Source organism: Ixodes scapularis, unplaced genomic scaffold, assembly GCF_016920785.2.
Source record: "Ixodes scapularis isolate PalLabHiFi unplaced genomic scaffold, ASM1692078v2 PGA_scaffold0__279_contigs__length_252992795, whole genome shotgun sequence".
NCBI lineage: Eukaryota > Metazoa > Arthropoda > Arachnida > Ixodida > Ixodidae > Ixodes > Ixodes scapularis.
In genome coordinates, this window is record NW_024609835.1 from 178,029,974 (window position 1) to 178,174,152 (window position 144,179).

At 44.5% G+C, this 144,179-nt stretch overlaps 1 protein-coding gene across 1 annotated transcript; it reads right to left on the reverse strand.

Moving 5' to 3' along the window:
- Window positions 1-7,767: 7,767 nt before the first annotated feature.
- On the reverse strand, window positions 7,768-108,066 carry LOC8035724 (microtubule-associated protein tau). The gene is made up of 8 exons (XM_029980623.4): window positions 107,896-108,066; window positions 54,388-57,674; window positions 52,164-52,195; window positions 47,800-47,935; window positions 38,405-38,523; window positions 21,334-21,513; window positions 17,366-17,560; window positions 7,768-11,028 (listed from the first exon to the last, which is right to left on the reverse strand). Exons 2-8 carry the CDS (start codon window positions 57,659-57,661, stop codon window positions 10,864-10,866), a joined length of 4,101 nt encoding a protein of 1,366 aa, XP_029836483.2. The 5' UTR covers window positions 57,662-57,674; window positions 107,896-108,066; the 3' UTR covers window positions 7,768-10,863.
- Window positions 108,067-144,179: the final 36,113 nt, after the last annotated feature.

The following is a 144,179-nucleotide window of genomic DNA, read 5'->3' on the forward strand; positions in this document are numbered from 1 at the left end:
TTACAGGCCCATATCGTTGCTAAGCACGTCTTCTAAACTTATGGAACATGTGATCTACACAAGTATTGCTCAACATTTACAGTCAAAATAATTTTTTTACTCCATCCCAGCATGGGTTCCGCCCAGGCCTGTCATGCACAACTCAGCTAGTGGAATTCTATCATGACCTGGCATACGCATACGATAAAGGCCTTCAAACAGATTGTATTTTTCTTGATTTCCGGAAAGCTTTTGATCTCGTGCCACATAAATCTATTCTGCATAAAATGAAGTCCTTAAAAATAGGTGATAAAGTTCTTGGACGGTTAGCAGATTACCTTAGTGGCAGGACTCAAGAAGTGTTAATTAATGGCAAGTCATCTGATTTTATTTCCGTCATTTCTGGTGTACCCCAGGGCTCGGTGTTGGGGCCGCTTTTATTTTTAATATTTATCAATGACATTGTTGTAGACGTTTTTTCTAGTATGCGCCTATATGCTGACGATTGTATAATTTATCGAGCAGTAAGTTCTTTCAACCATTGTATCACTCTGCAGGCCGACCTTGACCGCATAGCAAACTGGTGCAGCACTTGGGGAATGGATTTGAACGTTAACAAATGACACTTTGTCCGTGTAACTAAAAAGCGTAATCCTATCACCAGCATGTACCAGATTAATGGCATTCCCCTCAACATGTCACTACAAGTCAAATTTTTAGGCGTTTACCTTTCCCATGATTTGTCATGGCGCTTTCACATTGAGTATATGACTGCTAAAGCTAATCGGATGCTAGGCTTCATCAAACGTAACTTCAAAAATTCTTCTCGAGAGGTCAAAAACACTCTGTATTTCACAAATATTCGGCCCATTCTTGAGTACGCTTCAGAAGTTTGGGATCCCCACCAGCAGTACCTGATAAATAATATAGAACTGGTACAAAACAGAGCCGCCAGATTTGTCCTTAATACATACTCGCGTGGTCAAAGTGTAACTGCCATGAAACGTGAACTTAACTGGCAGCCTCTACTAAATCGGCGTAAATGCTTCCGCCTGAAGCTCCTTCATAGCATGTATTACGATCAGCGTGGAATCGACAAAACCCAATATTTGCTTCCACCTCACTTTATCTCTCGGCGCCTGGATCATAGCAGAAAAATTAGGCCTTTTCCCAGCAAAACAGACATTTACAAATACTCATTTTTTCCTTGCACAATACTCAACTGGAACCAGTTACCTAAAGAGATTGTCTCAACAAACGTAAGCTCTCAATTTTATCACGCATTGTAAGATTCTTAAAACTTGTTATTCCTACAAACTTCAGCTTTGACTGTATATATTCACGAGTGCAGTGTCTAGCTTTAGGCTGGTTTGTGTTTTCGTTTGTTTTTATTTTCATGTTGATTGCTCCGGGTAAGTCACCTTTTGAGTTTTGACTGTTTAAGCAATTGAGTGGTCTTTGGCGTCATGTTCATTTTGTATTTGCCCCTCCCCCACTATAATGCCCTTACGGGTGCTGTGGGGTTATTTCAATAAATAAATAAATGAATGCACAGAATACACACGCACAGAAATACGTAGCGACTTGTATCATTGCTAGTAGTGCAGTCAGCTTAAAATGCTAGCTTAGCGTCAACCACATCAACGCCTCCCCGATTGAAAAGAAAATAGTATCTTTGTTTCTAGGCCGCCGAATTGTTTTTAGCGCCCGTAGGCCAAACCCTCCCGAAAGCTCGCCAAGGACACATATTAAAAATTAGTGAATCATTTGAAATCGTGGACAATATAATCGCAATTTGGCGGTTCGATATGATTATTAAAAGCGACTTTCAATTCCTGTGAAGCCGAACACTCGCGCGACACGGACCTAATGCAACACGGTAGGGACGATTAGGACGATTATCCACAGCACTTTGGGATCCACGGTTGGACAACAGATCTGGAGCGGCTTCAGGGCGGTTGGATGCGAATGTGGGCTCTAAAGGAGGTGATTGCCACACTTTTATGACGAGAAAAGTTGACACGATCGGCAACTCGCCCGCTCCAGCTGACTGGGACGTCGAGACGCTTGGGAAATTCGAGAGGGCACCTCCGTCGCAAACCGGAAGTTAGAAGTGGGGTAAGCAGGGTATTTTGGAAGAGGAGGGAAGAGAATGCGCCACTTTTCCCAGATATAGGGACTTTAGGCGGCGCGCGGTAGCAGCGCCAGGAGTGTGCGGTGGCGTCCCTTGGAACTATGCGGCGGGCGGGCCGCGTCGCAGCCATTTTAAGAGGCGTTACGGAGCGGAGGAAATTTCTCTGCCGTTTTTCGCGGTTACGGACGACGCCGGCTCCGCTCCATGGGGCGGAGCCGGAGCTTGGGCGAAAGTCTGTGAACAGAACGTAATCTAGTTGGAGAAATAAATCATAAGAAAACTCATTTATAATCTTACATTCACCAAGGTCTAGTTTCTCTCAAATCAGGAAACGGTATTGTGGGCGCCTCTGCCATTTATTTAGGGAAAAAGACCTATAATAAAAAAAAAATAAGGGTTTCTTTCATGCTGACAAGTTTTCACTTAAATAGAATGATTGTTTACGCTTAGGTTTCAAAGCAATAGGCCATCATACTGTTCACAACTGCCGGCAGCAGTGACGTCCGCCGCACTCCTTAAGAAATAGGAAAAGGGGGGGGGGGGGGGGGGGGCTTAGGTAGTAGCACAAGGACACAGAAATATAAAACAAAACTTGGGACAGTATTTATTTATTAATTAATTTATTAGTGCCTTGAAGGCCCTAATATACAGGGCTTTATACAAGGGATGGGCAGCTCATATTTGTAGGTCAATAATAAAAGCACATACACTCGTGAACATTAAAGCAAAAATAGTCAACAAAACATTAAACAAAGATGACAAAAAGTTCAAACACACTTATATTAAAAAATACTAGTTAATTGCGGATTTTAAAAGTTCGCCTAACATCTTTTTAATACATCTATATTGTTAGATGTGGCAATGTTGTTGCGCAACGCGTTCCGTTCAGTTACTGTGAAAGGTATGGGAAGAGTTAGAGTAAGAAGTTGTGCATGCATATATGGGTTGTGTTTTACAGCTGTTATCTTATCTCAGAAAAAAAAAAAATGAAAGCCGTTTACAATTCCCTGTAACGCCGGTTAGAGCGCAGCTCTTGAGGAGGAAGATGGAAGCGTACTGAGGGATAGGTGACTCCTTGAGGTCACGTGACCTCAAGGGGGTCACGTGACTTCAGGGGGTCACGTGACCTCAGGGGCTCACGTGACCTTTGGGGGCCACGTGACCTCGGGGGTCACGTGACCTCAAGGGTCACATGACCTTAGGGGGTCACGTGATCGCCAGAAGTCACGTGACTTCAGGGGGTCACGTGACCTTAGGGGGTCACGTGACCTCAAGGCGGTCACGTGACTTCTGGGGGTCACGTGACCTCAAGGGGTCAGGTGACCTCAGGGGGTCACGTGACTTCAGGGGGTCACGTGACCTCAGGGGCTCACGTGACCTTTGGGGGTCATGTGACCTTTGGGGGTCACGTGACCTCGGGGGTCACGTGACCTGAAGGGTCACATGACCTCAGGGGGTCACGTGATCCCCAGAAGTCACGTGACTTCAGGGGGTCACGTTACCTTAGGGGGTCACGTGACCTCAAGGCGGTCACGTGACTTCTGGGGGTCACGTGACCTCAGGGGGTCACGTGACCTCAGAGGGTCACGTGACTTCAGGGGGTCACGTGACTTCAGGGGGTCACGTGACCAGGGGCTCACGTGACTTCAGGGGTCACGTGACCTAAGGGGGTCACGTGACCTCGGGGGTCACGTGACCTAGGGGTGTCACGTGACCTGGGTGGGTCACGTGACCTCGGGGGGGGGGTCACGTGACCTCGGGGGTCACGTGAAATCGCGGTTACGCCGACGCCGACGGCGACGCCAACGGCGACGCCGACGGCGACGCCGACGCCGCTCAAGCCGGAAACGGGCCCCTAAGAGCTGCGCTCTAAAAATGAAGTGGGAAGAGGAAATAGTTCATTTCTAATTGTTGGGTTTTTATGGTGGTAAATCTCGTAAAACAGTGTCAAACGAAATATTCTCCATCTTAAAGTGAGCTCAGGTAGGTTCGCTCGTTTACGCAGTTCAGACACGCATGTGGAATAAGAGTAATTGGAATAAATAAATCGCAATGCTCTTTTTTTTATACCTTCTAGTCCATCTTTCAGATAAGTTTGCCACGGAGACCATATGGATCCAACATATTGCAGCTTTGGCCGTACTAATGTTAGATATGCCATTTGTTTTACTTTAGGGGGGGGGGGGGGGCGAATCTTAACTTCCGTTGCAGAAAACCGAGTGTGCTGCTCGCCTTAGCAATAATGAGATTGATGTGGGTGATCCATGTTCGATCGGTGGTTATATGGAGACAAAGGTATTTATCAGACGATGAACCGAGTGTAAGATCGTTATTGCTGTGTTTATAACAGGACGGTGACAAAAGGCGAGAAAAAGTGAGTACTTTGCATTTATCTAGGTTCAGTGACATCTGCCAATTATCACATCATTGTGCAAATGAATATCAAGTCAGTTTGAAGGGATGAGTGGTCGCTAGTGCACGGGATAGCACGGTTGATTACGCCGTCGTCTGCGAAAAGGCGGATTGTGTAAGATACACAAAGAGGAAGGTAATTGATGTAGATTAAAAAAAGAAAAAAGAATTGGTCCTAGCATGCTTCCTTAAGGAAGCATGCTAGGACCAATTATGCTCGTTTTGGATAAAGATGTTATGCTCGTTTTGGATGGTACTGAGTTGTTAACAACGGTATATTGACAGCGATCAGAAAGAAATAAGAAAAATCTAAGTAATGATGAAGTGGACCATTTTGAACTGGTGAAGTTTTATTATAAGGCGGTTATGAAGTACTTTGTCAAAGGCCTTAAAAAAAACAAGGAAGATAGCGTCAGTGTGTTGTTTATGGTACAAATTAGACAATGTTATAAACGAATTCGAGGAGTTAGGTTTCGCATGATAGTTATTTCCTGAATCCGTGTTGGTTTATGGAAAGAATGTCATTTAATCCGATATGTCTGATAACATTAGAAAATATATGTTCCAATATTTCTAAGGTGATTCTGGTAAGTGATATAGTCACATAGGACGATAATTTAAAGGCTAATTTCGTTTCCCGGAATTATGGGGACGACACGGCTCATTCTTCAGTAATGAGGGATGTTACCTGACGAAAGGGATTCACAAAAAAATGTCGGTTAAAAACAGAGATGATGTATGCTTGGTAGTTTTTAGTATTTTTGAGTTGATCAGGTCACCGCCGGTACTCGAGGAAAGTTTCTGATTTTCAATAGCGTTGACAGCCCCAGAATAGTCGATGGTAATTGTTTCCATAGACGGATGAGGAAGGGCAGGTAGTTCCGGAATGTTAAGATTTTCGCTGGTTAACACTGTTTAGGCAATCAGCACACTGGTCGTCGAAGAGAACTAGACGTTCGTCATCGGTTGGTGCAAGAGGGGTGAAAGGCTTCGGCTTGATTACGTTCCGGAACTGTTAGTGTTTGTCGACCAATACTTGTACTAAATTGGTACCGTAAAATTTCGACTTTGATTTTGTAATTTGATATCGATATAATTTTTCGCATTCTTTATATTTATTTTTCGCCTCTATGTTTAAGGGTTTCTGTTTAGCACGCTTGAGTAATCCTTTTTCTTTTCTTATTGCCTAGCTAGTCCCTTGATTGCTTTAGTATACCACGGGTTGTGACTATCTGTTTTGATGTTCACCAGTGGCACGTATTTATTCGCGAGGAATGATAATTTATTTCTAAACAGAGTCAGTTTTTCTCAATTGTGTAACTATGGAACGCCTCCCTGAAAAATACATAAAATGCTTCTAGTTCCGTGTTAATAAAATTCTAGTCCGCTTTGCTGTCATCCCTTATTTGCTTATGAAGAATACATTTGTGCAGAATAGGAAACGAAAAGTTGAAATGTGCAATCAGGTGGTCACTCAGCCCAGGTAGTAGTGAAGGGTTGTTAATCACATAGAAATCCGTAGATAAGCAAAGATCAAGTATGTTGCTACTGTGATTAGTGATTCGAGTTGGCCGGGTAATGAGCTGTGTAAAATTAAAATCCCAACACATGTTGATGAAATATTTTGATTCATTGTCATTTGCTGCGAACTTGTTCCAGTCGATGGAGGGGTAGTTAAAATCTCCTAAAAGTATAAGCGTTGCGTTTGAGAATTTTAAAGATATATCATCGATACACTCTCGTAATAGAGGCACACAGCATTATTACTCTTAGGTGGTCTGTAGCAGAGGCCAAAGAATGTTTGCAAAGAAGGTGATGAAAGGTATAACCAAACCGGTTTTAAGCCCGGTGCAGTAGACACGCGATACCGTCAGGTGGTTTTTCACAGCAATCAGTACTCCCCGCCCCGCTTGGACGCCCTATCATATCTATACAAATTGTAATTCGTACACGAGGGGAAAACTTTAGAGTCATGAATATCAGGGCTGAGCCACGTTTTGGTTAAAAAACAATGTCAGCTTGCGTTGAGTCAATTAGAGAATACAATGGATCGCGTTTAGGAAGCACACTTCTTGTGTTTGTAAATAGAACAGAGTAAGCGTAAAACAAATCTTCGGTTTGTTTTCTAAGAAGTGAACGAACGCAAACGAGCTGGTTAGGAAACATGATAATCTATCACCTTGAAATTAGGAAGTTGGTCGGACCTCGTAGTCTTGACGGAGATTATTTTCGGGGATGCTTGACGTCGGATGCTCGCAGTCGGAAGCCTGTCTAGTGCTGTAAGAATTTAGCCTGTTAAGCCACGTCTGGTCCAATTTTCACGACACTATGTTCTGTTTCCTCGATCTTTCCTTGTTTTGGCGAGGTCCTATAAACTCTGCTGTTCTTCAAAGTTTGTGTTGTGTTCTCCGCTCTTTTATTCTTCCTAGACCCGTGGTTTTATGTTGGGGCGACTTTCTACGCTCTTCAATAGAGAAGCGCTGTTGTACACACCTTGTCGTTCCTAGAGAATATTTTTTTGGAGCCGAGGTCGTGGGGCAAAGCCCCTATAACGAAGACAAGCTAGCTCAATTTGAGTGAAGGTTTGTTGTCGCTTTTTTCAACTGGAGGTCATATGCTGCTAATATTTTGCCACTACAAGTTAGTTCCCATTACTGCAAGGAGTTAAGGATAGTTTAAAGGCGAAGTATTTTCTTGTAATATTGATGTGCAATCTTGATACTTTTAGAAAAATGACACGTTTCTGCATAACAAAACTGCAATAACGGCTAAACAATTTTTTATACATTCGTAAGCTAGAACTCAAGAAAAACATTTTGATATATTTTGCGAAGTTTTGCATAAAGTTGTTGGTTGATAGGTAATTTGTGCGTTTTCTGTAATTGCGTGTTCTGTAATTTGTTGTTGATATAAATATATAATTGCAATTTTTAACATTTGGTGTGCATGTTGTCAATCGCATCTAAAATAAATGCAAACAAGTTTAACTACGTGCTTGCTTTGGTGAGAGATTAGCGGCTGTGCGAATTACCATAGTGAAATCACGGCTATGTCCACACCTCCAGCTTCTCAATTTTATATCTTTGGGAAAAATTTAGCTACAGTGTTCACATATATCGGAATGTTATTCCCAAGAGCCCAGCCGTCACGTGTATTTCTTACATAAGTAGCAAAAAATATGACCCGTACAGACGTGGAAACACCCCTAGGTAAAACTCTCCATGAAATACAAAGATAACAAATTTGCCAGTTTAACTTCTCTATTTTATTGGACCTACAAAATACAGTCATTGTTTAGCAGCAGGCAGAGTGATGGTGTATCGATACAGTAATTTGGCAAATCATGCACAGTACACAAATAACAGGTACAGAGCTACAAAACATTGAACTCAGTAACGTTTCAGGCAGTCTAGTTATATTCACCAATGAGGCTGTACTGGAAGGCTATCTACTGGCATTATAATAGTTTATGGGATGATTTGTTGAACGTTCATGATGCTTTTCAGCCATTTATTTGCCCATTAACAACGGTAATTACAAATTCGTTATGATGCTTGTTGTCCTTGTACAGATATTCCGGTCGCTTTGTTTCTTCGCAGCTGCCCTCGGTTACACCCCGCAGTTTCAACCAGCAAGACACAAACAAAATTACATTATTTTTGCTACTGAAAAACAAGTTGACTCTTTCGAAGAAATAAAATACCACAAAAATCGGTGTTCTTAAATAAATTACCCGTGTGGATTATATCTATCTGGATCCTTTCGTAACTATTCTAACCTACATCTTGTAAATTCCTAGAACAATTAAGACAAAGAAGCCCACAGCAATACTGTTTTCAAGGGTCAACATTTTGCAATCGCAGGTGCATTCTAGGATTCCCGCGAATCAAAAGAAAACGCAACGAATGGTGTCAATTCGAACTAAATGTGAAGTGGGACTCCACCGTAGCATATAGCTCAAACAGTTTTTAAAGGGTGAAAGTGTGTAAGAAACCCTAGCTAATAAGGCTCGGCGACATTCCTCTACGGAAAATAAAATCTTTGTCACCTTGTACCACGATGTATTTTTGTAAATAAATTAAGCTATACATTTGTAAAACCGTGACTTGGTTGATAACAGTATTGCTGTACATAACAAAATGTGAGGGGAAAGCGACCTAGAATGTAGTGCTCACAATTCTTATAAAAAACATTTTACAAAATGGCACATCAACTTCATACAGAGCAGGCTGTAGATATATATATAATACGAATATATTACTTTGCACTGCCCCATTCCTCATAAACAAACCGCCGTTCCTCACCTCAGTCGTCCGTTCCACTTGCATGGAATCACAGCACTTCGTGTTTTTTTACAGCAATACGAAATATGCACCTGTAGCACAACGGCTAATGTTCGGTCACTGGCAATAGGAATGTCTTCACAGCTACACTCTCGCCTTGTAAGAGTCAAATCAGCTTTGGAGATCATTGCCATAAAACCACTCACAAAACTGACAGAAGCACGCAGCAGAATGAACGAGCTTCCTGTGCGACAAAGAGACATTATTATTTACGTGAGATATATCGTACGTTACAGGATTTCGGAGTACATCTTGGGCAGAATTGTAGCAGTCTGGCACGCATACAAATGAGACCTCCAACAGCGAATTAGAAGATAAATAACATTCCCTTCTTATCAAACTCGGGAGAAGGGGAAGTGTATGGTACATTGGAGGTCAGTATTCAAATATGAAATGTTTCTATGAAGAAATATGGAGTATTTACACCTAATCCCTATCGTACTGATTTGTTTCCGTGTTTCCCGGCATTCTTTGATGCTGAAAGTCGTTTCATTTTGCTTTGGAGAATAACTCAGGGCTCACTTTCAATCGTACAGTAAGTGCCTAATTTAAGAGCTGCTAAACCATTTTAGAGCCTGTGTTGTAAAAAAAGAAAAAAGAAAGATCACGTCAAACTTCACTCAGAAAAGCAAAAACATAAATGTGTTTTATTGGAATGAGTTTATTCTCAAAGAGCGACTGCAAGCTATTTAATGCTTTATATAACTTACTTAACCAAATTTCTAGGTCCTAGTAAACACGTCGTATTATGTAGCCTTAGGATTTGCCAGGAGTAAATTCCTCAACCCATAAATGTTTTGAATAAAAAGTATAGTCTCCCACACCAAAGTGCGATAACATGACAGCTGCGCATTAAAGGGGATTAAAGGACTGTTAGAACAGTAGTCTTAACAAACTTCGACTATGTTGCGCAAAGATTGTTTTTCAATGTAACTCGCAAATGTATATTAACGCGAATTCCCGCAACGCTGTAAAATATTTCCTAAACCTACAGTTTGAAAGGGTCTCTTGACCTTTCAAGATGCGTGCAAAGTATGATCATCACGGTTACTGTGTTAATCCAGCTTGCGCTCTGCATACAACTGCTCAAAGCCTACGAAACGGCACCGGATACAGTCGTCCAGTCACTACATTGCCGAAAGCTCATGCAACTCCTCTTTCGAGGGATACTCCGAAGCCCGCGAGAAAGCTTTCAGGCACTATTTCACGAAGAAGCTTCGTGAGTCAAGCAGCCAATGTTTCTGACATACGTTTAATTAGAGTGCAGTCTGTATCAAAAGATACATTATACACACAAAACGGCACACCCAGCCTCGCGGCAGTGTAAAATCAATCTCGGCATCTGAAAATTATGACAAACTTATTATAAGAGATGATAACTAAAAGCAATGACGAGGGGGAATCGTGTTATGTATGGGTGACTGTTCTAATAGCAGGAGAGCGTGTTTTTGATAGACTAGAAGACCTTCACAAACATTCACAATACTATAGCTCTTTGCGTGCACAATAAGAACTGAAAAAAGCTGACTTAGTGCTGTGATTTATAGTCCCAGTCCTACCCAAAACATGACAACATACATAGCTGCTGAAATTACAAGAAAGTTGACTCACTGTACTGTAAGCATAACCAGAACGGGTCTTGTTCAACAAGAACCTCAGCTCTGAATGTTTGCAGACAGAGTGCATTCTCGTGTATCGTCAGCCTTACATACTATTGACACGTCTCTGCGGCTATCGTATTTCCGTAACAGCCATCTACATCATAGTTATACGGTAGGAAAGGGGACGAAAGTTTGCAGATTACATATGCAACCTTAAAAGAAGTTAGAGAAGAGGAAAAGCAGGTATATGCATATAGTATAAATACGGTACTAAAGAAGAGAAAAAGACACGTCTGAAAGAAGGTTTGAAGAAGCCGTACTTTGTTAAATAGAGATGCACTGGGTTGCTGTTGTTACTGCTGTCGCTGTATAGCGTAGTGCTTGGGTTGCAGCATCAACACTGGGCCACTTCAGGGGCTGCCAGCACGCTAGCGGCGCCTGGCGGTACAGCCGAAGTTTCCTCCTTGGTCGGAGAAACGTCCGAGTCGTCATGGCCGTTCGCAGCAGCCACCTCTTCAAAACCGTGCTGGGGCTGGGGACTCGTGAGGTTTGTGGGACTCTGCGAGCAATCCAGATCACAAGAGATTATCCAGGAGTGCCTTGTTGCTTTATTATACCGGGGCTTCTAGTTTATACTATAAAGGGTCATACATTTGGCATGTTGGACGTGACTGGTGCTGGGGCCTCTACGATACTTTGTAATGCTAAAAGTTCAGGGATGTTGAACAAGCACTCCGGGCTGCCACAGCGTTCGCTCTACAGTAAGCTGGTTTTCTTGATTAATATTAACGATGTCGCATTGGGCGTTGTTCCCTCCTTAAAAGTAAAGGTTTCTTGAGTGGGATTTTGTTATTTGTACCACAGTTACTAGAACCTAAAGTAAGGGCCTCCTTATCTTTCTAAATTATACAGCGTTGGTTTAAGAAATATGAAGCTAAAATAAACAAAGCAAAGACTTATTATTATAATAAAATTGCAAAGGTGCAAGCGAGCTGAACAAGAATAACGAAAATAATTCCTGGAGAAGGGGGAACAAAGGACAAACATAAATCTCCAAACACAGCTAGGTGACTGGTGCGCGACCGAAAGAAATCCGACTAGTCCGGGTATCGAGCCCGAGACCTCTCCATTTCCAGTGGAGCGCTCTACCAACTGAGCTAACCAGGGGTTAGATGTCACTAGAGCAAACGGGTTTTATCAGCCGCCGCCAGTCTAACACCAATACGGGTGAAAGCTTGCACTTTAAGGCTATGATTATAATGCAATTAATTACAAAGATGGAAGCGAGCTGGGCAAGAATGACGAAAATAATTCCTGGAGAAGGGAAACAAGAGGTACAAAGGACAAACATAACCCTTGTTGGTGTTAGACTGGTAGCAGCTGATAAAACCTGTTTGCTTTACTGACGTCGAACCCCTAGTTAGCTCAGTTGGTAGAGCGCTCCACTGGAAATAGGGAGGTCCCGGGTTCGATACCCAGACGAGGCGGATTTTTTCTGGTCGCGCACCAGTCACCTAGCTGTGTTTGGATATTTATGTTTGTCCTTTGTCCCTCTTGTTCCCCTTCTCCAGCGATTATTTTCGTCATTCTTTTCCAGCTCGCTTGCATCTTTGTAATTAATTGCATTGTAATCATACCCTTAATATGCTAGCTTTCACCCTTGTTGGTGTCAAGTTGGTGGCAGGTGATAAAACCCGTTCGCTCTACTGATGTCTAACCCCTAGTTAGCTCTGTTGGTAGAGCGCTCCACTGGAAATAGGGAGGTCCCGGGTTTGATACCCGGACCAGGCGGACTTTTTCTGGTCGTGCACCAGGCAACTAGCTGCGTTTGGAGATTTATGTGTGTCCTTTGTCCCACTTGCTCCCCTTCTCCAGGGATTATTTTCGTCATTCTTGTCCAGCTCGCTTGCATCTTTGTAATGAATTGCATTGTAATCATTCCCTTAAACTGCAAGCTTTCACCCTTGTTGGTGTCAAGTTGGTGGCAGGCGATAGAACCCGTTCGCTCTACTGACGTCTAACCCCTAGTTAGCTCAGTTGGTAGAGCGCTCCACTGGAAATAGGGAGGTCCCGGGTTCCCCTTTTCCAGCGATTATTTTCGGAAAAAAAAAACAACCGGCCGCCTTTGTTAGTAACAAGAAAACAACAAAATTGTCGCCGACACGACCTGCAACGAAATTGCTAAGGAGACAAACGATAGTGAATAACTTTAAACGGCAAACACACTCGTCTCAAATCTCTGCGGTGACGATTTTCGGCAGCTATAAATTTTAAACTCCAAACTGAAAAACTGCATAAAAACAAAAAAACAAACAGCGCACCGCATAAAAGGTATTTGTTAGACCAGTATATACTGCAGGGCATGCACACTAACGCTTTGAACTCGCCTTAAATGGTTCGCCAAACTTGTCTTCTTAGCGTATCGCGCTGTGATTTCCTACAAAAGTGCAGTTAGGGGCTGGAAGTTTGCAGAAAAATAGCAATAAAAAAGCTTTTCTCGCTAAACAAAACAAAAAAGTGTTACGCAATTTCCGACGGCATCCGCAAACGGTGCAATAACAATGCTCGATAACTTGTAAGTGCTGCCGACAGATGCCGCAATGTGAAGTACGAGATGATAGAGAGCCTGTAGTAAAGACAGTGTTCAATAGACCGATGCCACCAAGCGAACTGCGAAGGCGCGCGCATTCCGGAAGTGGTGCGGCCGCCATGCTATAGTCATCCCTTTCCGGCTTCCCGGCTACATAGAGCTGTACGTATACCATCGTAGATTATCGTTTGAGACGCCCCGGTATCAGCTTGATTCTCCTGCATGTATGCACTTCATAACGTGTGTTGTTTGTAATGCCTTAGTTTGTGAGCATCCGCAGAAAAGCAGTTTCAGTCGTCTTATCGCTTGAGAATCGCTTTGTCGTCTGCTTCGTCGTGTTCGTGAACGCGTGAGCCCACTGCCGTTCACGCGGTGGTCGCACTGCGGCCGCGGGAAAAAAACGACACCACTACTCGAGCATTCCGGCTGGTTGGACGTCTCAATTACCTTGGAAACAATGGCGCAATGGCAAAGAAAAAGAAAATTCGAGGGACCATCGGCTCGGTGTCGCGCCGCAGAGCAGCATCAAATGTGTTGGTGAAAAACTGTGCTTGATAGTGCTTAGGCTTGGGCCTAAGTTTTAATCGAAAAAGAAGTATAGAGGAGCTAAATAGACTTTCTCGGTGAGCAATAGTTTTCTAAAAGTTGTTTCATTTTGGTTGACAGCCTATGCAACAAGGTACAGATTAACTGCAGGAGACGCCTGCACAGAAATAAGAAGTGATCTACAGAAAGGCCATGCCTGACGCGCCGTAACAATACGCATCTGTCAAAAAGAAGCAACCATGCCAGATACCTGAAAGCTTAAGGTGGGGATGATTTTTCGTGCACAGTTTCTGTTCAGTTTTATTTTGCTTGCGCAAGCTCCAAACATTAGCAGTCGCCCGATGAGGCAAAGCTTTTATTCTGCGATCTCGCATTGTTGTTAATGCAGAATGGATCAGTAACACCGGCCTAATAGGTGACCACAAAATTAATGAGGTTCGTTTGTTACATTTTTGGCGGTAAGTGTTGCACTTCTAAATTGAATTATTGTGGTGTTTTCACGTTTATATATATAGAAAAAGTGAAGACTGCTTCCGAAAAAAGTTGTTTTATTTCAAGCGATGCATATCGGGAATCGCTGCTCTTTTTTAGTGATTGTCGTGATCTTTTGAAGCACAGCTGTGGTTGAAACATGTCGTCGCAATAATAGTTATAACCACCAAAATACATCGAGCAAAAAGTGTATTAAAAATGTAAAAATGGCCTCCGCAAAAGCATTGCGGAGGTCTTATTTGAGACATACCGATGGATAGACCGCTACGGAACGAATGCTCAGAGAGATTCCAGCGTACGGAACACTTTGGTCCGCTCTATGTCTCGTGCCCTGTAATCTTACACATTTTAGCTGACGTGCAATAAAGCAAACCGCGAAACAAATCGCAAAAGGCTCATTTTCCAGCCGCTCTGTCCGGTTGTGTTAACCTTTCTTTGCCATGCTTCTTTCTTTCGGGAAGACATAATATCCGAGGCCTATTTGCCTGGTACTGTTATTATAGCTCCGTGGAATACAACAAGTGAAGCCACCGATTGAAAATTATGAGTAAACACCGGGCTAAAAGACTCGTGCTAACCCGAAAATTTCCAAACGCCGGGCGTAGAATGCGCTTTGACGCGGCCGGAAAACTGAGGAGAACTACAGGTACCAGAATGCACCGCGGCAGCGGTGGCGTCGCGCAACTCCTGGTGAGATCGGTCTATTGCTCTCGATCGAGGTAATGTGTTTTACGGGCCGCGTTTTCAATACAAGCTGCCGGGATGTAACGAACGCTTCGATCGTCTGCGGGCCCATCTGTCTTTCCGCCTGTTTTCCTCCTTATCAACACGCAACAAGGCAGCGCATGCGCACTTGCGACCAATCGGCGCGGAAGGCGTCCACCATTACATTGCAAACGCTCCCCATGGCTTCAGATGGACCCTTTCTACAATCTAGACTCTCTACGAGGGGATACGGCGCCTCGTTCGATCATCTCCGTCCCAGAGATCTGAGGGATATGCGTACTTATCTACGAATTTAGTAAAATAAATATTACAGAGATGCGCGCCGCAGTGAGGAAGCGTACGTAATATCCCGAGAGATGCCCCACACCCGAAAGATAACCCGCCCCTATCTTTGGCACGGAATGCCATTTTTTTTTTTGAAACACCGATAGCTTGCTTTTAGTAGTTGAGGACCCTGGCCAATGGAGACTCGGGCAGAAAGGATGTTACATTGCCACGACGGGAGCTAAGCGAACACTGCTGACTGGAAATCTTTGGTTCATCGCGCCCCCTCTCTGCAGTCAAAAGTTTCGCAGGTTACAGAATCTCGAACTAGCATTTTCTAACTTTTCTTTTTATTGCACACCGAAAGTTAGCCTAGTCCTTATTTTCACCCAATTTGCTTACGATTTTAGGTGGGCCATCTCTCGGGATGCTACGGTAGTCAAAAGTTTTCGAAGATCGTCTGCTAAGCTCGGCGCCGGGGCGTCCTCAACGCTTCCGACATCTGTCAGCACCATTGCGGAGACGACACGCACCGCCTGCGAATCTCACCTTTTATTGCCCAAAACAAGATTTTTTTTTTTAAGTTATTTTGTTGTTTTTTTTTACTCCCGGCTTCCACCGCTAAGCCGCACCAGTAGAAAATCGCAGCGCAATACGTTGAGAAACTAATATGTGCGGACAGTCTAAAGTGGTTTCCAATAAAGGTGTACCGAACCTGCCGAGGATCGAGTTCGAATAGGTTCGACTTTTTCAAAACTTGTAACATAAAGCTCGTTAAAGGTTAGTCAAAAGTTCAATTTTTGTTCGCATGCGCAAAAATTTTAAAACGAGCTGACGCCACTTGACGGAGGAAAAGTGTAGCATTCGTTGACATTAATGAAATAATTAAAGTATTAAAAATACGCATATTTATTTTTATACTGTCAAACAATTGGTAATCATTTCGCAATATAAAATCAAGTACTCTATAGCTTACTCGTTTCCAAATAGTTCGAAATGTGTGTGTGCAGAAGTCTGGCAACACCGTTCAATAATCGCACGTGTCGAACCTTTCTAAAAGTACGATGGTTCGCCGAACCAGTCGAGCTTCAGATTGGACAATAGCTCTCGACACCCCCAATTTTGAACCTTAGTCTACAGCCTGTCCCAAAAAACAATTAACACATCAAAATGGCTTATAAAATTCAGGCACTTGGCGTATCAAACTGTAACTTTTTTCAAAACGTATTTTACTGGTCCAAGTAACATACTAAAATTACAATTCTCTACGGTCAAGAGAATTAAAATGATCACACGAAAACTGAATTTTTTTCGAACGAAGATAATGTTTTCCTAGCTTATCCAGAGATGGCCCTACCAATACCGGCAATTCGCGCAGTGGGCGCAGGATGTCGGACCTCGCATAGAACTCTCCTTCAGGTGCGCATTTGAGTTCGTGTTTCCGATATTCGCGAAAAAGCAAGCTTAGGATTCAATTCTCAGCTCGCGTTGTCAGCATGGGGAGCGTCACACAATGCACCTTTACATGTATTTTTAATTTGATTTCAAAATAGTTAACAGCCCACTGAGTCTTTGCAAAGTTTCTGTTTGCCAAGGGTAACTTCTACAAGTTTTTCCTGCTTTTATTCTTCCAAAAGAAAAAAAAAATACCAAGCCTCACTTTTATATTAAATGACAGAATTGGATATGCAAAGCTCAATTTTTCTATATATTTAAGGAGGGTTAGGAATCGGGTCCACACGGTAGTTATATCATTTTTTATACTTCGCATCATAATTTCACATGATTTTCTGCTAGTGATTCGTTCACGCGAAGCGCTACCCCGGCGTTGGATGTTGAAGAGTAGGATGGCATTTAATGTTCTGTAACAAGTTTTGAAAAAAGAAAAGAAAAAATACTTCCTATATAACTAAATAGAAACCTTAAGTGTTTGGCGGCAGGCGCTTAAAAAAGACCTTTCTACCTTTTGATAATAATCTTAATCCCATCCTTAACTTTTGGATTTGAGACAAAGATACGTAACGCCTTGTTAATACAGACCCCTTTAGCGTGGATACCCTGCTATATCAACAACATTTTCGAGGTCTAAGTGGGTAAATATATACATTTCTTGTTGTTATAATGGACAACTCAGATTATGGATGCTTTCTTAGGGGAACGAAGGTGTTGATATTAACGCGACAGTACTCCAAATAACTCTCGGCTGCATGCCATGCGAAAAGCCACGTTAGTATTCGAAAGTTAGGCGACAAAGAAGGCTTTCAGGTGGCAGACGTACTTGCGATTCCGAGCCTCTGGTGCTTCCAGTGTCCGAGGCTGGTAAGGAGCCAATCTTCGAAGCCGCTCTTTCCTTGAACTCGAGCTTCTCCGACAAGATCTTTACATCTCCGCCACCCGCCTTGTGTTTGACATTGTCCATGGACCCTACCCTCGGGGTCGCCTTGTCCTTGAAGTCTAGCTTCTGGGTCTCCACCTGAGCACGATGACAAGAAAGCAGAGTAAGTCACGAAGTTATATTATCGAAGATCTGCTTCAAATATCATGCTCCGTGTTAGATGCTCTCTATATATCTTGATATAAAGGTCTAAATGGCTGAATATTTACCAAGCGACAAATGTTACAGCCAATGCGGGAGCTGGACCAGGGCTAACACTTTGATTTCAACGGTATCAGGTCTGCGCTAATCTTGCCATTTTCGAACGATCCGACTGTAACCTGTGATGTTGGCTTTGAATCATCATCTCTACTTAACGTGAACTATTCTCTGCTGCAAATAAAAGAAAGCAGGAGGAGCTCTGTTTTCTATCAACAATCCTCGCTCAGAACTCAGTGTGCCGGGGAGCATTAATTAAACGTCCACATTTATCAAAAAAGGTTTTTGCATAAATAGTGTGATTCTAGACGGCAGAAACTTTATAGCCTTAATGGGGCACTGAAGTCGATTCTGAGATCGTACTTTTGTGGGGACAAAATCTAGACGCTCTAAGCATCTCAACAAACCCAAAATCACAACCGTGCGTAGCTTATTTCCTTGTTAAAAGCGTGTTCAAAGATTGCGACACGCCCTTCTTGGGAAGAATTTTCTTCCGAGTGAAGTGGTCGACAAAGGGCGCTTGTCGGTGAGTTTCAAGCGATGACTTCGCCCGCGGAGAAAAAGGGTAGTCTTATCTGAATGTTTGATAGGTACTATCAAACATGGAGTTTGATAGGTGCTATAAGTCCCTTCGAAACAAGTTATAATAAAATCATTCGGAATCTGCGCGTATTGTAGGGCTTTCATTGGTCCGCACAGTGTAGTCCGCGAGAAAAAAAGAGTCCGTATGTTTTTCTTTTGCCCTGAGATGACTGGGCGGTTTTGTGATATAGGACTTCGTAAATGCACTTTTTAAGCAATATAAGATCAAAAACGACCCTTTTCAAAAATGACTTTAGTGCCCCCATAAACTTATATATTTTGTAAATGATTTTTTTTTAAAGTACGCGATTTTCTTTTATGCTTTTGCGTTTCTCTAGAGGTATTATCCTTATTTTTAACTTTCGTTTGATCAAGTGTGTATGTTCTGTTATAATTTGAATTCTTGCTCCGCTTGCTACTAAACATTGCAGGTACCCTAGGGCTTGTCAAGCTGTGCATTGCAGTTTTTTTCCCTGAGGCCTCATCATAATAATAATAATCAATCAATCAATCAATGTTTATTAAAGTGTCCAGGAACAACCAATCGGTCTTAGTGCTGGCACACTAAAAAAATTAGCAAAAACACACACATACAAACACGCATACACACGAGTGCAGGAGGAGAACGTAGTTCTCCAGTCTGAGAATAAAAATATTAACAAGTATGAAAGACACTCAGATCAACATGGGAAATCAAAAGCACAAAACAAAGACATCACCAGGTGTGAGAGCAAAAAGCAAATACTACATCAACACTTCAACTGATCAGCCCTTTTCCTGCAAGAGGAAAATTTGAACAGCATTTCCGAACTTGCTCCCGCATGAGTTAAAAATATCAATTGTGTCAGAGTAGCGATTACACTCCGCCGATCTTTGGATCGGGTTTAAGTAGCTAAAATGTCGAGCTATATAAAAAAATGATTGGAGCCGTGTAGGCACACGTGGAACTCTGAGGCTCACCTCGGACAGAAGGCTGGGAGAGTTAATCGAGCCGTGCAGGGTCTTAAACAAAAACAACAAATCTGCCTTCACCCGACGCTGCTGCAGGCTCAACAAGTTGACAAGTTGTGAGTTACACACACCGTTCAGACAAGGATCACCTTTCTCAAGGTAACGATATTTAAAGAGAAATAAATTTGTTTTGAACTCGCTCGACAGATAAACTGTTAGTTTCAGAAATGCCGTTCCAAACAACCGAGGCGTACTCTAGCTGGGATCTGAATAAGGAACAATACAGCGTAAAGAAAGCGGACGGTCTTTTGAACTCCTTCGTTATGCGAGACACGGCACCTAACATGCGCAAGGCCGATTGAACAACTTTGATAACGTGAGTGTCAAACCTAAGGGTTGAATCAAAGACAACTCCAAGGTCCCTCAGTTCACTTACACGTGACAGCAGTTTGCCATGATAACTATATGCAAATAATATATCATGGGTCTTCCGAGAATATGTCATTATTTTTGTTTTAGAATGATTCAAACGGAGGTCATTGTCTAAACACCAACGACCGAAGGAATATGCGTCATTCTGAAGCGCGATGCAATCCTCTAAGGTCGATATTTTTTTGTAAAGTTTTATTTCATCAGCGTACTGCAGAAATGAAGAATTTAATATAACTTGAGAGACATCATTTACAAAAATATTAAAAGGAGGGGGCCCAAGACAGACCCCTGAGGCACTCCAGAGCTTGCCTTGTACAAGGATGAGGTAGCATTGTTGATGCGGACGTAGGCTTGCCTATCAAACAAATAGCTTTTTAACAAGTTGTATACCGAACCACATACTCCGTACGAAGAAAGCTTGCATAAGAGGATGTTGTGGTTGACTACGTCGAATGCCTTACTCAGGTCGAAATAAAAAACGTCAAGCTGACCTCTATTACAAACTACTTCAGAGGAAATAATAATAATAATGATAATAATAATAATAATAATAATTTTATTGGCGATGGGGAGAAGTTTAAAGAAGTTCAATTAGCCGGACTGGACAAAGCCTGCATGGGCTTATGGGCCCAGACCCAGTATGCTAAGTTGTCTATTAAAATGTTTAGATTATCATTTGCTTGCAATACATTATTGCTTCCACACACGTATCTGCACACACATATACAAAAACAAATATCATTCTTGTTGCACCGCTAAACCACAGTGAAGCAGTGCCAGGTCGTTGCCTCGGGAGTGATTGCAGTTTGAAGACAGGCCGGGAGACGCCCACACAGACACATACACACACACACGCACAGGCAAAAATGGGCTGAAGTAGACCGGAAGAAATGTCGTAGAGTATATAACTCTACTTGAGCGGGAGCAATCACATTTCCGTAAAATGATATGCAAAAAAAATAGTGATTACAATGAGAAGTATACTAAATTATGCAATGTTGAAATTAGTTAACATTTTATATAATAATTTTATTTATTTTATTTTATTATAATAATAATAATATAATAATAATAATAATAATTATGATTATTATATTTATTAGTATTATTATTAGTCAGAGCTTTCTGGGCGCTAGTATTGAAAACAGGGTGCCTTTTCGTGACGTCAGAACAATGGTGCTTCGGAATAATGATGTAGAGAGTATTTCTCCCTTGAAATTTAGGGGCGGAGCATATCCTGCAATACTCATGTTGAATCAGACTATACTCTATGAATGTGTTTGTTTATCAGCATAAGTTAAGGGAAGGGTAAAGTAAACACATTATCACAAGATATAACATCTAGTCGGAAACATCAGCGTGTCTCCTGAAAGTCTTCTAAAAGGTCAATTTTTCTTGAGATTCTCAGTATAAAAACACGTAAAAGTAATTTTATACACACAGGTCTCTTTGTAAAACTGAATCATTGAAAAGTAAACACTCGCTACGACACACTCAGCCCCCGCGCCCTAATTGCATTTACACAGACCGCAAGTTAACTTCGTGTTTGTGGTAGTGCCGTAGTTTCCAACATTTTGGTGTATATCAATGTCAAGGCGGATAGAAAAGAAACCTGCCTGAGGCAGTCTTCCTAACACGACCAGTTATCCGGCTTGAATTGCGCAATATCTTCACAAAGGTTTGCTTACTTTGACTGCGCCGCCCGTCGGCTTATGATCCACGTTGTCCAATGATCCTACTTTGGACTGTGCCTTGAAGTCAACCTTCTGGGAGAGAATCTTCTTGTCCCCTCCCCCAGGCCTGTGCGCCGCGTTGTCTAAAGATCCGACCTTTGGTGTTGCACGCCACTCCAGCTTCTTGCTTTGTACCTGAAAGAATAATCAGAACGCCAGCTCTGCTTAAGTAATACGAACTCGACTAGCGATTTATTCGTTTCGGAGCTACTGAACACATGCACACTCTTTTCCATATTTTTTTCGTAACGAATGCATTTTTACTGAGTCAGTAATTAACCAACATTGCAATGTGACATTAATGCACTTTATAAGCAAACATGTTTAGTTCAAAATAAGACAACTCACAAAACATCAATGTTCCGGTAAAAAGCATGTAAACCAAGGAGCAGAAATAAAATATTCCAAGTTGAGAAGTGTCAACTTGCACGGCCATACCACAAAAAAGCACAAGAACTGCAGTGCGACAGGCACTCGCGACCTCAAAAAAAAAAAAAAAGTATTCCACAAAACATAAACGCTATGAAGGTATGCAAGACATTCGTAATTACTAAGAAGCACGCTTAAGGCTGTGCAGGAAGTTTTATGAGTTTCGCTCATACATATAGATTAAATCAAATATTTAATATGCACTCATCAGCACAACTGTGTGTAAAGAAGAGAATAAACATATTACGTGCAATTAGCATTTATCAGAATAAAGATATTCGACAGCCACGGGAAAATTTCTCAGCCAAAATTTATCGGGGAATTTTTTCCGCTAGGTTTAGCGGGAACCTTTCTTCGCTAGGTTTAGCGGGGAACTTTGTCCGCTAAATTTAGCTGCAAAATTTCCCCGCTAAAGTTAGCGGAGAAATTTTCCCATAAAGCTACGCGCGGTTAAGCCCGCTTGCATTATTTCCATAATGCAACGCGCGAGGTTACGCCGACGGCGACGCCGCTTAAGCCGGAAATAGACGCCTAAGAGCTGCGCTCTAAAATTGACTTCACCTGACCTTACGTCATGGGGCGTCAGCTTACGCTATATCGCAACGTCACGTCACGTGAACACATCGCGCGATGTCAGGTCACTGGACGTCAATCTCGCCGCTAAATATAGCGGCAATTAATAAACAATACGCTCTTGTTCACTACCCGAAACGACCGCTTAATCAGCAGGGGTGCACCATTAAAAAATTAAGCGGACCAAAATTACGTTTACTAAAAACTGCGGGCCGCACAGAGTACAATGTGTTGCACATTTTGGCTGCGGTCAGGCTTCCGATATCAGGTGTCATTGCATTCGTTTCAGTCTTTAGCACATCTCGCAATGTCATGTCCGTCATGCCAGATTGAATGCGGTTCTTGTTCAGAGTCATCAGTGAGAGAGTTTGCTCACAAACGTACGTGCTCCCAAAAAGCTTGACGTCCATTTCAAGGCGTGGTACACCAGGTTTCTGTATTTGTTCTTGTCCAGGTTTTTGTAGAACCCAAGCAGGTGAGATTCCCGACGCATAGTCTTCAGCGCTGGTGAACACTGGAGGTCAATGAGCTCCAGTTGCGTCGTCGGATCGGAGTCCTTCAGGGACCCGGAAAAAGGATCGCGGAACAGGTCGCTGTTCGCTTTCTCTGCCTCAGGAGCCTTGAATTGTAGCTGGAACTCGAGGAGAAGGTTCTCAACGTGTGTTGCGTACGTCGCAGTCACCAACGTTTGGTTTTCACCGTTGGAAAAACGTTTTTGACAGGTTATAAAGTGTGGTAAATTTCCAGTTTGAAGCTGCGATGTGAAAAAGCGCAACTTTCTGTGGGACCCGAAGATTGTGTTCACCACGTCCGAAAGGATGTTGTCCTTTCCTTTGAGAGCTGTGTTGAGCGCATTTAGGTGGCTTGAAATATCTGTGAGGAATACCAAATTAATATCTGTGATGAATACCAAATCACCTTCCAGCTGTAGTATTCGTTTCCCTTCGCCCTAGAAAGCGATGATGTCGTCCTTGAAAGCGATCAAATGGCTCCGAACATTTCCACGGCTCAGCCAGCAAACTTCATTGTGGTACGGGATGCCGATGTGCTTGTTTTCCATTTCTTTCAGTTACTCTTGAAACGTTCTATGCTTCAATCCCCGAGCACGCATAAAGTTGTTGACCAACGTCACGACTCTCATCACATGTTCGAACTTAATCACTTTAGCACAAACTCCTCCTGCTGCAGTACGCAGTGATATTTCTTCAGTTCCACGACCCTATACGCATGAAGTAAAGCAACGGCTCCATTTCATTTTCCAATCATGACTCGGTGCCCCAGACACCTGCGAGTTTTTCCCGCGGTAGCTTGAGCGTCTCGCCGACGTATTTGACCTCCTTGCTTATCTCTTCTCCAGTAGTCCGTCCGTGCATTGAGCAAAGCACTGCCAGTCTTTGAGTTTCCTCAAAGTTTTCATTGACACCATGGATGAAAACCAGCAGTTGAGCTGCAAAAAGGTAGTGAACTGGGCCAGTTGGTTGACGTTATACATGATGGGGGAAACAGCTTAGAAAACACGGACTGCGGAGAAGAACAAACACGACAAGACAATGCTGCACCCGCAACTGAACAATCTTAATGAACGAAGCAAAGGCAGAAAAAAACATACACAGTATCTTAACGATTGCACACAACAAAGGACCACACTCGCCAACCGTGAAGCGTATCAGTAATGTGCATTTGTAGCAGTTCACTACCTGATTCACTTTGTTTTCCTGCAGGAAGGATATCTATTTTGCTGACAGCCCCAAAGAAGGTCTACTAATACATGAATGCCCATAACACGAAATGTAAAAGGCACCTAAAATCTTTCTCGTCACCTATCTCGGTGTGTTCCTACAATGGTGATCCTGCCCAAGTCACTCCGAAATTTGTAATATCTGCAGTGAATCGGCAAAAGCTTTCAACCGTGGCTCCGAGTGAATACGAATGTTCTCGTAATCTATCATTCAAACACCTTCCTGTTTGTCCCACGTAGTACCTGTTACTTGACAAAGGGATATTTTACACCACACACAAAACACAGGTGATAAAAGGTTTTTTGTGCGCTTTGGTACACATTGCATTCGAGCGACAATTCAGCCTTGAGCCAATACTGAACCCTTCAGAGCTGGTGACAATGGCAAGGAAGGTCGCCTACAGAGCTACGGAACAGGCTAGGCCCCGGTACATTTCAGAGTGCGTGGACACGCCACGAGGAGGACATGTGGGATTGACACCTTTGGTCACTTATTTTGTGACCAATAAGTTGCGTGTTTTGGAATCAGATAAAGAATTCTTTTGTTGTGATGCCAGATGTTTTTTGTGTGTGTGTGTGTGTGAAAAATCGAATGCAGCTATTTTCAAAAAGTTTAGGGAGGTTAATTATGATGTTGATAAAGGCTAAGGCCAAAGCTACGGAGATCTGTGAGAACCTAGCCTTGAGCCAGTTGTGGAGGCTTATCAAGAAATATGAAGGGCTACATCCCGATATATATTTTTAGCTCCAAGACGCTTAAAGACTTGTGCCCGCTTAGGGTTATCGTCACTGAAAGGGGCGCGTCGCAACTTCAGATGGCGGCGTTAATTCAAAAACAGTTGGCTCCGTTGGACGAGGGGGACCCGTTCAGTGTGGCCAACTTCGAGGTGGTGTGCGATTTTTTAAAAGACAACAGGGAGGTGGTCGGCCTTCAGCGTTGACGTTGAAGATTTATTTTATTGGCTGCTTCATGACCACCTGCTTCTGCTTCTATTAGATGTTGCATTGCAACGAACGGGAAGCTGCGGTTCAGAAATTCCAGTAGAGTGGCCATTGAAGACTCCAAGAGATGTTGCAATTTTATCTGAAGTCTATGGTTATAGGCTGGAACAATTCTTTGTTCCTACAAAAGCAAGGAGTGTGTATCGGGTCCTGTGTGGCTCCAATTTCGAGCAGCATTTAAATATCCGGAATGTATAGGGCTCTGGAGACTGCCCAGGGTGCATCGGCTGTAAAAAGGGTGTTTTGGTATGACGATTTCTTCGTTTTGTTTGAGGGGGAAGACGAAGACGACACGAGGTGTTTCGCTTTAGACGCCTTTGAAAGGTGTGGTAGGGGCCTGAGGTTCACGTGTGGAGAGCCAAATGAAGGGGCTCTGAAGTTCCTGGATATGACTATGTACCTGGCTGACAAAACTATATGTTGGTCGTTTTGCCCGCGTTCTAAAAAGGCGATTCTGGATTTTAAATCTTCCCACTGAATGGTCGTCAAGAAGGCCATACCGCTGTCATGCCTTGGGTAGGCCCTCAAATAATCATGTGCCCACAAAATGACCGAAGTTTTTGGAAAATATATTGGTAGACTGAAGGAGTTGGAGTTCCCCTTGGCACTCTTGGCGGAAGTAAGGAGCACACTTCTTAACAAAAGCTGGGGGGGGGGGGGGGGGGGGTAAAGAGGACGAAGGCGAAAAAGAAAAAGAAGCGCATATATAATTCTGGCCACTTACCTCCACAGTGTCCAATGACTTGACACAAGTAGGTGGTAAATATGGAATACCGGTAGTGTTTTCTGCGCCCCAAAAAATAGCCCAGATCTGTTCAAGGGTTGGTGCGTGGCCAGATGGTCGTTCGAGTGCAAAGTGTACCAAAGAGCACAGAAAGCCTTTTGTCACGTGATTACCAGAACATTCGCATGCGATCGGAGCCACGGTTGGGGGCTTTTGCCAATTCATTGAGGAGATGGCAAATGTCGGTTTGACCCTGACAAGGTCACCATTCTGGGCACACATAGGGATAGGGTGACGAGAAGGATTATAGAGGCCTACCACATTTCGTGTCATGGGCATTCATGTGTTAGTGAACCTTCATTGGCGCTGTCAGCAAAAGAAATATTCTTCCTGCGTGAAAAATTTAGTCACGTGGTGAATGGGTAGAAATGTATATTACTGATACGCTCCACAGCTGGCGACTGTGGTTCTTTGCTTGTGTGCAGTCTTTCAAGATCTGTGCATCTTTTTTTTCTGTCTTTGTTTCCTTCATTACAACTCTTCAGTTGCGAGTACAGCATTTTCTGTCGTGTTTGTTCTCCTTCCTCGCCTGTGTTTTTTTTAGCAGTTTTCACCATCATCTATAAAGTAGTTTGAGCAGTATCTATCATTTATGTGCTCTCATCTAAAGCAAGAGAGTAGTACACAACGTGTCCGCAACTCTTCTCGAGCTGTTTCGATAAGTCGTCTGCTATATCGTCGCACCAAAGTGGAAAGTTGGGCCAGTTGGTTCATGGTTCCTTAAATAATTAAAAGCTATATCGTGCGCACGTCGCTGTACAGTCATTCTTTATAAGCTCGGAGTTTGTCAAACCGACTTCTTCACAGGGCACATTTCTTTAGAAGCAACCAGAAGGCACTCTTTTATGAAGTCACCATCAGTAATTGGACGACCTAAACGAGCTATCGGTTGAAATATCCAAAAAAGCACCCGTAGCTGCTTCAGGATTTTTTTTTTTTGCGAAGATTTGTTGCTCAGCTTTTGAAGTTTGAAAGTGCGCTGAAGTCGCGGGCGTCTTTGGTCTCATGGTGGCGACGGACGTTGTACTCTTTAGGCACGGCGAGAGACTCGCGACACACAAGCCAGAGGCACTATGATGCATTCTTTATAAAAAAGTACCTGTATGTCCACCCGCAATTGAACTTTCGGCCCTCCTGGTCGATTTTCCTCTTTTCTGAAAGGGCACTCATATATCACAAGCAACAAGCGTCTTTCGACGAACGCAGGAACCCATTTGATATGTTCCATTTTGGATTGAACTGGCATTGTTCATGTGGATGAATGGATGGATGGATGTTAAATGTTATACCCTTTGTAAAGGGCGGTAGCTTGAACCACCTAGCCTATGTCTAAAAACACAAACGTATGACTCCCGCCCTTCTAAGCCAATTTTCTTCCTCTAACTGTCCCAACAAAAAGGGAGAATATTGATAGCCTCCGCGGTGAAAGAGGAACGTGGAACTGTTGAAAGAGAGCGAGAGGTTTTCGCGTTCCGTCTACAGACATGTTATGACAGGACCGCACCATGGACAAGGACGGCTGCACACGCTGTTTTATTGTTGTCAGCGGGATTAGTGGAGAGGAAAAATTTTAACTGAGAGGTCATAGTTCCTTCACCGAAGATTGAGGAAAGTAAGTCAGAGAGTTTCACTGATGACTGTGAAGTGGAGCGGGCGCTCGGTGGATGGAATGCCATTGTAAGCAACTTTCTGCGCTGAGTCGGGCCGCGGGCCGTATGCTGTGCACCCCTGGGTTAATGTCTTCTAAGCAGATTTAAACGATCGCTCCTTAAATTTAGCTATTAGTCCGTTAACATTAGTATCCACATGAAAGGGAAAAGCTAACTGCGTCCGTCTGTGGACAAAGGAGTAAAAAGTGAAGAGCGCTGCATAGACAGGAGGAGAGTGGTGAAGGACAAAGGCAAGAGGAAGGCGACATCTCGGGGCGGTAGCCAGTGCGTGTGCGGAAGCTGGGGCGGGTCTGAACCTGCAATGGTGCGAAGCGCGTATGCCTTAGTTTGTGCTACAAAATGGAGAATGAACAAAGTACTAGCGCTGGTCCAAGTAGGCGGCCGAAAAATTAGGGAGAGATCTATTGGTGGATTTTTAGGAAATGCATTAGCATGACCCCTGGGAAACTCCTCACACGTCCCCCTTTGGGGAACGCTAACATTGACCTCGCAACAAAGCCAAAAAAAAGACAGAACAAAGTCGAAGAAGCAAAAGAGAAAACAATACAGAAAACTGAAGGGGTAAGGGGTATGTGTCTCCCAAAAGGTGACGTGTGAGGCGTTCCCCAAACGTCAAGCTAAAGCGTTCCTTAAGGATCCACCATCTTGCTTTAATATTTATTTGTCCATTCGAGGTATCCTTCACCGTCCCAAGGTATTTATAAAAAAAAAAGAGGGGGCTACAAAATCAAAAGCAATATACAAGCATAAAATAAAGATTAAGCATGAGATGAACACGTTTTTGGAACAATAAAAAAAGGATTGTTGTACAGTGCTGTAAACTAACATATTGAATATAACGAGCATGTTTAGTTCAATATTTAAATAAACAAGACTTATGAAGACCTCAACTGGTCTTCAATAATTGTAGAAAAAAAAAACAAAGCGTTCGATTTAATCATGAAATGTGATTCCAAGTCAGCACTTCCATTGACTAGGAGTGAAAGGGAAAAAAGGAGTATTTAAAAATGTTAGTCCTGGAAGAATATTCCCATACCTTTCCATGGTGGTATATACAGCGAAATATGAAATCAAGACTGAATGAATAATTCACTCTTTACGCCAGTTTTGTTATCGTAAATATTATGGAATGCTTCAGACTTGAACCAAACATGCTATTTTTCAAAAGTTACCATCCTAGTGTCTTTGAAGGGGTACTCCGGCTATTTGCTTAGCTACCCCGACAAACTATATTTTCAAAATCACCGGTATTTACTCTTTCCGGTATACTATTTAGTATAACGAAATTATTGAAAAATCGGCAAATGAAAATGATGACAAAACCAACATTCAAATTTGCCCGCGCTGTCCAGTGCCGTGACGTCATGGGAAGAAAGGCTTGCGGGTCGAGCGGGCAGTCTAAAAATGAACTATGCCGAGCATTTTGATTCGTGCTACGGAGCGGGTGCTGGGAGGGAGCTTCCAAAGCATTCATTTGACACCATGTAATCAGCTGGCAACAACGTCTTCAATCCAAAAAGTGAACCCCTGCCCTCCGCTCACGTTACTTTATCATTGTTGCCCCTAAAGACTTTCACTTTGAAAAACACGGTGAGGACCAAATCGTAAATTCAATAACTTCGCAATTTTTTTTATTATTTTGGTCCAATGTTTGGGTTACTATTTCAACAATGTTTCTTGGCGTGTTGAACAAATTTTCAGGCACATCGGGGGTTATGAAGAAAAGCCAGAGTTTACCTCGTGGTTATGGAAACTTTTCAACTGTCAGTAACAAATATCATCGCTCTGTTTTTAACTCTTTTGAGATCATCACAAAGATACTGTTGTCAGCGACTTTATAAGATACACGCATATTCAAGAATAGTCAATATATTTCTGAAATATAATGCATTTTTAACTGGGGAGGGGGGACAATTTTTGAACTTCTTGGGAAAAATATCAACTCAAATGATTTGGCTGTAATATAATTTATATCGGATTGCATTGCAATAATAAATGTTGCGAACAATTTGCTCCAAGATATTATACCTCAGGGGTAGCGGTCAGTGCAAACCAAATGGGACTGTATAAAGAAAGCAGCGGTTTAGTTAGTTTTCTTGTGAAACACACTTAGTGGCATTTTTGATTGCTTAGTGTCATATTGTCACGGGTGGTGACCAATAAACAAGAAATGAACAGAAATAAATAAACGTTTAATGTGGCGAACTTGTGCCAAAAATAAAGAAGGAAACAGAAGAAAGCAGAGCGTCGCGGGCGTCGAAGTCGGCGTGTCAGCAGAATCGAGCGCTGGGGCGAGACTGACTCGACAAGGTCGCGGGCGGCCTCTTATCTAGAGTGCGTCGCTATCTCGAAGATTCGGCGAAAGCGGTTCGAGCGTCGCGTGATCGGGGCGAGAATGAACACGCACTTTCTAGAAAACAAAAGCAGGATAAATGATAGAAGTTACGGGCGGTACATGAATAAACGGGAGCTTTCTGGAGGACCGCGACCGAGCGTTGCTTTCTCAGCCTTGCGCGCGGCATTACTCCCCCCTTTAAAAGTGCATCGCCCCGATGCAGTGTAAAACAAATCAAAATAAAAAAAGAACGATAAACTAAAGAGTTTTTTGGAGCACAAAAGGTCCACAGTCCTATCGAGCGTAGTACGGCTTCAGGCGCACGACGTGGACGACCTCAGGTCGTGGTGGGCGGCGTGACGATGTTCGTGTTCCGTCGGGCATCACCTCGTAGTTCAGATCCCCGAGTCGACGAAGCACTTTGTAGGGTCCAAAGTAACGTTTCAGGAGCTTCTCGCTGAGACCGCGGCGGCGAATCGGTGTCCACACCCACACCCTGTCTCCGGGCTGGAAGTGGACGTCCCGACGACGAAGGTTGTAGCGGCCAGTGTCGACACGTTGTTGAGCCTGAATCCGAAGTCTGGCGAGCTGACGGACTTCTTCCGCCCTTTGGGCAACCACCTGGGCGTCGTCACTTGCGTCGACAGCCACTTCGTGGGGTAACATAGCGTCCAGCATTGTCGTTACCTTGCGCCCATGCACCAGCTGAAAGGGTGTCATTCCGGTGGTCTCTTGTACGGCCGTGTTGTAGGCAAATGTGACGTACGGCAGCACCTCGTCCCATGTCTTGTGCTCCACGTCGACGTACATGGAGATCATGTCGGCGATGGTCTTGTTGAGTCTCTCCGTTAGCCCGTTGGTCTGCGGGTGGTACGCCGTGGTGCGGCGATGGCTGGTGTGGCTGAGACGAAGGACTTCTTGCGTCAGCTGGGCCATGAATGATGATCCACGGTCTGAGATCAGGACTTCGGGAGCGCCGTGCCGGAGGACGATGGATTCAATGAAAAACTTGGCAACTTCCACAGCAGTTCCGGAAGGAAGGGCTTTCGTTTCGGCATACCGCGTGAGATAATCTGTGGCGACGATGATCCAGCGATTTCCCGACGTCGACGGCGGAAAAGGGCCAAGTAGATCCATTCCGATCTGCTGGAAGGGTGCTGTTGGCGGAGGAATTGACTGCAAGAGTCCGGCCGGCCTCGTCGGAGGTTTCTTTCGTCGCTGGCATTCATGACATGATCGCGTGTACAGGTGGACGGTTTTGGGGAGCTTGGGCCAGTAATACTTTTCACGAATACGTGCCAGGGTTCGGCTGTAACCAAGGTGTCCGGACGTCGGGTCGTCGTGGCAGGCTTGAAAGATCTCCTCCCGAAGGTCGGTCGGGATTACCAGCAGCCATGGCGAGTTGTTGTTCCCGAAGTTCTCTTTGTAGAGTACACCTTGTCTAATGGTGAAGGTCGGCAGCCCTCGTGAAAAAACACGTGGCACGGTACTCCCGCGCCCTTCCAGGTGCTCTATTAGTGCGCGCAGCTCAGGATCGTCTCGTTGACGCCGGGCCATGTCGTCGATGTTCACTGCGCCCAGAAAACACTCGTCGTCATCGTCGTCGCTGCTGCCGGAAGGTGTTGCGACGGGAGCTCTGGACAGGCAGTCGGCGTCGCTGTGCTTGCGGCCTGACTTGTAGACGACGGTCATGTTGAACTCTTGTAGTCGGAGACTCCACCGCGCGAGGCGTCCTGACGGGTCCTTGAGGTTCGCAAGCCAGCAGAGCGAGTGGTGGTCCGTGACTACCCGGAACGGGCTCCCGTATAAGTACGGACGAAACTTGGTGATTGCCCAGACGACCGCAAGGCATTCTTTTTCAGTCGTGGAGTAATTTCTCTCCGCCTTGGTCAATGTCCGACTTGCGTAGGCGATGACTCGCTCGGTGCCTTCTTGTACTTGAACCAAAACCGCGCCAAGCCCTGCGTTACTGGCGTCCGTGTGAATCTCGGTTTCCGCATCCTGGTCGAAATGTCCAAGAACAGGAGGAGTCTGCAGTCGTCGCTTCAGCTCGTCAAATGCCTGCTGCTGTTCATCGGCCCATTCGAACTTCTCGGCGTCCTTCGTGAGGTGTGTGAGCGGTGCGGAAATTCTTGCGAAATCTCGAACGAAGCGCCGATAGTAGGCACATAGCCCAAGGAACCTTCGGACGGCCTTCTTGTCTCTTGGCGCTGGAAATGCTGCGACGGCACGAGTCTTCTCGGGGTCTGGGCGGACACCTTCGTTACTAACCACGTGGCCGAGGAACTTCAGTTCGTCATAAGCGAACCGACACTTTGACGGCTTCAGGGTGAGTCCGGCGGTCCGTATGGCTTGGAGAACTGCTCGAAGTCGTCGCAAGTGCTCGTCGAAGTCGCTGGAAAACACGACGACGTCGTCGAGGTAGACGAGACAGCTCTGCCACTTCAGTCCTGCCAGTACGGTGTCCATGACACGTTGGAAAGTTGCTGGCGCCGTGCACAGTCCGAAGGGCATCACTTTGAACTCGTACAGTCCATCCGGCGTGACGAAGGCTGTCTTTTCTCGGTCCCTTTCGTCGACTTCGATCTGCCAGTAGCCGCTCTTCAGGTCCATCGATGAGAAATATCGAGAGTGGCGCAGCCGGTCTAGAGTGTCGTCGATGCGGGGGAGTGGGTAGACGTCTTTCTTCGTCACCGTGTTCAGCTGCCGGTAGTCTACACAGAACCTAAGCGTCCCGTCTTTCTTCTTAACCAGTACGACTGGAGAGGCCCAAGGACTGCTTGAAGGTTGAATTATGTCGTCGTTCAGCATTTCTTGAACTTGCTCCTGGATCGCCTGCCTTTCCTTAACGGAGACTCTGTATGGCGATCGATGCACAGGGCGCGCGTCGTCCTCGGTAACGATGCGGTGCTTCGCAACGGTGGTTTGGCGCACCTTCGACGACGTGGCAAAGGAGTCGCGGTATTCGACGAGAAGGTTAATCAACTGTCGTCGTTTCGGGCCCGGGAGTTTAGGGTCAATGTCGAGCTGCGCTGGCGACGCACTGTCTTGCTGAGGTGGCGAGAATTCGTCAGTAATGGCGTCGACAGCGGCGGAGTTTTGGAGTTCCTCGACCTGGCCCACGGCTGCACCTTTTGTGAGGTGTTGCGCTTCGTTTCGGAAGTTCGTGACGAGGACCACAGTGCGGCCATCCTGGAGTTCAGCAACTCCTCTTGCGACGCCTATTCCTCTTCCCAGAAGCAACTGGAGGCTTCCTTCGAGCAGAACTTCGCCGCAGAAGTCTTCGGTGATCCCGACGGGTACGAAAACACTCGACCGCGGCGGTAAGTTAACGTGGCTGGCGATGACTCGGACCGCAGATGACGTCACTTTGGGTTCCTCCGGTGGTGAAACAGGCTTTCGCAGCGTCAACCGGTTTGCTCCGAGGTCGATGACGGCGCCATACTCGCAGAGGAAGTCCATTCCGAGGATAACGTCCCTCGAACAGTCTTGCAGAACGACGAACTTTACAGGGCACGTCTCACCGTGGATCTCGACGCGAGCGGTGCATCGCCCGATTGGTGTGATGAGGTGCCCACCGGCGGTTCGTATTTGAGGTCCACCCCACGGCGTCGTGACTTTTCGAAGGCGGCGGGAGAGCCTCCCACTCAAAACTGAGTAGTCTGCTCCGGTGTCCACGAGTGCCGATGCGTCGTGGCCGTCGATGATGACGTTTAGGTTGTTGGACACCGTTTCAGGAGCGTCGTTTCGGTCTCCGGTAGCGTTCGAGTGGGGGCCCTCCGACGTTCGTGGAGGATCTTGGCGTCGGTCGTCTTCGGCAACTCCACCTCCAGGGGTTGCCGCGCCTAGTTTCCCCGGCGTGGAGCAAAGGGCGACAGGCTTTCACGTCGGGGTCGGTGCATCGGCGAAGCTGGACGTCGTGGTGAAGGCGATCGGAACTCTCGGCGGGACGCAGGCTCGGGGGACTGGGGTCGTCGCAAGTACTCGTCGATCTCCCGAGGGCGTTCACCATACCTGGGACGCGGGTCGCTTGGGTGGAATCCGCGCAGCCCGAGTCGTCGGTATGGGCATCGGCGGTACACATGGTCAGCTTCCCCGCAGTGGTAACACAGCGGGCGTCGGTCGGCCGTCCTCCAGACGTCTGTCTTCCTCGGCGCAGGTCGGTCTGGGTGAACGTGCGCTTGATCTTCCTGTCGTCGGGGGTAATGCGGCGTTGGGGCGTCTCTTCGGGGTGGCGACGTGGCTTGGCGGGGGGCTTGCGGCGGTCGTCGGGCCATTGCGGCGTAGCTCAACATCGGTTCCTCCGGTGCCACCGTGGTGACGGGAACCTCTGGTTGGAGCGCCCGATGCACTTCTTCGCGCACAGCCTCGGCAATGGAGAGTGTCGCTGGACGACTTGCGGCTGGCAGCAACTGGCGGAGTTCCTCCCGGACGACCTCCCGGATTATTTCGCGGATGTCCGTACCAGGTGCGTTCTCGCCGCCAAGCAGCGCGGTTGCAGCGACACTTGGACTTGGATGTCGCTGGTAGTGGGAAGCGCGCGATTGGAGGGCGCGCTCGATGTTTGTCGCCTCGGTGACGAAGGCTTCGACGGTGCCCGGCGGGTTGCGCACGAGGCCTCCAAAGATGTCGTCTCTCACCCCGCGCATGAGGACCCGCAGCTTCTTGTCGTCTGTGGCTCGTGGGTCGGCACGGGCGCTCAGGCGGAGGACATCTTCTACGAAGCTTGTGACGCTTTCGTCGGGGCCCTGCGTTCGAATTCGGAGGAGATCTTCTGCCTTCTCCCGTCGGTGTAGGGTGGCGAACGTCCGCTGCAACTCGGCCACACAGATGTCCCACGACGTAAGCGAAGCCTCGTGATTCTCGAACCAATGCCTCGCAGTACCCTCCAGCGAAAAGTAGAGGTTCTGGAGGCACTGCTCCGCAGTCCATCTGTTGTGGCGCGCCACACGCTCGTAGTGCTTGATCCAGTCTTCGACATCCTCGTGGATCTCGCCGTGGAAGGGTGTCGGCATACGGGGAGCGGCGGGCAGGTAGACGATGGCAGGAGCGGCGGGCGTCGGCGACTGGTTGGCCATCGTCGGCTTTGTTGGCTGCTTGGTCCTGGGCGGCAGAAGTTCGTGTTCCGGGGGTAGACCTCGGATGCGGCGACTTGACCGGGTCTCGATCTGGTCTTCGTCGGGTCCTCGGGATTCTGGGTCCGGACTTGTACTGCGGGACCTCGGAGGGGTACGCGGCAGGGGCATGCGTTACCCCGCACCTCCACCAGAATGTCACGGGTGGTGACCAATAAACAAGAAATGAACAGAAATAAATAAACGTTTAATGTGGCGAACTTGTGCCAAAAATAAAGAAGGAAACAGAAGAAAGCAGAGCGTCGCGGGCGTCGAAGTCGGCGTGTCAGCAGAATCGAGCGCTGGGGCGAGACTGACTCGACAAGGTCGCGGGCGGCCTCTTATCTAGAGTGCGTCGCTATCTCGAAGATTCGGCGAAAGCGGTTCGAGCGTCGCGTGATCGGGGCGAGAATGAACACGCACTTTCTAGAAAACAAAAGCAGGATAAATGATAGAAGTTACGGGCGGTACATGAATAAACGGGAGCTTTCTGGAGGACCGCGACCGAGCGTTGCTTTCTCAGCCTTGCGCGCGGCAATATGCCATCTTTCACGAGTTTTAAATGCAGTCTATATATTGTTGAAAAGCACTATTATCTGTAGTATTCCGAAGAGAATGCTACACTACGCAGTCGTCGGCATAAAGACAAATATTTGATGCCATGGCCTCGGTGATGTCATTTATGAAAATAAGAAATAGAAGCAGACCTAGAACAGATCACTGTGGGGCCACGGAAGTGACATCTGCATATGTAGACTATTTACTGTTGAGTATAACGCACTGTTTTCGTTCAGTATTTTACGTGCTTTACAGGACCTTGGAGATAAAAGTGGGCGGTAATGGACCTTTTTTGAGTAACGAGCGCAGTCTGTTGCGTCGTCAAATGAAGGGCAGCCCAATCTGACTCTGACCGTTAGAACACATTGGCATCGTGCCGTTGTATAGGTTTCCAGTGCTTTTTAAACTCCATACTATCGATTTCAAAAGACGATGCGTCAACATACACTAATTACGAGCGAAGATAGATGCTGACAATGTTGGTCGTGCGGGACGGTGCCCTCCGAAAATGGCGACAGCGGGAATATAGGCCTAGTGAGAGTGTATCTATGCGCAGAAGCTTACTGGAAAAGGACCTTTTTGCTTCCAGTCTATTCTTCGCAAAGCTTTGTGACGTCGTTAACGAGATATCAGTGTTGGCGTGGTCACAAGGATTACCCCTTGATGACGATTGCCGAATACGGCTCATGAACTACGAGCTTTGTGTGAGCACTCAACTTGATCTCGTGACAATCAACTCCTCGGCGACCAGTCTAGTAATGGCTCATGCCCACTCCCTGCGGTGACGGGAATAGCCGAAACCTAACAATGTCTTGAGCCCAGCATTTGCCCCGTGCTTTGCCAGCCCCAGTGCGTGACTATGATGAACATTAACACCATATAATAGATCTCTCGCAACATCGAAGCGAACCTAGCGGTGCAGTGCCGCGCAAAATATCTTGAGTATCTTTTGGCCACCGCTTCGGTTTCGATTTGCTAACCTCAATTCACGTTATCCCTTCGCGACCAAATACAGTGCGTGCATTTTGAATGTGTGATTTTCTTTAAATTTATTCGGTTGCGTACCAATATGAAGAGGACGCTGGGGTACATTTTTCGTGCACGACGTACAAGGGTTTGTGCGACGGCAAACAAAGGAAGAAGAATGGTACTGTGCCGATCATTCTGCTCCATCGTTTTAATATCCTATGCTTGTTAATTGATCCGTGACCCTCGGGGGTCATGCTGCACTGCGGAGAGGTAGCCAGACAGCTAGAATGGTACGGGACGCGCAGGCCTTACTCCTTCTCCACGCTAAATCTAGGCAGGTCCTTACGGCCAATGAGGGTTCATGTTTCAAGAGGGCTCTCACGAAGATGAGTAGGTGCAATGCAAACGAGCGCTAACTTTATTTTGATGCATTGCTGAGGTGCACTACTTCGTCAACGGGGCAAGCGAAATAGAAACCTCGCCACTACTCTCCGTGGCCAAAGATGTCCCATAATGCAACGCGCGCTGCGTTGCATGCACCTCGTTTTTCTTTCTTTGTTTCTGAGACTACAATTGAGTGCGGAGAGCAACTAATACGTGTTTCTTAAGCTATGAACGCCAATGACGAATTGTAAACGGTAATTAGTGAAAGCACAAAAATAAAAGTGTTCTGCCCCTTTAACCTGACAGGGAAGTGAACGGAACAGGCCCGTGCCCGTCTGCGCTCTAGCTCTGCTATGAAACGTGCTTTTTAGCGCAAGGGCTTGTTCTGCGAAGGTAGTACATTTGAAAGCAATGATATCTCGTGCTTGAAGCCTTCGCTGCTTTGTTACCTTAAGGGTGAACGAAGTATATAAACTAAGAGCTCGCACCCCCCCCCCCCTTTCATTTGTATTTTATGTCGTCCGTATGTTGTCTGGTCTTTACATGTTATGAAGCACGAAGGAATACCCACATAGACTGTAAGAACAATTCATAAACAAAATAGGCTGTCCCCACCAATGAGTATTACACTCAAGCCCATGCCAGTGCCTTAATTACCAACTTATCTCTTCTACTTTTCTACTTCTTTCGCACCACACTTGGCAATGTGATCAGTATTTTGAACTTTCATAGCACCAGACAATTATTGAGTATGTTGTCTCTGCTTGCCAATAGAGTAGTGTGCAGCTTGGGCTATAATGTGATCAAACACCGGAAGATTCTATTTCGCCTACTTTATCCTACCCTAGGCTCAGGACATTTATTTTAATCGTGGTCGTAAAGTGAAGAGATCTAAGCTGACGACTTAGCAGCATCAATACAACAAGAAAACTTTCCTACAGCTGGAGATGATAGCGCCTGACTCTTTGTTGCTAAAAAATAGAAAACAGCAATTTCTCAAATTACTGGAGATTACTGCATTACAGGACAACTATGGTTTGTAAGTAAGCAAACATTTAACAGCAACAGAAAAATTATGGGTGGTTTCGTCGACTGCAGTGTGTACGGGTAACGATAGTAATATGCCAAATCCAGGTACCTCTCATACTGATAAGATTTATTTCAGCGTTTATTAAATATCTATTTTTTCTGACAAGATTTGCACGCAAAATGAAAATATGGTATCGTTAAAAGCTTCTTCGCAACTTCCGTAGCGCAACTACCGTCGTGTAATTTGTTTCATAAAAAAAAACCCGAAAAACGTGAACTTTTTTATGTTCTTATTATCGCGCATTTATTGGTTGGTTTTTCGCTCACCGGCTCTTGCCATTAATCCTGTCTTAACTGCATTCATCATTTTCGCATCAGAGGCATGCACAACAGGCGACAGAAAATACGGTGACATCATTAATGATAAGCCGCGTGCATTACCTTGACCTCCCCTCCCTTGGGCTTGTGCTTGATATTGTCCAAGGAACCAATTTTGGAGCGGACGTTCTTCAGATCAGGCTTGGGGGCTTGGCCAACGGGAGCCTTGATGGGTGGCAGTTCTGTTAAAAAGTAGAAATACGCAATGAGTAAAACTCACAAAGAGCATTAAAATATAGACCGCATTTAACGGAAGCTCAGTTGCCGCGTCGCCATTGCCGTCGCCGTTAGCGTAGCTGTACAGCGCCGTAATCAGCTAAATTTTGCGGCCGAACGTGTAGCTAAACTAAGCAGGACGCGGCTATAGGTCCCGCACGTGGTTCCCGATGAATCAAGTCGTCACATGGCTGGTACCACTACCGGTCACGTGACCCGTACAGATCACGTGACCCTGTGATTCTATTCCAGCTCACGACCTGACGTACGTTACAGTCGTGACTTCACCTGACGTCAAAGTTTCCACAACGTAATTGAATCTAGTAATCAGGCACGTAGCCAGGAGTTTGCATCCGGGGGGGGGGGGGGGGGGGGGGGCGAGGCGCCCATGACAAAGTGCTTTACGAGGGAGGGTGAGTGGGAGATGAGGCCCCAACAAAAGGGAAGATTAGGGGAGATATGGACCTCCCCCCTGGATGCCTGCTAGTAACGTTGGATATTATGGCGTGATGTAGCATGACACCAGATCACATGTTCCCACGTCACCCCACAATGTCACTTGACGTGACGTCCCCCGATGCCACACCTTGAGACAGTGACTTTAGGTGTTGTGACATTTCCGCACTGCCCAGATTCGAACATAGAGCGTATCTGATTTTAATTGGAACGTATTTCTTAAAGTGTGTGGAGGTCACATATGGGAAATCTTTGCGATGTATTTATCACGCCCGGCGGACATTAGAAAAGTAAATATTCATCACGCGGTAAGTTGGCTCATTTACTCCAATATGGTAAATAATTCTTTTCATTGTTCGTTTCATAAGTCATGTTGAAATTGCAGTACCGGTGGAACTTACGATTAGGGGCTACACCAGTTTAGCCCCTTGAAGTTCGTTGCTCTACATGTAAGGCGTCGACTAAACAGTTGAAAATTCCCGCCTAAAAGCGAAACCCCATAGACCCCGGGAAGTTATGTTATCTGTTATGCCTTGAGCTAACTAAAAAGGTTAAATTTTCATCATGTTTTCTCTTGCCGGGGCTATTTATAGTTTCGAAACTAGACGTCCCGTGCACGGGATACGCGCGAGTAGGGACCCTTCGCGCGTCGACTACTCTGGCGGTAATGGCAATCGGTGTACCAACTCTTCGGATTCAGAGGATCTCTCAGATGTTGACTTTAGAGGCTGAATACTCGCCATCAAATAGAAAAGCTCGGTAAAGTGCCTTCAGTTCCGAGTCTGAGACTGCAGGAATGTCGCGGAAGAGGATACGCCAAAATCAAACAGAATGGATTAAAGGCGGCAACTTTTCGTCTGGTTGAAAAAACCCCGAGACTGCGGTAAACGACACAACACTAAAAAGTCTCTAAAAAACTTTTTAGAGACTTTTTTAGTGTTGTGTCGTTTACCCGCAGTCTCGGTTTTTTTTTTTTTTTTTTTTTTTTTTTTCAGCCATGTACAATGTACACCAGCTCGTTTGCGCCCTTACATTTTGTTAAACTTTTCGTCCTCCGTATTTCCACTCAGTACTTAAGCCCCCGGATATGAAAGCACTACACATGCTCCCGCTAGATTAAAAAAAAAACGAACTGTGCATTGATTTTTTTTTTTTTTACAATCTATTTGGAAACAATATTCAACCACTAAAACACGTCCTAAAAAAAAAGAAAACAGAACATTATTTTTTATTTTTTTAGGCCAAAGATTTTTGACGTGTATTTATCGGATCGGCTTTCGCGTTTTTGTCACCTTATCCGAAACTGGACGCGGAAAGAGCGCCGGAACTTCTGTTCAGAATGATGTATAGAAGTGTTACGTGGTCGATCGCGCACCACCGTAATTAGAGACGTTTAGTAGACCGCACGATAGAGTTCCGCTTTGCCACCGATAGCTCGTGCCGTCACTTGGATGTATGACTTGAGCACACGCCCGCTACACCCGCAATCCATCACGTACGGTCTACTGAAACTCTATAACCTCGGCAGCGTGTCCTTGGCGGATGCGGTTTCGTCGCGCTGCAGAGATAATGACGAAACGCCCGAAAAAAGTTATTCACTCCTCCAGGCCTCAATATGGACGGGGGTTTCGGCGCTCCCTCTGCGTTCAGTTTCTAAATCACTCGACAAAAACGACAAAAAACTAATCAATAAATTCAAGAAAAGTGACTGCTTGGGCTAATTGGTTGGTCCTTTCATACTCGCTCACAGGAACTTGCTTCCCCGAGAGCGAGATAATGCTGTACCCTGCGCATGCACTCTGGCGGTTGTATTGTGTTGTGTTTTGTGACGACGAGGGTTGGCCACAAAGACCGGAGCACGTTTCAATAAACAACCGTTGGAAGGTGCGCCTCGTTTGTGTCCTGTCCTCCCCTTCGCCCTCGTCTCTGCTGCGCATGCGCAAGTTTTATGAAATGATCAACACATATTTTAAACCCAGTTCGTATTTTTAAATTTTTAAATTAGTCTATCCTCCCATTGCAATTGCCGTCAATACAGCGGTTGCATCATGACCCATAAAACCGATAGCCATAAAATTGTTTAGACGATATTAGTCAATTAGCGAAAGTTACTGTCTCGTTTCTTCGCTAATTTATCGGCGACGAACCCGATAACAGCACCCCCCCCCCCCCTTTTCTTTTTTGTCTGTACGAATTAGAACGAAACACCCGGCAAATCGTTAGCCCATTCGGAACACGGGATGTTTGAACAATAAATTAAAGGAACGCCTTAATATATCTTCCTCACATGGTAACCAAATTGTATCCTATAAACTTGCAATATGCCATTCTTCCTTCAACCTCATAATACAGGCAAAAAGTCATAATAGAATAAGCATATATATATTTCTACAGTAACCTTATATAAGAAAACGAAGAATTCCATGTGAGAAATACAATGTAAATCATATCGTACAGTATTTTCTATCGGTTAAGTCACGACGGAGCGATGTGGCTTCGAACGCATTCCGGCAAACACGACACTGCCTAAGGCAGTTTGAAGGTTTTGTGGACCACTTTGTTCTCGTTAATTATCACATAGAGGAACGAAAACTGATGGGGCGGCTAGGAAGACAGGCACGGAGTTAAAACTAAATGCCGTTCTGACGTTTTCCTCGTTCATCCGGTCTCACTGAAGCCGCAAATAATCGCTGCGTGAGAGAAGCCTTACCCCCGGTGGCTGCACATTTCCTCGTGCTGAATGCATCTTAACAAAAAAAAAAAAAAAAAGGGCAGCCATTTGTTTTTTATGACGACTATTTCTCATGATTTACTATTAGTATTAAATTTGCGACCATTTTAAAATTACAGCATCGGACCGCGCCTACCGTCTTTGCGTTCAAGAAATGCCAGCCCAGACCGCCGCGTCCGGTCATGCACAGGGAGAATCATGACATAGTGGGACTTCTTCTAGCAACTATGATAATCAATAAAGACGTTGAATACTCTTCCTGATGATAATAAAGATCTCCTGATTTCATCCCCAGCCGTCATTAAGAGTGCGCGCGGTCAAAGTACTCAGACAGCACTACTTCGTCAGGACTCAGGACACACGGAACCCTAGTCTTTTGCAGCCAAAAAGCTGCCTGATTTCATTGGCGCATAGGATAACTCGGGACAATGTCAATAGTTTAGAAAATATAACTTGCATAATCAAAACTGTTTTTCATTCGGAGTTTCCAGCGCCCATGCCAAAGGGTCCGCTAAGTCGGTCGTCCCATTATGAGCAGAAAGTTTCACTGCGTTTCGCAGTAACCGTGCCGTTAGTCGTCCTTTTGAGACAACCCAAAATGTTTGACATCGTAAGCGAGACAGCCGAGCACGAAGGTTCGAACTGCAAGCAACAGAGTGTTCAATGAGTTTGTCTGTGGGGGGCAATGCACGCTTGTTAAACATTCTTACTGCGCATTCGTGGCGCGGTTAGATGCTTGCTCGTAGCACCAGCTATGTTTATAGGCGCCTTCATGCAGCTGCGCGTGGGTGTCGCCATAATCAAACTTCAGTTTTTGTTTCCTCTTATTCCGTTAGCTTCACTTCATTATTGCCACGGCAGGACAGGTTATTGCCATTTTAGGTTCTACTCTGTCCTTCTGAACAGCATTGGCCTTTGTGAAGGCTCGTCAACGCCCTCTTCAGTGGCTCGGAATCTCGGTAAGACAGGAGAAGGTCGGCGATGGCGGCTGAATCTGGCGCGTGTTGAAAGCGTCCCTACGCACGATTCGGCGTATAATCCGTGGCATGCTATTTCAGGCGATTTCCAAATGCCTGGATCTAAAATTTAAAAAAAAAAACCTCAAGGTACACCTAAGCACTTCTTGTGAGTTGTGAATGCGAAAGCATGAATGTCGTTCTTGCACGCGTCCTCGTGAAGTTGCCGCGCCTCGCTGACATATAGGCCGTGCCGCCGATCTGCACGGAATCGGCTGCAGGAATTGGCTAGTGCGCTGGCGGTGCGGGCACGCAGCGCCATGGGGTGGCGCTGATTGAAACTGACGCGCGGCGGCCTCCCTCGGCTTCATATGCTTGCCGTTGTGCGTGGCTTTTTGCGCGGCTTCAGAGCTGGGATGCCTCAGATAGCGGCTTCACGAATTTATTTTCCGTTTGGCAAGGCTGATGACGTCGGCCTGCACCATGAGACCCAGCTAAATCTTTCGCGTTAAAAAAGCGAGCAGGAATGTGGCCATGATAGGGACACGAGATAGTGGCAATGTGAGGTTTTGGCGTCCGTCCGGCTTTTATGTTAGGTCTGAAACTCTCGGGATTCAAACCGGCACTCTCACATCCCTAACAAATACACTTCGTTTCACCGCAGGTTCAAGCGAACATAACGGCTAGAATGCAGATAAACACATGTGCACCGACTGAAAGCGCGACGTCATATGAAGTATTCACTGAGCTTGAATGGTCTAGCCTGGGACAACACCAAGACGAACGCCGTGACGTAGTGCTATTTGGTGTGTTTTTTTTTTTGCCCCTTAGCTTGTGGCGTCGATCGCACTCTGACTTAACGAGAAACGAAGTATGCGGGTAGAAAGTAAGGAAGAGGGGGAGTGGAGGGCGCTCGGGGACGCCAGAACACCGAGCTCTAAGTGGAACGATTAGTGGGTAGAGGCACCGCTAGCTGCCTTTGTCTCCACTGCACTCGTCGAGTGCGGTAGAACGCGCAACGCCGGCGTCCGGCGTGTGGCATTCGCGCTTGAACTCGATCGAACAGTGCAGGGGAGACAAAAGCCGCCTTTGTTTTCACTACACTCGTCGTACAAGTTAGAACGCGGAACATCGGCGTCTGACGTCCGCGATCAAACGCGTTCCAAGAGTGCAGAGGCATACTGACAGAGACTAGCAGATCGCGAGGAGAAACGGCCGCCGAAATGGAAAATGGGGAGCGGTAGACAAGGGATGAGAGGAGAGCCACGTGACTGGCGCCCCGCTGCGGTGAGATACCGAAACACACTTCTCCCGAGCGAACAAGTCAGTTTCGCGTCCTCGCCGCTGCAAAAGCTGTGAGCAGACGTCCAGGTTCCCCGAGAAATGGCTCTTTGATGCTCTGTGCTACCAGGTCCTCGCTCTCCAAATCTGCGATCGGGCACTTTATGGCTCCGTCGTCGAACTGCCAGGCTTTGTGAGTATAGAGGAGGCTACGGCAGTGGAGACAAAGATAGCTTTGCGTGCACCCACGAATGCTTCCAACCAGAGCTCCGTGCTCTCGCGTCCCTGCGCACTGTCGTCTCTCCTTCTCTCTCTCAGTTTCTGTCCGGATAGATGCGAACGAGTGTTTTAGGGTTAAACCTATGAGATAAGCGAGTGGCGGCTGCCGATCGGTAAAACTGTATAAACTGCGACGCTCGTTAACACTTTAAGTGAATATAATTTGGACATTCGACAACAACGCAGTTACTAGATGTGTGGTGGAGCGATACAGGTGTTGTAAATCACTGATGTCGTTGCGACATTAGGTTCGGTATATACTGTCGTGTGCAATTTCTGGTTTGAACCCTCCACCTATTTTTTGCCTGTGAACGTTTTCCCCTGAAATTAAGATCTTGGGCTGTTTCGACACAAAGGTGAAATTAATTAGGTGCATAAGTGTGCCAGGATGTGCGTCTGGTGCATATGTACAGTACATATAGGGTAGGACCGTAAGAACCAGCTCATTTGGCACGCCTTGCAAAATTCGAATTCAGCACGTACATCCATGAAACTGGGCACACGAACGTCTCTCGCAAAAAAAGATTTATGAGTGTTTCTTAAGAGCTCAACTCAAAGCTAGCGAAATTAAAAAAAAAAATGGAACAATAATGGTGGTCGTGCATTTCTTATGTCCTATACCGGACTGCTCCTTGCCTGCGTACTTGTTGGCAAGTTTGCTTTTAGGCTGTCTGGTGAACGCAAAAACGATGAGAACGCCATAGAAGAGGCTGGTGGCAAGCAGGATAACCGCGATAATGACCTCATCAATATATACGAACGATGGTGCAGTTTCAGTTCGCATTTAGAAACAAGGAGCTTTTGCGCGTGATAATAGAAATCTAAATCAAATCAAGGTTTGTTTTATTTTATCGTCTGTTATTTTTTCTCTCCTCTCTGCGCCTTTTGCGCTCATAACGGATGCGCGAAAGAAAAATAGACGACAAAGGAGAACAAACGTTCGTCCGTTATAGAATTTATTTTTTATCAGACAGATACATTCGCTCATTTCCCTATGAGAACTGAAACTGCACCATCGTTGATATATTTCGTTAGAATTATTATTTATCGCGGTTACTTTGCTCGTCGCCAGCCCCTCCTGCGACGTTCTCAGCGTTTTTGCCTTCACCGCCCAATCGAAGAGCAGGCTTGCAAACCAGGTCACAGAAGAGCAGACACGCTCAAAAATTGTGTTGCTTGCATGTTTAGACAGCCTCGATGCCAGTACGCCTCAACGGGTGACGTGTCTCTTAGCTGTAGATGAGAGATTCAGCTAGCGCAGTGCAACCGCTAACCTGGGGTGTTTAACGTGCACCACGCAGTTGTGATTACACGAACGCGTACCGGTACGAAACTCATCCATATCAAAACGGGCAGGGGGTGGGGAGGGACCAGTCATTTGCTTTGTGTTGTGCAAAACAGGAGCTCTCTTCAGAACGTGCCCAAAGACCGGCCGGATTCCGTCCGATCGTCGAGTAGTGACTAGTCGACACTGCATATGGGATATGCTGTGCTATTCGAGATCTTCCTCAACTAAATCCTGTTCGGATAACGCAGCACCGCGGGGCACGTACAATATGTTGTTCGATTGATGAGACTCGTTGAATTTCATTTTGTGAGCGGAGAATACCCATCCAGTTCGTCTATCCTGTGTGATCCAATATTTTCGACAGTTAGGACACTTGTAGAATGACACGGCTTAGTGTATGGTGCCGGGAAAAAACCAACATAAAATGAAACAGATATTCCAGTTGCATTTGTTCTGTCTCGCACGGACTCACCAAAAATAGATTCATTTGTTTGTTTTTGTTTCCAAAAATAGTACAATGCGTTTTTAAAATCCCAGGAAAGTCTACTCGCCATAGAACAAAACAAAAAAAAAATAAAACACGGCAATTTAGCAGAAACCAGCGTCCGGAATTGCGCCTAAGCACTGTCGAGAAATGCCACAGCCCAGCGCAGTCAGGCAACGCTGACGTACACTCTCAAAACCAGGGACGCGCGCAGTGGATCACATCGTTTAAGACTGCCGCTGGAAAGGTCTATACCTCGCTTATCCTCCCGTCGTCCCGCCTGTTGTCATCGCGGTGGTCCCGTCGCGTCGATCAATGCATCTCGAGTTCATGTTAGCATCAACAGTGTATTACCCATAAGAATAAAGGAAAGGACACATAAAAGGACAAACACAGCGCTGACTTACACGTTTCTTCTTCTACTTCTTTCTAAGAGCAGAACCATAATACAAACAAAAGGAAACAAAGCACGTAAAAGCACCTTGGAAACCTGCGCTCATCACACTGACTACCCCACGAAGTGGTATAATTATTCGGTAGATAAAGGAACGGAAGTGGTGCCAATACACTTGTCAACGAGTCGCGCGATTTTGTCTGCCTCAACAATTTCTAGGCAACTAGAGGGTCGCCACCCCACACGAATACGGTGCTCTTTGTGAACTCGATTTTACAACCACAAACTCGGCAGTGAATTCCTGGGTGGTCAAAGACAGTTTTATTCCTGTTGTTATGATGCTCTCGCAGCCGATCGTAGGAGACATCTGCCAGTTTGCTCGACGGTTCATCATGCATCTAGAGTGTCTCGGGAAAGCGGCTAGATGCTGGTAATGAGGGGAACCCATAAAGGCGAGACGTCATGATTAATGGCTGTAATATATTGTCACATCACAGGTCTCGTCGAGTAGAGGTACGAAAATCTGTGTACCAAAATCTGAGCTTCTCAAATTATTTTCTTAGTCTGGAGAGGCCTTTTAAGAATGGCTCACGCACTCGCACTTCGTTGCAACTGAGTGCGCCAAAACCGTTTGTTCAACCTTTTGCGAATGTTTACGACCAGCTGCACTGCTATAAAATTGGGGATATTTAAAATGAGGTATTTTAATAGCAAGAATAAAAGGAAAAATTCCTGTGACCGTGCTCTTTGGATAGCCGTGTCACGCTCGGTAAGGTTGTACACTAAGCGACGCTCCAAGCACGAACAGATCCGCGCTTTTCGCATTTTACTCGGAAAGTGTATTGGAAGGCTCTCCCCCAAATAATCACTTATCACTTCACAAGTAGTCTTTAAAGCACCAGTCCTATTCTATAACAAAAAGAATAACCCAATCGGTGATTGCTCGTTAGCGCTAACAGTGCCGTGCTGTGTACATGGGGGCTGCAGTATGAGCTGGTCCAGCGGCGTTCAGGCCGGGGCGTCACAAAAGCAAACCCGGGAGGCCCCAAGTACGTTAACCTGGGACAAACATAATTCGGAATAGACTGAAGTAATGCCTGCTATCGGAATGCGGCAGTCGGTTTCATGGCCTCGTGTGGGAGGCGCCCAGTGCGGCGTTTTAGCTGTTCGGGCTAGCACCAAACTGGTCCAGCTCATATTTACGCTGACTGTACCTGACTTCATTTCAGGTACCTCCCGCTCAAAGGGCTTAGACGTTTTTCAACACAAATCAATATTCCCCGAAAACCATTATGTCGAATAACCCGTAAACCACTTATTGCGCTGAATTTTGCTCGGTTTTCTAAGTCACTGTTTAATAGTGGTGGGCTTACTTTTCTGATCGGCTCCAGGAGTCCGCGCGGTCTTGGATGGAGACGTGACTTCATTTTTGGGCGGGGCTGCTGACTTTTTCGGGGACGGGCTGCCTTTGTCCGGGATGCTGGTGGGCTTCTTGGGGGAGCCCGGTGCCTGCACGGACGGGAAAGGCGGGTTTCGGTTTCAGGATGCATTCACAGTGCTGGCATCACTCGATGACCTTTTAGAAACGGTGTTTTAAAGCGATGGCGATTAGTATTCCTTTCCATTTAGTATCCTCTATTTCTGATATCAGACAGGCAGGTTCCCCAGCACACTTAAGATAGTAAAGCGATGCAATACTGCTCCCATTGTAACCGTCCAAATAAAGACTGATTTTAGTGCGAGTTTGAAATGTTGCGAGAGGGCTTCCTGCGAAAGGCGAAATGTCAGCGCTCTGGCCTGCGGACGAAGGCAATATTATCCCTTTTACTTACGTTCCCTTTAACCTTGCAGTCGAAATTTTGTCTCTTTTAGACAAAGTTAACGCAGAAACTTTACGTCACGTGTTGTGCCCAGATTGCTGTAAGTGCAGTTTCTATGACTATATCTACCGATTATACGGAACAAGCTTTTCCGTTTTCCTTCGATAAATAATTTTTGAAAGAAACAAGTTATGCCTGGTTCATGCATATGAGTCGGTCGCGTTCTGGGCAACTTAAAAATTGCTAAGATCGATTCGTCTCCTAAAGTAAATATGTTGTACGTATTTCTAGACAGCGCGAAGTTAGTCTTCCCCAATTGGCGTATAATGTCTCTGCCGAACATACGAACTTTAACCAGTGCAGTACGACTGGGAGCCTGGGGTCTTTAACATGCCGCACGCAGTAAAAATACGCGACCGCAAGCCGGCGCTAGCACTAAAACGCCAATGACAGCAAGGCGACCGAACGACCGACAGGTCGTACGACGCGCCAGAACGATGACCGAATTCAACCATGTGCTGGCCAACTAGAGCGTCAGGTGTCTTAACGTGAAGGCGCGTGTAACTCTAAAAACACGACACATGAACGACGGAACGTCCAACGGGTCGTACAACGTGGTGGATATATGACCAAATCCGGCCGGGCACCTGCCAATGACGACGTCCCTTATCCAATCATGCGCCGGCCAATAACTTTGTAACTTGCGCTCACGTGGCACCGTATAGTGCCCGGAGCGTGATCGGATTCGACCATCCTTCCGACGTGTCGTGCGACCCGTCGAACGTCTATTGTGAATGTGTCTTGCTTGGAGTTGGGTCGAATTCAGCCATCTTTCCAACACGTTGTACGACGCTTCTAGCGTTTCGTACTGATTCTGCCTTGGGTCTTATAGCCGCGCTGGTCTCCGGCGTACGGTTTATCGGATAATTCGGTTGTTGAGATATTAGCTGAATATGAACCTGAATATGGATACCGTTTATGATCTTCTTTCCGAAAAAATGCAATTGGAAATTTTCGTGCAATCCTACTCAGATAAGTTATTTTATGTTCGCTCACTTTCATGCACTGTGGCTTGTATCTTTACGAAATTTTTAGACCAATTTTGTGCACATCAGTAGTGCGAAAACCGAGTAAGCATCGATTCTATATATAAGCTAAACACAATCTGAGCACAAACGATAGCCCGCTTCGTGAAACAGCGTCTCATTACCCAGGTTTGCCAACATGACAACATCAATTTGCAATAATAAGTTAAGAACGACACTGCGCGTTCTGAAGTAGTATGGACAGATAGACGCGCGCAATTGAAATGATCTTCATCCTCCGGTGTCAAATTTTGGTCTCTGAAGAAACACTAAAATAATTCTTGAGTTCGTCCTATTGTACGGTAAACAATTATTCAACGCGCTCTTAGCGTCCCAAAAAATTCAACATGGCGGTCGCGCGCTGCCTATTTTTCGCGGTGAACACTTTTTCTTATATACAAAAACGCCCGTTTTGTGCGCAAAATGGGCCTTTTGTGGGCGATCTTTGATAGCGTTCCTAATAAACAAATAAGCCGTGTATAATCTTAGTTTTGGGTTTCTAGGGCGCGTAAAGCGCGTAGGGTGAATTAATGATCGTTAGGCGGTAGACTGGCCGGTGTTTATTTATATGGTGAATCGGCGGATATTTTTCGATATCCCGACTAATTTCGGTTAGCTGCTTCAGAAGGACACTAAAATCGGGTTTAATATTTGTAAATATTTCGCGAGTAATTAAATGTGCCAGTCTAAGGGGAAGTGTTTCAAAAAGTTATAGATGCAACGAAAATTTCCAGAAATTTGTGTTTTTCAGTTCGAACCGTTTTTCTGTTTCTGACACCAACGAATGTTTAGTGATGTTTTTTGTTTAATACCATAAAGCCTCTGGTCTCATCAACACGGAAAAAGATGCACTCAAGACCGTTTTTAGTGCGCCTTTAAAAAGATCGAGCGTGAGGGCAACAGGTTAGAGGCACCAAGAAAGACACAAACCTAAAATGACTTAGCGCCTTGTCCGTTACTTTTACGGTTTTCTTCCTTTCTTCCTTGCTGATCCTTGCATGAGCACTTTTAAATCCATACATGAAAGCGGGGCATTTCTTATAAAAACAAATACGTGTCCGTTCGAAGCTTTCCGTGATAGTAATTACGATTCCAATTTTTTTTTAATATATAAACGCTGCAGATTATTTTTTTGGAAGTAGATTAAGCATCTGAAAAAATACACGCGGTGTTTCTAGTATGTACTTATAAATTAACTAGAACATGTTAATTTACTATTTAGTACAAGCAAGCTTATACTGGCAGTTAGAAACTTGCTGAACTTTTTCAAAAACTACTAAACGGTCAAATGCAAAAAGATTAAGTGCATTGCGCGTGCTTCGCTTTTCTGGGGCTCGAGAATGCAACCAACTTCGACGCGTCGGCGCGGTTTTTAGGTCTCAAATCACGCGCGCTTTAGCACCACCAGCCTTGCGCCTGCAGCACAAGTGGTAAATTGAGCGCACCAGCGCACTTCCCATACGCTTCAAGTATTTCTAAAAAGGACTAACGCAGTAGTTTTTTCATGCCGCACAGGAAGTTTCTAATTCAAATAATATGTTTATTTTCATTATTTAGGTAGTTAATTGACGAAGTGACAAATTTGAGCTAATGACCCTACTTATCGCGACAACTAGCTTCCTATGCTATGTGCCCCTGGCCGTATAAGGCAGCTGCACTGACCGCATTGCGTTGCTTTCACGAATTTTGTTAGCAAAAATTGTAATGCATGTAAAAACACACTATATATTTTTATGTTATATGATATATGAGATAAAGTTGTCCTATACCTTGCGCTGTGTGTTGTTGTTTTTGCCTGTTCCTGTTACATAGACTTCAAATGACTAAGAAAAACTACGATAAGTTCGCTACTTTTTTTACTTGTACAAACAAAGTACGACAACAACAACAACAACAACAACAACAAAAAAAAAAAGAAGCGAACTCCTTAACGCGGGCACATACGCGTGTGGGTACTAAATATTATCGTGAATATTATTGAGCGTATCGTTGCCGCTGAACACTCTATGAAATGCTTACTTTATCTTCTTTTTCCCCTGACTACACGATAGATGGGTACTGAGAACGACATCGTTTGTATTAGAGTCTATTGAATAATGTGTGACACCATTTTCTTCAACACAACAAAGATGTAACTTTTTGAGGTAACGACAATAAAAAAAAAATTCGAAAAAATAATATCAAGACTTTCCGGAAAATGGTTCTTCTTGATAAATTGACAATTTCCCGGCGGATATCAAAGACCTTCACACAAAATTACATCTAAAATCTGGAGCTTTTTACAGGGGGGATTTACTGCCCTGTAACATAAGCATCTTCCTAAAATGTCTCTCCTCTTTTGCAATGCCGTAAGAAAAACACGAAGCATTCGAAAAACATTTTTTATAAAAAAATATTCGACGACGTAAACAAGTTCTCGCAATAAAGTTGAATCGTGTTATCTCGCGTAAAACAAATCTCAGACACTAATATATCAATCTTCGTTTTACGCTTCTATAAGCATCAAAGATCTCCGTTGATGGGAATCAAGGGTTTCATTTACCCACTAATTAATCCAGTCACGTTCTAGGTTGCCAACTGGAAACATAATTAAAAGCAGAAAAAACAACTTCAGTCAAATTGGGTATAGCCATGCTTCTCGTTTCTTGACGTTGCGCCATAGCCTCGAGGGAATCAACGTTGCGCAGCTTCACTAGATTAACATCACAAACCTTGAAAACTTACCATCAATCACGTTTTAAAGTTTATCCTTCGATAATTTCTATATCTAGAGGCTATACGCCTAAATAAACCACAAAGTAGCCGAGTATGAACACGGAAAAGGAACGGTACCTTTGACTTGGCATCTGAAGTGGCAGGTGGCTCTGAAAAAAACAAAAACGAGCAGGAAAGAAGTTTAATTTTATCGTCTCTTTATCACCGACCAAGAACACCACCAACCGTGTACGCTCAACCTCTTATTGTTTTATATCTCGATACGGGTCTCCGATTTACACAAAAAACCTGAGGGGCACAGAGGTTATGATCAGCCCATTGTTCGAGAACGTACATTATGCCACCAGTGGTGAAGGAAAAGAGTTAGCCGATTTAGCGTTAGTTGTGCTTAGCGTTGGTAGTTACGGGAACTAAAAAACAGAAAAATTATTTTGTAATGAGAGCCAATGCAACCGCGTGAATGTAAATCCTTTTTTTTTTTCAGGTAATTAGTGTTATGTTTCAAAGCAAACAATATTTCTGAATCGTTGTCAAAGAAAAAGAGATCTCGACAATAATTTTTACGCCATTAGCGCGATGCCCATCGTCGTGCGTCCATGTTATTAGCGTTATTTCATATACAAACCTGGCTGACCCAAATTACTCCTGCGATATAAATCTCGAAAGAAAAGTTTCAGAAGCGTTCCGAACCATAATGTCCGACGGGTTTTCCTTTCTCTTGGAAGAATCATACACTGGGTGTCTTTTTTTTTCTTTTTTTTATTTTGCTAAAAGAATTTTTTTTTTCGTGTAATTAGATTACGAATCGCAGGGTTCTGAAACTCCCTGACAACGTGACGCTAGCGGTTTGGATAGAATGCGACAGTTTGAGGACACTACGTTACCTGGATGAAAAGATAAAAAAAAGGAAGACCATATCTTCCCATGAGACAAGGTTCACCTTAGCCTAATATCGTAAAAACAGGAAATGACATTGCGGGCACCACCCGCAATGTCATTTACAAGGGTGTATTTTAGTTTACAAAAAACAACCTTGTAAGCAAGAAAGAAAACGATATTCTCATCCTTGCCGCCGTCTTTTTCACTGACAAACGCCACAACGCTACATCGTCAGCTCCTGTTATGACGGTATAAGGCTTAAGTGGACATGGTTTCATATATAAAATTTGGTCTCTATTTTATCTTTTTATTCGGGTAAGTTTATGTCCTCAAAACTTCGACTTCTATCTGAACCGGTAATGTCACATTCTCACGGAGTTTCAGCTTCCTGAAATGCGTCGTTTATTTACGCAGGCCGAAAAAAAGAACTATTATTTTCCTCAAAAATGCTTGGCACAAAACACATTGAACATAGGAGTAATGATTTCATAAAAAGTCCATAAAGAATTTCTCGCGTACTTTACGACATTAACGAAGTTTTTGTAAATTTAGATAGCTCTTCCAAAATCTTTTTTTCTAAATGATGTAACCTTCTTCCAGGCTGTACTTTTTAATTATTTTATGGCACTAATTTTTTTAAGTGTCCGAGAGCTGGTAGTGAACAAAAGGTTAACACAGATGTTTCCAGCAAGTGATTAAACTTATACTTGAAAATAAATAATGCACGTTTCCTGAAAAGGGCATAAAACGCCAACAATAATAAATATGTATGGCTAATTTAGTTTGTTAAAGCGGCTGGCCCAACCCTGCGGCTCCGAATGGAACTCTACACTTTAGGGGAAATCTGGCGACGCCCCAATTCACTGCGCATGTGAGCTATGCGCGGATATAGACGGAAAGACACAAAAGTTGCTGAAACTGACAAAATTCATAACAGTGCAGTTCATAACTGAGAAAATAGGCAACCCCATGAAGAGGGGCAGTGCAACAACTGAGCTGCAGCAGAAGAGCTCTCTGTACCTAAGACCATGCGGTCGTGCCGGTTCCTTTGTTGAAGTAATTCCCGCATCTTGACTGCGAGTTATGTTAAAAGTTCGCTCAAAGACCCTGTCAACCTTTCCTTGTCCCGGATCTCGAACAAGCACAGTCAATAAAATGGTATAACTGACCTTTCAAGAGCCACCAATTTTGAAACGGTAACGACAACGAAAAAGGAAAGATGCGCGCCTCTGCCGGCTCCATTTCATCATAAGCCCGACTACGCGAGAGAACAGCGAGTCTCTCAAAAGTCCTTCAGCAAATAGGCGCAGCGGAAGCGCTCTGGGGACACCATGACCTTGTCCATCGGCGCATCCGCCCACGCGCGAAACTTATGTTTGCCCCTAGGAGAGCATCAGGCACGCACGACCTCCGGCCGTGCGCGCCACGTTGGCCACGGTGGGACCTCTACCAGCGAACCCACCTTTCTTGTCAAGCGACCTGGGTGGGACCTTGCCTGTCGCCCGCTTGCTGGGCGATTTAGGTAGGCTTGTCTTCTTCTTGACTTGCGGCGGTTCTGCAGTAACCGAAGCTGCAGGCGTTTCTGCAACCAGCTCTTCGCACACAGGTGCAGCTTCGACTTCGGAAGGGGCTTCTTCGATACCTGGCTCGGCACCTTGCTGCTCCTCGGACGCTGCCTCCTGGATTACGCTTCCTGTAGTTTCCACTTTATCGACATCTTCAGCTGTTACCGCGGACAGTTCACTTTCTGGGGCTGCCTCTGTGTCAAGCACGCTTGCTTCTGCAGCCTGTTCCCCTGAAGGAACTGCTAGTTCTTGACCTTCATCAGGAGCTTCGGTTTCATCTTGCTTTTGTGCGTCCGAGTCTTCGGTTGTTGGCAGTACGAGTTCATCGGATGGTTCAGTAGCTTTTTCGTCATCTGTTTTCGCAGAGGCATGCTGATCTTCCGTTGGGGGTTTAGACTCTGGTTTTAACTCACCATCATCTTTGGATTTGGAGTCTATTTCATCTTCTGCTTTTGTCTCAGCTCCATTCTGCGCTTCTTTTCCTTCGTCGACTTCAGAAACTTTGACATTAGCATGGTGTTCAGTACCGGTTTCTGCTGTCTCTCCTCCTTCATTCGTAGCAATCTCTGTCCTGGTGTCAATTGAATCCACCGTTTTGTCCACAGGGCTGACCTTCCTCTCATCCTTTAAGTCTTCAACTGTCACCTCATCTTGGAATGACGCAATTTTTAGTGGTTCAATTGTATCCACTAACGACTCCTTCTCTGAAGCCTCTGTCATGCCCTTTGCTTCTGATGTTTCTTCTTCTTGTACATTGTTTGCTTCTTCAACTTCCCCCTTAGTTGGCGCGTCTTGTGCGGACGCCGTTCTTTCAGTTACCTCGTCGCCAGTCACGGCTCTTGATATATCTGCCGGTTCTTCTTCCTCCCGGACATCCTTTGAAGACTTGTCTTCTTTTAAGACGTCTTGGGCAGTTTCTTTTTCTTCCGTCGACTCGACTTCTTTGTTCGACGGCGATGCGTCGGCATGCCCGTTCTTGTCCGGTTGGGGAGAAGCAAGATCTTTGCATCGATCAGATGTATCCTCCTTTTTGCGTGACTCGTTTTGGTTGTCCCTGCTTCCCGGTTCCAAATGCTCGGTTCCCCCAGGCGATGTAGAAACGAGATTTTTTCCTGGTTCGTGTTTCAGCTCCTCGTTCTCGCCGGATTCCTTCACGTCAACCTCCTTCGCGTATTTCTCGTCCTTCTCGTCCTTCTCTTCCAAGCCCTTTTCCTCGTCATATTTTTCGGATTTTCTTCCTTCACTTTGATTCGACTCAGTCTTATCCGAAGAAAGTTTAGCTTCTTCGCTTTTATTGTCTTTTGTGGCAGTTTCGGGGTGTTCCAGTGGCACCAATTCGGATTCTTTTTTCGTCTTCTCGGGTATGTCGGCTTTCTCTCCCGTTGCGGAATCAGACTTCTCAGCTTTTCCCGCTTCTAGCCTCCCTTTTTCTTCAAAGTCCAATTTTGATTCCGATAGTCTCCTTTCCTGTGCTTCTTCGTTGTCCCTTTCTTTGCCCGTCTTTTCGCTGACGGTCGGTTTACCTTGAGTAAAAAATCTCGATTTCTCTTTTTGATCCTCATGTTCGCTGCATTCACTCGTTGGTTCGGGACCTTCGGCATTCTTTGGGGAAGGCAGCTTTCCCTCAAGCTCGCTTGTTGCTTGTTCAGGCTTCGGGAGACCTTGAAGAGCATCTTTTATTAATTGTTCAGATGGCGATCCTCTTTTATCGGAGGCCATTAGCCCTGCTGCCATCTCGATTTGTCCACGTTCTAAAGGGGAATCGGCGCTTTCTGGAGTCAGAGCGTAGAGCTGCGCTTTGATCGCCTCTTCGTCAATTATATCGCTCGGTAAGTCAAGTGCTGTCGGCAGTTCGCTGGTTTTTACTTTCGGAGCACCTGTAGGAATGGTCGGATCCGTTGTGCCCGTGTAGCACGCTTGCTGGGGTCGTATCGATTCGTCCACCTCGACCTGCTTCGATGTTTCTATTGTTGTTTCAAGGGCCGGTTCTGCTATTTCGTGCTCACTGAGCAGGCCGTTTGTCTTGGAGACTGTACCTGCGGTCTCTTCAGGGAGCTTTCTTTCAACCGTGGCCGATCTTGACGGCTTATCGTACACAGCGGGAGGAGGAATGGAAGATTTAGGCCTGGTATCTTGCGGTGCTGGTTCTTTGTCTTTTCCGATGCTCTCCGCCGGCTGTACATTTGTTGCATTACTTTGGCCTGCCCCTTCATCTGTGTAACCTTTAGCTTCACGAGTCCTTAAGGATCTACCGTCCGCTAGCACTGTCGTTTTTAGGGGAGCGTGTGCATTATCCAAGTGCGACTCCATTTCCTGCTTTTTCTCCGCGCTCTGGTCCCCATTGGCTTTGTGATACCCCGCGTCACCACCCCCTATGTGACTCGGAGAAGACTCAACATGCTTCAGAGATTCGACAGCACTGGGGACGGTTGATTCCCCGTGACCGTTTGTGCTAGTGACTTTGTTTTCCTCTTTGGTATCGCCTTTTGTCGTGGCTGTAGATTCGCAAACGGAATCGCCTCCCCCGCCGTCCGTTAGACCAGACGACAGTTCTGGAAAGACCTTCTCGGAATCGACCTTATCAGATTTGGCAGAATAGCTGGTTCCTTCTCTTTCTCGCTCATGCGTGCTGGGAGAGCCTGTTGAAGAAGGCACTGCACTTTCCGCCCTAGACGCCTGCTGATTTGTCAATGCCGTGCTCTCGTCCCTTGATGTCGCTTCACTGGCCATCGCAGTCCCGTCCGCCGCAATCCCACATTTTTCTGGCACTTTGGTGGCGACGCTTTCAGGCTTTGGATATGTACTCTGGGACGACACTGAAATGTTGCTCTTTTCTTCGGTTGATTGTGGTCCTTTGTCTTCTTCCCCTATTTTGGCATCTGCACCTTCGCTGCTCAAGTGAGCAGCCGACACGGTTTGAATCGTGCTCTGGCGCTCTGTCGACGAACCGGGCGTCTTGGAATCCCTTGAAGCTGCACTGTCAGATTTGGGGATTGCACCTGACAACTTGGCGGCAGCCAGCGGCGAAACGTCATCGTTGGAGGGTTCCAGACCTGCTACTGAACTGGCTTCAGAATTCGCCGGCTTTGCCTGAGACTTCTGCTTGTCGTCGTTGCTCACTGCTGGCTCGTCGATCTGTTGAGGGGCATCGGGGCCGCTAGCTTTGTCCATGCGGCGGGGGGCTCTGTGCGTGGAAACAAGGGCATGCTGCGTTAGAAAAAGACGGTGCCCCGCATCGGTCAACATTCGGGTTGCAGATAAGTGACTCGATGCGACCGCCGTAGCCAGGGTTGCCTTTCTCTCCCCGTGATGAAAGCCATATCATCCGAAATATTATCTACAAAGACCAAAAGGAAAGGTGTTTTACACACGATGCTTCAAATATTTTCTTTTTCCCATCCAGAGTAACGACTCAACGTCGCCTTCTAAGAGGTGTGGGCAACGCAGAAAACCAATGATATTCCCTTCTTCCCGAGAACAGGTTCCGTTGTGCATTATTTAAGAGTATGAATATCGCGGGCAATGGAGCTGTTTTCGCTTCATTGACCTCGCGGCTGCATGGCTTCAGACAGAAAATTATATTCTTGTTCGCATATTACTTGCACGTTAGCCCCTCTTAGATCTAGAGGCTTTGAGGCAGGAGCCAATGAATACGGCTAACTAATATGGCTAACGCACTACATCCTGTGGCCACACGATGGGCGATGGGGAAAGCACGGGTGAGGTATCCATCGTAGCGTAAGTCATTAATAAAACCTTTTTTTATTATTTGTCTTCACATTGTAGCAGCTGAAACTCTTAGTCACTTTTTCAGTGAATTATTCACTTTGTTGCCTACATTTTATAAAACGCACCAAGTTTTAATAACGAAATTTTAAAAAGCGGAAAGGCAGTCTGCCTTAGAATGGCGTCGGATGTTTTTTCTGTGGGGAGGCCATTTCGATAGGGTAATTAGGAAATCTAGATTGAGATGCTCCTATATATATATATATATATATATATATATATATATATATATATATATATATATATATATACATGCAATAAACTCCTAGCATAGCAACTCCGCAAGTACGGATCTCTGACTTTTTATATATATATATATATATATTCGGCTCTGCCAATAGCTGAACTCTCCACATCTGCCAGTCGAGTGTTTTTATGACTAGACAAGAAAGTACAAAAGTGGACCTACTGCTTTTGGTGTTTTTCTAATGACCCTTCCTGACACTTGATAGCATTTTAGTAAAATAATTCTGAGTTCGATCTTTGGACCAGACCGTTTGCATATAAGTGGGTACAATACCGGGTGGGCAGTTACGCCATCACCACTGCGTGACTCCCGTTAAAGGTCGGTCCACACATTCAGCTCAACGTGGACTTAGTGTGGCATTGTGTGTGCACACTTGGAACAAACGGGCCACATGGAGATCAGCGCTGAGACTGCGCTGACACATCGCTAAGTCAGCGCTGTGTCTATAACCCTCAATTAGCCCTGTGCTGTATGTGCGAGCAGGCCTTTAAAAATCCCAGTATCGCGATCGCATTGTAATGGCTAAATTGCTTCTTTTTTTTTTTTTCAGCACTGTACTGGTTTCTTTATTTATTAATATTGTGGTGTCTAAATAGTAATAGCGCCCAATTGGCCCCTGGGAGTATTTTGAATTAGAAGCAGATCCTCAATGTTTGTATGTGTAAATTACGATTGAAGTTTCTTAGCTGGAAGAACAAAAGCCCGACAACATAAAAGCACGAAAGCATACATCGCATGCCAGTCATCTCCATACGAACCGCTGTTGGACGGGAGGGGTAATATCACCAAGGTCTTGAATATATCCAACAAATAAAGACAGGGTTCCGCTTCTGAGCACCCTACGTCTGACTAGAAGTCATACAGCGTGTTCTTTTAGATAATGTGTGGAATAATAAAAAGCACAGATAAAATAGTTTACTACCAACTGAGGATGAATTATATGGTACAAATTTCTCACGCTTTGCTAGGTTCGAAAATCAAATATTGCCATTTGGTTTCGGGACAACGCAACTAAAACAAGTATAAACACACTGATTACTCTATTGTAAAAATCGTTCAGCCTTTCCACTCTTGTGAAGAAGGAAGACCGGCGGAGCTGTACTCAATACACTGTGTGCTTCTTCTTCGTCGGCGTCTGTTTTTGGCGCTGTTTCTTACGATGAATTCTCACCAACGCCCCTAACTATCCATTCTTCTGTTATAGCTGGAAAGGTTACCGCCATCTACGAGCGATGGCGGAAATCATAATAATTGTGTGCTTGCCGCCGTCGCTTATAGATGGCGGTAGCTGTTCAGGTAGGTTTGTGTCAACATACACGGACACGACCCAGGGGAACCTAGCCTTTAACAGCTCCACTGTGAAAAAAGTTCTGCGTTTCACTGAAATTGTTCTCTACGACGCTAGCGCCGAAATATTATCTTTAAGCCACAATGTCATAAAAATTGCCAGTATTACTGACTACCGCTTATTGCGTTCTTATTTATTTTCTAGAGCTGAGTTTCTTGCTTTTTATCAGATTTTTACCAGACCCTACGCGAATCTGTTATCAATATCTGGAGCTAGAAATTTGGCATCGTTCCTCACTTTCGTTACAATTATACGTGTCCATCGTTTTTGTTTTATAACCTGCCTACCCTGCTCATGTAATTCATTAGTGATGGGATTAATATTCATTATTTAAATGAAAAACGTAGGAGCTTATTTTGACTAGAGAAATAATAGCATTGTTTCATTTGTATTATCGAACCATGTCCCGCGCGCGTAGGGGCACCGGGCCCAGCCAAGCTTTCTCTTGGAAGCTTTTACTCCCGTCCCCTCAGCACAGGCTTGGTGTACGTGAAGTTCAAGCCTACGTTCAGGTTCAGGCAGAAAAAGTTATTCGGAGCAATAAAACTAAACTTAATAAAGGTAAAATAGAGACGTTGATCACAATACTTCCTCAATCTGACCTGAAACGTTTAATTCCCTTATCTTACAAATAAATAGTGTCTGTTTTCACAAAGCTTTTTCCACAGTGTTATGCACAAAGTGTTTTCTGTGCAGCTCACAAGTCTTCTGACAACAAAGCTTTCGAACGTTTTATGAAAGTTATGAGCCTTCATGTTGGTGACGACCCAAGCTTTATCTAATTTGTCATTATTAAACCACAACGAAAACCACTTCATTGAAATATTAAAAAAATAGTATCGTACCCGACAGCCTAAGAACCAGCTGAAACAGGAACACTGCCACTAGAAGTAATGTACAGTAGAGTGTCCGCCGGCGAACAAAGCTTGCGAACATGAAAGACGAAATCAATCTGTACAGACGAGCTTTCATTAAGAGGTCATCGACCGCGCACAACAGCCAGGACAATGCGTGCAGCACCGAGCGCAATTGAATGAGTGTTCGGAGTCTTGCCATTGCCCGCTCCAGTCATAATCGATTGGCAAGCCTCAAATAACCCATCGGGTGAAGGTTATTTGAGAGGCTACCTGCGAACACTGCCATGCCATGGTGGCGTCGCCTCGTCACATATCCACGTCATTGGTACTAAAGAATGACCATAAAATCGTCATTCATTATTGCACACCACAGCGGGAATTCGGAAGTCTCAAGTGTCCTATACAAGTTCAAGTGTCACTGCACTCCCGCCTGTATTTCCACTCTAATAAGAAATCTGTCGCGTCTACCTTCCTTCGAAGCACTTTCGTGAGTAAACGCTGCAATCTAGAAAGGGTGCTCGGCGAATGATGAGGCTTGATGTACGTTTAGAACTTTAACAAAGCGGTATATGCTGCAGCACCGAGCATGATGTAAACATATGAAACAACACGCATAGTGACACTATACAGACTGTTTGCTTTTTTTTTAGCTCGAAAGTTGTTACCTATTTTTAGCCGCATCATTCCACGTAGATTTTAGCGATTGGCTTTCCCAACCGCTTTATGGGAAAGCAGACAGCTGATTTCTGAGAGTGTACGCTGTCACACTATACACACGTCTCTGCTTAAGATATAAACATAAAACAAGACAATTATACAAATACAAACACAGTGAAAACACATGATAAAACTTAAGGTTAAAGATGGTAATGTTTTTATTTTATTTCATTTTCAACATGGGCCAGTGCCAATGCAGTAATCAAGAAAATAATGGTACACTTGGCTGGTCTCTGTGCTCACGTCGGGACGATCTGGATTTTTACTCTCTACCAGACTGACGTGAGCGAAATTTGCCATATTCCAAACTTCGTGGTTATAAGCTCTCAGTTAGAAAGAGGCAGGTATAACGCGGATATATGATGGGTCTCTCGGTAATTATTTCTTATTTATTACCTGAATATGTCGATAAACCACGAATCATTTCTGGGCGTGTAAAATTATAGAGTTAAAAATCAACCGACCATTGATGTCATCACAAAAATAAAAAAACAAGAAGGAATGGGAGAACAGTAATTTTTGTGGCACGGGAGAGATATGGAACAAATTCAGGAACCTCCATTAACATGAAAGATCATTTCAATGATAAAAAAAGTACTCGTATATGAGAGTTTGACACAACTGTTGGCGTGAGTTATTTCTAACCGAAAATAACGTGGAAAGATTGTTACGGGAAATCTGAATTATGAATGTTCGAACGCCCATGACGAAAGCAAGTATCTAACCCTTTAAACAGGTGTACTCATATTGCGAATGATGTAACAAATTCCTGCTACGCTCTACCGCGACAAAAAATAAATTGAAAGCTCACTATAACGATTTGGTTAGGCCTACATTTACAGTTTCAAGGAACTAATTGCAAAACAATTTTTGTTCGAACATAGAAAACAAAGAACACGAGAAAGAAGGCAGACGAGAAATTTTACAGGAAAATAAAGAAATAATACTATAAATGCAATGTAAGAGACGTAAAGTTTCCCATTTTAAAATTTTCTTTCATTGTCGGAAGCAAATTAAGCATTCCAAGGAAACAGCAAGCGATTTCGATAACTGATTGAGCTATCGGACAGACATAGAAAGATTACAATTTAACGAAGCACTATGGTCACTCAAAACTGTGAAACGCAGGGAGGGGAAGACTGGAAAGTGACACACGTGGTGCCGATGCACGAGAAAGGGGCCAAAAAAGAAGTTACTAGTTACAGATACATTTCACTAACCTGTACATGTGGCAAATTACTGGGACCTGTTTTATATTCTCACATTATAAAGCATCTAAAATGTCACAATTATTTTCTTAATCACAACATGGATTTCGGAAAGGGCTATCATGTACTACAAAACTGACTGAGCTACATCATGTTTTGGCCACTGGTGTCGACAAAGGCGGACAGATTAATTTTGTTTTCTAAGATTATAAAAAAGCGTTCGATACGGTATCGCATAAAACTATTATCACACAAAAGAGGGCGCCTAAACTTAGCCACGGATATTCTAAGTGGATACAAGCCTACCTACAACGTTATTCATGTGTTGTTTTAAATGGCCAAACTTCAGATTTTGTTGAGCTAACATCCGGCGTACCACAAGGCTTCCTTTGGGACCCTGGTTATTTTTAATATCTGTCAATGATAATAATGACGGTGTAAATTCATGGGTACATTTGTTCGTGGATAATCGTGTTGTTTACGCGGGCATAACAGATGATGAGAGTTCAAATCGGCTGCAGGGTGACCTGAACCGAACGGAACAATGGTGTAAAAAGTGCAAGATGGAATTCCATGTAAAAAATGTGTCGACATTAGTTTTACCCGTAAAACAAAAACAAAATGTTAAACGTCTTATCAACTGAATAAGGAAACCGTACAAATAAAGCAAACGGTTAAATATGTAGGCCTCACGCTATCAGCGGACTCCATTAGAAATGCACATATTAACGAAGTTCTTATGAGGGCTGGAAGAGCGCTTAGATTTTCAAACAGAAATTTAAAGAAATCAGCTAAAGCTATCAAAGAGCTCGCCAATCTCTCGTATGAACGACCAGTTTTAGAGTGCGCCTGCACCGTCTGGGATCCTTCTCAGCAAAACCACATTGTTGCTCTAGAGAGAATTCAGAGTCGTGCTCCCCGTTCCGTTTTGGTGCAATTTGAACGTCTTGCGAGTGTAACTGACATGATTAAAGAACCGGAATGGTCTACGTTGGCATTTAGACGAACGAATTTACGTTTTAAGTTTTCATACAAGATATATATATATATATTGATATCAGAATGCAACTGCATTAATAGCTCACCTTACTTTAATACCTTAAATTATATCTACCGAAGAAAAGATCACATTCACAAGACAAGAGAACATCGCGCAAAAACTAAATTGCGCAGAAAATCTTTTGTTTTAAAACGAGTAAGGAGTAGAATGCCTTGTCCAGCGAGAGTATGTGTGCCGCAAATTCAGAAATGTTTTTTTTTTCTTCAGGTTTATGCGCCCCTTGCGATAATACTGATGCCGCTGAAGGATCATGATGAATAAAGAAATATTACGTTCACGTTCCTCCCTTCGTGATTGGCTCTTCGGCTTTCTTATCGACAAATGCCGCAATCTGATCGGAGGAGGGGCGATAATAAGAACCTCGGGGCTTGCTGACTGTCACCACACTCAAAGCGATAAGGCAATGGGACCATGAAGTGCGATCTGCGCTGCAAGTTTAGTTATGTTTTATATTTAAAAAAAAACGTTACGGCAAGCGCTTTTTTTTTTTCGATGTTTTATTTTGTAGCTGCTTGATCATTTGCTCGGGTGTTCCGTTAATCACAATCGGCGAAATGAGACGCGGAATGCGTCCCCAGCGTATTTCTAGCAAAGCGTATGAACTCTGCTGTCTGTTGCGACATCAGATCAGCAGGAAAGGATCCGTTCACAAAAAGCAAAACTCGGCCCATACAGGAGCGGGCTGTTGTACCCAGTGGCCCACTTCCAGTGAAGTATTGCGCGCTGGCAGGTACAAAACATCATCGCGGTGACAAACGCATACGTTAATTTCTGTTAATTTCCAAGTAAATTGGACGTGGTTGTGGAAGCTTGCACTACAATAAAAAAGGTAAAAAAAGTCCTGCGATAATCCACACTACACTCACATCGATCCGAGCCTTGTGACACCATTACACGTGTGAACCAATCCTTTTGGAGAGTGACGCGCTCATTCACTTCACACAGCGAAGCCCTCTATCGAACGCGATCTGCGCCTCAGGTGTCGTGATGCAACGTAACAGCAACTTCAGCCATCTAGCGTGTGCTGCGCGTGACTCATATGCGCTGTAGCTGCCGTCAACACATGCGGTTTATTAGACGGCGCGGCTCTGTGGTAGCACGTTTGGTAGGGTGACCACCTTCCTGCTAGCGAAATGCGGGACACGTGGAGGAAGGGGGGATCGGCTGCTAACGAAATGCGGGACACGCCGGGGGGGAGCGGGGGGGGGGGGGGGGGGGTGCGGAGAGATTTATCAACACGCACATTATGGAAAGAGGCTCTGTTACCACATTTAATTCCCTTTGCTGTTTATACACCTGCAAATTGGATTGCAGCAATTAGGCTAAAAAAACTTTTCACTCCAGTGATATATTTTTATGGCAATTATGTTATTCAATGTGTCAAAGTTGAAAGCATAAAAAACTGCAGCAGAACTCAATGCATCAAATGAAACTAAGGAACAGTAAGCTTTCTTAGGGTCATTGTTTCCTGTCAACGCTTACTTTTATCAACCTCATCCTACACAAATATTTAACATCGAAAATAATCTCTGGAGAAGGGGAACGAGAAGGACAAAAGACAAACAAAAACACAAGATTTGTGTTTGTCCTTTGTCTCTCTTGTTCCCTCGTCCAGGGATTATTTTCGTCATTCTTGTCCAGCACGCTTGCACCTTTGCATTCAATTGCATTATAAAGTTTAACTTTATGTATTTAGACCGTTGTGGGTTGCAGGCCTTTTGCCTTGTGTTTTCATAAAAAACAAATCCACAGCAAATTTTTTTGCATTTACAGCTATTTTGAAATATTTACAAGATTATATATTTTAACTATTGGCGAGCAAATTTCCTTGAAATACTTTTCCACCAAGGGGTGAGACACAACGGATCATTCGCGTCGGTTCACTTTCAAGAACGGTGGTCGCTTCCCGCAATTCTTGGATAGAAAATGTCGTACCCTTACTGAAAAAGCCATTTGTATGAAAAATGTATTGTGTCTAATAAACACATATGAATCATAAACGATATATAAGAAGACATAGGAACCATATAAGAACTTTATAAGAGCTACAAAAGATATATAAGAACATATAAAAACCATATAAGAACCTTTTAAGTAACTTCTCACAAGTTTAGTATATGGTTTTTATATGTTCTTATATAGTTATAATATGGCGCTTATATGGTTCTAATAAGTTCTTATATATCTTGTATGATACATATATCTTTGTTGGACACAAACATTTCTCATACAAACTAGATTTTCCAATAGGGACTATTGCAATTCACAGGATTACCAGCGACCTCTGCGCTTCCCCGTGCCCCGTTGTTCGGCAGCACCATGAGTTGCAGAGTGAAATTTACGACAGGATGAAATGCGGGACATTTTGAAGATTTTGGAATTTTCCGCGGGACGCGGGACACGAGCCCTCAATGCAGGACAGTCCCGCGAGTCGCGGGACGGGTGGTCACCCTAACGTTTCGTTCAGAGACAGCGGACCCGGAAACGAATTCTGAGAAAGCCGCGCCGGGTTCAGGGGATTTTCTTTTTTAAGCATTTGGCGATATTGGTGAAGGACGCCAATATCGCCATGACGGAACAAAGTAAGAACGGGAGGGCGCGGCCTATTATGTCCATGCTCTTCGCTGCCCGATTCGTTCTTCGGCGATCTGAATGAGTAAAGCCGCAGCCTGATTGACTGCGGAGTGATAATCGGAAGCATGCGACTAGACAGTGGCCCCGCGGACCGTCATCCAGCAGAGTCTTGTGGCGTGCGCATATCCTCACGTTCCGTTTAGGTGTCGCACGCTCTCTATGCGGAGAGCAGGTCGTCTGCTTCTTGTACAGGGGTAGTGGTGACGTCAGAACGACGCCGAGCTCTGATTGGCTCCGACTGAAGGATAAGGTTTAGACCTCAAAGCAAGATGCCTTGAGGACTACCCGCTATCCTTCACTCAAAACCAATCGGAGCTCGGCGTTCTGACGTCGCCACAACCCCTGCAAAAGTAGCAGACGAACTTGCGCTCCGCGTAAGATCGCTGCAGAACCCGAGAGAGCAATCATGAAACGCCGAAGGGCCGTCGCCGTAATACGAAACACCCTACCGTTTTTCGACCGTTAATGACCCTAAATGTATGAGAGGCAGGATGGCGTCGGCCGTTCGCTGGTCGTCATTGCTAAGATTGCTCCAGGTTTAAAGCCATTACTTGCGAGCCCCAAGTGCTTAGTTGCCACACTAGCAGAGGTACACGAGGACGCCGCGAGCATTATCAGTTGAGCAGAGAGCCGTTACATTTCGTAGTGGCCGTCATAAACAGGGCGATACGTGCCCCCGGGCTGCCCTGGACTTTGCCGCTGAATTATCTATGAGCCACGTCTAGCCGAGTTCCCAGACGCCGGTAATAGCCCCAGCACGCAGTCCTGCGTCTGTTTTTCTAGCATTCCTTCTTGCCTGCGTGGCACGACAAGCAACCAATTGCCTTTTTTTAAAAGAAAATGAGTGGTCAATATGGCGCAAAGTGCTGAGAATTAAAATGTCACAGTGCCCCTTCAACAGCGTTTTCATGAATATCAATCAGTAAAATCAGGGCTCAGTAGATCACCTATTCCCTCAAGTCATGACATGAGGGTCATGACTTAAAAATTTCGCATGCATGCGACATTTTTATGCTGACACCGCTCTCTAAATTGACAGTTGACTGCAGTTATCCGCAGTTTAAAACAACAGATAGCGTGAAGAGTTCCGAACATCCCCTTTATTAGCGCTTTATAACCAACTAAATTGCGGCTTTAGCCGATGAGAAAGCCAAAGAAGGAAGCGTGCCTTCTAATGGATTGTGAAATATCAGTCAGCCATTAAACACCTATTTTTCTGCGGTCCGTGGATTGGCATTATTTATTTCTGTATCGCGCTTTCAAACTGCGTGCGATTTCAGAGTCTCACTCGTCAAAAAAAGAAAAAAAAGAAAAAGCCGTTTGACACAAATATACGAACTGAGCGATTTTTTTTTTTTTTTTTATTTTTGAACAGGTTGTAACTTAAAATCTCGACATTGGGTCATTATCTAGTGGATTTAAATAATTCTGCATTTCGTCGGGGGATGGTATCAGGTATACAAGACCAATAGGAGATTTGCCTATTGGTGAAGAGGACATTGCAGAACAATAGTGCTGAAGGGGACGCGGCAATATACTTGAGCCGCATTGTCCTTGACAGAAAATACAGCAATCATGCTGTGTTCGTACGCACGAACATACATAAACAGAAGCGAAAAAAAGCACATCCCGCATACTACTAGCTCGCGTCAGTTTGTTTTGTAATTTTTTTCACAGACTGCAAGGTCGTCTTACACGATTTTTCTGAAACAAAATAAAACGAACGATCAAATATTTAAGAAAAATACATCGTCACCACAGAGAAACAAAGCATTTCACCAGTCGAAAAAGGAGTTTTAAGGGGGTCGGACTCGACGAGTAAGGCCTGCGTGGCAATCCGGAGTGTCCTGCCTGACATGCAGGTAACATTAGAGCGTATATGGATTCACGTTGCGAGACTAATGGCAAATATTAATCCCTCTCAATCCCACGTGAAGCCATAGAGCGTGGCCAAAATAGGACACAATTCTAAAACACAATAAAGGCTCATTTATGACACCTTACCAGGCATTCCAGTCACCACATCCCCGATGTGATGTCGGGGTTTGTATTGGACGTGTCGGATGTATGCCGTATTCAGTCGAACAGTGGTCGTACTTTTTTAAAACAACGCTGGCGCCGCTACCTTTACTTAACCTACGAAACATAAAAAATGATTATCTATAAAGGTCTGATCAGCTCAGACAGCATTATTGTTCGCACACTCGCATTTGGTTGTAGCGACACAGTGCGATGTGCAGCCTCGTATTCCGTCGTGAACGCTCACGACAAGAGAGCATACTGGCTCGCTGGCACAGCCTGCGAGGTTGTCTTAGAATTTTCTTTAACTAAAGCGAAGTTTTTGGAGAATTTGCGAGATTGCATGAGCGCGCTATCTACGAGAAGTGGTCGTCGATAACACTGAACGACCGCTGCGCGAGGCCGTAGCGAACCTCAAGAAGCACGTGCAGGAGGTGGAGACGAGGAGATGGATGGAGGCGGCCACTCCCGAGCAGACAATGACGACGTACGCCGCATCCAAGGTCGTCGTCATGCGAGAGCAGATGTACGACGACTCTCGGGGCAGCGGCCTGCTTTTCGAGGCGCGCACGGGAGCACTGAAGACGTGGATGTGGGGGTCGCGTTTTGACACCAAGTCCCCAACCGCCTGTGTCGTCTGCGGAGAAGCAGAAGAGACCACCGAACACCTGGTGCTCCCATGCGGGGCCCTGAGCCCTTCAACTTTGGGTGGGCAGGCTGCCGGTGGCGCTGGGTTTGCGGACGGTAGTCGGTGAAGAGGACAACGGAGAACAAGTAGAGACGACCAAGCGAAGGCTGGAGCAGTGGTGGGAGCGTTCCTGGTGGAGCTCGGAGAATCAGAGGCGGATGGGCAGGGACACACAGGTACAGCCTGCAGACTCCAGCGGCTCCGGCAGACGCCCACTTACCGACGATGCAGGCCAATGAGACGAAGAGAAACCTGGCTGGTCTTGGCTAGGCACTTGAGGAGCCCAGTGAAGCTGGCCGTTAGCAGCCCTCATCGAAACTTCCGGCGAGCGGCCACCCGATACAAAGGGGACACCAGCGAATCCAAATCCAAATCCAAGACCCAGGGTGAGACCAAGGAGATGAAGAGAACCCCGGCTGGCCTTGTCTAGGCACTTCAGGAGCCCAGCGAAACTGCCCGTTAGCTGCCCTCATCGGAATTTCCGGCGAGCGACCACCCGATGCAATGGGGACGCCAGCAAATTCAAATGCTAATCCAAGACCCAGGGTGAAATAGTTATTGTCAAAAAGTAATTAAGAACTATACGCAAATCGCGAGGTTTCCTAGGTGACCCGATATATGGCGCTAATGTGTTTTCTCGTCGTATATATGATCTCAAGGAAGTAGAAAGCATTCGGTCAGAACCAAACTGAAGTGTCTGGACCATTCATCGTGTCGCCATGCGTTCCCCTCGTCGACTTCAATGATTGTCTTCCCCGTACTCCAAGGAAACGTGGGCACGCGGGCGTTGTTCGCGAAAAAGTGCGTTTATCACCCGAGTAAATACGGTGTCTTTTTTCGAAGGTACAGTCTCCACCAATACAAAAGACCTATTCGACGAGACAACTTTAAGCGGTCGTGATGAATTTAAGTTCGACCTGGCTCATATATTGCACAAGGCGAGGAAAAATAAAGACGTTTTTGGTCTATTCTCTCGCTCTCTCTGGCCAAGGTGCGTTCGCCGAGAGACCTCCGTAGATTGCAACGATTGACTCACCTCATGCGAGAGAGAAGACGCTCCAGATTTCTTTAAGTGAAGGAGCGAGACCACCTTATAATGAAAAAAATAGAGAACTACGAGATAAAACAAGGTGACATTGTAACACCATTTTTCCTCTGGTGATTCGCAGATTAGGCTACATTTAAGCGACATGCTACATGCGCAATTTATTTTCTGTATATCGTGGTCGCCGAAAAGTAGTGCAGGGAACGGCGAGTCCCATGCATTTCATTATCTCTTTGTAGCGAATGAGGTGGCGGCCGATAAGAACGCTAAAAGAACCGAGTCCTGAAGCAAGACGAGTAAACATGTAAGCCACGCCTGTGCCTCTCAGTGACCATATAGGCCATATAGTGTGGACCGTACGCGAGCCTCTAGAAGAATAGGTTTAGAGTCACCTTATGAAGCGCAGAGAGTGGCCTATAGAATCACGCTTCTTTCTTTGATGTCGCATTTTGTTTGGTTCAGAAACTATGACAAGGTGCCTCACCACACCCTACGTGTCTTAGCTTCTCAGTGACTATCAGATATTTACTCGCCATAACCTACACAAAAAAGTGCGAATTCACGAAGCATGCTACCGATAACTTGTCAAGTATTAAAAGTGCTTGTGGGATCTCACACAAAATGAAGAACAAATCCACGAAGACCGATCATTAGCAAGCTGCAACGTAACATGAATTAAGCGCTGGAGATTCTCGAGTTGAAACATTCATACAGACGACGAAGTCTCAAAATCTATATTTTTTGTTCTTATTTTAGGCACGATTGTAGCGTTTTGGGGACACATTGAATTAGTAGGGAGTTTTAGAATCGGGGCCCCTTCGCTTGCCGAACAGCTTGGGGCGTTGCACTGCGCATGGGCAGGGGCGGCCTATTCTAAAATTGTGTAATGGAAAGCCACTTGTTTTAACAATAAAAATTTATTCTTTTTTCTTTTTTTTTTTTGCGCGGGCATAAAAGGGACAATACCAAACACCACTAATACCTGTTTTGCGTTAGATCCTAGTGTGTGCTCCCGCTCAAACAGATTTTTGCTACAGAGTGTTTTTGTCACTCTTTCTTTATGCTATTTTTGTGACACTTTCCAAGCGTTATTTTATAACCTCTCATAAAGACGTTCATTCAGCATCAAGGTATAGCACTTCTATGCGACATTTGACAATGTCTAAGATGTCGAACGCCCCGCAACAGCTATGCTACTTTAATGTGCATTGCAGATCATCACTAAAACTTCTCTTTCAAGGTTAGCCAACGTAACATACTGAAATCTGTCCGCTATTACTCAGTAATTTGGAGTTTAAGGCTCAAATACTTAACTGTATTAATGAACAAAGTCTTCACCAAGAAGGTCGTAAACGTAGAAAAAAGAAGGCTGGATGACGGACGTTTTTTGTTGTTGTTTTTTTTCGTGTCTGCGCTGTTGTTTTTTGAGTGCTCAGGGGGTCGTCGTCTTTCTAAGTTCTTAAATACTTAGTAAAGAGTACGAATTTATCTTCACACTTTTAACACCATTTGGCCTGTGAGAGGAAAAAAGACGGTTTATTAGAAACAACGAAGAGAGTAAACTTTGGTGTGTGAAAGATGGCAACGCGAAGTACTTGCGGGTCAAACATTTTTTCTTTCTGTCTTTTTTTTTTTAATCGTTAAACTTTGAGAAAACTTCGGCAGAGTCGAATCCGAGAGCCTGCGGCTGCGCGGCATTCTTAGTTTCCTTTCTTTCAATCAGCGAAGTGCAAAACTTTTGGAGCCCCGTGCAGATAAAAACAAAAAGTTAGCATGAACTCACCGATGTCTCTTTTGAGGAAAAGCAAAAAGAACTAACTCGAACATCTGCCTCAGAATTACTTTTCTTCTTTGATCTCTGCTCCTGTCTTGTACTCTCGTTGTTATGGGAGGCCTGGCTTAGACCTCGGCTGGATGACAGACTTTTTTTTTTGGTCCGTGTCTGCGTTGTTCTTTTTTTGGGGTGCTCAGGGGCTTGTCGTAGTCTGACATTCTGGCGGCTTCGTGACCTCAGCTTCCGCTTGAAGGATATTGCTTCGTTTATATTTCGAGAAAGAAGTCCCGCTTATGGGGGTCCTCATACTGTCACTGTGACATCTCACATTCACGGATTTCCTTCGTATTCCCTCTGCCTCCACCATTATGTTCCGCTGTACAATGCACATCAAGACAAAAAGACCTTTCGGTGTTCTCTTTCCCACCTAAGATCTCAAGGAAAAAACATTTCAGCGCAGCATCTTTCCTGCCGCTTTCAAACAAAGAAACAAAACAAGCAAGCACGTGGTTGTGTTACAATATGCAAGGTAGCCCGAGGCTGATATATATACATATATATAAAAGCGAAAATCAAGATTACTAAAAATAAATAGACAAAGCAGATAAAAGAAAATACGAGGAAAGTCTCAAACTACGGATTCGTATGTATTGAGTGCACTTCCACCACACGCATATATTCCCGTTGTTCGACGTGAGCTTATAGACCGGCACACTGTTTACCAACAAGCCCGCGTTTGCCGCACCAGGTGTCGCCACTGCGCGTGCGCAGAAACCGAAACCGTGCCAGCGGAGCTTGTGACGTCAGGGCCGCGTGTGTGGCTGTACAGCAAGGCGGCCACGGCTAGCCCTGCTGGCTTGCGGTAACGTGCGCGTCATTCCTTTTGAACGTCATCGCCCACTTTTTCGTCGCTAATTAGCAGCACCAGTGGGCGAGAAACAAGAACCAACAATTTATTTAAACCCACCACTATGACCCCGCCACTCAACAACAGCCTATGAAATAAGGCGGACGTATGCTGCATGCATGTGCGTGAAAAACACACTGTGAAAAACGCAGCGTGTTTCCTAGGATTATAGGACTGGAAACGAAGAAATGCATGACGCAATGGTCGAAGCGTACGGCAAAAAGCGTATGTCAAGCAAGGCAGTGAATGTTTGAACAAAAAAAAAAATCATCTATGGACCAAGAGCGCCGTCAAAGTCGCCCCATGGAGGTTGCGTGCAAATGCATGCCTACAATATGTCGCATTTTTGACCCAAATTACCTCACGTTTTGTTTATATGCGATTGTTGTCTTTCTTTTTCAAAATTCGAAGACCTAAGTAAAAAAACTAGAATGATTCATTTGTACTTGGTCTTTTCACCCACAAGATGTAGACACGTGTTCTAACTACTTCTGCGCATGATTACAGAATAATTTAGTTTTCGTGACGTGACAGAAGCTTTTGGATGCCCACCACAAAAACGATGCCTCAGGGGTTCGGTCTGATTCCATGACGAGACGAAGACCCGTCAGTCACCCCAAACGTTCTTTTCTAACCTCCATCATTAAAAAAAAAGACGTTTAGATTTCGTGGTAATGCTGAATTAGAGCGCAGCTCCTGAGGAGGAGGAGGGTAGGGTACGAAGAGAAGGGCATGCCCCTGCTCCTCCTCCGCACCCTCTCCTCCTCCTCTCCTGCTTCTCTCACATTTAGCAGGAAATGTTTGTGAAAATTCCCGCTAAATTACGCGAAAATTTCCCCGCTATTATTAGCGGGGAAATACTCCCGCTCTATTTAGTTGGAAATTCGCCAACATTTCCCCGCTAAATTTAGCTGAAATTTACCAATATTTTCCTGCTAAATGTGGCGTGAAATTTTGCGAACAATTTCCAGGAAGATTTATCGGGGAAATTTTTAAACTAATTTTAGAGGAAACTTTTTACCGTCGTGAGGTCACACGTGACGTCACGTTGGACGTCATTATGGGAAACGTCCCATAATGCCACGCGTGATTACGCCGACGCCCACGCCGCTCAACCCGGCAACGGGCGCCTAAGAGCTGCGCTTTAAAAGAAACCTATGTTCGTCCTTCCCGAAGCTTCACGCAGTTCGCTCCATACACGTTACACGTCTGTGGCGAGAAGCCAGCCGTCTTGCTGACACTTGATGGATGATTGAAAACCCAGGCGTCCAGCTTCTTTGGAGCAGACTTGTACACGTTACTGAAAAATAGTAAGGAATTACAGTTACAATTACTCAAGCCTAAATTGTAATTTATTACAATTACAATTACCCTCCCATAAATGTAAGTGACCGTTACTCCCAAAAGTAATCCGTTACTTTCGTGGCGTTACTTTCAACAATATTTTCTTCAATTAAGAAACAAAGGGAAGAAGGTTATTCAAGTTCTTATTGTTGCCACCTGTTCCATTTATTGACCTTGCGTATTTTGAGCAATAGCTGACTCTCGAAAGTCTCGTCAGACATTTTGTGTTATTTCTTAGTCAATGTGTCGACTGCTACGCTGAACACCATTTGAACTAAAGCACCGGATGGGAGTGCCATATTGTGCCTCACGAATGTTTTATGCTCTTCAATGAGCTTTTTCATCGAATCAATGGAAGTACTATTTACCTCGAAGATAGAGCTAAGCTTCGCCGTTGCAGCCGTTGCCGGATATTTGAGAGTTTTAGTAGAGCTGGTAACAGTAAGGTGATAATTAAATAATAAATAAGGTTTGGCTCGATATTCTTCTTCCTTTAGCTCTGAACAGGTCGAGCCTCGGTTGAGACGTTGGTGAATTACAAAAAAAGTTTCCAATATTTAAATATAAGTAATCGAGAAGAAAACAACAGGACACTCATAACAACAATTAATTAGAACGTTGGTTAAAACAAGGAAATGCGAACGCACGTTTGCCATGTGTACCTTTCTTGGTGCCGTTCAAAAACGCACGGAGCACGGACCGACTGCAGTTTACTCCGGTGTTCTCCAGATAGACGTCCGCTGATGCCATTGGCAGCGAAGGGCAGAGAACTAAGTAAGCCGCGCAATGGCCCCACTCAGGAGTTTCACTCTCTCCTCAAGCCCAGAATATCAAGTCTACGTTAGCCACCATTATGTTTTATTTGTAAAACTATCTGCTTGAGATAAGATGCGTCCTGCTGTGGTAAAAAAACAGGAAGAAGAAAAAAGGAAGACTATTACAATTTTCGAAGTGCTCGCAAATAGCTGACTCACAAAAAGGGTAACTGAGATGCAGACAACCTGGCTGGAATTCACAAATAAAGTGGGCCAACCCTAAAAGTTGGACTACAAAAAAAGTAATGATTATAATGCAATTAAATGCAAAGGTGCAAGCGAGCTGGACAAGGATGACGAAAAAGTAAATAGCTTTTAAAACATGGTCAAATAAGGTGAAAGAAGCAGGAAAAGAATACATCCTGTTTTCTAAAAGAAGATGATAAGTGAGCATCGACGAACGAGGATGCTTGTGGCAATAACACCTTCACATATTATCACATCTCTTTTAGTGGATTTTAGGGTAGACGGCGCTTTGCCTCGTGTTGTGACATTATGAAAATGGTCCTAGTCACTATAACCGAGAACGACATTGTTAATTCTTGTCTGTGCACTTAACGCCTTGAACTTCTCGAGGAGGAATAATTCCTTGGTGTCTTCCTCTCCCCGCCTTCGATCGCAAAGAAAAAACAAAGACGCTAAAAAAAACGGATATAACTTCCCCCCCCCCCCCTATCCCCCTTCTTTTTTTTGTAGAAATGTTTTTTTTTTATCTTTTGAGATTGTTGCTAGGTTCAGAGGCTTGGTGTTGTAAAAAAAAAAAAAAAAAGGCTTTGCGGAACTGAAGAGTGCCAAGACTCCCTTTGCGCTGGTTAATTCGCGTGTCAGTGTCGCTGCGCTCAACTTTACCAAAATGAAATCGACTTTTTCTTTAGAAGGGGGGGGGGGGGGGGGGGGGGGGCTGGTCCTAAAAAAGATGTAACGGATTTCAAGGAATCCGTTACGTAAAATATGTAAGGGAATTACTTTAAAATTACTCTTGCAGATATGTAATTAATCCGTTACTAAATTACCGATAAATGTAACGGATTACAAGTAATTTCGTTACTTGTAACGGATTACGTACAAGTCTGCTTTGGAGAGAGCATGAAAAAGCTCGTGCCACGTCATACTACCTGCCTAAACCTGTGCGGTCATTTTGCGAAAAAGTGGCTAGTGATGCACCGACATTCTGTGTGTATTAGAGGATTTTTATCGGTTTTGTTTTCTTTTAGAGCGCAACTCTTAGGCGCCCATTTCCGGCGTCACCGCGCCTTGCATTTTGGGACGTTTCTCATTATGACGTCACCGCGCTTTGCATTATGGGTAAATTTCCCCGCTGAATTTAGCGGAACAATTTCCCCGCAAAATCTTGAGAAAAAATTTCCCCGCTAACTTTTGCGGGAAAATTTTCCCCCTAAATTTAGCGGAACAAATTCCCCCCTAAATTTAGCGGCGAACTTTTCCCGCTAAATTTAATGGGAAATTCAGCGAAAATTTTCCGGTAATTGGGAGAGGAGCAGGAGAGGAGGGTACATATGAGGAGAAGGGGCATACCTTTCTCTTCGTACCTTCCCCTCCTCCTCCTCCAGAGCTCCCCTGTAATTCGGCGTAACACGCAGGATTGTAAACGTCCTTCATTTTTTACTCAGTTCATTGTCCGTTGGAAAAAAAAGAATAGCCCCCGCCATCTAGCGCTGCCACTTATATATAAGTAGCTCTTGTCTGCAGCCTTGCGACTAATATATCGACTTGCTCTCGCTACGTAGAAAATACACCCCCGCGCCCAATTCAAAGTTTCTGAGAGGCCAGACGCCCTTCATGTCGCTGCTCCGAGAAAGTCCACTCGACAGGGCGAGCGAAATGCGAGTCAGACCTGAACACGACCGGTTTCGAGTGGCGTCGTCGAGGGTTCCGATTAGGCAGACCCAGTGCAGCGCCAACGCAGTGGTCTACGGCCTTGCCCCCGGCCGGCGTGCGTGGGTGGAGCCCCGCCGGTCGATGGCAGGGCCTCGTCACCGAGGGCTTCGTAACTAGTGACGACGACGGACTGACGGCGTCCGGAAAGGTCGGGCTGTCGACCTCGTTTCACGGGGTCACTCGACGGCACCGGGCCGGATGGACGCCGGGATCAATAGGGGCCCGGACTCCGTGGTAATGGTGTGCGACTCGGCCGAACCGACGGGACCAGGTTTGTCAATGAGCCTCTTAGCGGTGGGGGGACACAGGGAAATCGGGGACCGTTCCCAATTCAGCCGGGCTCAATGCAGACGCGGGGTCAGATTCTACCACGACAAACGGTTCCATCAGTTTGATATACAAAAACATTAAGGACGTTGACAGTTGCCTTCAGCGTGATGTCTATTGTCACTGACCGCTTTAAAAAGAGGCGAAGGGCATGGCGTGTTCGGATCATCTTCTTATCTTTTTACAGCAGCTGAACCTATGTACTTCGCGCATTTAGAACACAGTGAAACGAATCGCGAAGCGAGGACATAATAAGCCCCAGTTTGCGTTTTTTTATACCGTCACTGACCGTAGACAAAGCCTTTGCGATCACTTTTCTACGGGATAGGCAGGTAATCAATGGCAACGAACAAGACAAGTATCCCAGCGAATGATGAAGCTGGGAATATTACTATAGACCTTAAAAATGCGATGTGGACAGGGACGCTGAACGAGTGAAATGTCAAAAGGTCCGTATCTGCGAACGTCGCATTTTTCCCCCGTCTAATTGTTTTTTTTTTTTTTTATATATACGGCATTCGCTGCGGTCGCTTTGTTGTTCAAAGTTATTATCTATTGGCGCGTTCTGACATTATGCAGCATGGTCAACGCGTAGTCTTTTTTATTTAAATAATTCAAGACCACGCAATAACTGAACTCCTGGCATTAAACCGCTTGATAATAACAACCAGGAATCTATTGTCACCCGACAAACCTGGCACAATAATTGGCCACTTGCATTTTTTTTTAACGGACTTTGATAATGCTCGCTGGCCTTTGAGGAACCGAGTAACATCAAGTATTTGTTGACACAATATGTTCACGTTGCTTATGCATAAAACCCTAGCTTTTTTTTTTTTTCTGGTTCAATGATGTTTTGTTTTGTTTTTTGACGGAAGTAGAGCGGGTAAAAATCTTGTATTTTCTGGACAATGGCTCCCCATTTTCGACCAAATTGCCACCTCCCCACAGAGTGGGCCACCGGCCAAATCAATCGCAGTGATCGGCTCTTCGAATGGCAGTAAAACAGAACAAAACACCTTTCAGTTTCAAAAATAAGACTTGCAATGAACACTGGTTCTTCTAAAAGGCCACGCTCCCAGCGCGAAATGAGGTTTCGGTTTTCGGCGCCTCGTCAGTCATTGATTCAACTTTCTCCATTGCTCGAGTCTGCTGACGTACTTTCCCAGCGGAAACGGGGCGCGTTGGCATTTTATTGACTTACCGCCAGCTCTCTTCTGTTAAAAAAGAGCATGTTTCGTCCGTCTCTTGCACCAAGCATAAAACAGAATACAAAATGGCGAAGTCAGCCAGTTCACGAATTTCAAAACAAAAATCGCTTGGCAGACGAGAGAACGGTTTCATCTCTTGCAGGTCCCTAACACGCCGGCGATGACTTCATTTCCTCGAAGCTATACTTCGCAGCTGCTCGCGTCATACCTTCACACCGCCGTTCGCGAAAAGTGCGAACGGAGACATCCGTGGCCAGAAAGAGGAAGACAAAAACGAGCGAGCGAAGAGCCGAGAATAAACAAGAAGTCTCTGGTGAAAAATATAAACTAAACAGAAAACAAAATGGAGGCAGACGTCGCAGTTTTCCAGTCGCCATATCGATCCTGGACGCTCTCGCCTTTTCCGGAGATAAATAACGGAAAGTGGCGTCGTTGGCAGGGGCCTCTTTCCGCCAGATGCCTGATCCTGGCGACTTCGGCGTGGACCGAGGCGTGGGCGAAGGTTGTAAAGGGTCATCGAACTAATACATATACTTTTTTTTAGGTTCCTGGTTGGAACGTATATCACAAAATACACCTACTCCACAAGGAGAGTTCAGTGTAATATTTAGGTCGTGCTACGCATTTTTTTAGGATCGAGAAGCGCTTCTGTTTTGTGCTTCTGTTTCAAAACGACCGTACTGGAATATAAGCACGCTTCTAAATCGCTTCTCACTCAAATTGAGGCTCACAACGTAAACAATGTGCTAAATTCTTTTTTTCTTTGTTTTTTGCAGGAAAGTTTGTTTTGTGACATACGCCTGCAATGCATTCACGTAAAAATATTTTCGTAGGGGGTTTAGAGTCTCTAGAAGAGGTTTCGAAATGCCTTCTATTTCTCCACGACGTCCCCAAATATCAGATTGAGCCTGGCGGATGGCACACCCAATATACAGGGTGTCACAAAAGAAAATTTACACGGTCTTTTTTACCGCAAAAATAAACTAGGCGTCGCCGAACGCTCATTCTCTGCCCAAAAGTAGAGCTAGAGGTCACAATCAGATGCCAAAGTTTCAGCCCGATCCGATAACTTAATCAAAAGTTATAAGTGATTTTTTGAAAATTTCAATGGGAAAATGGCGGCCGAAGGCGTTTTCAAACACATGGGCTCTATGGCACCAGAAACCGAAAACGGGCGAAAATGGGCTCCATTTTCCCATTGAAATTTTCAGAAAATCAGTTATAACTTTTGATTGAGTTATCGGATCGGGCTGAAACTTTGGCATCTGGTTGTGACCTCTAGCTCTACCTTTGGGCGGAGAATGAGCGTTCGGCGATGTCTAGTTTATTTTTGCGGTGAAAAAGACCGTGTAAATTTTCTTTTGTGACACCCTGTATATAGTGACCCAAGTCACCAGGCTCGATCTAAAATGGACCGTAAAATTCGACGCCTCGAAGCAGCAACCTAAACTTTTCGTCAAACGTGAATTTCACAGGTCAATTTTTTTTTTTTCTAAAATTACGAAGCCTGGCTTTCTTTCTGTAAAAAAATGGCCAAGAAACTTGTCAGGGTCTACGGCGAGCGGCGACGCAGACGATAAAGTCCAGTAGCGGGAGTGTTTGGCGTTCGTATTGATAGATGGCGCTACCTCCTTATCGTGACGGCTCGCGACTACCCGTGGTTTATTAAAATGAACGTATTTTTTTTAAATGTACCTTCGGTTAAAAAGTAAATACGTACAATAAAAGGAAAATTAAAGTAAAAAAAAATGCGTCTGCATAACGACGGCGATTTTGCTTCCGACGGATTTCGTCTGGGTGTCGTCTGCTTTCTTTCGCTGGCCGGCTACACCTTCGGACGCTGCTTCCGACGCCATCTATCAATACGAAAACCAAACACAGCCCGCTTTGAAATTTCACAAGAAAAGACCGACTTTTGAAATACACCTTCGACGAAAAGTTTAGATTGCTACGTGTAGGCGTCGATTGTTATGATTCATTATAGATCAAGCCTGGTGACTTGGGTCACCCAATACATACAGGGTGTCACAAAAAAAATTACACGGTCTTTTTTACCGCAAAAATAAACTAGGCATCGCCGAACGCTCATTCTCCGCCCAAAGGTAGCGCTAGAGGTCACAACCAGATGCCAAAGTTTCAGCCTGATCCAATAACTTAATCAAATGTTACAAGTGATTTTTTGAACATTTCAATAGGAAAATGGCGGCCGACGGAGTTTTCAAACACATGGGGCTCTATGGCACCAGAAACCGAAAACGGGCAAAAATGAGCTCCATTTTCCCATTGAAATTTTCAGAAAATCACTTACAACGTTTGATTACGTTATCGGATCCGGCTGAAACTTTGGCATCTGGTTGTGACCTTTAGCTCTACCTTTGGGCGGAAAATGATAGCGTTCGGCGATGCCTTAGTTTTGTTTAACCCGAGACTGGGGTATTTTACCGCAAAAATAAACTAGGCGATGCCTAGTTTATTTTTGCGGTAAAAAAGACCGTGTAAATTTTCTTTTGTGACACCCTGTATATATATGCTTCGAGCAAGCCTCCAAACGGTTGTTGCATGACCAATGTGACAGGACCACAATACAAGGAAAAAAACACGCCTCAGGCCGTATCTGCAGACTGCTGTTTGTACAAGACATTATGAATGTGACCGCGGCTTAAAGGACGACTTAAAGGCCGCCTTAAAACGGATACCGCGGCTAAATGCCGACTTAAAGGTCGAGATAAATCGGTGACGGCGGCCTAGAGGCCAGTAAGAAGGAAACTATCCCGATTCGTCTTTCCATTCGAAAAAGAAGTAGACCCTCCTCATTTCTCTGCGGAGTAGCTCAGAGACCCGCCGGTCTTGTCAGGACGGGAGGAGAAAGGGTGCGAGAGGGATAGGAAAAGTGAAAACTGGGGACCGTTTTTTTTTTTTTTTTTTAGAGCGCAGCTCTTAGGCGCTTTTTTCCGGCATGAAGGGCGTCGCCGTCGCCGTCGGCGCAACCGCGAGCGTTGCATTATGGGAATAATCCAAGCAGGAGTGATTGCGCGTTGCGTTATGGGAATAACGCAAGCGGGTGCAACCGCGCGTTGCGTTATGGGAACATTTCCCCGCTAAATTATGCTGAAAGTTTTTCGCAGTTTCCCCACTAATTAGAGCGGAACAATTTTCGAAAAGTTTCCCTGCTAAATTTAGCGCAAAACTTTTCCCGTTAAGATTAGCAAAAAAAAAAAAAATTCCCGATAAATTAGCGCAAAAGTTTCCCCACTAAATTTGGCGAAAAACCTTAACTGCTAAACTTAACGGAAAAAAACTTTTCGTGGACAAAACTTACCGCTAAATTTAGCGAAAATATTTTCCTCTGTATTTAGCGGCAAATTTAGCGAAAACTTCCCGCTAAATGGGAGGGGAGTATAAGAGGTAGAGGAAAGGGCATACCTCCATTCCGTCTCCTCCACTCCTCCCCCTCCTCAAGAGCTGCGCTCTAATTCGGCATTACAGAGAATTGTAAACGTCTTTCATATTTTTTCTCGGCAGAACACAGGATTTTGTAGATCGGAAAATGATTTGTTGGCCTAGTTGGTTAAACATTACGAAAATAAAAAGCGCGATAGACAAGGACAAGAGGGAGACTACACAGGACAAGCGCTTACTCGCAACTGACATTTTAATTCGGAAGATAAGGAAGACGAAGACATTAAAGACCTATAGCGTTGAAAGTTACAAATATTTATGAGAAAAGAACGAAAGAATCTGAAAAGACTGAGGATTCAAAGAGATAATAAAGGAAATTAGTAAAAACAAAAGGAAATGGTGGGCATACTTAAGTAACAGTGAAAAAAAATGACAGTGAAAAAAATTAAGAAGAAAGAGAAAGAGAAAGGTAAGGCAAATTTAAGAACATCTAAGGAAAATAGTTCAAGTGCTCTGATTCTTTGGATGGCAAAGTCACCGATGGAGCACTGATGCATGCGTTTCATTTGATCGCAATGACTTCAGCCTCAAAAATCTTGCGAGTTCGCTTATCAGGACACCTCCTCAAAATCCTTGTGCTGGGCAGTAGCGGGGCGCATCCACAGTCCCTCAAATGTAGAGCGAGATGCCTGACGGAGAGCATTTTAGAGGTAGCGCATGTTCTCTGAGCCTTACGTTGACACATCTTCCCGACTGTCCCACATAAACCTTTCCACAAGTGAACGGGATCAAATACACTACTCCGCTGCAACAGTTGACGTATTTGTTGCAGTGCCTGGCACCGCATTTGTCAGGCTTTATGCGCAGGGTGTTGACTTTATGGCAGAGCCTTTTAGCTTGTCGGGGGCTGAAAACACAACTGGCACATTGTATTTAGAGGCAATTCTCTTGAAGTTATGAGAGATGCGATGGATATAAGGGACGACCGCCGGTCGATTTATTTTTTCTCTACTTCTCTTGCTTGTTCTGTTTGGTTTTATCATGCATTTGACAACATCAGACAGAATGGATGTGGGGTTGCCTGACGCTTTGAGCCTTGATACTCGCGCGTCGAAGCTCTCCCTTGCTCAATGAATGCAAGACTTTGTCAGGGCAGCGTTCAAACAACTAGACACGATGCTCCTTTTGACTAGTTTTGAATGTACAGATTCATATTGGAGTATTCGTTTCTTGGATCTGGATGAATACATCCAACAGATGTGGTCATTTTGAAAGGTGAGTCGCGTATCAAGAGATTGAAGGTTGCTGTTAGTCGGAGTTTCGTGGGTGAAGTTCAATCCTTGGGTGTGACCTAGAAAAGTGTTTTTTATGATGTTGATGTCGTTTGCGTCAGGTATTTTTGTCATGAGCACAAGATAGTCGTCGACGTATCTGAACATGCGCGCGACTGGATAGGAGGTCGAACCCTGGAATATGCCCCTGTCACACTTTGAAAGAAAAGCGAACTCGCGAAATTTTTGAGGCTGAAGTCATTGCGACCAAAGGAGACGCCTGCATAAGTGCTCCATCGTTGACTTTTTCATCAAAAAAATTAGAGTACATGAAATATCTTCATCCATTTTCTTAAATTTGCTTTACCTTTCTCTTTCTCTTTCGTTTTAATTTTTTTTCACTATTACTTTAATTATGCCCACCATTTCCTTTTGTTTTTACAAATTTGCTTTATTACCTTTTTAATTCTCAGTTTTTCTAGATCCTTTCGCTCTTTTCTCATAAATAATTGTAATTTTTAACGTTAGGGTCTTTAATGTCTTCGTCATCTTCCGAATTAAAACGTCAGTTGCGAGCAAGCGCTTGTCTTGTGTAGTCTCCCTCTTACCCTTGTCTTTCGCGCTTTTTATGTTCGTTTTGTAAGTCGGTCTTGAAGGTTTCAGAAAAACCACAGAGGACTATAGAACTCTGAATTGTTGTCCCCGCGTATTTCGCTTGTCTTCCACTCTCTTCCACTGTGTAAACGATTATTAATCACAAAATGGAATAAACGAAGGCGCGTGAATACGGTCACTGATAGCCTTTGTGATACATTCTTCCGCGCACTCATCGGCTAATACTATAATCTCGTTGGTTACAGAAACAATAATGCCGGAACTCATCACGCCTTGCTTTTCTTCAGCCGTCCGACAGTTGAGTTCATTTCAGTAGAGTTCGGAAGGAAGTACATTTAATTCATTCGTAGGTCAGCCTATCTTTGCCTACACCACTTGTTACAGCCACGTCCGCGCGACAGGGCGTCATCATTCCTGTGTTTTAGTTAATTTCAATTATATAAAATACTTTCAATTACGTGTAATTCTAAATAATACTAGTATACTCTATCGACTTCGATGCTCGGTTTACTCTCACAAAGCACGAAGCCCTCGGTGCTTAATGTTCACTGTATATTGAGAAACATTCTAATGTTTTTTTTGTGTATGTCCATGACCTCCTATATAAGGGGAAAGCCTGCGCCCTCCGCGCCCCAAACTATAGACCACCCGGTAGCCACAGAAAAGAGAGGTGGAGTGGAGAGGTAGTCGAGGGCGAACCATCATGTCAGCAGCGCCGCACAGGTGTCGTAAGGCAAATATACCCCTCTTTATTTTATTTTTTTTATTTTATTTTGCGGCAGACAGGAAGGCCAGTCCGACCGGATTCCTCTCTACAACGTATCGTCTTGTCCTAGTGCTCTCCGAGAGGAAGGTGTTGGTGTTAGGAGGACGATAAGAACACCGAACAGCACATCACAAAGCTAAACGCGTGAACAAACGCCGCACTGCTTTGTAACTCAGTACTTTCTGGAAAGAAATACAAAAAATATATATATATATATATACATATAAATGAATAAAATATTCTGCAGCAACACTAGAACGGCACAAGAGATTCCCAAAGTGATGTGGCGTCCCTGCACGCCACTCAGCAAAAAAACGCTCGATATTTATGACGCAACAGGAAAGGGTGAGCGCCTGTCAGCCCCCTCTTGTGAAGATCGCGCCCAAAAGCACGAGACGCCGCACTGAATACGCCTCGACGCATTCGGGCATAGCGCCGAATCTTTTTTTTTTTTTTTTTTTTCATTTTTTCTTTTCGATTATTAGCATTCGATATAAATGTCAGAATCATTAAATATCTTTGGCGGAGCACAAAAAAAAAAAAAAGCCGCTAAAAATGTACGTAAGTCTCACGATGACTCGCGAGATTCACTTTTGGTTGTTTTTGTTTTCATTTATGCGGCGGCTCTATCATCGTTAGCCGCAAGCCGCCACCGTTCTCAGACATGCAGGAAAACATTTTGCGTGAGGAGTCTATTTCCCAGAAAGACCATTTGGGGATGCGATATGCATTTGTAAAAGAAACTCGAAAAAAAATGTTCATAGCAAGCGCAGTATTTCATTCGCGCCCACGTGTAACTATATGTACTGAGAAAACGTACGGGATTTTTCGGGCCCGCACCCGGTGCATAGTCCGAACCTGGTGCTTAGTTGACACGAAAATCTTTTCACGGGTTCACGACGCCTTCCAAGAGGAAGTGTTACATGTTAATAAAGAACAACAAAATCGCAACAGGTTTTCCTCTAACTTTTTTTTCCAACGCCTTTTTTTTTGCGTGTCGTATAGGTTACGCTGATTTCACGTCGTGCGTGAAATATTTTTTATACCCTTGTTTACTTTTATCCGATTAAATAAAAACTACAACTCCAATGACCTTCGGCGCCTAGTATAAGTTGCATGCTATGTTCGCTTGGCTGTTTTTTTGACAATGCAGTTGTGGAAATCGAAGTGCCGACAGAAAGGGATCGCGCGCGAGAGAGAGAGAGTTGTTACGGCATGAGTTGCGCAATCCCCACTGCGTGATGCACAAATTACCAGTTGCCCTCTAAAAAGGAGCATCCTTACAACGGTGGCTAATGGCTTACGATGGCTAAACTAACCGGCATCAGTACAAATTGGTTGTATGGATGTTTAGACAGCGGACGTATTCCGCAGTCCTTACTGTACGTCTCGCTAGCTGCCTTCTGCGCTCGCAAATGCAGGGGCGTGAGCACGCATTTCTTTGCGAAAGCGCACTTCATCCCCGGGCACCCTAGCGAACTGGAGAGATGGAGTATTATCAATTGAACATAAAGCTTTCTTAGATTAGTAGATTTTTGTTTGTTTGTTTTTTTTTGTCTTCGAAATTCGTTATACCGTATTTGCTCGAGTAATAGCAGCACTTTTTTATGAACAAGGCCCTTGCGCTTACTTTCCTGCAGAACACACATACAGCCAACCATCGCGCTCTGCATAAAAAAAGCACGGAATAACGATGTCGAGAGCACGATTCTCCGTAAAAATGCGATTTGAACAGATAGAATTTCTGCTGCCATTTTTCTGCCGATCGCGCTGATTCGCAATCCCCGTGCTCCGCGGAAAGACAGGCCAAACGATATTGCTCATAAACAGCGCAGCTCTCACTCGGCCAAATAAGGTTTTTCGTTTTCCTCGCTGCTTTTTTTTATTTTCTGTTCAAGTTGCGTCCTTGTTTTCATTAAATAAAATGTTAATGAAAGTATAGTCATTGACACTTTAAGAAACACAAGCCGTAGGTGTACCAATCATTTTGTTATCGCTCCATAACCAATGATATTAAGACGTTTTTCACTAAGAACTCGGAAGAATAGATCACGAAGCAAGGAGCGTGAACACAATAAGTCAATCACTGTATTTCATGCGGTGTCGGTGACTATGGTTTGGATAAAATTCAGGGTAAAACATCATGCAAAATAAAACTTAACACCTCAATTATGCTGAAGCTGTCAGCATTTCTAACGTTTCAGCCCCGTTCAATGTTTACTCTTACATTGAATTTTTCCGCGTTCTCTAAATTGCTTCATGAAATAGATCGGTAAAAAAAAAAAAAAAAAAAAAAAGTTCGCCAAAAATAAGCAGGGCTTTTGTAAGTTCTAGGGTTCCCGAACTTAAAACATGACGATAGGAATACCTATACCGCGTGAGAAACTGCATAAGCTCAACACGTCGATGCAACGATTCACAACACCCAACACTCGAGCATTGTGTGAACAATAGGGTGCCTCGAGGGCATACTTCGAGTGTAACACGCTGGAACGGGTTATTCCTTCCACTGCCACGTTCACTTATGCTCTTAAACTTGCGATGCACAAGCATAGCCTATCAATTGCTTTCGTTTCTTAGAACCTAATCACGCTCTTTGAAGTTCGACTTCGACACGCTTGTTTTCAATCAGTACAAATCTTGTTGCGTGCCTTCCCATATCACGTTCGCTGAAAATAGATTGCTAGTCACGAAAACGTGGTCCATATTTACAATTTGCTGTTGGCAACGCCTTGTCAAGAAGACGCGGAGATTGTCCTGGAAACAACGTTCCTTCCGCTGTTGTATCTCAATTTGTATTGGTTTCAGTTACGCTTCACAAACGCAGTCTGGACCTTTCTATTTGAACTCTTTTTATAGCTACTGACAGCTTTAAAAACTCAAAGCGTGACGAGTTTCCCGCATCTTATTGTCGCTTGGTAGCCAATGAGATTAGGGGTTTAGCAGATAAGAGCATCGAACAGCCAATCACGAAACAAGAAGTGTGAGCTAAGTGAGCCGTACTTTGCGATTGTTAACAGTGAACCCAGCAAACAAAAAACTGAAAAAAAGTTATAACTAAAAACAGAGCAACATCCATCATCTAAATCGAAGAAAAATAAAAGAGTAAGGCAAAATTAAACACCAACATTACATTCCGAAAGTACAACAGACTTTAACGTAGAAAATATCGAAAGTGAAGGTGCTAAAAACGAACAATCCCAAATGTTTAAAATAGTTCAAAATCTCTGGAGAAAGCAAAGCCACGCAGCAAACGTTTACATAAAATATACCCTGTCATATTGCAGGTTTCAGCCTATTATGTATAAATGCTGGAAGAGAATAAATCATGGTGTTAGAGGAGAATTACATAAAGTACGAGGACAGTACGACACGCTGTGTCGTGCTGTCCTCGTCATTTATATAACTCTCCTCTAACACCGTAAATTCACCTGAACGCTCCATTTCCACGAGAAGAAATCAATTAACCTTGTTGTTATGCATGTATCTGTTTAGTCGCCGGGCGCCATCATTGGACACTTGGAGTGAAGAGACATAAGATAAAAAAAAAGATTAATTGGCAATCAATAAGATTGCATATGAAAATAACGAAGCCGCAAACGATGTTTTAAAATCAACATTGCGGATAATGGCACCCACGGGAGCTGGAGGAGCTCTGTGACGTACGGAGTGAAACGATTATACGATTATACAACTGTAAAGAAATACAATATTCTGTTGACTGTCAAATCTTGTTGAACTCGTCTTTTCAATCATCATTCCTTCAATGTCACGCATAAAAGGCGATGACTATATAGACTATAAGGAACGGTGGTCGGTCTGTGTCACTGCAGGACAATCCGGTACCGACATTTCTACTATACAAGTACTTGTTGTTGCACTGGTTGGCGATGAGCATTTTGAATCATGGTTTAAAGCATTTTTAGTAGTCAGAAAATATGAATCTCATATTTTGTGTTCATTTCAATTTTCGTTTCCCATATATATATATATATATATGGCCACCCACGTTGACGTGGGAGTGTAATGGTATATGCAAATGTCGTCCGATAACAAAAGGAGGAGCTGACTAAATCTCTATTATCCAATCTGCGTACTTCATCACCCGGACATCGCACCAGAGCTTAAAATAATCGCTTTATCCAAGTACAGTCATCGCTAAAAAAAACAAACACAAAAAGAATCATCAAAGCATCGCTCACCCTCGCCTTTTCGGTCATTTATCCATCTTGTAAAGTGCATTAACCAATAAACTCGAGGGAGAAAAAAATAGATGACGCCATATTTCCACTATCGAAATAAAAAGAAAAAACAAAGCAATCCCCTTTCACTAAAAAAGAAAAAGAAAATTCAATTAAAACGATGATATACAGAAAGAAATACAAACAAGCAAAAAAAAAGTGCTCCCAGAGCAAGCACTCCGCAATTTCCGCTTTGTTATGAAGCAAGCGGCTCGCCGTCCCAGACAAGAAGAAACGCCGAGCATCGAGCCGAGGGGGGAGGCGTCTCATTTGTAGATGGCCTGCGAGAGGGAAGAAACGCGTCCCTTTGTATCGCGATCAAGCGGAATGCCCCCGCACCCCGCCATCATAAAACGCATCCCAGGATAACTGTGCCGAACGTCGTGCTCGGCGAGCACCCCCCCCCTTCCCCCCCTCTCCCCCCCCCCCCCCCCACTCCACTCTACTCTCCACCCCCCCCCCCCCCCCCCCAAATTCGAGAGTGTGTGGTGTCCTCTTTGCCGAGCCGTCGGTCGCCTTTAAGTTGTTTTCTCCAGTCGGAGTCACGTGACAACATCAGTGTGGTGTATGAGGGACTGTGCGGGAAAAAGGGGACCCCGTCCATTTGTCAAGGGGCAGGGGGGATCCCTACAAATTCGTTACAAGCTTTCCTCTTTCCGGCTTTAAGCGGACGCTAGCAGCCAGTCCCCCCACCACTACTTCGAAGGATGTATGCGCGTGAGAGCTTTTCTTCGTCTTTCGGGATTGCTCGGGCGGATTCCATTAGAAAATAAGATAGTTTTGTCTGTCGGTTTCCCCGAATGGTTTTACATAACCTTCCATTAAAAGAACCAGCGGTGTGTGTTTGGATGTGTATGCGTGCGTTAACCATAATGTATGCCAGAGAGTGTGATAAGTTTGCGAAATAGAAGAGAAAAAAAAAAGAGATTTTGGCTTCTTTCCATTAGAGTTCAGGGAGAGGGGTAACAAAAATTATAAACTAAGTAAGGAAGTGGGAACTTAGTAGTTCATTGCTCTAACTTTATACCAGCTTGGGCGTTGCATTGAACGATCTCAAAGGCAGATGCACAACGAGCCCGCCATTCGTAGACTGCTCTGCCCTCGCACATGTAATTGAAGTTGTAAACGGTCATACTCACGACCGTGCCACGCTAAAAAAAGGTTTATATATGCGCGAGCCATGCATAGCATCATGTCCAGTTTCCATGCATGCTCACCAAAACCCTTATGCGCACGAGGGACATTTCTCGCACTGTTTAGACTACACGAACACTCGCGCAACGTAAGCACCATCTGGAGTGCTTGAAGGTCGGTTCACAGAACGGTGTTCCTTGGTGTGTAAAGGTTGGTTCACACAACGGCGTTTCCTGGCGATTTCTTACGTTACGCTGCCCTTCAAACCGGTCGCCAACCCTCATTCGAAGCACGGACGTCCCGTTAACTTGCGCCGTAAGCGGTCGTAAAGGAACGTAACGTAGAAAAATGCCCCTGTATGAACCGACCTTTAATTAGCCTTTGCTCAGAAACTTTCTGCAGCATTTTCACAAAGAGAAGTGCTTGTGCGCAGATTTAATCCGTGCTCGAAACGCGCAAGTGCACTCGCTCCCGTGAAAGCTACGGGAGCACGCGAGGTAAAAGCCATGGAAGGCGTGCTAACTCATGCCCCTATCCTTGTCTGAGTTTGAGATCAGGATGATTGTACCAGTTGAGCATCATCATTGAAGTCTGCTAACCCCTGTCTGCAACTGATGACAAACAGTCAGCTGCTACTCATCCGTTCCAATTGCTAGACACAACTTGTAAGACTAACAAATGATTTCCATCAGGTTCTAGACCGTGGTTGACGGATTGAAAGCGTTTTTCTTGACTTCTACAAGGCGTTTGACAGGGTCTCTCATAAACTTCTTCTTCTTAAGCTTCACAAACTTAACACTAAACATCATGTCCTTTCGTGGATTCGCTCATTTCTGACTAATAGTTCTCAGTTTTTAAGTTGTAATATTACCGACTCGTCCAAAGCTTTAGTAACGTCCGAAGTACCTCAGGGACCTGTGCTTGGCCATCTTCTCTTTTTCATTTCCATTAATGACTTACCTTAGAATGTCGACTCTACTGTTTGTTTATTTGCAGATGATTATGTTGTACACCGCGAAATTGTTATCAGTTCTGACATTTTGCTTCTTCAAAATGATCTCGATTACATATCAAGTTGGTGTGACACCTGGCACATGTCATTAAATGTTGACAAATTTAAACACATGATAATTTCCAGGCGAGTTAACGATCCTATTTCCTATATCCTTAATAATATGACTTTAGAGCAGGTTGACACTTACAAATATCTCGGCGTTCACATCACATCTAACCTCAAATGGGGATCGCATGTTCACCAAGCCATTTCCTATGCCAACCGCATGCTTGGCTACTAAAACGTAACTTTTCCAGACTCCTTCGAGTTTGAAACTCTTTTTCTATAAAACACTAGCCCGGCAAAGACTTGAGTACGCTTCTGCTGTTTCGGATCTTAACACTGAGAGCCTCATCGGCGCCTTAGAAGCTGTCCAGAATAGATCTGTGCGTTTCATTCCCTCTACCTACCATCGTACGTGAAGCGTAACCTCTGTGAAAAAACGCCTCTGTTTGCCAACTCTTTCTTTACGCCGAAAGTTTTATCGATTAAGTTTATTTCAGAAAAAAAAATTTTTTTTCACAAACCAATCCTTTAGACCGAACTCTTACTGGAGTCATCCTACATATAATCACGCAATGATCACATACATAAAGTCAAAATTCCACAGTGCCACACTAATACCTATACTACAGATCATTCATACCTCGTACGTCTGCTGACTGGAATAACCTTTCCACATTCATCGCTACAATTGTTAATCCTATTGATTTTAAAAATGCTGTATTCATACTACTAGAGTTTTATTAGTGATTTGAATGTTCTATTAACTTGTGCGTTATAATCCCACCCCCTCTGTAATTCCTTCGGTCCCTGAGGCAACCAATAAATGAAAATCAACGAAAAAATTAGTTGAAGTCTGCTAACGCCTGTCTGCAACTAATCACAAACAGTCAGCTGTAACTGTCATGAGTTTCAATTGCTAGTCAGTAAATTCAAGTGTATGATGACACGCGGGGAAATGCATTTTTAATTAAACGAGCCATATCGATAGAGAAAAAAGTCCGCAAAACTACATTCCTGCACAAAATATAGAAAGGAAATCACGGACAAAAACGGAGCACGTCCAGCGAACGGCAAGGCTCAAAAATACAAAAGCTTGTTCAAGACTTGAGATCAGATCATTCCCACTTTCGATGCGCAATCTTACTTTTCGGTGACGCTATTTATTTTTTTTAGGAGAGGGGGGCTCTGTCATTTGTTGGTCGTTCTTCGTTTTCTCACAATTTCCGTAACGACGTAGATGCTTGGCCATACTCAAAGTTGTTACGCAGTTGACGTTCGTGAGTAGAATAATAAAAAAACAATTGTTTGCATGAATGTTATATTATATATATACTTATTAATACATTCAGACATATATATGCATTTTATTTTAAGTATTTATTCTACTGAAAAAGTCGGGAGACACAGAATGTGCAAATTGGCAGCGTCTTCTGGGTTGCGCTCTGCGTTTATTTATGAGCTTTTTGGAGCTCCGGACCGACCAAATTTAGCGGCCATGTAACGAATTTTTGGGACGCTTGTTTGTTGTTATTTTTTTTATCACTACGCTTTCCTTAAGAGGACAAGTCTTAAAACACATTCTACGTGAAAAAAAAAAATTTTCCCCACGAAACTTGTTTTAGAGAGAATAACTCTTTTTTCTTTCGTTTTTTTTTTTCGCCTTCCTTTTTTCTTTACCACTTCATTTCGCAAGAGACTGGAGAAAAGAGTTCGTGCGTCACCCTAGACGACAGCGCCTTGGCTCTGTCACACTTTGCTGTGTGTACACGCCGAGCCAAAGCAAGGTTGCCCAGGCAACCCAAAGCTCTCGCAGGCACGAACGCCCACGTGGAGGAACCGCGCCCACACACCGAGCTGCTGCTTATAGGCCTACCATCGACCACTGGAGAGGAGCCAGACGTTGCTTTGCATGCCTCCGCCAAAATGCCTTCTCAGATCTTACCACGCTCGCTATATTTCGGAGCATTTCAAGTTGCGTTCGTGCAGCTATCTCAGCTTTTGTCTTGCGTCTTGAAACAAAGCAGACGCGGATGACATGTCGGTGTTCTTTCTCTTTTTCTTGTTTTGCTGGCTCGCTAGATGTCGTTATATTACGCGTTTATTATTTACTGCGAGGAGAATGACTCGAGAGCTGTCCTCTTCTGCTTGCAAAGATGCAATTCGTGCGAGTTTTGCCCGGCTGCCTTCGGCATCCCAGAAAGACAAATGGGTCGGCCCGAGAAATAATGGTGCAAGCTCGGGTTCTCGAAGCACTTTGCCAGAACTTAAGGATGCGCGCGCGTTACCGTATGTTTGTGTGTTTCTTTCTAAGCGCTAGTTTGTTCGTGTTGTTTTTAGAAAGCTGTTTGGAATGCATGTTTTCGGCATTTATGCATATACCGCGAGCTGCATTTTCCAAGAATCCCCGTAAACTCTAAAATTGAAAATACACGGACCATGATGCCGCTCGAATTCTTTGTGTGTAATATACTGCTTTAAAAGCCTCTTTGAGGAGTGTACTTTTGTGATTCCAAAAATTTCGCTAATAAAGCTTTTTCTTCTTTTTTTTTGTTTTTTGTCTGCGTGAAAAATGAGGAATGATGTTTTGATATCTTCCTGCTCATCTTTGACAATAAAACAAATAAACCCGTGCAAACGACAGTTAAGCAAAAATATTTTCTACGAGAACTTCACCCCGAAACAAAAACTTTATTGTCCATTAAATATATGCATATATGGTGAAGGCTGGTCCAGCAGGATTTTAGAAAGCCCTAAAAATAGGGCGGTTGAGAACACTTTTAAATTCACAGAAACTAACTGCCAAGAGGCAGACGTCAGGAATTGCGAAAAGCATACGAATTAGCTAAAGAAGTAAATAACATAAAATATTTATTATACTTAGTGACAAAAATATATGGTTGCAATGAGAAACTTAAGTAAGCATTGTCGAAAACTCATTTTGAAAATATATAACGCAGGTAAAAGGGTATTCACTTGGGCTAGTTAATGGTACATTTCAGAATTTTCGGTTTAAGTCAGATTGAAGCTCAATTGCAAGTGCGCTCTATGTATGTGTCTTCTTTTACTGGTCCTCGTTTTTTAGCACTTTTAATCCTAAAATATAAGGTAGAAACACCATTTTATGGAGTTCCAAAGAAGAAAAAAAATCGCTCGATTTTGATGCAGAAGGTTACGGTTTCTTTACTGGAGCGCATCTGGATGGAAGGATAGATGGATGAATGAGATTAAACCTTTTGAATCGGGCGGCGGCTTGCGCCACCTAACTAGTTTTTTTTTTCCTTAATCAGCGCTTTAGTTTGGTTTTTTTTATATCTTGTTTGGGCCAGCGGTCCTGGCCACCGTGGCCGAGACGCGCAACGGAAGTGCACCATCCTTCCCTCCATCCTACGAGGGGTGCAAGGTGGTAGCTTCGCACCTCGGCCACGGGGCAGCAGAACCGCTGGCGCAAAGATGCGCTCCGATAAGAAACCGAAACCTAAAAACACGTTCAAAGTGAGCGTTGTTTTTTTGCCTTAACGCTTTTTAATAATGATTTAATTTTTTAAGTGCCTAGCATGTTTTTTTAATGGAATCATATATTTATTTTTACTAGTTAAAAAGTTTGTACATGCTTAGTAATTTTAATCAATTATTTAGCTAATTACGTAGTGTGTTTCTGCAGTCCCTGACGTTCGCCTTGGTTGGCAGTCTGTTCCCGGAAGTAGTTTTTTTTTTTTTTTCTCAATCGAACTATTTTAAACTATTTTTGAAAGCCTTCGATGAAACAACCTGAATGCAACTCCCGTTCTGGCGACGACTGCGTGCATCTTAGTTTTTCAGTAATTGTTTTTTCGCCAACAGCTGCGAACATTTCTACCTAAACTTAAACTTTAGGTCTTCATTTCTTGCATAGCCTTTTGTTACGTTTCATTCATTTGTAATACAGAAAGAAAACAAACATTCGAAATACTATAGCAATGAACGGTTTCGTAAACCTTAAAGGCGCTACTGAAAATGGTGACGAATTCAAACCCTGATTTAAATAAATCTTCGTTATAACACTGGATCGTGAACGAAGTATTTTAACATAATCTACAATGAAATCAAACAATATTTATTCTTACATATATTTATTTTCTCGACATAATTCCCGCTCAAAAAGAGAACCCAAAGCAACGATTTCGTCGGCTCGTAACCAGGAATACGTATAGGCATATAGCTGTATATGCTCCGTCAGAACCCAGTCCCGACTAGAAAAGCACACATTTGTGCCAGTGACCAAGCAAAATAGTCACGGAGTGACCATTGCTTGTGTCGACGGAGGACCAAAATGCAGGACGCGTTTCATTCGAAAATGAAGAAGGCCTACGTTTAAAAGCGAGCGTCTTACATTTAAAATTGACTCCAAAACTACAGAAAGTCCAGGAAATGTTAACGTTTCTCGCTTGGGTGATAGGTATATCAACATTCATATTGGCCAAGGTCGCAATATCATTGACTGCGCGGAGTGACAATGAAATTACTTGCTCCGCCCTGCGTTCCGTAGGCTGTCAGTGGCAGTAATGAACGTCCTCCACAACCCTTGGGTTAGAGCTTGCATAATTAAATTAAATTTTCAGATAGTTTATCCCTCGGTAAATCCAAGAGGTTCCAGATAGCCTGCAGGCATATTTAAACGCGCGTGAAAGGAGACCGGCGGTCCGATGAGCAGAAATTAAAACGACCTACCCCTCACCTAAGTCTTAACAGCTTCGAGACGAGGAAGCAATCATCTTCCCGCAAAATTAGGAGGACCTCGAGAATCACAATATTTAATTACGGAGTCCTCCAACATAACACTCTTGCCCAGCGATGAGCAAGCGGCATTCCTATTTATTTTCGTATCTCGTTCTTCCGCGCTGACTTTGTCTCTCTTCATGCCGACGGAGGTGTTGGCAGTAGGTTAAAAAAGATTGGTAAAATTGTGGTCTCAAATCGCATTATTTTTTAATTAGGCGCGTGGCAAACTGGCTGTCTCAGATTTTCTGTTTCTTTTAATTATAGAATAACCGCATCTTTTATAATAGTAGCGGTAAAGGCACTGCAGGTCCACAATGACCCAGGAGCTATTTTTACACCCTCTAAAGCATTGGCGTGTGTACACTTTCCTTCTTTCACAACTTCGTGATATTCCTCCGAATAGGTTAACGAGTTCCAAATTAATAAATGCAGCCCAGCCAGGGTTGGCAGGTGACTTACTTTGTGTATTTCAAGGAACATGCTAGTATTAAGATCAATATAACCAATCTTTATCGCGGCTCTGGAAACGCCATAAAACAAACACAACCAAATATGATCAGCTGCTTAATAAATTGAATCAAACAAAATACAAATACGCCCGTCAGGGTAAAAAGATTGGTGCTTTTAGGGTAACCATCTAGAAAAAAAATTAAAAATTTCAATTTTCATTTTTTTAACGGTTCAAGAACACTTGTTCTGCCGCAACATCGTGCTCGCCTGTGAGAGCGCTGCCGTCCGTCGTCCATTGGCTGCGCGTGCGCACAAGATGCAGAAGATTTATCGAACGCAGAAATTTCAAGCTGAAGGCGGACAAGCTTCCACTGCATATCTTAGGTCGCAAAAGGTTAAAGAGTCACTGGCTACGTTTATATGGATGCGACAGTAGCGCATTAAATTGAAAGGGAACCAATCCCACTCTTCCATTCTCCCTGGTTCTTCTTCTTCTACTCCATCGGAATCGTCACATCTCGATTCAATGCGCTACGGTCGCATCCGAGGCTATACTGCCAGCTTAGGAAGCGCGTGGGCGCGGCTGATTATCTTCACGATTCTCGCTTTGTGATTGGTCCTTCGGCGTTCTTATTGGCTCCTGGCTCAATCTCACTGGCTGTGGAGCGATATTGAGATTTTGGGTAACCACCACACCTTGAGCTGCCATTGACTAGGGATGCTCGGAACCACGAATCCGGTGCCCGATACTCTGCTCTCTTAAAAATAACTGCTTGCGCGTCTTTTTTCCCCCGCAAAATACTCGAAGAGCCAATCTCTGCGATCTACGAATTCAGCTCAGCGAATGATGAGGCGGAACATTTGTTTAGACCTTAAGATTAAGTCTGCGCTGTGGCATTACGCTATGCAAGCCTAACGCTTTGCATTGCGCAATGCCACAGCGCAGACTTCATTTTTAGGTCTAAACGGATGTTCCGCCTCATCACTCGCTGAGCTGATTTCGTAGATCGCAGACATTGACTCTTTGATTATTTGGCGGGTAAGTAGACGCGCAAGCATTTTTTAGAGTGTGGAGTCAGTGAAATGCTACGCATTCGGCTGCCCTCGTAAAGCTTAAGGTAAATTGTTGCGGACACAGGTGTGTGCAGTTGTCGGACACCGAAGCCACTACTGTGGAATGTCAACGGAAGTGGAGTAAATCCCGCATGAACTGCTTTCAGGACTGCCGCGGCTAGGGAGAAGGACTATGCGGCGAAAGACTGAGGAAGAGGAGAAGACGAGAGAAGACGTCAGAACAAGAGAAAACATGACTGGGGCTTTAAGACAAGAACAGGGGAAGAACAGACATCACATAGCGCTAACTTTCAATTGATTCGATCCACGAGCCTCAGCGTATCATGTTTTCTCACGTACAATACCAACTCGCCCAACAAACAGCAGACGTCCGAACGCCGAGCTCTGGTTCGAATGATTAGTGGGTAGACCTAAAGCTAGCAGCCTTTGTCTCAACTGCACTCGTCAAACGCGTTTTAACGCGGGAACCAAACGGCGGACGCCTGCGTTCCGTGTTGACGTGTTCTACGAAGGCGGCTATAGCTTCAGTTCTGCCAGCTAATCATACGGACCAGAACTCTCTGTGGTTTGATCTTCCCGCGGGCTTTTGTCTCCTCATCTCCCTCAGGTTCTCAACGTATTAAAACGAACCCATTTCGATATCGAAGAGCTGGAGGCATTCTCGTATTCTTAAAGCGAATCTGCACCACGGTCGTTTACGATCGTATCTTCGAGCATTGGTAGCAAATGTCGCTATCGGGTGTATAAAGACTACCGATAAACCTTTATTGTCATGTTGCTTCCGTAAGTTAAGAACAATAAATATAATAACTATAATAACGATAACTCTAACTATCATAAGAAAGACTGTGCACAATTTAAATTGTCTTATTACACTTGACACCGAAAATCCAAAGCAAGTTTGTTATCGGGTGCGCTGAACGTATAGTATTTGAAACTTGAAATCTCGAAAACAAAAACAAAAAAAGAAATCAAGATTTAATGAAAACCAGCTTACCCTTGCTTAATCGTTCTATGCGCAGATAAGTGCCTTGCTTGTGTTTGTTCCACAAAATATATCATCATAATTCATCTCTCAAGCATCTCACAACCCCATTATCTTTCAACACGGAACGATCATAGATTCAAAATTGGCATTCTATCCTGCAGGACTAACGCATGTCATCATTCCTTTATTCCCAGCACCTCTTTGTATTGGAATCACCTTCTCATGGATGTCGCCGAAGTCGTGGACAGTAACAGTTTTAGAAATGCCTTGACTAACATGTATTGTTTCACACAACTATAGTCCTCCTGCCGTTTTGCTGTTGTGTGTGTTTTTTTTTTATGTTTTCTTTTTTTTTTTTTTACTCACTCCCCTCTGTAACGCCTTTGGCCCTGAGGGTCAAATAAATAAATAAACAAATAAACTGCGTCCGCTTTTTTAATAACAAGATGAATCTGTCCAGTCGCCCGCCTCCCGAAACGCGGCAGAGCTCGAATTTCCTCGGCACTGGTCGGCGATCCCTTGTGGTAGTTCATATGTCCGGTGTCTGAACATCAATCAAACGCTTTCTCCTGTATTTTAAACAGGCTTGCTACCGTCCACTATCAACAAACGGCTGCGCGCTTCCGGTTTTTTTTTTTTTTTTTTTTACGAATATTTTTTTTTTTTTGCGATTTGAGCATGTTTTAAATAAAGTATTGCAATTGTTACTTTCAAAAGAAGAATAGTTTTTTTTTTTTCGATCGCTGTGCGTTACAAAACGGTAAGCAAATGAGCTTAGCACGAAATACTCTGACACCCTCATGCCATTAATTCTCGCCGACCGAAGTGAATAATCGTGAAATAATACCGCGAAACTTATAAAAAAATAATAGGCTACAAACTTTACTCGACTAATAGAGTTGCGATAATGGCAGTAGTGGAGTAGACAAAACAGTGGCTGCAACTAAGGTGTGATTAAAAAAAACGAACGAAAAAAAATAAGATCAATGTGCACGAAAAAAAAAAAAAACTTGTTTTCCACAGAAAAGAAGAAAAAAAAACTGCTTACCCGTTAGACGCGAATGTCCACTGGGGAAAGTAACGATGTCCCCAATCTTCGTGTCTGGCGAAACGGAATTAACAAGAACGAAATAACAGCGAGCCCAACTTTACAACCCTGTCAGGCGTCACGCGCGACGCCGACTTTTCTGGGCTCGGTTCTAAATGAGCGAGTCAGAAAAAACCGAAAAAGGTAAGTAAACAAAAGAAACTAGCAACAAAGGTTTGGACCTGAGCAAGATTGAGCTCACGCCAAGAATATCGCTTCCGGCCCCGCGAAAGCCGGGCATCCGCGGAACAACAGAACGGCGGGGCACCCTGCCGTTTGGGCGTACGGGAAGCCCAAAAGCGATTCCCTCTTCTTTCGAGCCGGAAACTGGGGCTCTAACCCGCCTTTACTTCTATTCGGTATCCAGCCCCGGGGTTCAATTATGGCTTCGGCTGACGTTGGGGGAGCAGAAGCCCCGTCGCCAATGAGTGACATCTGTCTGCCTCGTGGTGGCTGAGCGGATCCGCAATGAATGGGTCGTATAAGCAGGCAATTGCGCTCATTACGCAAAAGGATAAACCGAACAAGTCTTAGAGTTTCTTTGCGCCGAACGTGACAGTCACTGTTGTAAAAACGGAGATCGGGTAAGCGATGACGCGCACGCCTCAGATTATTTGTCTCTGGTTGCCTACAAGTTAAGAGTGTGCGGAATAAATGGCACCGCGTACCAGCCACGGCAACGGGGCTTTAAAGTAACTAATCACAAGCGTCTAAGTTACTGTAATTAGATATAGTTTCTGAAACGAATTACTTATTAGGTTACCATAAACAGTTAGTAACAATGAATTGCAACTTTTTTACATTTTGGTGTAACTTGTAACTTGGTTTTGTTCCCATTACTTTCCAAAGTTATCGGCGCTCTCATCGTGTAGAGCCGATGTTGCAAACGGGAAATTTTAGTCATGAGGCATACGTCGCTGCCTTGTAACCTGATGCGAGTAGCGAGTCACACAGAACGAGTTCAAATAGATAGATACACTTTGGTGACAAAAAGGCGCGTCGGTAATCAAAGCACCTATTGCCGTTTTCCATGCGATATATTACGACTGACTGCAGTTTAATCGGTTATATTTTTAGCAACTGCAAGTTTAACGAGTTACAATTGCAAGCATGGAAAAGTAGCTGTAAATTAATCATATTCCAGTTTATGCAACTCCAACGTATTAGTAATTTTTATTAATAACTTTTACAGCTCTGCACGGCAACGAGTCGCTCCGTCGAAAAAGCAGAAAAATCAGTAACCACGATGGGTTACGCGATGTCAGAGCAAAGCTCACCTCGATAGCACGCTGTTTGCACATCACGGACAATCAATGGCTGGAGGTAGTGACGATCTGTGAGGAGCTTCTGGCGTATTCTTAACTTGTATCAGACTATAGTTGCAACAATAATTTTAAAAAATGTGTCTTTTTCATAGGGGCTACATCCATATTTGTGTTTTTTTTTTATTTGTCTTATTCTCTGAACTAAATATCTATAAGAAACAGGAAACACCTGGAAGATTTGTGCGCTTCATAAAAATAAATGTAATCTAGGCTAAACAGCATATCAAGGTACTGGCAGATAATGTCGAACAACTATATGGACCTAGAGTATAGTTAGATGGACCTTACGCCGCATTAGGCCTTCATCGGGTGGCTGAAAACCTGTGGAGGAATTTGAAAACCGCGAACTTAACATACAGAAGTGTAATTTGGTTTTGTCGTTGCATTGAGTGTGGGTTGACGGTTGTCTTTTCTCTATAGAAAACACCAGGAGAGAAGTAAACAGGTGTATAGAGGCGCGAGAAGGCAGACCTTACAGTTCAAAACAGGCGTGGACTAATGTGTGAAGGCAAGTGTCGATGAGCTTTTAGGCTATCTGAAACCCAAGAAAAACTTGCTTTCACTACAAATTGGCACAGAAAAGCGGTTCAAGTGGTGAACGAGTAGCAAGAATATCATTATAGCAAGCTCCGCATTCCCTTTCATGAACGTCGTTCTTCCTAGCTATAGGCTCGCGAGGAAACGGATGGCTAACGAGGGGAATGTGAACTCGCTCACGACACTAATACGTGAAAGCTCGGCTTAAAGCTTCATTTTAAACAGTAATCGAACGAGTTTGTTTAATTAACCTCTGTAGTACTTTTCAGGCTTAGGAATGCAGGGGGTGCTCCTTACCAGAAAGCCTCTTCAGCGCTTTCAGCTTCTTCGTACGAAGTTCAACGCGAAAGATGATTCCCAAATCCGATTCTCAACGACTTACGGGGTCCCCCCAAGATTGTTTTTGTATCTATTGTAAAACATCATTCGCATCAAAGTTCGTACAAACAAGCTTTGTTATCTGTCTGCTAGGCAGTGCTGGAAGTGGGGTGGAGAGGAGTCATGAGAGGAGCTTCTCTTGCATTTCTATACCCTCGTGAAGAGAAAGTCGCACTGTGACAATGCTGAAAAAGTTCTGTTCTGTTGTCCGTTTTGTTATGTTCTCCGTCTCAGGGTTTACAAATATGCGCAATTATAGTTTCTACATGGTAGTTTTTTTTTTTATTCGGGCCAAATTGTTTTTACGAAAACTATTCACCGCACCAAGAAGAGGTTGATTCCGTAGTTGTCTGTGCCGAAGGGCCCATTAATAAAAATTATAAGTGATCAGTACAATTAGGGTGATCGTTTACTTTTTGGTAATTACATTTTCATTATTACCTTTAAAAGTATGGCTTTAAATAAAGATTATTCTTGTATTGTTTTTTTTTTTTGTTAAATATCTACTTTTAAGCTTTCAAATGATATATAGTTTATATTCTCAACTCGAATGTACCAAATGTTATTCTTCTTTTTCTGAAACACTCGATATATTTAAAAATAACACGCTGCAGTTTGTAAAAACGTTAAAGGTCATCACTTAAATTTGAACTGCATGCACTAACTTGCGGTGTTCACACCCGAATTCCATACTTTGGATTCCTGTTTTCTCTTTCTAACGATTGGTGGTGGCGGTAGTACCAATAAGCTATTCTGTGTTTTGGCTTTGTGTTTACTCTTGTACATGTTCAGTGCATTTTTGTTTTAAAGCTTGTCCGTTGTGAGTGTTGTCTGTACTATTGATTTATGCCCTGTTATACCTTACATGCTTACTTAGTGCACCTTGCCGATAAATAACACTATCGTCCGCATAGAAGGGAATACACGTTAAGTTGTGAAATATTAATCGAAACCAAAAAGAAAGCTTAGCCGAGGTACGAATCTCTAGAGGATGCCCAACGTTACTCTCATGTACGGGGATGTAACGCTATTGACAATTTAATATTGAACATGATGCATCCGCCGTCCCCCACTTCGCCGGCGATCTTCGGTTGCAAGGGCTGTAACTTCATTCCGTGGCGACGTTGCGAAATCTGAACTTGGAGGTCTCACGACTTCCAAGGTCAGCGCATGTACCAGGGCACTAATTCTAGCGCATTAAAAAAAATTATGAAGATGCAAACAATTGAACTAGACATATAAAAAATATTCATATAAAAAAATGCAACCAAGGGTACGTGGTCGTCCTCAAATAGTTTTCCGAATACACTTGGTTCCCGCAATTTGACATCTTGAACCTACATTAATTCCCGAACAAAAAAAAACCGCTTTAAACAAAGAGCTGAGTCTATGTTATGGCACTCACCTTCTTAATGAAGAAATGGTATATCTACTAATAAAGATTTTTCGGCGTAAGACAGTCATGTACACTACGTAACAAAGATCAAATCAAAAAGCGATTGAAAAGTTGTTTTAAGCTTTTATAAAAGAAAAGTACTAATTTGGTGGAAAGTACTCACTTGGAGGGTAAACTGAAGTGTTAAAATTGGATGCAATATTATATCTAAGTACAATGTGAAAAAAAGGGCAGAGTGTTTACGCAGTGTCTCATATTGTACATATATTTTTTTCTAGTTTGCCAGGTTTCAATGAATCTTAACTGAATCTTAACTGCCAGGTTTCAATGAATCTTCAAACAACACTTCAGCAACAAATTCTTATCAAACAGCATGTTGTTAATCCGATGCCTCGCAAAATTAAAATAATCCCAACAAAAAAGTCAATAATTCTGCCCCGCCCGCGCAATTTTCTCTTCTGTTTTCTTCTTCATTTCAGGCTAATTATGCTAATACCGCAACAAGAGTCATGCCCTTAAGGGCAAATCTACGTCTTCCGTGTTGTTTTTTTTTGTAACGTCGTTTTTTTTCGTTTTTTTATTTCTCTCTTTCTCTTCTCTCTCTCTTTCACATATTAATTATACCACAAAGAGTTCCCTAAATTATATTTGGCTACCATTGTATTTAAAGTACAACTTCTTCAGTAATTAAATATATTCAACAAACACATTTCCTCCCATATGTAGTTATATACAATATACAAAATACTAAAGGGTATTTCAAATACCCTATTTCATACCGCTGACTAAGAATTTATAAAATTCAAACGACAGGGATAATGGAATGTTGTTGTTTTTTTCTTTCACAAAACTGAACGAAGCATTTTATGTAACCGCTCGGATTAATAATTTTTATACCAGCGATACGGCTTTACAGGTCCTCATCATACTGAGAAAGAAAAACGACATGTACAATTGTAATTAACATATATTTGAAGAAAGTAAAAGAGTTAGATATGAAGGCTTCTAATAAACCTGTGTTGCACGAGAGCAGATTCTTCAAAAAAGTAGACTTCAATTTATTACGGGCGCAGCACGCCTCACTGTTACTGAAAAACTGGTTTGACAACTACGTGATTCTGGAGAAAGAGTACCGGTAGGCTGAAGCAAAGTAACTTCTTCCGTTACGCATAAAGTGAAAATTTACATCTTCCGTTACAGAAGAGCAAAAATGTGTACGTTAAAGATAAGCTGCAGGTGAAAGCATGTCAGTAATTTCCCTGTAAATGATCTTGAATAGATTTCAGTTGGAACATCTAAAATGCTAGCTAGACACGCTTCAATTCTCAATGCTCTGCATTTTAAGTTCGTACGCGCGATTAAATGTTGCTCAAGATTTGGGCAAGCACTTGGATGGCAACTGTCGCTTGAATTTAAATTCTTCAAGCCTAGGATTATTTTATTTTTTCTCCCGGACATTTTGCCAGGTAAATAGTATATTATCAGACAAAAAAAAACTTATCACACAACTCTTAAGACAAGCAAATGTCCAACTTGGCTGGTAAGAAGTTTCCACCAAATTTTGGAAATGTGAAGCTGAACAACGGTGCATACATCCTTAAGGAATGCACTTGAGGATATGACCGAGTTTGCATTACTCCGTTTTAGTTTTTTGAAATAGTTAATGCAAAAAAGTATATTAATGGTCTTTTTTTTTTGAGGAGGGAAAGGGGGGGGGGGTTGCCAAGAAGTGTTCCCATGTCTAATTTGAATATACATAATGGTAAATAAGAAATGACGCGAGCTCAAACGCATGTGTTGCCCTCTAACTCACTCCCGTTAAAAAAAAAAAAAAAAAAATTGGTTGTGGTTATGTTCATACAGCCTTGAACTTAGTCTGCCTCAACGAGCCACTTGTCTCTCAGCTGAAGATGAGCAATTTAGCCACTTCAGTACAACCGCTAGCCTAGGGTCTTTAACGTGCACCACGCAGTAGTGATACACGACCGCACGCCGGTACGATGCTCATCCAGATCGAAATGGGCAGGGCTGGGGATTAAACTCACTCCCCGTTTTAATACCAAAAGTCTTTGTTCTTTCCACAAATTCTCCAACGAACCACCAAATGCGCCAAAATAATCCGCATATTTACGCAGTGAACTTTGCAAAACTCACATAATATTATATTCCGTGTGTTTCAGACTTTCCGTAGCCTGTCGAAAATTCCCTTTACGAAGGTGGTTGGGATCTGCAGCTACGGTGCTTTCAAGGTTTTTGCCAAATTTATTCACTTAATTAACGATAACTTTTTTCGAACACCCGAATGTGTAATTTCTATTGTTTTTTTTCTGTTAGGCTAGCGAAAGTTCTGTCCCTTAATATACAGCACTGACTAGTGGATATAGTCTGTCAGAACGTACAACTATCCGGAGAAGTGTGAACCTTTGAAATCTTAAAGAAAAATGGCGTCACCTGCGTCAACCCGTAAACACGTATTATTTCTCTGACGTCACCAAAAGTAAGTAGCATCATCTGCGCCCCTTCAGAAAAAAACAAACAAAAAAACATTGGCGCCGACAAAAACAAAGTTCTGATCCATTGCGCTTTGCTGTGGCTGTTATTCTTATCTTGTGGTCTGCAGTTCTTATCTTGAAACACACTTTATAGTCGTCATCGACGGCTAAAGATACCCGGGGCGAGGCGGCTACAACGCTTCATATTATCGCTCCAAAGTCAGTAATATTGCGGTATTCGCCAGTGAAAACGCAAAAGAACGAATCGACATAATTAATCCACTCGCTCCACTCCTTAAGCTATCAGAGACTATATTCTCTCATTCTTATAGGTTGCTCCCCTGGACTTACTCTGTCGTGGTTTCCCCAATTTTTAATTTTATTTTTCTACGCGATCTTTTTTACGACACCTTTCAGAGAAACGACAGCTCGCCTGATCCCGCGCAGTGTAGTCTGGGAGTTTTGAGCATGAAATCGAGGAACAAAAATAAGTCCGCCGGTATTGATTGATGACGACGCCAAAAATAAATGGCACAAAATAGGCCGATTTTTTTTTCTTTCTTTCAGCCTCCTTCGCGCGTTCGACGTCGATAAAATTGCGAAAACATTCTTGCGCACGGCGAGCTGGACGTCATCAACGTGACGAAGAAAAGGTCGTGGCTTGTTGCGCAATGACAGATCGGTGCACGCACGTCCCTCGACACAGACGCCCTCCAATGTCTGTAGCGCGTACGTGCTAAAGTCAGAACGAAAGAAACAATGAATTAAAACTCGATCGCATTAGAGACAACTGACCGAACACGATAACGATTTGATCTCACTAAACTAAAAAGCTTAGGGTGTATAGGGTGCAGCAAACTTAGCAGGCTCAGTCTCGTTCAGGCTGGGGTCGCTCAAGTGCGATGCGGGATGCCCCAGCAACGTTAAGTTGTTAAAAAATAGGTGGGAGTGAAATGCAGCATTGCCAACTGCCGCAGTGTATCATCCGGTTTCATAGCTTAGCATGCCGGGGATACCCCATGGCGAATTTTACCCCTTTCGTCTCGCATTAAACTGGACCAGCTCATACTGCCGCTAACTGTTCATAATTGTTAAGTTGTTGTTTCTTTGCCTCTGCCTTGGCGTTAATATTTTTAGCAAAGTCACGCGCCAGCAAGTGCGTAACCGGTTTGTGCATCAGTGCTAAGTCAGGCAATCTGGTTTCCTCTGCTATGTTTTTATCGCCCAGCACTCAGGTATGCATAATATAAATTATTTCCGACAGTAATTTACTAGATACGAATTCACACAAATTTTATCTTTTTTCATCATCCGGGAAATAAAATAGACTTTAATCAAACTCGCTATTTATAAAGTAAATGAGTCGGATCTGCCGTAAGCTTGTATATTTTTCGTGTCGTGATATTTCACGAATATTTTAGTTCCGTTGCTTATAAACAGCACACTGTTTTGCTCGTGCGCCATACAAAAGTACCGACAAGTTCATCAGCGCGTGTTATTAAGATACAAGAAGCAAAACGTGGCGCAAAAAGTGGGCCACCTTACTATGGCGTAAAGAGTAGGCCTAAACCTCCCTACTCCCCCCCTTTCCCCCCCCCCCCCACACACACAAAAAAAGTAGTTTTTTTGACGGCCGTAGGTTGTCTCAAAACAAAGTTCTCAATCTCTTAGGCGAGAATCAGTTTTCTTGCAAAAGTAAACACACGGGACTGTTCATTCCCTTACGCGGTTAGGGTTTTAGCCGGAGCATAAAAACGATGTATCTACCGCTGGTTAGTCTTAACGAACGGATGAAAACGTGGAGACATGAACAACAACAGCATGCCCCGAGACGCTGCGCTCGATGGCAGACGGAGTAATGATGTAACGCTGGTGTTCGCAAAACGCCATCGACGCAGAGACCGCAGAGAAAGTATCCGGTAATAAGGTCACCGACGTTCCACCTAGTCCTAGATTCCACTCATCTTGGTGTCACTAGATGTCAATCGCTGTCAAGTCACCACGGAGAGAGAAAGGCATCCCATTTCGACTCGCAGAGGCAGTGCACAAATGAATGACGGGAGGCGTGCGGCGGCCGCACCCAGTCGCTTTCCCGAACAAAGATCCCTCCCGAAACCCGACGCTCGCACGCGACGATAGTCGCGTACCAACTTGCAATGCACCTTCGCAAGCCTGCACTCAACCCGTCTAGGGACTTGTCACTTCAATTTTTCAATTTCTAACGTGTATTACTGAGCGAAATACCAGCGGCGTGGCAAAAATTCAGCAGGACCGTGGTCTCGTCCAACGAAAAAGAAATATTTCTGACAAATTTCGGCAACGCAATGACAGATTCAGCCGAGTGCCAACCGCCTCGACGGCGGGAAGCCAGTCCTGCCGACTTGATTAGAGGATGTAAATTCGGTTTGGAGCAAGATTCCGAGTGCGAGCCCAGGGTTTCGGGAGCGAGACGCGAACGGCACGAGAGCCTCGCCTGTCAACCGGCGCCGGCCGCGCCCGTCGCTCGAGCCGGCGTCGGGGCGCGTCGGCGGGTCCGTCCCGGACTCACCGCTTGGGCGGCTTTCGGGGGAAGCTTGCCGGGCGTCGGGGCTCGGCGTGCGGCCCGTGTCGTCGTCTAAGGGCGTCCCCGCAAGCTCGCTTTGCACGTTGTTCCGGCGAGCGATCCCTGCTGCTGCAGTGCCGCTTTGGAATGCCGCAGTGGCCTTTGCCGTTGGCGGCCAATCACAGGGCGTCGGCGCCGAGCGGCCTGCGCGGACGCCGCCCGAACTAGTCGCGGCGCCCGCTGCCGGGGCTCCGGGCCGCTCCCCCCGTGATCGCCGAGCCCGCCTATTCAAAGCGCGTGGTTTCACGAGCTCTTGGACGCGGGCCGTTTTGGACGGGCAAATTATGATAGCAGAAAACCTTTTTTTAAAAAAAGCAGGTATTGCATTTTTTAGGGATTTCCTATTTTAGAATTGTGTTTGTGCCTCCGTCACGTCACGTGGCAGCCCGACTCGACACCATCACGTGACTTCGCGTGATATGACGTTACAGAATCAAGCGTTGCTTCACGCGATGGCAATTTCGCCGCAAAAATTTAGCTGGGAAATAATTAAACGGTACGTTCTTCACTCGCTCAAACGACTGCTTATGTCCTCTAAACAAGATTAAATCATCGCTCCTTGAATACTGCTTTTCCCGGGATATAGGACATTCGAGGTAAGGGTCGCCGGTCATTTTCCTAAAATTATCATTTGCATTTGACAGTTGTGGATTGGTGGGAGACATTTTCGGTGGGTATCTGCGCTTCGCGAATTGTAAAAGCTCGCGTGCAGACCTGTACGAAATGTCCAGTTAATCGAAACTAGGCTTCAAATCCCCCCCTCCATTCCTCCTCCTCCTGCTTCCCCAGTCGGGTAGTAACGTTGCTGCGAACTGAGAGTCCAAAAATCTCCTAGATATTTTTTTTAATTACACAACAAGGAAAAAAGAAAAAGAAAGAATAATATTAAACACACCCTTCCGTATGTCTGCTTTCATGCAGAACACTGGTTGAGACAAATATTGCAGGCTACAGATAAAACTCAGTAATTGCCCAGGCAAAAAAAAAACGAGTTTCGTTCGTAGATTGCAATGTTTGACTATGCTTCGAAATAAAATATAAAAAACACGTGCATCAAATAGTGTGTTTTTATATTCGCCAATACACTGCTACTAAACAAGCCCGAGTTCTCCAACACCGGATGAGGGAATTGCACGAGCCAAGAAACCAGATTCCCCTGAGGCAAAGCATCGGCGCATGCGCTGCGCCGACAACAGCGCCACCACAGTGGAATGACGTCAAAGAATCGAGTTGGTCTAGTGACAGCTTAAGAAACGTAGGGCGTGTCTTATTATTTTCACGCTTCTTGCGTCGCGATTACGTGACCGCAGCCGATCATCGGCTATGGAAACGTAATAAGTACATTAGGAACTCGCCGCGTCCGCCGTTTTTTAATCTCTCAGTAAGTAGAGAAGGCAGAGTACTTGCTAGGAGTTTCAGTTGACTAAAACCTTCATTTCGGTTCAGCGTAAAGCGATAATATGATTTCCGGAGACCCCCTGGAAATTTGAGAGTTTATGTCTGTCTAGAACTGCCGGGCTGCAAAACGTGATCGACTGACTCTAAGGCATACCAAACCCCTTTCTTCAGTTAAAAAAAAGATCCGCATGATATGTATTATTGCATTTATATTTACAAGTTGGTTCCTAAGCTAAGTTAACGTTTCTTAGACGACACGTAGTAAATGTCAATATAGCCGTCGTGTAAGAAAAAAAAATCAACCCCACTTACGCCTGGGGCTCTATTTGACTGATTTTCCATAATCAAGAAACTCTTCCTAGGCTATTTGAATTGTTTCTTCTCACTATGACGCATACGCGAACGGGCAAAACGAAACAGTGTGTTTGCTCTTTCACAAAAGAAATGCATCGAATAGAAATAAAGAAATAAAAGCGTCGCGTCTCATATAAAACTCCCCAAGTCGAACACTCGGCGCACTTTCCACTTCGATGCAAGCTATTTTGGCCGAGATTGAAAAGGGGCGTCTATAAGGATCGGTTTGAAGCTTACACTATCTATTAACCCTGCGAAATAAGCACACCAGTGATTCATTTTGTATTTCTTCATTATTTTTGATGTCAGTTTTGGTGCTGGTTTTGTTCGCAAAAGGGGGATGAAGTCAAACACCATCCATCAGAAAATTCTTAGAGTTAACCGTGCTTATATTGTAAGGCACGATTGAAAACCTTTTAATTTATTTCTACTGTTAATGTGTATTGATATTCTATTTAGAATAAAACTAAAAATGACGGCGTACGAGCAAAGACCGAAGACGAGCTAAACGGTAAACCAAAGAGCAAAAAAACAAAGTTGTCAGCGACTCAGATCTTGTGGCCGTAAATAAATTTCCAAACTCTACACTTTGTTTCACTATGTAAACTGTTTGCCTTTATCCAACTTACTTATATTACCAAAAATAATTTTGTATCGCTATTTGATTTTTCGAGTTTATGCTCGTGATAACTCTGCTCTTATACACGGTGTTATATTTTAGTTTGCATATATTTGTATTATAAAACCAAAGCCGTGAAAGGTACGGCAATGAGATCGTTCCAGGTGAGTTTTGCATACGGCCAGAAGAACATAATATACGGAGCTAATCGACAATATAAGCACTTTTTAATCAAATTTTATTTAGTGAAAATAAACAACTGACTTTGATTACCGTACAAACCGGAATAAAGGTCGAATTTATTTTCGAAAATGGACCTGAAAAGTCGACCCTCATCTTATATAACGGTCATTAGCGGAAACACAAAATAATCTCGCCACACTGTGTGGCCGCAGCCACCATCTTGTTTTTCTTTGCAATCGCTTTGCTGTACAATCGCCTAGAACTCGTCCACTTGTCACAATGTTCCCGATTAACTTTCACTTGTGCTCCTTGGTTTGTAACATCTAGAGTTGCCGCTCCCGGAGTGATAATGAGCGGAAGTCGAAGACAGTTTCCAGGTAGCCTTCAAGAAGAAGGCAATCAGCAATGCACAGATCCACGGGAATCTTGCAATGCAGCGAGAGTTCGGTGTATCGGAGAACAGCATACGCTACTGGCGAGGCCAGAGACAAAAGCTGGCGGCGTGCAGCATGGCGAAGAGAACGTCAATTCGTCGAAGGACTGCGGTGTCCCCGAATCGGAGACAAAGGTGGCAAATTTTATTTGGGATCTGCGCTCCCGATCGCTACCTATGACGTCGGAGTGCATCTGTACGAAAGCCGTCGAAGTCCCTCGTGCCTCCGGGCTCTGGAAGGCGCAATTCAAAGGGACGAGATCGTCCCTTTGAATTGAGTTAGCGAACTCGTCGTTGGACGAATGTTCTGAAGAATCCGAGTAGTAACGCTCGCGCACTTCCTGTTTAATTGCGTGCGAAGCAATTAAATACATGCGCTGTGTTTCCTCGTCCTTCTGTATACTTGGCCAATTGTGTTACCACGGTAAGGTTGCAGTTTCTTTCCATAAAAACTTTGTTTCACCTTTTGCAACTTGTAAATTAGGGGTCGAGCTATATTCCGGTTCGACCTATACTCCAGTTTGTACGGTACGAATACATGAAGAGATGAAACATTTGAGGACGAGGACGGAAACATGACTTCTTTTATTGAGCAAAAACATAAAATCGCACAAAATATAATCAGTGTTAGAGGTTGGCAAAATCCGGCTTTCCAGGGGACCTGCTTCGTTCCACCCTTGAGGGATTCATTCTCAGGCCACAACTTCCGTAAACTGTTGCCAAAAACAAAGGTAGTTTTCTTGTGATTATCTACATGCACAATTCTGTTCACCGTTTAAGATTATCGCGTCCAATTTCAACACGAGTGTGGTGTTTTCCTGTCGTTAGCACCTTAATCAATGTGTAAAAAGGTAAATCAGAGCTAACAGTCCCAGAGGGCGCAATGTTAAGCATGCCAAAATTTTCCTGGGGTGCGGAAAAAAAAAAAGGTTTATTCAATTCCATTAAGCTGCGGCAGTCAGTACATCGAACAAACTGGGAGATGCGTTAACCATCGACTTCGAGAAAACAACTTAAAAGCATCAAAGGTTACAAATGAATCTTTTCACGCAATCGTCGTTGTCAGCCGCACGTGCGACGACTGCACTCTTTATCTGTCTAATTTTAGGATACTGGGTGGGCACAACAGCAAATTTGGGAGAGAAATCACTGAGTCATTTGCCATGGGGACTGCCAAGAACAACATTTTTGAAACCTGCACCTTCATTCTCACTGGCAAAAAGACAGATGTCGCATTCCTAACACCAGAGATAACTAGATTACTGATACCTCGTCGCGACGCTAGTGCTTTTAAACTTTTAAATCTATAGTACATTTCTGTTTGGGACTGTCAACAACAATATTTCTGTAGCAAAAAGTCCAATTTGGTTGTCTACGTGCAAACCAATGAAAAGCATCTGGCTCGCCCCAGCGGAGGACTGAGGATTAATTTCGACCACTTGGGGATCTTTGGACACGCAACCGAAAGCTCGGTTGCACGGCGCTTTCTCCGCAATATGTTTCCGCAATATGCCTCCGTCATATTCCTCCGTCATATGCCTCCGTCATATGCGGGCACCTCGGCCAGGGTTCGAGCCCTCAACCTGGGGGTTCGTAGGCAGGCGCTTTGCCCCGGACCCACCGAGGCGGGAATATTTATGCACCTTCATTATCATTGCCAGCGACAGAGGTCGAATTCCTAACAGCAGAGATAACTAGATTACTGAGGCCTCTTCGTGACGCCAGTGCTTTTCAAACTTTTATATTTATAGTACATTTCCCTTTCCTTTAAAAAATGTTATTTTTCCTTCTTCAATAAAGTTCAAACTTTGGGGCGCGGTTTTATATTATGTGCCATTCTATGTTGTTTCTCAATTAAATATGTCCTGTTTCCGTCCCCGTCCTCGATGTTTTATCCTTTCATGTATTCGTATCGTTTCATCAACACGCTTGTTTTAAATTATTACTGACGTCTGTCAAAAAACTTCCGGAGCGCAGTGAAAAAAATAGTTATTTTTAGGACGATTCAAATCTCCGTTGAAGCACAGGAGTGCGCTAGGGTTAGCACTCCTGTGCTTACATACAGCGTACATGTGTGTAAAAACTTCAGTTTTAAACTGCACCACGATATATGTAGAATTATAATGTCAACAAATACTTTTCAAAAGTGTGCATCATTTCGTAGCTGCGGCACCAATTCTCTGAATTCCCCATTGGTTGAGCATGTACTCTAAGCACGTACTGGGCACGAGGTGAACTCGGCTCAGCCGCTATCAAAAATGAGTGCTGCATCAGCTTTCGGCGATAACTCAGATCATACCACACACTCAGTGCCCGACAAATGGCAGCCGCCAATTTTCCTTGATGCGATTTGAAAAAGAGCCTGCTCATAGCGGTCGACTAATAGGGAGTTTTAGCAAATTGTTTATGGACCACACTGTTCCGAAATATTGAGCGGTGAAGCTTCTCCGTTCGGCGAAAACGTCTGTAAAATTTAACACGTTTTAGCAAATCGTAAAACTCCCGCAACCGTTTAAACGATAATGATAATTGGGTTTAACCGGCAGCGTCATCTCGCAGTAAAAATGTCATACGTTCTGCAGTGTGCACATCGGTGGCTCGCGTTTCACGGCGCACACTGTTGTAAACAAGACGGTCGCAGTAACATTTACCGGTCGAAATTTCAATAGCTCTAAAGCCAGGTAGAGTAAAATATGTCAAAACGACCACCGAAGTAGCAAATGTGTCTCTATCTTCTTGAACGTGAACGATCGTTCACGTCGTGTGCCGTAGGACATAATCATTTCGTCTGCTCACGGTCGCCATGGCGGCTGGTTTGCCCGGGTCACAGAAAGTTTATCGCGCGGGTAGTCTACTGCATTTACGATCGCTTGCCATTCTGAATGGTCTTTGAAATGATTTGGTTCGACTTCTCAGACGAACCAATTAGTTGCAGGATGGCAAATCGCCTCCTGCTGTAGTAAGCCTAACGCTCAACTGGGCCGCCGGAGTCGAGCGCCATCTTGCATTTTCCCCCAAGTTGTCAACGGTGCTGGCTGCGTTGCGGTGGCGGCTCCAGCGGCCGGAGTGGGAGAAGCGAACGGGAAGAGCCTCCCGAAGCTCACAACGACTCGCGCGCGCATGCGCAGTGCCGTCAGTGGTACGTTCGAGGACAAACCGTTCGTGTCGAAAGGACTCGCTAAACTCCCTAACGTCTCGGGAGGCACCCGAAACAATACAGCGTGCAAGTTCGTCTGCTCCCTGCGCAGCTCGTGCGTTTTTAATTCCCGCTTCAGGCGGAGCTATTTTACCCAGCAACTTGACGTCGCCTCATTAGCAACTCGGGCCGCACACGTTTACAAGCAGCAACCGAATTGCTACGATTTGCCATCATCATCATTCTTTTTAATTTTTGTTTCACTATGTAGACACATCGTTACGCGTTATAAAAGTATTTTTATAGCTTTGAATGACCTTTAGAATGCCGACTCATCTTTTTTTATATGATTTATTCCCAAAAACAATCTATTTGAAACCAGAGCCAAGTCTTTAGTTTTCATCGTAACCATCACCGGGGTACTGCGTGAAAGTATTACATCCCTGATTGGCTGCGGCCGCTTTAAACGACTCCGAGTTGTTCAAGTTGCTCGTCCGTCTTGAGCGGGGCTTGATCTCAGCAATTCGTGTAGCAGCGCGAGGATCTATGGAAAGCTAGGGAAGAACACGCCACTAACACCAAATTTGCCGGTAAAATTGCCCAGTTTGAAGCGCGCCTTACCCTCTAAACAGGCCCACATGCTTGTGCTTTCCCCCGATCGCCGACCACTGATGGCGGGTGCTTCACTACCTCGTCATCGCGCGTCCTCAGCACGTTAGTTATGCTGCCCTGTGATTGGCGCGCCCCTTCTGTTACAATGCGGTAAAAACGGATTTGGGAACACTCTCTCGCCGTATAGTTCATCAGTGTTCCCGAAAGCGTTCTTCCCCGCAAGCAGCCTTAGCATGAGGGGAAGCATCCGTGTAATTGGCGATGCTGCTAAAAGTAAGCGACGACAAGAAAAAGGAGGGAAAAAAACACACACACACAGATCAAAATTTAGTTCGTAGTGACGTAAATTTTGCAATAGTTTGCATTAAACGTAAATAGGCATGTTTCACCCGTTCAGCCTTCTCGTAAGCGACTGCGAAAAAACACTAAGATGGCAAGAGTGAGCTTCATATCCAACGTGAAGCTATTGCGGGCAATGTCAAGTAACAGTAAACCAAGAACACACGCTAAACATCATTAAAACGGTGTTGTCGCTGCCCTTAATAATCGCATACTATAATCGCAGATGATACATTTTCTACCAAGCGCAAGCTTTACAAAACAAAAACACGATGAAGGAGCATGCGCAACAGAGGACTGGAACGCTACCGTTATTCATAGGCTCAGGCATTATGCGTTCGACACCTAACCCTTTTGATCTATGCATGTACGACTGCTACACCTACGTACATTTTTGAGGCCTTTGATGCGCCATGCTTGTTGGAGCGGCCAAGGTCTGCGGTCGTATTCTGCAGAAAATATTGCTCCCTCGCAGCGGTAGAGCGTGCTAACTGCCCGCTATAGAGACAATCGTAAATTGAATTTTGCATAAAAAAAGCTTATCTGAAGTTTTTATCAATATAATTTCTAAATTGCTTCAGAGGCCTAACCGAATCAACAGCTGTATTTGTGCGACTGAAAATGCCGAATGAGCTTTTTTGGAATACTTAATTCAGAAGTTTTGTTTCTGAAAACAGCAATATTTCTGTGTTATTAAAGTATATATTGTTAAAAAGCGAACAGTAAGCGGCAGGTACTAGTCTTAATTTTGAGTCTGCGTTTATTCGTTTATTCACATTACGCTTTTAAAATGTTACACAACTGCAGAACGAGTCTGTGTGGAATCAAAGTTGATGTGTGTGTATGTGTGTGTGTGTGTGTGCGTGTGCGTGTGCGTGTGCGCGCGCGCGCGCGTGTGTGTGTGTGTGTGTGTGTGTGTGTGTGTGTGTGTGTGTGCGCGCGCGCGCGCGCACATTTTTGCATGTAGTCATTGTTCTGCTTCCATTTTCCCGATACACTTTACTGTAATGCTGTTTTTTTTTTTTTTCTTTTCTTTTATGCTTCTGTTCTAACGCCCCTGATGCTGCAGGTATTTGAGAATAAATAATCATTAAACGTTTCCAAATCTAAGCAACTAAACTACGTGTTACCCAGTTTAAAGGTAAATAAAAGTCACCACTCGCTCCTATTTAGAGGAAAGAACAAAAACGCTGCTTTATTATAGTAAAAACTATCAAGCATTGAGTAACTGTGTTACTACTAACGTTTTATGTACTAGTTTGAATAAAATCAAGATAAGTTGTTCATTTTATTTTCCTCGGGGCACCATGCTCCGCACTCATCATAATTTACTCGTCGCAGACGAAACGCAAGGATGTGTACCATGTCGCGCGGTAGGGACACCGCTTTAGGTATTCCTACACGACCTAGGAAATACGGGAATTTTAAAACCGACAATATTCCTTCTCGACCTGTGTTGCCTCCAGTAACAGACTATGTTCTAACGAGAAGTTTAGAGCACCAAAATACGTTGTGCCTCAAACAAGCCACGAGATTGTGTTCGTGGAGTTCTTTCAGTTAACAGTGTTTACCCACAGACTCGCACAATTTACTCTCTAGAAAAGGCGCGACGTGGCAAATTTACACGGACACGCACTCGGCCAATCTGTTTAGAGCTGTAAACGGTTCGCCCGTCTTTCGGAGATTATTAATACTAAAGTTTCGTCCAAGTGGGTCATTGGGCAGGACGGGGGATCTCAACGAAGCAGGACTCGGCCGTGCGTCGTCCTCCCGAACGAAGGCGGGCGCCCAGCTCTTCGACGATCGATCAAAATTCCGAGATGTGCTCTGGCCTAATGACCCGCCTAATTAAAATACGAGCACAATTAGTACTGGGCAACAATCGCGCTGGTCATGGCGTGCGAATTTCGATTTTCCTATCGCGTCCAGTAATGACGGTTTTCTTATTAAATATGACAGCAAGTTTTCTTTCTTTGTGGTTAAATTTATATGATGTATGGTGCCCTGTATTATAATTTAATGGGTCTAGATGGCACGTAAAATTAAACTTAAAACAATATTCGCTTAGCCACCGACAACTAGAGAAACGCGCTTTCTTAAGTTATCTTTAGTTCTTAAGTTGACACGTCTGCTTCTCCACTCGTTCTTCGGTATTCTTATCGGCTCATGCGGCAGTCTCATTGGTAGTGGGATGATATTAAGACTATCTGGACTCGACACGCTCTTCGTTTTTTTAACTTTTCACTTATTATATATTACTAATAAAATTCTGTGTTTTCAGATGTTTTTTTTGTTTTAGTTCGGGGGTGTTTTTGTTTTTGGGGTTTATTTCTTCCGACAGATTCGGTATTTTGCGTGTAAATTTGTTAAGGTATAACCAATTTACGCAAAATACACCGAGTCTGTGAGAAAAATAGAGCGCGAAAAATACCCCCGAATTCGACAAAAAAAAAAAACTTCGTAAACACGAAACTTTAATTATTTACCCACAAGAAAAAAGAAATGTTTTGCGAACGGTTTGTATCTAAACTGTAGTAAAATAATACGTCTATTTAATATGATTGCTCTACGTTGTACTTTTTACTGGAGACACCCGAAGCAATCATGCGATGTTGAGAAACTTTACTGTCAATCGCTAAAGCGCTAGGTCACATTCAGTAAAGATCCTAACTACGTAAACATAAAAGTGTTAATTGAAGCTCTATCTCTCCAAGAAAGTAAACTACCCAACCAAAGTGCTCCGGGGTTACACGTGTTTTTTTTTGTTTTTTTTTTTTTGCATTAGTTTTGCTTAATACGTTCCTATATTATAAAGCTGTATTACAGTTTCTGCGATGTAGTGCAAATGGTTGCTCCATTCGCCGTTACGTATTTAATAGAAGTAAAAAAAATGCGTGGATATCATTTGCATTGACAAAATCGAGAAAAGAAATCTATTGTGAACTTTTAACTGTTATTTCGACGGAACCCGCACTGTGCCTTGGTGATGTTTCCAATACAGCTAAAGCACCCAAGTGCATTCATGCGTATGTTTAACTAAGCAAAGCGGCGTGACATCTTGTGCACCAGGGAGTCAAACTGTCGGCAATCTGCATCTCACACCCCTCTTTTCTACTGGTCAATACAAAGACGCAGTTTTAAATCTTATCGGGGCGCCGCACCCGCCAGGTATTCTCAACAAGCAAATTGACGAGGAGACCAGGTGGGGGTGCTGTGTTTGGAATTACTTCTTTAAACAATTACGTGAAATGCGTGAATGACTATCGTCCCACTCGGCGTTCCTTGGGCTTTCAGTGACAATAACTACGTTTGTTAGCTGAGGGCTACGAGGTTGAACCAAAACCGAATGACTCCAGTTTTGTTATTAACCTAACTTTAAGAAACACGCTTACTATTATTATAAGATGCGCTGAACAGTATTGCAGAACTATTCACAAGATCCACCGGCCATTGAATATAGCAACAAAGCAACGGGCGCTGCTCTAGCATATCAAGACCAGGTTACTTGTCAGTTCTTCCCAAGAACATCACACACGCAAAGTCTGCTTGTGGCAGAACCTTACGCAAGCTCAATTCTCTGGCAGGCAATTAGTTGCATCATCAGTACCGATGAATCTAAAGCGGAGCAATGCATTAGTGTTTTCTTGGAAGGATGGCTTCACTAGGCGACAAAGCGCAACACCCAGGAACGTCTACAGGGCATTCGATAGGCTATTACTGATATAACTGACTGCGTTAGCGAGGCGAAAAAACCCATCATAGCAGTGGCTGCATAAGATCGTGAAATTGTGGTATTAAGCTTCCATCAGTCATGTGGTGTGTCAATGATACACCTAGGTTCATTCGTATTATTTATGCGGTTATCTTAATTGTGATCGTGCCACTAATAATTGGATGTCGCGTGTTCCGTAGTTGAAAATGTAAAAGGATGCCGGAAGGCAGCTGGTGGTGAAAGAATGTCGCGTCAGAGATTTTGAAAAAAGGATGGAGTGCTCTGGACTGTTTTACTCTATAGCTGGGTTTCCGTGTTTCTGGATAAACGTGGAAAACACTGAAAAACCTTCGCCGGTAGAACTTTCGTCAGTTCAAATTTATCCGTTGAACTGCGAATTTTAATTCAGTGCAAAAACAAGAAAAAGACGGCATTTTACAATTCCGTTTGCTCAGAGCACAGATTCAATAGCCCTGGGAAAATGTCCCCTGTTTCCTCTCAAATCTCGGACAACTAACAAAAGCGGTCTTACTGATTTTCTCGTCAGCGCTCATTCAGGACAACATGTCATTTTACGTCTGGGTCACGACAAAATCTGCTGTTCCCCCATTTGGACAATACTATTTGTTCTTCTTAGAGTTTGTGGTTTTGTAAAAGTGAAGGTTATGAGCTATAGGGAACCATTTGAATTATAGAAGGGGAAGGTGGTGGTGGGCGATTGTGGTGGTGGTTGTGGTTGTGGTTGTTGGGGAGGAGGGAGGGGGAGGGTCTCTTTATTTTGTGCAGCCGCGGTGTAGGGTGATGGTATAAAACGAGCTTCCCAGCGACTACCTTCATGAGTTTGGCGATTTCAAGGTATCGACATTTATCAAAGTAACACTTGCTGGCAAGTTTTGTTGTGGGACAGATTATTTCTGCTAAAGGCAACGGCATGGCAACGCTAAATCCATCGTAAGAAAAATATTTGGATGCAAGCGCGTTCTTTTGAATCTAGGAGACGTTTTCATCCGGATATTATTTATATTTAAATTTTTAGAAATGGGAAAAACTTAAAAAATAGAACTCCGGTTTTCGCCGTATGGGGGATCTAACAGAAAATAAATTCCTATAAACTCCAAATTTTTCCCAAAATTTAAACTCCGACAAACACCACCGAATTTGACCAAAAAGATAAACTCCGAAACCAGGGAACCCTATGTACATTTTTGCGGCAACGCCTACAACACTGGGTAACGTACCTTCGCACACAGTTCTTTGCGTTAAATTTTTAGATAAAACTTTTATATATATATATATATGAAATATAAATTGCCTCGGTGGGTCGTTTAAAATCTGAGACATCAACTATGTAACGCTTTATTTTATCTTCCTAATGTCCGTGTTTAGTTTCGAGGGGAAGAAACTCGCACAACTTTTTGGTATCTCAACGCGCCTGGATCGGCAGTCAGTTTTTAGGCTAGTCAATACAGCACTCTTGAACGTCTTATCGGGGACCTAGAGTTTCCTAGAATGTAGCATTGAAGCGATGCGCGTAGGTAGCTACGGTTCAGCTCAAATATTATCCAACAAAAATTCGGGCTTCTTGAAATCTGTAGTGAAAATTGTGGCTCCGACTGAGCATGATGTTGCCAGAAGGCATCGTGATCCCCGATATTTCGCATAATGAGAACGTAGTTATACCCGCGCGTTGACTAGGTTTAGAAAGGGTCCAGAGCCCAAGAACGGAGAATCTTATTTCCAAAGCTTAAACGAGACTCAGAACGAAACGTTTAATCATAAAAATAGGCCCCTCCCATCGCCACATGCACTCTTCTCTTAACCCTGGTTTCCAGTAATCACACCGCGCCTTCGTGCGACCTCACAGCGTCACGCTGCGTTCGTGACGTCACTTCACGTAACGCGGTGCATCGTGACGGCACAGCGTGTTGTGGCATTAGTAATGTGACGTGGCGCGACGCGACGTGACGCCGCGTTACGTTAGGCGACGTGCCACCGTAACCTCGTGACACGGAGTCAGATGACGTCCCAGTCATCTGACGTCACGGGACCTCGCGTCTCGTGACGCAGTACGAGATGGCGTGACACCGCATCGTATATATAACGCCTATTCGCGTCTCCCCACTAAATTTAGCTAACGAGCCATCCGATGGAGCCATTCGAGCGGCGCCAAATGCTCCATCGCTATACGACGTTCATTCTCTTTGAGCGTTTGCTGTGACCGACTAGACCGATCACGCGCTGCTCATGCGCCCTGCTCATGCGTTTTTTTCTCTGCGTGATTGGTTTAGCCATAGCCTCCTCTATACTCACAAGGCCTGGCCGTTCGATGACAGAGCCATGGAGTGCCCGGCCGCAAATTCGGAGTGGGGGGATCTGGTAGCACAGAGCATTTCTCGAGGAACCTATACGTCAGCGTGCAGTTTTTTCAGCGGCGAGGACCCGAAACGTGGTTTTCAAACTCGACGAGAAAAGAAGCGGTAGCCCGAGGAACGCTAGAAGCACGAACGGACATTGCATAGCTCGGGACAAGTGTGTTTCGGCGTCTCGCCGCAGCGGGTCGCCCGTTATGTGGCTCTCCTCTCATCCGTTGTCTGCCGCTCTACCTTTTCACTTTCGGCGGCCGCGTCTCAAGGCGATCTGCCCGGCTTTGTTACTATAGAGGAGGCTATGGCTTAGCTACTGATAGAAAGCACACACACACACACAAACAAAACGAGCGCCGTGATGATACGTTTTTACGTGACGATAGGTCGGTATAGAAACGCCCAATCGCCTTTAAAACACATTCCGCCTGTGCGAGCATGCCCCCAAAAAGCATCAGGTTCGTTGTGAGAAAGGTACGAGTCAATCATCATCTCCTTATATATAGCGTCGAAACGTCCCCCCCCCCCCCCTTCCCCCACTTCTACCGACAGAACCAGTGTTTCGACAACGAAAAAAGAGCACGCAGCATCATTCATACTGTCTTTTCCGGTGACGTCTATAAATGTCAGGCGTCTTTCAGTCCCGACTGCTGATGTATCGACTTAAGCGGCTGACAGTGCACCTGCTACGCAAGCAGTCGCCGCTCGTCTTTCCTTCGAGATCGGTCGGCGTCTCGCAGCCCGGGGCCTCTGCCCGGAAATGGCTTCCCCCGGTCTTTGTGGCATCTTACAAAGAAACCGATATGACGGGCTTCTTCGTCCCTCGAAACCGCGACGACACGACAGGCCGAGGCACGTCCCTCCGGGAAGGCATCGCGATTTCGGGGACACTGCGCTTGCACCGCTCGGTGCTGTCGGCATTTTATGCATTAGATTTTCGTTAACTTCGCAGTTCAATTACATATCTTCTGTTTTTAAACGTGTCGTAGCTTTGAATTGTCTGAATCGTAAACTTCCCAATCGTAGCATCGTATCGTCATATATATATATGTCGTAATACTTTTACGGCTTTGTTTTGAAACCTTAACTCGATTGCTAGAGGACTGCAACACTAGCGAGATCAATATCTGAGAAATGTAGAATTTCAATTACGCGACATTCACATATTGTTTATATCACTGTCGCGCCTCTTTTATTTTGGATCTGTCCTTTTCCGTGTTGTTAAGCGACCTAATATCGTTATTTCACGGAAATATTTTATCTACCCCCTAGAAGTAACATGCCCCTCCAACCCCCTCGAAGTAACATGGTTACTTCGAGGGGATATTTCAAGGACGTTTTGAGACTATACACTCCCGCACTTCTTGTCGGGCCGATATTCAACTTGAATTTTCTCTCGCATAAAGCAGGTATAGGTTACGGCGTTCCAGCAGATGGACAAGGGCAATATTAGGTTATCAAATTCTCACTGCAACGTATCTATGTTTAAATAAGACATATCGCAGACTCCAAGACAGCACTATGAAACATATCCTGTACGATGCAGTAAAATATCCCGGTTAATGCTCGCGGTATACATGTGTCAAAACGTTCGAATAAACCAAATATAATATAAAAATAAAACACTATAATATTGACATAAATATAGTCGAATCACTATTCGTAATACTTTCCTACGTGGCAAGACATCTATACCCTTAATCCAAACGTGACAAACATTGAGCTACCAAAGCTTCACGTGATCCTCAAAGTTGGGCTCTGCAAAACAAATTAGTCGTTAGATGCTTAAACAGTGTGGGTTTAGTCTGTCACGGTGCGTGACATTGTTAGCCGCTGTACATAATAAGAAATTATCCAGCGCAGTACGACTGGTAGCGTGGGGCTTTTAACGTGCATCACGCAGTATTCTGGTCCACAACGGCACATCGGTACGATGCTCATCCAGAGCGAAACGGGCAGGGTGCGGATTGTAAAGAGGATCGCTGGCTTGGGGCTCTATACGCGCCTCTCGTTGCGGTTGTTGTTAGCGTTCAAAAAAAAAATGAAAATAAGTAAACTAAAACTTCATGACCTAGCATGACCCCCCACACAGTATGGCGTCGTCTTATGCGCACCTGATCCCCACTTACGAAATACTTTTCCGCCCGCCCGCGTCAGTCCTCCTCCTCACAGGCGGGCTGGTCCAGGGCACCCCACAGCCACGGCCCAGAATCGAAAGCCGGTCGGTGCACGCCTCACGCACGCCTCACGCACGCTTCGGTTCCTCCAGATCTCCCTTCCCAAACACACACGGTCGGTGGAAATTCCATCCCGAGACCGGATCTATCGAAAGAAAAGACGGCGCCAACGATGTGCGACGTGGCCGTGAATACGGGACGAGAAAAGGCTCTCGACGCCATTGAGGCGTACGCATCGGGCCCTCCCGGCTCACGTAGGCGCCCTCCCGACACGTTCCCCGACGGAGTTCTCACGGCACAATGCGTCCATTCGAGCGAAAAGGGAAACGCCAGCAGGGGCCGTAGCACCGACGCGCTCATGCGCTCATGCACACGCGTTCGACCCGGCCCGCTTCTCTTTCCACGACCGCATTTCGGTAACGAAACAAAGAGAGGGGGAAAAAAAGAACTAAAATAAATAAAACAAAGCGTAAAAAAGTTTTAAAAAATTGTCCCGTGTCTTGATAACGGCGAATAAAGTAGGAAACTTCGGTTCGGGAAGCGTCATATCGAGCGACGAAAATGGGTCGTGTCTCCTGCATGCCGTTGCTTAGCGGCGGCCCGCCGATACTTTGTTGCTTGTCGCTAGTTTTATATACTCTAAACACAGTTTGACAAGCACGCAGCTTTCGGGTTACGTGCGGAGTACGCGTTCGTTGATTGACTCGTTGGTGTTCGTTGATTGACTCGTAATTGAAATTATGGCTTTCGACGCATTTTATTTATCTTTTAGGAATGTTTTTTTTTTTTCGTGGTTTAGTTTGATACCCAAGCACCGAATGGGGAAGGGCGAGTGAGATTGTACGCCCCGTTATTCCTGCACAGCTTTGTTCAGGGGCGTGATTTTTTCGGTTGAAGCTTCCGCCGCTCGTGAGCTTGAATCGTGAGACCCGCTGTCGCTTTGTATAGACAATTGCAAGCCTGGCGCCGACTTGCGTCCCATGGGTGCAAGCGCATGCAATAGCTTTGACAAGCTTCCAATTGCACGTACTTAACCGCACGAGCAGAGGCACGGTGGAGATGCCTTGCTTGCAATCGTCTTTAAATACGCCTGAGGCATAAAGGCAGCGACCAACATCACTCACCTGAAAAGGGTGAGAGGATAAAACCCTAGACGAGGCGTCAACCTTTTTTGTGCCACGTTGCCTATGCTAGCAATGTTTTCTAGACCGTAAAACCCCAGGAGCCGTGTTTTCTAGGCTGTGTCCATACGCACGGTGTTTACCTCGACCAACGTAAGCGTATATTAATAATGGTTCGTATGAACGTATGTAACATAATGACGCGGGCACAACGCGTTGTCTATGGGAGTACACTTGTTAGAAGGGCATTTACTAATACGAGAGAAGTGATATACGCTGGTTGTATCCGGATCTCGAGCTCATGACGTGTAATCAAGGAATAATATGCGAGCATTTTTCGCGGGCATGTTCATTAAGCCTTGTAAGCAACGTTTACATACCTTAGTGCCAGCACGTTGTGGCAAAATAACGTGCATGTGAATAGGCGTTACCGCTGGCGATCACTTGGGTGACCCGAAATCCGCCTTTTTGTTGGCAAGCGGTGTGGGCTATTTTTTCTGCCTAATGTGATTAGGACATTTCCACTGCAGGCGTCACAACTTAGACAGGCCATGTCTCTACTTCACAAAAAAAAAAATCTTCATGTTAAAAAAAATATCCTAGGTTTTCTAAAAGAAAAAAAAGCTATCAGCAAGGAGCGAAGTATAAAAGCCATCGTGAAAAAGTAGAAGCTCGACGAAGCGCATAAAACTGCAATCTCATTGCCAGGATGGAGGGCAGTCGTAACTTTGCAAACGTTAGAACATCAGTCATCTTGCCTCTACCATGTCCGCTTAGCCCTTTGTTTTTAGTTCTTTTGTCTAGGACCTTGCTATGGGCGTCTTTATTTACCATTTTGGTCATTCATGAACAATTCGCTCGACACTCAATTATTCAAGCTTTTGCTTCGTCGCGGGGAAGTGCTATGGCCGTAACAAATGTGTAAAAAAAAACAAAAAAAAAACAGCTGTTTCTTTCGCAGGCGTGCAGGCAAATGAGAAATGACAATAATGAATTGCTGGCTGGTGTAAGCGAAAGCACGTATAGATCGCTCAATCAGCGTTTCTGGAAATAAAAACCCGTTCAACTCACATGTACCAACAAGCAAATTCATTATCCAGAAAGTAGGAAACTCCTCCCAATTTCTCTTTTCCATTGGAGAAAACGTCCTCTCTGCTGCTTGTAGCTTTGAGAATCGCTCCTGGGGGGAGGGGAGGGGAGGAGGAGGAGAAAGAGGTGAAGAGAAGCGTGCAAGAGGAAGTAGAAAGAAGGAAACTGATATTCGTTTGTTTTTTTCCGGCAGTAGACGATTCTGTAGGTCGGCGTTCAACTTCCAATCTGTTGAATGATGAATGATTCGCATCTGTGTCTGTTTTTGTGTATGGATTTGGGTAAATTGTTTTTAGATTAGCATGGCTGGGAAAATGACAGTATTCTTCAGGGACAATTAGTATAATTTTAAGTTGTCGAAGTCTTCTACGATGCGGAACCTATAATCAATATACTTTTTTTTAATGTATCTAATTTGCTTATATCAATACTCTATCTAGCTTTCTTTGTCGATTTTGTCAAACGAAAGATTCCTTGACCTCCTAAGCGGCTTTCAATAGCAATACAGACCTTGTGTGCGCCACAAATCGTAGAGCATTACCACAAGGCAGTCAACGAGACAGCTTCAGCATCCGAAACCGAAACGCAGGAATTAACGGCTGCCAGCAAATTTCGTCAGGTCGTCATATTCTGCTACGCCCTGCCATCCTAATTCTTCTACGACTTTTCTCATAGAGTAGGAATTTAAAAAAAAAAAACACATAGTCGGTCTCGTTCAAACTCATGCGATTGGAGACAGGATCAATGACGCCGTCGTATCCTTCACTCAAATTGTGTCCTGCCTAAAGGTTGCACTCCATGGGCGAATATGTTGCGAACAATCGATTAATTCTGCCCGGCGGCTTTTGCTCTGCGCGTGGCATTGGCACCTTAGCTGCTATGTCGCTCAAAGCGAGTGCGCCGCCGGGCCACGTTCCCCAGTGATTCGTCACATAATTCGCTCCGTGGAGATCAACCTTAACAGGTCCCATGAAAGATTGAACTCTCTTTCGCATTCATAGAAGTAAACATTAGGCGAAAATGAATCCCAAAGGAACAGATACAAAATCAAAGCGGTATGTGTAAAGTGCGTCTACTGAACAGGGTTTTCAAAGCTTTGAACTTTACACCTGTCTTCAAAGCCATTTACTTTTTGCGCTCCATGCCGGCGCAGAATTCCTTATTCGTCGCAGCGTTATTCTGTTACGTGCACTCTAAAACAAAAAGCCCGTGCGTCTTTTTTTCCGCACAACACTCGGAGAGCCAATCACCGCAACTCACGGAGGCAGCTCAGTGAATGACGATGTCGAAACATACGTTTAGACCAAAAAACGCAGTCTGAGTTGTGGCATTAAGCAGCGAAGCAATGCAAAACGTCACGCTTGCATTACTTAATGTCACAAGTCAGACTACGTTTTTTGGTCTAAACATATGTTTCGGCATCGTCATTCGCTGAGCTGCCTGCGTGAGTTGCGGTGATTGGCTCTCCGAGTGTTGTGCCGGAAAGTAGAGGCACGGTATTTTTTTTAGAGAGTGCGAAAGCCCTGACATCTGTAATTTCGTCGAGGTTCTATAAGAAAACGCACTCATTAACGCCTAGCACCGCGTAATCTCAAAAGAGTCTCGGCCCGACGCCACTTGGGGAGCGCTCTTTGACAATTAAATCTGCCCACTTTTGAACTTCGTGCTGCATGGCGTCGTTAGGCTGGCGAGACGGTTCTCTGAGGGAAAAAATGGAATGACAAAAATGTTCTCGCTGTTGGCGGCGAGATATTTGCATGGAACGTTTCTGCGTCCGATTCGCGCCCTTCGGCGTCGGCACAGAGTCATTTCGGACGCGAGTAGGCTCGCTATCGCCAAAGCCTCCATTAAAAAAAAAAAAAAAAAAAAAAAGCACCAGTAATACGGACCAACTCTTACCAATGCGGGCCTGGCGGACGGTCCCGGGATTTGAACACATTCGCTTCCTGCGGCGTGCACGGAGTACGCAGCTGACTTAGCACGTCTTTTCGTACATAGGGGTATTAGTGCCACTGGTGCGGTATAGGCGAAGTGCACGACCAAAAGCGTCGCTCTAGTCGGCCTTCCATGATTGTACAAAGACTCAATGTGACGTCTTGAGTAGGACTAATTCTGCTTTACACTACGGAAATGATATTAGTATCAGACTGTCAGTTTTGACGGTGCTGAGTTAAGAACGCGGTTACTCCAAGCTTCTTTCAAGCTTTTTACACACACCATCCCAAATTTTCTTGGCAGCCGATAGTTCTGGTTGTTAGGTAGCACATAACGAAACATCTCGCCGCCAATTAAGACAGCTTGATTTGCAATATAAAAATAAAACACTAGCCTTTTATGACAGGCAAGTTCATTTGAAACCTTTATTTATTAGCTCACAACTGGTACCTGCATTCACACAATCCACACGTCCTGTAGTTTATACAGCCCAGCATCGTTGAGAGCACGCCGACGGCGGAAAATCTTCGTCGCTGCAGGCGAGTACAACTGCGTTGGCATCGGCGCGTGCGTTCGTCGCGCGTGACGTTTTCGCGTAAAAAAAGAAACGATCAATGTGGGTCACGCTTCGTGTCTTCTAACCCAGATGTCGCGACCACAATTCGCCTCAGCGAGTGTAACCCCGGTGACCTGTCATCAGTCGCGAGCCGCCAGGATTTCAATGGTGTGTAAAAGAACTCGGCTGAGGCTGGTAGCCACCGCGTGCCGTCAATGAAAGTATACACTCGAAGAAATCCGGAGAGAGACCGGTGGGTGACGGGGATGAAAATATGTTTAGACCTAAGAAAACGGTCTTGGAAAACATCACGATTTGTGTCACACAGCACATTGCTCTTTTTTAAGTCGACATATATTTTCTGCCCCGTCATTCCAAGTGCCTTACGGCCAAGTAACTGCACTGGATATTAGAGAGTGTAGGGTATATTTTATTAGAAACCGTCATGGGCTCTCGACGAACGCTGGGACTTCGACAGCAGTGACACTTCTGATTTCTCACGTTGCCGCGAATAAACGAACAAAATAACAAAAAAACGCACATATTCGAAGTGATAGTTCGCTTCTTCCAATTATCGCGTACGACCATCACACTCGTGTGGGCCTCCAAGCAACAGTTCAAGCCTACCCTTTCCGAAGGACTTGCACATGTTTACTGCCCTGGGGCCGTCCTAAGCTATGGTCAAACAGAAAGTTGGGGCCGAAGTTTAAGGAGCGCGCTGACTGGACCTTCGCGAGGATGACGCCACCCTTTTGTCGCCGCAGCACAATCGGCACGCTCTACTGTGTTTGACGATTTTAGAGCGCCCGAAATACACTCGAAAATCCGACTGCTTTCCCAGTGCGCAGGGCCATCAATAGCGAGTGCATGTTTTAGAGGCGAAAACTGTGACGCTTTCACATTTCTTCTTTCCAAAAACTTGTCCGGGTCCGGATTTTTTAGCGGATCACAATTGTGGCACCGCGGCAGGAACAGAATCCACTGTTTGGTATCTTTGTGGTGAACACGGAGAGAAACTGAGGGCGAGACGAAGGTGAGAGCGTTTAATGTTTCTTTGGTTTGTTTTATTCAGAGACAAGGTCTAGAACACCAAGTGTTTTTGTGTTTCTTCAATAAACTTTCAGTTGTCAATCAGCGCTCGTGCCGTCCAATTCATCTTCTCGTCCTTGTGTTGTTTTTTTTTTGTTTTGTTTTTCTTTGTGTTGTTTCTTAATTTAGTTGCTAACCAACTCGCCTGCATCGCCACTTCAATATAGCTAGTCAAAAGGCATATTTGCTTTACCTGGCGGGGCCCTGCTACCCATTTACACTGCTGAGCAGGCAACAACAAAGCAACATAAAAGAGAGTCAATAGGAAATGCAAGAAATACAAGTAAACCAACAAATCGTAACAAAAACGCAACAACATAACATGTACAATGGTCACTAAAAAAAAATTGTTCGGGATTATGCAGGGCGATCGTGCCACTTACGACCGCCTATATTTAACTTCTGTCTGGGTGGGTCTGAGACGAGCCTTGGTTCCCTAACGAGCAATTGTGTGAGAGCTATCTTCTAGAAATGTTCATGTGTCGTGATTTTGAGTAGCCGATTCGCACCAGCACGAACACGATGTCACAATGGAATTTATTGCAATTATCTCGAGACGAGTTACACCACCGACGCCACCGAGCCTGGGTGGTTTTAGGACGACGGCATTAGCAGAAGGTGTCGGCCCACTTCGATGTGATGCTGACAGATGGCGCGACACGACAAACTCAAATAAGCGAAACCAGCAGCGCCTCGACCAACCGTTTCCATAGAACGACAGGTGCTTACCGGGCCATTACAGTACATTCTAATGCAAAGTGACGCGGTGCTCTGGAATTCAAACCTTGAATACCAAAGCAAGCAAGTCAAAATATTAAAACATTATGCATTACAGAGACTTGCGTGGCGCTGCAGGAAGCGTAATAAAACCTTTGTGGGATATAGTGTTTGCTAAAACCAAGACCCGGCTCGGCAATCCCAGTGGGGAAGCACGGCGCGTGTCTTCGACGCCTAGGGGAGGTAGGTGCCCATCGCCGATGCCTTGCCGTTCACGAAGTGGCTGAAAGCGTTCAACGACTAGCAGGGTTTATTTAAGTCGTTTTCACGTATGTGGACCAGGGGGCTTGAATAGGTAGCCGTGAAGATGCGCCCACGGTACCTTCTGCAAATATATCCTTTCTTTGAGGAACGATTGCTCTTTTTTTCAGCCAAGAGGATCGGGAAGGCATGTTGTACCATATAAGTAAACTTTAGGAGCTAACGCAGTTGGTAGTCCGTACTTTTAAAGTACGCAGTACTAACTGTTGTCTTCAAAAACAAGCAAAAACAACAGCCCCCCCCCCCCCCGTCCCCCCCATCGGAAGCAACATACTCCCCCCTAAAGTTCGGTCATGTTTCTTTTTGTGTACCTTGCATAATCTAGATAAAGAAAAAAAAACGTTTATGGCACATCCCATTAATGAAAAAGACCAAGTAAAGACGCGTTAAAAATTTAAACTTCGGGGCATGATAGAAGGTACTATGTAATGCTCTTTTTTAAAGCAGTACCTTGAGCCACCGTCTTGCATAATTTCCAAAATGCTGGAATTTTTTTTTAGGAAATCCATACTTAGGTATGTCAATTGCAGCGTTCAATAGCGTGTCCTTAACCGACGTGTTACATAATAACCATGATTAAGATTATACTGCGTACTAAAAGGAAAGAATGAGTCGAAGAATGTAGATAGGTCACGTTTTGTCTCATTGTACATGACAATTGAAAGCTTCAGTTGGATTATTCAAGTAATGCTAAGAAAACGCTTGGCACTCCGACGTCACCGTACGCCTCTCAACTCCTTCTCGTTTTCAGTCACCTTTCTTCTTCTTGCAGGAACCCTCTAACGAACCTCGGGCTAATCTTCGTGTGCACGGCATATATGTGCTACGGCTCGCTCTTCTAGCTTTAGAGAAACAAAGTATTCACTACTATCGTGAACCATCGAAAGTCACAAAGCAGTCAAAGATACTAGCAGACAAACCAACTCAGCTGGTTGGTATCATATTTACCCCATCGCCTTGTTTAGCGTGCACATTGCTGGTTGTTCTAACAAGTCGACCAGTCAAGCGAATAGAATACGTCATAGCGCCTTTAGCTTGCGGGTGCGTTTGTAAAGCGTTTGGTTACGGCACCGACATTAGACGAACACAAACACAACATATCTCGGCTTTAAAAATGAAGTAAAGCAACAATAAAATAAAAAACGGGGTCAAATGCTTTTGGTCGTTCCCTGCATCTGTGCAGTGCGTATTTTCTTGTATCTCATTGCTTCGCCTGGCGAATTCTCGCGGTTCGGCGGGCAGGGTTGTGAATTCCATATCTTTTTCGCGATGCAAATCTCTTTCCATTAAATGACGCGTCTAGAAAGAAAATGCATTTGTCAACGACGTGCCCTGTCGTGTACATTTTTCTTTACTCAAAACGTCGTTCTTTACATTTAGATAACGTTATGCAAAATATGTCTCTTTCGACTCGGACGCGGATTTTAATAAATGCCAGGGCGTGTCACCAGCCACCCCTCAAGCTGTGCCGCTGCTATGGTGCTCTGCGCGTGGAGTGGTTCTCTTTCCTTGGTCGATTCAACCTTTTTTTTTTTTTTTTTTTTTTCCCTGCATCTTTTGTTGTTCATGGAGCTGGAAGTTATCGCGTAACTTCCTTTCTTCACATTTTCCTCATGTAGACTGGAACTTCTCTAAAAAAATGTAATCATTTTTGAAGGTAGGAAGATCGCGCCGGAGGGCTGGACAACTAAAGAGCCTCCCTGCCGTTTTAATCCTGGTAGAGACCGCAACCGAACAAAGGTAACCTGTGTATCATATAGTAGGGCAGAAATCGGCTACGTGACGGACGTGGGTCGTAGTGGGTATGCCAGAGACTTCTAAGATAAAAAATGTTCGTCATTATTTTTTCTTCTCTTTTCTCTACGTATACTATACTTCGTTTCATCCTAGGTTCGAGCGCGGCCGATGTTATGAGCCGAAGGGCCAATCAAACAGCGGAAAAAAGCGCAACGTCATGGCGTGCTCTCTGCGCTTGACTAGCCCGCAGAGGACCAGTAGCAGTGCACGGAGAGACGGCGAATACTATCTGGTCCTATCAATAACAGAAAGCACGCCATGACATTGTGCTTCTTTCACTGTTTGATTGGCCCTTCGGCTCATAACATCGGCCGCGCTCGGACCGAAGCTGAAACGAAGTATACACTCTAATAAAAGTCTGTGCGTCTGCTTTCAAGCACAACACTCGGAGAGCCAATCACCGCAACTTACGGAAGCAGCTCAGCGAATGACAATGCCGAAACATATGTTTAGACGAAAAAATGTAGTCTGATTATAATGCAATAAAATGCAAAGGTGCAAGCGAGCTGGACAACGATGACGAAAATAATCCCTGGAGACGGGGAACAATTAAGAGGGACAAAGGACAAACAGAAAGTTCGCTTGCACCTTTGCATTTGATTGCATTATAATCATAACCTTAAATTGCAAGCTTCACCCTTGTTGGTGTTTGACTGGTGGCGGCTGATAAAACCCGTTTGCTCTACTGATGTCTAACCCCTGGTTAGCTCAATTGGTAGAGCGCTCCACCTATAATGGAGAGGTCCCGGGTTCGATACCCCGACCAGGCGGATTTTTCCGGTCGCGCACCAGTCGTTTGGAGATTTCTGTTTGTCCTTTGTCCCTCTTAATTGTTCCCCGTCTCCAGGGATTATTTTCATCATTGTAGTCTGAGTTGTGACATTAAGCAATGCGAAACGTCACGCTTGCATTGCTTAATGTCACAACTCAGACTGCGTTTTTTGGTCTAAACATATGTTTCGGCATTGTCATTCGCTGAGCTGCCTCCGTAAGTTGCGGTGATTGGCTCTCCGAGTGTTGTGCGGGAAAGCAGACACGGGCTTTTTTTAGAGTGTAGTCTGGGTGATTTCACTCTGGTATTGCTGGATTAATGAAAAGTAATTTGTGTAAGTCTGTAGAAAGAACCAAGCCTAAATAAAGCGTCTTTTGGTTATCGAACAGAGCTTTTTAGATTAATGTATTTTAATCAGTTTTTTTCTTTTTTTTTTTGGTGAGTGCACGATAATTTTAGATTTCTCGGCAGTGGCCCCCCATGAGCACTTACTGTACGAAACTATACTGTCCAAGCATAATCAAAATATGAACATTAACATAACTTAAGGTTTAAAAAATCCAGTCGTTTAAGAGATCAGAATCCATGCATAGTAACTGACAGCTGAAAAAAAAAAAAAAGCGTTACCAGTCTACCATTCTGATGTTAGCCTGAGACTGAGGCAGGAAAAGAGGAAGTTTCAAAGTAGAAGAAAAAGGAACAGTCGAGGATACGTCTCTCGACTGTTCCTTTTTCTTCTACTTTGAAACTTCCTCTTTTCCTGCCTCAGTCTCAGGCTAACATCAGAATGGTTAATTTCCACCAGCTCGCCTGCGCACTCACTACAATATCGTTACCAGTCTCGGAAATGTTCTTATCGCAACGTAGGCAATGACATTTCGTCACTAGCCAATATGAACGCCAAATAACCAAGCACGATTGAAGTGGCACCAACACACTAAGCAGCGCCCTGCGCTTCTTGAGTCATCGGTGGTTATACCAAATGTCTTTCTTTGTGTCTCAACGTATTGGTGCACTAATACGATTGTAGCGTATCGCGTCGAGACGAGAGCAGTATGTCCGGATAGACAACGGGAAATAAAGGGTAACTATGTACAGTCCTCACCAAATTTATACGAAACACGAAAACTAAGCGTATTCTCGTGGCGTGTGTGTCCTAAAGGAAGCTGAGCAAGATGTCCACGACGTAGCGATTCTGGATAGTCTGTTAAAAACGTTACTTTGCTACCTCCAAAACAAATTTTCTATGAGACAAAAAAAAACGAACAGTTTGCATTTTCCGCATAAGTTTTGGTTCCTATGATTGGGTGGAGCCCTGCTCTTTCTGAGTGTATCGCTACGACCTCTGGGTTCAGCGGCTGTGGTATCACTTTTATGCAACATGAATTCTCAAGAACAAACAATACACACCATAAAGTTTTCAAGTAGTAGGCCCCACGCTTCTGGGTATCCGAAACAGCGTGGGATGTCGCACCGCTTTCATCGATCGCTAAAGGCATCCCTCAAGGCGCATGATGACTCAAGCCACTGGTGTACACTTTTGCCCATCGTACTACTTGGCCTTAGAGTACTGACTTAAAGAAAGACTTCGGGTGCACTGACCTAGTTTACCAGACCACACGTCGTCTTCCGGGTGAGTTCTTCGAGTGATCTGCATCCACCGCGTTTCCCGACCCTTCTAGCCACGCCACACAGCTCCGTGACATTATTCTAAAGCATGCTGCTCCAATCGGATTGCACGAGCGCACTCTCACCTACGTCTCTGAATGCCTAAGCACAGCGACACGCGTTTTTGTTCGCCGTGACGCGGTGTGTGCTCCCATCCAACTACCCTTCAAGGAACCCTTTGAGGTTCTTGAACGAAAATTTCAAGTTTCCGTCCTAGATCTCACCGGTCGACGAGACAATGATTCAGTAGACCGGCGGCATACTTGGAACCATAACTTCCGCAACTTCCCCAGGGAGACGTATCGCAATTGTCACCACCTCGATCCCCTCCCCATCCTGCCATCAACCTAACGCCACTGCCCAACCCTTATCATCGCTCCGCCTCCTCGGCACCTGGACAAACCGAGGGGAGCATCTGTGGCATCACGGCAGGCATACTAAGCATACCACGAGCCAGAAAGAGGAGCGTGCTCTGGTGCCACGCAGATCAAAGATGGGCAGCATGCGTATCAGAAGAACGGGGGTGCGGCCAGACGTGTTCGGCTGCACCACTAGGTATATGCTAGTTTAAAGATATGTAAACACAGTACATTATAGTAAATGAAAGACGCCGACTCCGATGCATATCACCTTCATTGCTTTTGGCAAAATTTCTGAGACAAGCGAGTTTCTTTTTTTTAAATTTTATTTATACCTTGAAGCTCGTCCAATTATCAACACCTTGCATTCACAATGATAACGACTAGCGTAATTCATAAAGTGAATCATGAGAAAGAAACTCCTACAAGCCATGAAGTAATTCAAGATACAGCAGATAAACTTTGGCGGACCAGAAACATGCAGCCACCACCACCCAGTTCACGTGGAGCGAAGTTGAAGTAATTGATTGCGCAAGACTGGGCGCAGCTAGTACCTTAGGTTTAAGTTCCCAGTCTCCGCGAGCAGGAATTATGCTGATTGAGCGTCAGAAGCCTCGCGTACTCTGGGTTCCGCCGTTCGAAACTGTGGTGCGCGGCAGGCCCATGAGAGTGATCACGCCGTTTCGATGAACGAGGGCTTCAATCGAGTTTGTTAAGAAGGCGTTTGAAATTAGGGAGCCCCGTGGCAGCGTTGGCGGTGCTACATGTGTAGAGAAGATTTAATTTAGAAGCATTATCAATTAAAACCCACACAGAAAAAATTGTGGCCATGAGTTTCGCATTTAGTGAAGTCTCGCCGTGCGGGAACAATCTGGTTTAACGATTACTCTCGTTAAAAGAAACAGATTTATGGGCCCTCGTCCCATCGTGCACTCGCAAACGCGATGCTATGAGCTCGGCGCTGAAGCGTGGATAAAAATATGACATAGTGTCTAATAACATAAGGAATACAGGACTTAGTGAATTCCGAAGCGCCCTATTGGGGAATAGTCGTAGGCCGTCTCCGCAGCCGCTAAGCACCCAGATAGCACTTCGTAATTCGTCGCAAGACCTTGAACTACGCAGACAAGGCGGGCGCCGCGCATGCGCAGCTGCGGCGTTTTCTTCACGGATACTGTAGCAAAGGAGAAAGACGCTCTACTACAACTTCCCATTGTCGGTTTGCAAGCCACGGGATTGCGGTATTACCCGACATGAAGGCCGAATAACGAACCAGACCACAATAAAGGTAAGCATAATAGGTGATTTGCCGCGTTCCGAAAGCTGTAAAGAGCGCTTACGAGCTTTGATGTTAAAAAGGAACAAGTTGCAACATACGAATTCAATGTAACCAGGTTTCTAGGCTATTTGTGTGACTCTTCGCGGCTGAATTCAAAATAACTATGTTGTTCAGCCACTGACATCGTGCGGCTGTCGCCGCATCAAATCGATGCATCCGAAGAACGATCGAGCTTCACTGACCTACATGCCAGCGACGTCGCTATGGCAAAAGCAACGCGACCGCCTACAACGCCTTAACACGACGAAAACGGCGGACGTCGATTGTCGCCGGGCGTCGTACGCTGCGTGGCGGCAGCCGTGTTCTCTGTTCGCGCAGCAACAAGAACGGAAGGGAGTGGAAAAAGAGCGCCTCGAGCGACGTAGTCGATGGCTTTGGTTCGAGGCCTGCCCGCCCGCGGGTCGTTAAGCTCTGACGTCGGAAGAGTCACGAGAGAGGACAACGGCCCCCTCGTCAAACAAGTACGGCTACTGCCCGCCATGCTGGGTCAACTACAAAGGCCAGACGCTTTCGCGAGCCTGTATCTCGCCTCCGAGAATCTCGCGCACGCTGGACGTTATCGGCGTCGACGAGAGACCCAGGCGCCGGACAGAGCCCATTTAAAATATCAAGCGCTTTTCCAGAAGAGTCTTTAAATATATTGACGAGGCGGAAAAAACAAAAACACGCGAATTACGGGCTTTCACTTGAAATGAAAAACAGCGCCAAGTAAACGGGGCAAAAGTCAGAGAATCAAAAAGGACAGGCGCGTGTCATATGCGTTCTTTTTCTGACCTTGTCCCATCAATTTTGCGTTCTTTGTGCCGACTAATCACCAACTATTGTCTCTGGCAGCTTTATAAACGCCGTACGTGGTTTGTTCCGTTCACGCTTGTTACGTTTTGATTGATTCTTCGGCGTTGCTGTTGGCTCATGCGGCAATGTGATTGGCTGCGGAACGACGACACTCGGGACTCCCAGCGTCCTACATTTCATAAAGTGTCCACAGTCGTGGATTACTTGGCGAAAACAACGCCCAGCAATGCACTCTTTCGCGGGATTCTCAAAACGCAATATGGTACGTTAGAGTTTGTTATATAAGCGAGGTTGGTGCGAATACGGAATCGAATAGAGCGTCGTCATCCAAACCTTCACCGCTGCGAGGACACAACCGTTGTGTCGTGGGCTTATGCGGCACTGTGAATGCTACGAATGACGTTGTGTAGAGTGATTCGAACCACTATCCACGCACCCCTCATAAAAGTGGCGTCCTTGAACGCTTCGCGTTATCCCATCCACCAGCCACTACAAGTGCGGCAGTTTCACGTATATTGGGACACGGCACTCATAAAATGTTGGCGGTAAAATGAGGAAAGGAAGCTGGCATGGGTACTCGGTTTTATCATGGGTCGATGAAGAGTTAAACGCCAAACCAGGATCGAGTCGTAAATTAGGAAGTAAAGAGATAGCAACTTCGCTGCAGACTTTAGTCGAGCTAGTTGGTACGTACTGGTGAAGAAGGGTGAGCTGGAACCAAGAGACACAAACGTATGTTGGACGGAACGTGAATAAAACGGCGGAGTAACAACTTTGCTCTAGTACACTTCTTCATATGCGTAATCGACTTTTTCGGAGACAATTCGCATATGCGCAAAATAGATATTATTTATAATATTTATTTTTATAGAATTCCGCGAGTAAATTATATTTAACGTTAACGACCAAAATTCATCCTACGAACTATCTGGGTGTGGCACACCGCAAAGACTGAAAACAAAGACGAAATTTTAAGGCAACTGTTCTGTTCTCTCCTGTCCTTTCCACGTTTGGGTATGTGTTCGTTTGTGTTCAACCAAACCCTTCACCATTAGAAAGACAAAGCACAAAGCATTAATGACTAACACGCAATCACTTTTTTTTTCAGCCGGAAGTTTATATGCAAAAAGAAAATGTTAGCGTCAAAACTCTGCTATTCGGGTCGTCCAACGTATTAAAATACAGCGGCGTATTCTCAACTTTTAAGTTGATCATCGAAACATAACATACGCTCAGAATGTGAACAATCTCTAAGTCGTGCGGTCGGCAACTGCATGACTGCCCTCGTCGGTTCGTAGTGTTAGCAGAAATAAGACATCAAATTCGCTTACTACAAGCCCACGGAACATGAGTGACTGGCTTTGCTGCGTTCACATAACTACAAAAAATAAATATCGCATCCAGAATGGGCGCCTATGCGTATATTTAGGTAGAACAACAGAAAGCGAAAGAATGTGTCCAAGCGGATCATGAATCACGACTCAATTCAATATTTTCGCATTCATGTTACCTGGGCTCATTTTTGCACCTTTCCACAATATAATAAACGAAGCGAGCTTGAGAACAAAAATGCCGGAGACGATGTTGTCACAAAGTGCCGATAAGAAAAGAAAATTAGAGTATCAAAGTAGCGCGGTGTACAATTTTAAAAAACGCCTGGGCGTCTACTTACCCGCAAAACACTCAGAGAGTCAATTTCTGCGATCTACGAAATAAGCTTTCCGTTTAGACCTAAAAATGAAACCTGCGCCGTGGCCTTACGCAATGCAAGCGGAGACTCGCAGACATTTTAAGAGGCAAACTCAAAGTAGTGAAACTCTGCAGTGTGAGGGGGGTTAAACCGAGGTCTCTATTCCACGCAAGCAGATCCCCAAGTGGTCTGACCAGTCCTTCGCTTGGGCATGTGCCCTTTTGTTGATCTAGTCCGTAAACCTTAAATTTCCTCCAAGCAATGACGAAGCCTATATAGTAAAATTTGGACAACTTTGACGATGGAAAAATCAATTTGTGCAGCGACACTCGTACATTTGAAACCTCAAACTTGGTTAATTGCAGATTGTACATTTAAATCACACCTTAGTTGTGGGCATCTTCTTCTTTTTTTTTTCATTCACTGGAGTTTCTTCGATTATTACAATAGCCCTTTATAGTCACCCTTTCTGTTTAGAAAAAGAAGTTGACTCACATAAACTCAACATATTGACTGATAGATTGAGAAACGGAGGGCGTAACTGATTACGTTCATCCTTCCCTCTTCCTAAGTCGTCCTTCGCGGTTCTCGTCGGCTAAAGCCGCTATCAGACAGACGGGGAAAGATAATAAGATCCGCGGTATTCGGCCCGCCCTGCATTTCTTGAGCCGTCAGTGACCTGACAAACTCAGAAGCGCAGTGCGTAGCAAAGAGTTCCAGGAATCTTATTATCGCAGGAATCTTATTATTAACGCGCAACGCCCATGGGCTTTGCGCGTTAACCGAGAGGAATAACGCCGACGAACAAATTACGAAATGTGAGCCGCAACGATAATAATTAGCCACGACCCGAGTGTTTATTACGTTGCAAGTGACCGCAACAAACGTCTGTGCGTCTCTACTTCCTCCTAGAGCACTTCGAGACCCGACCACCGAAGTCTCCGGTCGGACTTTGCCAATGCCGAAAATAGATTCAATAGAATATATTTAAATCTAGAAGACAAAAAGTGTCTGCGCTGTGTCACTAATGATCGAATTTTACTAGAGCGACCATGGAGGTAGGAAGCTTCTGGAGGCGACGTGATGCCACCAGAGGTTAAGCCATAAGTGTGGAGGGACACGCTCCCAACGATGTCGAAAACAGCAGTGGTTTTGGTCATTGTTGGGTGAGTATCCCTAGACACTTCTGGCTTAACCTCTGATGGCGTCATATCACCTCCAGATGCTTCCTACCTTAATAAGAGCGATAAACAGAAACAGCCGACAACGACAAGCCTCACACACGTGCATTATGCACGTGAAGGTATCTTCGAGAAGTTACAATCACTCGTGTTTACTTCCCCACCACCAAGAGACTGAAAGCCTTCCAACTGTATACAATCGCGTGCATGTTTTAAGGGTTTGACGCTTGTCAGTGTCGGTAGTTTCTGACTGTCGTTCTAGTGGGACTTCGAGCATGAAACTGACGTTTCACCATTTAAACACATAGTATTAATCTCGTCACTCACCGAGAACCCTCCAAACACCGCAATGATTGACTTCTCCAAGCGTTTTGCGAGAGAGCAAACGCTCCCGATTTTGTAGTGTGTTGATTGCAGTGACCTGGATCTCTAAGTGCTCTACTAAAACGTAGACGCACAGGTATTTTAAGGAATGTAAAGCCATTCCCTACGGGAAATGGCGGCGAGCAAATGAAAAAACACTACGTATGTTTCGGTTGAAAAAAAAAAAAAGAAGAATGACGGTTGAAAAAAAAAATGAAGAATAACCGCGAGTCACTACGTCCGAAAACAGGTCTGAATGCCCATAAACAAACGCTTTTTTTTTGTGACCTTTTTACGCTCACAAGATTTAACTACACGAGTTATTGTTTCCCCACATATGCTAGCTTTGTGTTATCAAGTTAAACCTCAGGACGTCTTAATTTTTTTTCTTCTATTTATTAGGAAAAGCAAATACACCGGCTTTCGCGACATCCTGGCCTTTCTGGGTTGGCCGAGCGTGTGTCCTCAAAGTAAAAGCTTGACCAATATTGACGCAAGCAGGGTCTCACCAGCCTGATATGGTTTATTTTTGCTTTTATGTTCTTGTGCGAATCGTTTTCAATGTTTTTTTTTTCTTTTTTCTTATCTTATTTTTTTGTCCCAAAGTGGATGTGTCAAATTTGGGAACAGTGACGCTGAGTAGCTCTCCGACAATGTTGACAGTTCTGACGGCTATAAAAACTTGGTCGCCTGATGAAAGTTCATTGATTTTCACTTCTTCAGTGTCCTTTCAGTTTAGGATACGTTCGACCAGAACGCTTGCAAGGAGCGAAAGTATGCAGCGAGATGGTTAGGAAACATCGTAATCTAAACCCTAAACACTGCTTACATTGTGTTATTGCTGCTGTTTTGATGTATCGATTACATCGAGCGAAATCTTCAGCTGCTGTTCTCCAGTCCAGAATGCAGAGATTTTAGTGAAGTTGTGTCGGGCTAATTTATTCATTCGAGTGTAAACGTGACAGTACCGCTATATAATCACGTTTTCAAAATATTTTTAGCAGTCTGGTCAGTAAGGCAGAAGAATTATTTTGTAATAAATCCAAACCAGTCATAAGCCACGCGCTGAATTCTTTAAAAAATGTGTTGCACGTAGAGTTTAAAAAATTGTGATTTTCTCGGCTATGTTATACTGAATTCGGTAATTCAACATGCACTTAATCCGCCGTACTCCTTAAGTCACACCTGATAATTAACTGTTTCTACAAAACATACAAAAAGGCGCCATAAGAAAAACGTTGCGCATAATGCTAGGATTTATAGCGAGTACCTTTGGTATGACTGGGATCAATAAATCGGCACTGAGTTGAAAGAAGAAATACTTTGCAAACAGGCTAATAAAAAAAACCATACAAAACCTCGAGATTAGGAACAAAAAATGGGACGACACAACACCGTCTTAAAGAGATTGGGCTTGATTTAGAGACGGTGTCACCTTGTCCCATAACACAACACCTTCTCTAATATACTGGAATTGAATTTGAGGCGGTGTTGTGCCCTTTTTAGTCCTTAATGACAAGTTTTTTTGTTTTCTTTTTTGCTATAAACTTATTTTTGAAAAATCTTAATTCATTTGTGTTTTTTTATGTGCAAACATCATTGCAGTAAAATCGGTGAAAACTGGACGTAAATCGGCAAGCAATGTTAACTGCTCCAGTGGTTACTTCAGTGCATACTCTCAAAGACATCACTATGATAAAGGGTGTCTCCATTTGCTATCATTATTGGTGAGGTACTTACAAAAGGTACCAGCCATAAAACGACCATCATCGGAGTTCGATCGCTTCCCATTTCCAGCATTAATTTGTTACCGCTCCGTCGCAATATTACCCGCTCCAGATACACTGCCGTTTCTCGGTGCTTCTAGGTAGTACTTCGAGTTCGCAATACGCAGTACGAGATTCACGAACATAAGAACGCCTGTCGCCATCAGAACATCGTAAAGAAGTCAATCCACAGTCCCCATCCGAGTTGTCGTATACGCGCATAATGTCGTATTTCTTCGCCTGCAGTAACTATCCGGAATTATATTACGGACGGTCCACCACCAGAACTATTCTTCGTTTCCTCTTATGATGAAGCGAAGCGAAAGGCATCACGTAACTGCATGCTTCTCGCGTCGCTGCACTCCTCCAGAAGGTCGCCTGACACTCGCGAGGCATTGGATTGGCCACAATGGCTCGTAGCATCCCCTGCGGTAACTCGTATAGGTAAAATGGAGCACTTAGCAACGTCCGTCGACTTTAGAATTTTATGCAAAGTCGGTCGATTTCAGCTGTGCCTTGAACGCCACTGTGTTACGTGCATCTACAGTATCAGTCGGCCCTGTCCCCTAAAAAAAAACTTTTTTTTTTTTGCTGTTATTGTTTGTGTTTTATTTTTCTTCCATAAATCGGAGAGCTGAAAGCTCTTTCGGTGCGGAGGCGCTCTCCTGTCGTACATCTCTCTCGTTTTACGACATCCCCAGAGTCATGTAGAGGGACTCCTTCAATGACGCTCGTCCGGCGCCGATATTTACAGCCCCCGCTGGGCACAATGCAATGGGGCGTGTAAGTATCGTTTTTTGTTTTGGTTTGTTTCTTTACGAAAAAAAGCTTCGAAACTGGGCCTGTCGATCGGTGTACCGAAGGAAGACGCGAATAGTCGCTTTACTGACTGCGTGCAGAAAGTCACCTTGTCAAGACGTGTCCTTCGAGACGACCGTGCGTATTTACTGGTGAGAACCGCGAAAGAGTTGAAATCCTTTATTTCATTCGCATTTTAACACGTACCGCAGCGATAAATTGTTAAATTAAAGAGTATTGCGGGAGCACGACCGCATGCGTGCGACGGGAGTATACTTACCAAAGTTGTTCTTTAGACGCTCACGCTTATATAATTTTTGGCAGTGTTTCACGTAGTAAGGCAGAGCGCAGTATGCTCATAGTCTATTGGGACAGATGCTGCTCATTAAAATGCCCCTCCCCCCAAATCTAACTCCGTCTCACTCTAAGTCCGGCCACGGCCGACACTATGTGATCATTCGGAGTCACTCACACAGTGCCAAAAGTGCAGTATCATGAGGCTCATTGCCTTTGTGCGTTTGCTATCACCCACAGAACCGATTACGCGAAGTGAATGCGCGGGTACCCTCCATGAGCGTTTCACTGCGCGTCATTGTCGCGTCAAGACTTGATCGGCTCCATCCGATCATTACGCCGGCTGCGGTGCGGAAACGGTGTATAATTTCCTGCAGAAAGTTTGGGAAGCCAATTTCTACCATCAACTAATTTCAACGAATAACGAGGGAAAAAAAGCCCTCTTATTTAGAAACCTGCCTGTGACACCAGAGGTTGGTTTACGTATCATTTATCTCTGCGGTGAGATGACGCAAATTAAGCGCGCGCACGCACACACACACAAACAAATTTGTGTGTGTGTGCGTGTGTGTGTGTTTGTGTGTGTGTGTGTGAACAAGAAAAAGTCGGGTCTCGTGAGGAACAGCGCTGATTCGGCGCTGTCTGTCTAGCACTTAGTGCGTGAATCAACGGGCCTTCGATGCGGTGTTTCCCTCAACGCGGAACAGGGGGAGATCGAGGTCCCAATACCTTCGTCACTCGTAAAGATTACTTGGAATAACTGCGGTGTCTGGAACGAGTCTCCGACAGGCGTGTTTGCTGAGTCCAATATGTGGTCCCTCAATTTTCGCCCGATGACAGCATAAAATTGACACGGTGATGCCGGCCGTGATCCCGGCGGTATCACAGCAGCGGGGGTGAATCTGGCAGACGCCATGTTGTGCTGCGGGTCGCTCTTGAGCTCGACGGCCCATGCAAGCTCCGGCAGCCAGGAGGTGAGACCCCGCGACGACATCGACACTCGCGTCTTCTCGCGCTTTTTTTTTCCCCTTCAGAACTTGTACGCCCTTCCATTAGGATCGCAATATCAAACAGCACGACACTTTGACATTTATGACGTCATTTGTTGCTACTTTGGGACCACTTTCGATGTACGTGCGGAATACGACGCTAGACGCACCAATCAGAGACCCGTTTCAGGCGCCATATACATATAACTATGACGGAGGATGGAACAAAAAACAGAACAGGAAGAACATGGTTAAAATCGCGCAC

Excerpts from the sequence above, each read along its gene's own strand:
- LOC8035724 (XM_029980623.4), bottom strand. The coding sequence starts at position 57,661 with ATGGACAAAGCTAGCGGCCCCGATGCCCCTCAACAGATCGACGAGCCA. Across the intron at positions 47,936-52,163 it reads CTTCAGATGCCAAGTCAAAG|GCACCGGGCTCCCCCAAGAA; the intron begins GTACCGTTCCTT and ends CCGTCCGTGCAG. Across the intron at positions 38,524-47,799 it reads TCCTGGAGCCGATCAGAAAA|AACTGCCACCCATCAAGGCT; the intron begins GTAAGCCCACCA and ends ACTTTTTAACAG.